Source organism: Trachemys scripta, chromosome 2 (genome assembly GCF_013100865.1).
Source record: "Trachemys scripta elegans isolate TJP31775 chromosome 2, CAS_Tse_1.0, whole genome shotgun sequence".
NCBI classification, from domain to species: domain Eukaryota; kingdom Metazoa; phylum Chordata; order Testudines; family Emydidae; genus Trachemys; species Trachemys scripta.
The window spans coordinates 70,394,895-70,539,073 of record NC_048299.1 but is presented as its reverse complement, the minus strand read 5'-3'; the positions used below and the strand labels follow the sequence as shown (position 1 = coordinate 70,539,073).

The 144,179-nt window shown below is 43.0% G+C and overlaps 1 protein-coding gene across 1 annotated transcript; it reads right to left on the bottom strand.

Moving 5' to 3' along the window:
- Window positions 1–25,840: 25,840 nt before the first annotated feature.
- Window positions 25,841–135,510, bottom strand: ZCWPW2 (zinc finger CW-type and PWWP domain containing 2). The gene is made up of 8 exons (XM_034759384.1): window positions 135,169–135,510; window positions 117,823–117,982; window positions 85,109–85,223; window positions 65,039–65,100; window positions 54,955–55,016; window positions 53,935–54,002; window positions 45,017–45,138; window positions 25,841–26,014 (listed from the first exon to the last, which is right to left on the bottom strand). The coding sequence occupies exons 1-8, from the start codon at window positions 135,453–135,455 to the stop codon at window positions 25,841–25,843; spliced, it is 1,050 nt and encodes a 349-aa protein (XP_034615275.1). The 5' UTR covers window positions 135,456–135,510.
- Window positions 135,511–144,179: the final 8,669 nt, after the last annotated feature.

Sequence of the window (144,179 nt, the reverse complement as noted above, 5' to 3'; positions counted from 1 at the left end):
AAACTTGGAACTTCCTTAGATTTTGAAATAGGTTTTCAAGAATGTCTGGTGAGGCTTTGATATATATTTAAAGTTCAGAATTTTGCCCTAGATAAATTTGAGTCAATGGACAGCATATTAGTGAGGGATTAAAATGAACTGTAACAGGAGTCTCCCCAATCTTGGTATCAGTTCCTCCAGTCATGTAAACTGGTCAGACAACTCATTGGCCAGCTGCGTCAATGAAGCTTCCACCAGTGTCAGTATTTCCTTTCCTTTTCCCAGGGTTACATTTACTGTTCAAACTCAAACACAATTCAGCATGAAAACAGGTAATCCAGGTCCTGCAGAGTGGTCCTTCCTGCTGCCACCTATGCAGCAGGTATCCCAGCCAGGACTTTCACCTAGCTAGGCTGGTAAGCCCCTTCAAATCAATTCCTCGACCCTAGGCTCTAATATAGAAACCTGCCTACAACCTACAGCTCTCCCTCTGAATTCAGGCTGTCCTTTATATCTCAGCTGGCCCTGCTCTGAGTCTCATTTTTCTACAATGTGACCCTGGGAGGTAGGCTGAGTCTGGCACAAAGTGCAGCTGAATCCCTACTCCCTTGAAGTGCAGTTCACCCTGCAGCACTGAGAAATGAAGATTTTGTTCTAATTTTGTAAAATTACTTTCTGTAATACAGACCACAAGTCTGGAATGTATGCTACGCTCCCCATTACATTATGGAAGGTAGCACCACCGACCAGATGGTTGTGAGGCTTTTGTTTCCAGGGGAACACCTCTTGACAGCAACCCTTTCTCAGCAACTCAAATTTGTTTTGCTGAACTGGCCTCCCTAAGGAATGACATTTCCTGTCATTTGAGGTGGATGTAATTTGGTTTAAGAGCAATGTACCTAATTCTTTAAAAAATGGTAGTCAGGCCTGGACTAGGGTATAAACACCATAGGCCCATGACTAGAGTCCCAGCTCCTGGGGTCATGTCATTAGATCAGACTCTCAGCTTTCATTTTAAAAAAGTGACCCTCATTGGTTTTTTATCCCTCATGGTTGCAAAGAAAAACTTGAAAACATGAATTAAGCACAATTTAGATAGTGACATAAGTCACTGCCTGAGTCTGCAGAGAGCCAGAAATGACAGTTCTGAGAGATGTGTATCGTATTATCTCCAAGATTCACTGCTTTGGGGAATCCCATCACCACAACACAGGATTCTGCATGTGGCAGGAGGATCAGGATGTAGTCGGCCTGGTCCAATCTCCTACGTAGATACTCCTGGCAACTACACTAAATACAGGTGGACCTCTGTTGCTCCTAAAGGGAGGAGGCCTTGCTGCCACTCCTGTGGTATTAAAGCTGTCCCAGGTCACTTCACCTTCCTTTATGAGAGAGGAGCCCCCCTTCTAGGTGAAAGGTGGAGCCATGATTCAGGAGTGGTCTATACTAGAAGATGAGTATGGGATTATGCATGCATTCTACTGAAAAAGTAGGGCATCATGTACATTCTAAAATATATATTATGCTTATTGGATAACTATAAAATTACTCTTCAAAAGCACGGAATGGAAGTTCTCTTCAATGATACTAGCCATCTAGCACATGTCAGTTTGTTACAAATAATACATTAATAAAAGCAATAATACAGAGGTGTTCACCCTACCAGAAAAAAGAAGTAGCTGGCTAAATACCTGACCTACCTACTGCCCCTTCTCTTTCAGTTTACTCAGTTTCATCTTTGCTATATTATGATTTAATACGAATGTTTGGCCCATGAGGTTTTTCCCATAAGGAAATTAGGTGCTCAACTCATACTGAGCTCCCATAGGATTCAGCACTTAATTCTTTTAGGCTTCTCTGAAAATATTAGTCTACACTTCTGCTGGAGTAAATACATATTACTTACAAAACTGTAAATTAAAAGAACATTAATGTTGCAAAGTCAATCACTCAAAAATTAGGAAATGTCCAAATTAAGCTCACCCACTTAACCTTAATTCACCCCCTTCTGTGCATCAGTGTGATAGTCTTTAATTACATGATCACATATATTTTTTTCCACAATCACTCAGTACACAGTGTGGATGCTGCAAGCTGAATGGTTAGCTAGTCAATTTTTTTATCCTCATCACTCAATGTGTGTTCCCATGCATTATTTACTATACACCATCCAAACCCTGTACCAAATACTGCAGTATTGCCAACCTCAAAATCCAAAATCATGGGTCAGACCCCCAAAAATCATGAGATATTTTTAAAGAGTAAAATAAAATCATGAATTTTAGTTTGGTTTTTGACTTTTTAACTTCCCTCTATTCCTCTGCCAATATGTGTATGATACTTTCATGTTGCAAAGTCAAGCTTTAATCCATACAAAAAAGCATACTTCTCCCTAGTTGCTCAGAGGAGGGGAGGGATCGCTCAGTGGTTTAAGCATTGGCCTGCTAAACCCAGGGTTATGAGTTCAATTCTTAAAGGGGACACTTAGGGATCTGGAGCAAAAATTAGTATTTGGTCCTGCTAGTGAAAGCAGGGGGCTGGACTCAATAACCTTTCAGGGTCCCTTCCAGTTTTATGAGATAGGTATATCTCCATATATTTATTTAGATGAAGGCTCCACTTACCCTCTCTTCACCCCTAAGGTAAGGGAACTGCCATGACTGGGGCATGGGCAGTCAGGTTAGTGGTTGGAGCCAACAGTCAACACCAAAGACAGCATCAGCTACCAAGCCAAAGCTCAGAGCCAGATACAATGTCATGTGCCAAAGCCAGAGACAGCATCAGAGGTAAGGCAGAGGAGCAGGCACCGGGAGTAGGGCAGGGCTGCAGGAACTGGGAGTAGATGGAAGCCTGGGATAGGAGGACAGGAACCACGAGCAGGTTGCAATGGAGGGCTCAGGAGTCTGGTAATCAGGAGGGTCCAAAGTAGTCACCGGCCAGGGATTACTTTAGTTGCTCAGACAACTTCCTGTTACTTCTTAGATTATATACAGTCCCTCAGCCAATCAGGCACTTGGATGTTTCCCCAGTTTGGAGCTTTGGGGGTGTGGTCCTCTGAGAGCTAACCCTTCCCCGGTTACTCAGGTGAGCTGCAGGGTGGTGGTTGTGGCCTGGGCACTGCCTGGGCCCAGGTTTGAGGCCTGTGATCCCTCAAATCACCCTATACCCTAGTGTGCCTTCTGGATGGTTGTGTGACAGGTTTTTCAGGATGGGTTTTGGTGAAAGGCACTTACAAGGTCAGGAGTGTGGACATTCTCTGACACTTCCTGGGAACACTCTTCAGGTCTGTAGCCTTCCCAATCTACAAGATACCAGAGTTTACCTCATCTAATTTTGGCATGAAGGCTCTCGTGGATGATGTACTCATCATGATCTTGAACACATACCAGTAGAAGGGGGTGATTGCGAGCGGCAAGGAAATGGGTCCAGAAGGTGAGGCTTCAGGAGTGATATGTGAAAAACTGGGTGCATTCAGAGAGAATGGAGCAAGTAGAGTTCAAAGGCAATGGGATTAATTTACCAGTGAATTTGGTAGGGTCCAAGGAACTTCTTTATGAGATGGCCTATTCCTGTGTAGGTTTTTTATGGTCAGCCATATCCTCTACCCTACTGACAGGGTGGGCCCCTCCTGACATTGGTTGGCCGTATATTGTTTATAGCTCTTCTTGGAACCCTCCAGATGAACTTCTAAGTCATCTTGGGTTTGGCATAGCTGTTGTATCCAGCCCAGGGCTGGTGGGATGTGGGAAGTTGCAGGTAGCTCTGGGTAGAACCTGGGGTGGAACCCATAATTGAAAAGAAAAAAAAAAACAAGAAGGGCTTTGCCCCATAGACACGTGTTCTGAATTATTCCATGCAAATTCTGCCTCGAGAAGCAGCAAGGACCAGTGTTCTGATGGAAACTGATGTAACACACTGAAGATATTGGTCCAGGATCTGTTTGGCTCTCTCCTCTTGATGATTAGTCTGAGGGTGATAGGCTGAGGAGAGGCAGGAGCGGATGCCTAAAATCCAGAGAGCTTCTTGCCAGAAATGGGAGACAAACTGTGTGCTGCAGTCAGAGAAATGTGCTCTGGGAGGCCATTGAAGCAGAAAACTTGGCCCCCGCAGAGCCAGTGCAGGAGATGAAGTGTGTCATCATCATGAGGTGGTCCATAACTGTCATGATGATTGTGAACCCATTGGCCTGGGTTAGTTCTACAACAAAAGTTTAAGGCAATAGCTATCTAATGGCCAGGTGGAATCTCAAGCACTTCCAGGAGTTCCAGGGGTGTATTGTGTGGTGCCTTGAAGTGGGCACAACATTGCAAAAGGCCACGTAGGCCTGCACAGCAGCCTGTATGTGAGGCCACTAGAAGACATGAGAGATGAGTTGCTGAGTTTTAAAGCAGCTAAAATGTCCTGCCAGAGGGGAATCATGATGTATTTGTAGGGTAGTAGTCCTTGGAGGCCTGAAGGGAATATATATACATCCTTTTATGAAGGTTAACCCATATTGGACCTCGTGAAGTTCCTTACATGTTGCTTTCTGCTCAACTGGGAGGATCCCATGGGTTGAGGCTGATCTTATGAAGTTGAGCAGATCTTGGCAGGGAGCTGTGCCCAGAAAGTTCTCAGGCTTGAGGATGCAGGGGGTTTTCAGGTTTGGGTCCTTCAGGTTAGTGTAATACTCATTTTCTGTGACAAAGCATCAGTGATGCTGTGTTTGGTTCCTGAAAAAAGGAGATTATGAAATTAAAGCAGGAAAGGAATAAGGCCCACTGAAGTTGCCCTTGGTTGAGGGCCTTGGAACTATACAGATTTTCAAGGTTCTTGTGGTCAGTGTACACCTGGATTATAAACCTGGCCCCTTCTAGATAGTGGCACCACTCTTCAGAAGCGGTCTTAATTGCCAGGAGTTCATTGTCTAAAATGTCAGAGTTCTGCTTTGCAGTAGAGAGTGTTTGGAATAGAAGGTGCACAGATGTAGCAGTTGTTGAGGAGCATTCCTTTGAGATAGCACCACCCCGATTGCTAAGTTGGAGGCAACTGCCTTGATGATGAAGGCTTGCATGGTGTTGGGGTGGACCAATATGGGAGTGATGGTGAAGGCAAGTTTCAATTGTTCAAAGACTTATTGGGCCCCAGGAGACAAGAAGAACCTGGTGTTTTTGCAGAGCAGGGCAGTGAGAGGGGCAATCCACTCCAAGAATTTTAGGATGAACCACTGATAGATGTTGTGAACCCCAAGAAGCATTGTAGTTCATGAATATTCCATGGCACTGGACACTCAAGTACTGCCTTTACCTTGCATAGGTCTATTTTGATTCCAGCAGAAGATAGGATGAACCCTAGGAATTCTATTGAGAACTTATGGAAAGCACATTATTCTAGTTTGATATTGAGACCGTGTCGGTGAAGCCTCTCCCAGATGTAACTGATATGCATGGTGTGCTGCTTGGCATCGCCTGAGAAAATAAGTAGGTCTTCTAGGTATGCTCCCACATACTGGTTAAGAATGTCCCAGAGAACATCATTAATAAAATAATGGAACATTACATGTGCGTTTGTCAACCCAAAGGGCATCACAAGATACTCAAAGTGGCCATAATGCATTCCAGAGGTGGTCTTCCATTTATCCGCAGATCTAACACATACTAGGTTGTAGGCCCCTGGAGATCCAACTTTGTGTACACCCAGATGGTACTCACGCAGTCCATTAGCTTAGGGATTAGTGGCAGCAGGTACTGGTTTCTAATGGTGATTAGATTTAGGGCCCACAAGTCAACACATAGTTGGAGGCTCCTGTCTTTTTTAACAAAGAGGACTGGTGCCCGGGCAGGCAATGTAGATTTATGCATAAAGCCCTTGTCTAGGTTTTCTTGAAAGTAGGTGCACAGCATGGCTAGTTCAGACTTTGCCATGGTGTATATATGCCCAGATGGATTGTTTGTCCCTTGGTATACCTTGAGTGGGCAGCCATAGTCCCTGTGCAGGGGCAGGGTGTCAGTGTTATTTTTTCAAATACATCTTTGCAGTCACTGTACTTGGATGGAAGTTAAGGACCAGAGTCGGTGTGCAGCTTTGCTGGGCCTGCTACCCTGGCATGCAACTGTTGGGGACCTACTGCACACTGCCCAATTCCCAGGGTCAAGCAGTGCAAACGTTTAGTTCATGTCAGCAGTTAAGGAGGTTGTGGAGGGCCAGCTATGAGATACCCAGGATCAGAGGGAAGTACAAGGAATGGATGACACTGAACTGTAGAGTCTCTCAATGCCCCTGTAACTTTGAGTGGAACAGTATCTGTAGCCACTGGCCTGGATGTTCAGAGGGAACTGTCAATCATCTCTACCAGATCTGGAACAGGCTTGGGTCACAGGGGAATCTGTATTGCCTAGGCCATCTCTTCATCAATGAAACTGTCTGCTGCACCCAAGTCAATGAGTGCCTGCTATGGAGGAAGTTGTTCGGAATGCCCCGGAATTTGTAGGTGCAGTGTTCATTAATGGAAGTCAGCACACCTCCCTGTAAGGACCTCTGTTGGTGTTTCAGAGGGATACTCTGTCAGGACACCCAAGCTAGCCCCCTTTACTGAGCCTAAGATGGCTCATTTCTTGGATTCCTTCTGGACTGGTTTCCTCATGAGGCAATTGGAGATAGCATGGCCCAGCTCACCACAGTAGTAGCACAAGTTAAGGCATTGCTGGCACTCTCTTTCTTGAGAGTTGAGTTGCCGGCAGGTTGGGTCTACCTGCTTCAGATCAACTGGTTGGGTGGAATCCAATAGCATGGGGCACAGTCGTAGTGCCCCTCTCCTTTCTACCCTTTGCTTACAGTGGTCCCCAACATTTTTCATCTGGCGGGCGCCAGACGGCAAGCCACGGAGGACCGTGGCAGCGGTCGAGCATCCCCCAAAATGCTGCCGCCAAGTGGCAACGTCAATAGGCATCGCCGCCGAAATGCCGCCAAGAAGCAGGGTCATCCAGAGGTGTCACTGCCAAAAATCGGCAGCATTTTGGCGGCGACGCCTCTGGATGACGCTGCTTCTCGGCAGCATTTTGGCAGATGCTCATCCGCCAGCCAGTAGGCGGGCGCACTTAGATGCCCCGGCGGGTGCCATGGTGCCTGCGGGCACCACGTTGGGGACCCCTGGCTTACATAGATGATTCTTGATATGGACAACGAGCTCTATGGAGGCATCCAGACCCACTGGGGTCTCTCTCAACTCAGGCCAATTTGTCCTTAATCTCATCCCGCAGGCCCCATTGAAACTGTTATAATTGGGCCATCTCATTCTATTCTGTGTCTGATAGGAGACGGCAGAAGTGAACTACATACGGAGTGGCTTGACCTGACCCCTTTTGGAGTTTCTGCAGTGGGGTTCAGTGGAGTGAGTATGGTTAGGGTCATTTAAGATGGTCAATATTGCCCACTGGAAGGCATCCCACTTAGACAGAACCAGCCTGTTGGCTTCCAACAGGGGAGAGACTCAGTCCAATGCCTCCCCTGTCAGCGGGCTGACTACCAGGCCTACCTTGGTATGGTCAAAAGCATACATCTGCAATCAAAGTAAGAATAAGAAGCAGCACAGATTCATGAACAATGTAATTTGGACCAGCTGGAGAAGTTAACAGTGGTCTGAACAAGCTGCAATGACCAGAGTGTGGGCGGTCAGGCCTACTGGTCAGAGCTGGAGTCAGGCCTAGTGGTTGGAGCCAAGGGTCCACAACAAAGACAGTGTCCGGTAACAAGCCAAAGGTCAGAGCTGGAAACAGAGTCAGGTGCCAAGCCAGGGGTTAGCTGCTCAAATCTAGCTACTGAGAATGCATGAACTGAGATTTTCATAGGCTCAGAACTTGACCAAATTTTGGCAATTTTTCACAGGAATGGCAAAAGACACAAACACAACATCAAGGAGATTCCCAGCCAAATTTCAAGTCTCTGCTCCAAAACATGGATGATCTATAGCTTCTGAATTAAACAGATGTAAGAATTTTTAACATGGGCAAAACAATACTTTCTCCCCTAACTCATTCTGAGAAATGTCTGAATTGCTTTGGCTGAAATTTTCCAAAATAAAAATGCAGCACGAGGCAGACCCCTGGCATAGAAAATTTCTGCTTGAATGGTTAACATATGGCAAAGCTATAGGCAACTGAAAACAGATTATAATGAAAAATGACGGGCAATACTATCTGTATTTTGAGTCTTGGTAGTACTACTGTTTCCTGTGAAACTCTGGGTTGTGATAATCAAGTTAATTCCTTTCCAGGGGATGAGACTTGGTCTATGAACCATTTTAAAATTAGCATTTAACTAGAGTGGATTCTTTTTCTTATAATGGGCATGGGAAATACTTGAATAGGGCTAAACAGTGAACTGAACAAAGCTTCTATTAATATTTTTTTCTGTATGTATGTAGCATCTGAGATATACCCAGATGGTTTCTCAAATTCCAATCACATTGACTTTTTCCACAGAGTGAGATTAGGCACATTGGTTTGGGCTTGCTCCCTAGGGGACAGTTCAAGTGCCTTCCCTGGTTGCCAATCAGCACTGTGCCACTGAGGCATTTCTATAAGATTAAATACTTCTCAGGATTAAGAAGCCTAGTTAAAATGAAAAGATTTCCTGGTTTTCTTGCATTTAATACCTATTAGAGGGCTAGCAGAGGGATTATGGAATCTTAGATCCTCAACAGTATCATCAGTTGAGGTCTTTTTTCTTTGTTGTCTGTCATTTTGTTTGTTTTTGTTTTACTTTGGCTTTTTTTTTATACAGTGTAATGTACAATATCATGCTTATCCCTTCCTGCTAAATGATGAATTTCTCAAGTCATTGGATCTGTAGGGCTTTGTTGTTGTGTAATTGTTAAAGAACCTACTCTGAAGAGAAGATTGTTTCTAAAGCTCAAAGGATTGTTTATCATTAAGCATATTATGCGACTACATAATATTTCTCAGTTCTTTAATGAATGAGGTTGCTTAAAAATTCCTTTAAAATCAATAAAGAAAAATTAAACAAAACAATATCCATGTTAATAACCATAAATCCAATATTCTGTTAATTTATACGCAGTCTTACATAGTCATTCATTCAATGTATGTCACTTAGTTGAATAATAAGATTCACTGTAGCTTACCCCCATTTGATTGTGTGTTACTGTATTACATCGTACTGCATATCAATAACTGAATAATTATTCTAGCTGCATATTAAACTGAAGTCTAAGTGATACTCCCATGATGTTTAGAATACTGTAATTTACTTTTGGTGGAAACAATAACCCACTCCAGGCCTTTCAACATATACATGAAAGCTTGTACAAAGTGCATTATATGGCAGTGCTATGGAGCCAGGCTGAGAGTTGGGAGAAATGTGGAGGCACGGTTTTACAAAGGTTCTGTGGTGTTCTCTGTGTCACCCTCTAACTCCTGGATCCATTCTGCCACTGACTCCAAGAAGGGATGATGCAGCGGAGCATCAGTTGTTGAAAGGCCAGAGGTCTGTCCTCTTTTTTGGAAACTTTTTGTCCCCACGTCTGCTCCACTTTGGATCCTAAGTATGGAAATAACTATTACAGTCCTAAGGAAGGGATGAGGCCTAGGGGTGCAATAATACAGAACCTCTCCAAGGCAGCCTCTGCCAGAAAGGATGCAATGAAATCCTGATGCAATGTAAAGCTGCCCTCCCCTAGCAGAATCCCTGTAGTACAGTAGCTGTGCAAAAACCACCACTTTCTCTTTGTTGCACTTTTATCATCTACGGTGTTTACACCCTTGAGATATTAGAATACGGTTATCAGGTTCCTCTCAGTTGTCACTTAGTCAGGTCATACATATAACTCTTACTCTTTCTTCATAAACAAATCTGTCCAGTACTTCAATTATTTTTGTTGTTCTTCTCTGAACTCTGTCCATATTTTCACTTTCTCCAATAGAGATGCTTATGATAGAACTCAACTTAAACTGTATTATTTTAAGTGCTAACAGTGTTCTTTTTACAACATTCCATGTGTGGTGTCATTAAAGAGAAGGGTTTATCATTTCTGTTTATTATCCAGACAGTGAGTGACTCTTGTGCAGTGTGGTGGAGACATACATCTCTACCTGCCAATGTCCAAACGTGTGACATAATGTATGCCAACAATTCAAAATGAGCCCCCAAAATTATTCACGTATGCAACTTAAAATGCTGTAGTATTCATTCCTGTAGTGGCAATGACTCTTGTATAGCCTCAGGTTATATGATTCTTGATTTCTGATGTCAATCATTTTCAACAATAAAAGCAAAGGGATTATACATATGCATGGAACATGGTTAAATTTGGGACTAAAATTAATAACATCTCTTAAAATGAGGTACAGGTGAGAAGTAGGGGCAGAGTATGTAAGAAGCCTATAATAATCATAATTGCGATCCCTACACTCAAAGCACAGGGACTGCTGCCTCCATTTGTCCACTGGAGACATACATAGCCTGAAAGGGGCAGAAGGGGACCAGCAGGGCTGGCGCAACCCATTAGGCGACCTTATTATTTCCCCCCCAGATATAGTATATTAGTTTTGAATTTTCCAAGCAAAATCTAATTTCCTTTTGTTATTTCCTTCCTGTATGTCTAAAGTTGCTTGGTCCTTCTGTATTATTTTTATGTCTTCATTTAGTATCATCTGTAAATTTTGCTAGCATGCTCATTAGCCTCCCCTCCTGCATTTCCAGATTATTAATACAGACGTTAAATACGAAATGTTTATGGGACTGAGCAGTTACTTTGCTCTCCCAATGTCTGGCTCAGATATGGAAATGGAAGAAAGCAGGCTGGCTAAAGATCCATCTGGACAACAGTGATGCTGTTTGGAGGGGGAAAGTAGTAGGTTTTGAGGAATTGGCAATGTCTATAACCACTCCCTCAACTAAGGGCTGCCCGATGTCCAAATGGATCACAATCTAAGGTTTTGCTAAATTTATGTAATAGACTGTAAAAACATGTAAAATGCCGTTTTTTACATTTGACTGGCCCTTTCCACTCAGTCATCTGTTCCTTTGTTAGCTCTACACTAGACTACGGCAATGCACACTACCCGGCTCCAGCAGTAAAAGGCACCTAGAAGCTTCAGCTACTGCAGAATGTGACTGCCCACCTTCTGAGCAAGATGGCCAGAGCAAATTGCACCCATACTGGGTACTCTGCACTGGCTGCCAGTTACTGATTGGGTGAAATTTAAGGTGCTTATCTTCTACTAACCCAGGTGTAGGCAACCTATGGCACATGTGCCAAAGGCGGCACGTGTGCTGATTTTCACTCACACTGCCTGGGTCCTGACCATTAGTCCGGGGGGCTCTGCATTTTAATTTAATTTTAAATGAAGCTTCTTAAACATTTTTAAAACCTTATTTACTTTACATACAACAATAGTTTAGTTATATATTATAGATTTATAGAAAGAGACCTTCTAAAAACATTAAAATGTATGACTGGCACGCGAAACCTTAAATTAGAGTGAATAAATGAAGACTCAACACACCACTTCTGAAAGGTTGCCGACCCCTGTACTATTACAAACAGTTGTTCTTCAAGATGTCAGTATAGACACTTATTCCACTCAGGTGTGTGCATGCCCAAACCACCAAAGTTGGGGAATTTTGCCTAGCAATAGCAGTAGTGGTGGCACTCGTACTCTTTCCCTCATAGCCCCTCCCATGGCTATATAGCGGCAGTGCTGCCCCAATCCCTATCAGTTTCTTTGCACAAAACCCCAAGGCTGGAGACTCCAGTGCATATGGGATGGAAGGTGGGTTGTGGAATACACATCTGCACCACATCTCAAAGAACAACACTTACAATTCAGGTAAGTATCTGTATTTTCTTCAAATGCATGCATGCATGTATTCCACTCAGACAACTCACAAGCAGTTGCCGCAGGAGGTGAGGCGTGGAGTCTATTTAAATAGTGACTGCAGAACTGCCTTCCCAAAGTTTGCATCAGATCTCAATGCCATGGTGATATTGTAATGTCTAGCAAAAGTATGCACTGAAAACCAAGTTGCAGCCCTGCACATATCCACTGTTGAGACACTGCTAAGAAACACAACTAATGTCACATGAACTCTCATCGAATGAACCCATATTAACTATGGGGGCATCATCTGAGCAACTCCACAAGCTGAGGCAATATAGGTAGTTATCTGCTTGGAAATAGTCTGAGTGGAGACTGGTTGTCCTGTCATCTTCTCAGTGTAGGACTCTAAGAGTCACGGTGATGAACAAAACAGTTTAGTCCTTTTTAAATAGAATACTAAGCACTGCCTGACATTTTAGGTATGTAGATGCTGCTCCTCCACATTTGGTTGTTTGGAAAAAGATATAGGAAAGTAAATACCCTTAAAGTGAAACTGAGATACCACTTTAAACAAAAAAACCTGCCACCTGGTCCTTGAAAAATTGAGGGCATGGAGGATCTGCCATTAAGGCTTGGAACTTGCTAACTCTTCTTGTAGATGTAATAGCCACAAGGAAGGCTGTCTTCTGGTAGTGGATGACCAACAAGCATGTTACTATTGGTTCAACTGGCAAACCCATCAGCATCACCAGAACCGAATTAAGGTCCCACAACAGCACCATTTCCTTCACTTATGGAAAAAGGCAGATAATACTCTTAAAAAAACTCCCAGACTTAGGGTCTGAGAATACCAACTTTCTGTGAATGGGAAAAAGGAAAGCTGAGATTGCAGTCAAGAGAAACTTCAGAGACCTCAAAGATAGGCCTAATAGGGGCTGAATTTGTTTCGACAGTCCCCAAATCGAGAACCATGTCCATTTAGACAAATAGGTAGACTTTGTAACTAGTTTTCTTCTACTAAGCAGAATATCTCTAACCACTCCCGTGCATTGCCCCTCCTCTTCATCTAGCCACACAGCAAGGTGTAGACTGCTCAATGCCGTATGGACACCCTGGCTGTGATGTTGAATGAGCAGGTTGGGAAGAAGAGGGAGAGGCTTGGATGGTCAAGCCAAAAGAGTGAAGAGGTTGGAAAACCAATATTGCCTCATGCTGGTGCAATCAGAAACAGTTTGACATGATCCAATTTGAGCTTGAGGATAATCTGAGGGATCAGAGACATGGGAGGAAAGCATACATCAGGTCCCTTCCCAATTCAGATTTGGACATAGCATCCCAGTTCACAAAATCATACTTCAATAACAGGGCTTGCTGGTTGGCAATACGTATCTTCAAGGTGAAAGTCAAATAGATCTTTCTTCCCATCAAATCTAGCCTTTTAAAATCTTTTTCTTTAGGCATAGATTTATATCTTCCCTGTCTTGCTTGCTCGTTTTCTGCTGTCACAACCAGGGAATTTGGAGCTGGATAAGAGAAAAGCATTCAAAATCTTGCATGGGCACTGTAGGAGTGTGTGGCCCTCCCTCATAGTCAGCTGTCCCAGAGCCACTTCCTCCCCTTCCCTCCCCTCGGAGTACATCTGGATCTTGAGGATATCCTCCTTCTTCCCTGGGTACACTGCTAGCGGTAATCCCAGCCACTTTTCAGCATCTGGTAACTCAGGAAGTTCGGACAAGTCCTCAGGACAGCAGAAGTCCTCAGCAGGTCTAGCTCCAGCACCAGGATGGAAGTGTCTGCCTCCCTCAGTGGCTTTCCCCCAACTGAGCTACAGGGCCCGCCTTTTATACTTCCTGTTCCTGTCCCACCCCTCTGCTTCCGGCATGGCGGGCATGGTTTTCCAGGTTCAGCCCACCAGGGGGCATCTGGCCCTCCCTCACTGTCAATCTCCAAGAGATGCCACACCTCTTTGCTACAGGCACATAGCATCTTTTGACAATATGCTTTGCTGTGGGTATTAACAAAGTCACGGTATTACATAGGGACTTAGCAGGCTTTAATACTGATTCATTTATAGAGATGACAACTCTCCTAGGAGCCAAGGGCTGGAGGATATCCACCAATTTATGGGTGTTTTCTTGAACAAACTTGGCCTGAATACCTAATGCCGATACGCAGATCCTGATATAATCGGAAATCCTCCAATACCAAAGATGAGGACTTATCACTGCTGCATCATCTGGTGATGAGGAAGCAGATGTAGATGGGCTCCACGTGGGACCAACAGAATTCCTTGAAGAATAACACCTGACAGTCTCAAAGATTCAGGATGTTCCAACACAGAGGAAGCCCCCTCTGCCAGTGGCCACAGGACCAGTGGTTCTGGCAGGAAGATTACCAAAGATCCAGGTGATCTTATTCTAGAGTGAGCAAACAACCAAGATTTAGCTGAACGTAGGACTTCCCAGGGATTCCCCAGAGGCCACGGCAGATAAGGATACGGCATCAGTGACCAGGAGCCCTCGTCTCTACTGTGGGAACAGTATTGATGCCAGTATCTACTATGATTCCCATTGTGTCTCAACAACTCTAGAGATGGATAGCAAGAGGGGCAAAGGGAGGGAGATGCCTCTGAGCTTGACTGTGAAGACCCCTCTAAGCAGTCTGATGGTAGCAGGGGAGTTGCTCCTGATGCCAAGTACACTGTGTCAACCAACAGTCAATGGCTCCTTGAATACTGGTACCAGCCTTGCACTCATATTCGGACCTGAAACAGGCATCAGTACTGAAAACAAAGCTGGTCCCAGGCTCACAGATGCAGACTGTGTCGTAATCAGAGTGAGTACCGAAGATTCTATTCACATTAGTGAAACCCTCAGTGCTAAGCAGGAAGCTGACAGCACCCCTGCACTATGGGTAAACTGGGGTGCTGACAACAGATCTGGCAATGACAATAATTCTGCCACTAGTTCGGGGGAGCCAAGGACACCAAGGATGACACCACTGCAGTCAAATGTCCCTGAATAAGAGATGAGTCTCTCTCAAATCTGCTGCTGCCTGGTACAGAGTGAAAACTGATAGTGCTGCCATCTCTGTTGTCTTTACCCGACTCAGATACCCTTAGGCAGTACCAGAGTTGATGGAACAGTGTCCCCCTTTTCCCACATGGGTACTGTAGGGCTGGTTGAGGGCCCAACTCTAACCCATGTACTTGAAGACTCATGGTTCTAGTTGTTACTTGCCCTAGAAGGTGAAGACAAATCTCCCTGAGCTCTGGAATGGCCCTGGTCCATTTTGTAGATTCTTTTTCTCAGGGAACCCAGTGAAGGAGAGCAATCCCTCTTCCTTCTCGGTGGAGAAGTACCAGTCCATATTAGCTCAGGTGCTCTTTGAGGTGCCTGATATTCCACAGTGATCTCCTGTGCTGAGGCATAACTCATTGCCTATTCAAGAAAGTGCTGCCTTTAATCTTAAGTCTCTTTATACTCTTTTTAAAGGAGTTATAGGTGAAGATCTTTCCTTAATGAGCCCCTCCCCAAGGCACAACAGACATTTAATGTGGGGGCTGCTATTGGGGATAGCTATCCCACACCAAGGACAATGTTTAAACCCTGGTGAGGACATCCCACCAGGAAAAGTTACCCAACTAACTATTACTACTACTAACTAACAAAGGGCATTATGAATAACTATAACTACATAGAAAGGAATTCACAGAAAGCTGTGAAGGCAATTGTGAGACAAGATCACACTAATCGCTCCAAATGTAGTCATAAGCAGTGAGAAGGAACTGAGGGGAGTCAGGGTGGCACCACCCTTATATAGCCATGGTAGAGGCTATGAGGGAAAGGGCATGAGCACAGATGCTAGGAATACTGTGAGGCAAAATTCTTCAGCTTTGATATGCTGGGCTCACACACACCTGAGCAGAATACATACCTGCAACCACTCAAAGGAGAACAAGACCCCCCCACATTATGTGACTAGCCAGCTCTACGTAGACCACCAGCAATGACTGTATAGACCACAAGTAATCTGTGATCCACAGTTTGAGAACTGTTGCTTTAGTACACTGCTGTTTATGTTGCTTAATGTGCAATTATAAAATATCCAGGGAGTTCAATATAATTTTGCTATGTAAACCTTAACCAGACTTTTCTGTGCTTGGTTTCTCTTTTATTGTTGCATCAATATTAGTTTTTGCTTTTGATTAACCTCTAAACTTAGTATTTTTAAAATTTCTGACAGGTAATAAATCAACCAAGTCCAATTGTAATTAATTTCTGTACCTGGTTTTTAATATATTTATTTTTTAACTTTGACTTGTGAGCATATCTTGTTTACTCGGAGAACTTTCAAATTACCATATGTTGGAGTGGGAGAATAAGACAGCTCAACCTGGCCCTGTCTATCTTATAAAAAGACGGTGATAGAAAATCATTTCTAAAAATGATTTTAAAAAATGGTTTCAGCTCTGACAGATTTGTTCCATTTTGGACAGATCATAGTGTAGTTAAATGGTTTTTGAAAACCATTACCAAGAGCAGATTACTGCCTTTATTTGCAGTGTTAAAATCTGTTAACCTCACTATGACCTATCTATACTGGAGGCAAAACTATGCTAGTTCAAATTATTTTAAATTATTTTTAACATAGGGTTTCCTAGTTGGACTTTTTGGTAGAATAGACAGGTCTTGTGTGTCTTAAGGTTATGTAAAGACTAATGACTCATAGCAAGACTAACTGAGCAGATGTTGATTTTCCTCAGGGACAGATAATGGTAGTAATAGACCTTGTCTGCACTGGCATTTTTCAGGAAATCTCTGATCATTGCATTTTCACCTGTACTAGCAATAACTAGAATGTGACTGTAGACTGAGCACAATCATTTTTATCACCTCCTCTGAGCAGCGTTAGAAAACATGGTGGTTAAAAACACTTGTGCCAAAAATACATCAGAGCTCCAACTATTGTTAGTGCTGGTGGAAATGCAATGGTGAGAGATTTCCTGAAAATTGCCAGCACAGATACAGTCATAATGACTCAGGCTGAAACATTACCTGCTGGGTGAAACCACTGAAACCCACTGTTCTTAAGTGCCTCACATGCATAGCTAATAATTCCTCTATATTGCTAGAATCCTGTATTTTATTGCTAGTTCATTTTTAATCCTTGACAAGGCTTTAGCCATTACCTCGTGGTTACTTGTTTTCTTTACTAGTTTCTTGTGAAAGATTTTATTGAAAACCTTTTGAAATCCAAATAAATTACTTCCACCAGATGCCCTTTAACCATTACGTTACAGAATGAAAGAATTTGACAGGTCAGAGAGGAAAAATTTACCCTTCTTGCAACTAAGCTGGTTTGACCTTATCAGCATATATATATTCAAGCATTTCATTACTCTGTCTTTAATTACTTTCTGTCAGTTTTCCTAATGCTGAGGTGAGTCTGTGGTCATCCCTGATTCCTTTTAAAAGATGAGCATCAGGTTGGCTACCTTCCAATCTTAAGCAACAATTTTTATTTTAAGGAATGTACAATATTTACAGTCCCAGTTTTAGTTTAGATTTCTGTTTGCATTCTTGAATTTAAGTCCTTTTACATTTTAATTATAAGCACACAATAGTGAGTTAGCAATATTTTCACTTTTTTACCATGAACATGACACAAACATGAGTTATATTAGCAGAGGCTTAAATGAGACAGTTAAAAATGTATGTTAAAATTAGAGAAAACTTCTATTTTAGATGTATTCATTTTCATAACAAGTAATTCAGGATGAAATTCACTCCTCTTTAAGTTCAGTGCTGAGTTCAGAGAAATGAAATACTGAAAGAATGGGCCAGTGAAGTCAAGCCCCTCTGTTGCAGGGCAGGTAAACCCCATCACCCCTTGGAACCGGGGGAGAACAGGGACGTTATATTCCCAGGGCCAAATCCAAATAACTGCCCTTTTCCTCAGGGTGGTATGACCTAATGGTCAGAGTCAATCAGACTGCCTTTCAGTGCGGGCGTGGTTGCCCTTATATGCGGGGCAAAGTGGCCTATTAGCCCAAGGGCCTTCCCTACTCCACCAGGTCCCATCCAGGGCCCTGTTAGCAGCTAGTGTATCTACCATTGGATCAGTAGGGATCTGTCCGGAACACAGTGACTCAGTTCCTGGTTCCACAACTGGATCAATATCTGATTCCCCTGGGCTACTTCCTAGCCTGTCTTCCTGCTCTGTAGTCTGCAGGTCCTCTGGGTCTCTGAGGTAGTTGGCAGGCAAAGCTCCTGACAACTCCTTCTTCTCACAGGCTTCCATGGCCAACCGTGTTTCGGTGTGTCTATCCTCCATTGTCTGGGGCTCCGGCAGCTCCTGACCATGAGCCTGCAACACACATCCTCTCTCCTCTGCACTCTGAGAAGACTGAGCTGGGCTGCTCCCTTTTATACTGAGGTTCCAGTTGGAGTATGCCCAGCAGGGGTGAGGGGGCATGGCTTCTTCAGCCCACAGGATGAGGTTAACCCCTTCCTGTCCAGTGCGGGACAGGTATACCCCATCACACCTCCAAATCAGGAGTAGGAAGTGGGACAACTGAGAATTGTCCTTTTGCTTATCTCTTGCAGCTGTTCCGGTATATAGGCTGGAACAGTGGTTGTAGCCTCTGCACACTATTTGCATGGGTTACTAGAACAGGAATCCACGTAATTAGGACCTGCAGTCTCTTTGCTTATCAGATATGTCCTTTGACACTGTCTTATGTGACACGGAAACCATTTCTGCAGCACACAGGGTGTGTACAGGCACCCCTCTCTTGCTGCTCAACCAGTAGACCTATGCAACCCTTATATAGGCCTTAAGTCACATGGAAAGACTTGCAGCAGCCCTCCACATGCAGATGAATTTCATCTTTCGTGAACTTGAAGGGAGTACTTGGGTTCTCTTTCCTTCCTGAAAATGTTTTTTCTCTCAGAAAAGAACTCTTTATTATCATTTACATATTGCTAGAAATGTGCTAGGTGTATTATCGACATGCAATAAGTATTTCCCTGCCTGAAGATTTTACAATCTGAAGACTCAATCCTGAAGACACTTGCATTTGTGTTTCATTTTAGGCACTGTGAGTAGTCCCACTGAAGTCAATGAGACTACTTGCAATGTGAAATCTTGGACCATTGAAGTCAATGGCAAAACTCCCATTTATCAGGCTATTAGAAAATGAAAAATTTTGATAATCATTTCAATAACCTTTTAATTAAATTTTGGGGGGAAATGTTTTAAAGGCATGACATTTTTTTTCAAAAATTGACTTTTTACAATGATGATACACACTTTTTGAAAAAAAAGGCCAAAATTGAAAAAACTTCAACCATCTTTTACATTAAAATATAATCTGCCTCTTCCTGCTCTTACGTTGTTATTTTAGTTTTTTATTTGCTTTAAGTCTTGTCTTTTTTGTTTGTTTGCATGTACTGGCTATATTTTGACCTTTTCCTATTATGCTAATAGTTTGTGTGCATTTGTTTTTTGTTTTTTTGTGTTTTTAAACTTCTATTTTAGTTTGGAGATTGGGATTTGGGCATCTAACTCTTTTAAACTCCTCTGAAAGCCACATCCATGCACTTTGAACCCCCTTAAAAAAATCTTCCATATCTTGTCAGTAAGAGAAAGCCTCACTCTCCAGCAAGAGGTCAGGGAAAGCACTGCAGTAGGTGTCCTCTGCATGTCTCCTGACATCATTCCTTCAAGTCTTATAGCAACCATCTAATGTCAAAATGCATAACATGGCCACTTATGAGAAATGAAGGCTACTTATCCGTAACCAGAGCTCTTAGGGATGAGCCTCTACATAGCCACATTTATAGGATCCAGGTGCCTGGGCCATGAGCTTCCAGAACATTCTGGAAAACAGTATACATTGGGAGCCAAGCCCCCCATTCTGGAAAGTTTTGAGGGTATAAAAATAAGGAGTGGCCCCAACCACCCCTCATTTCCTTCCTCTAATTCAGCAAAAACAATGAAGAGTGCTTGTGGCAGGCAGGGAGGAGGGATAGCTCAGTGGTTTGAGCATTGGCCTGCTAAACCCAGCGTTGTGAGTTCAATCCTTCAGAAGGCCATTTAGGGATTTGGGGCAAAAATCGGTCTGGGGATTGGTCCTGCTTTGAGCAGGGGGTTGGACTAGATCACCTCCTGAGGTCCCTTCCAACCCTGATATTCTATGATTCTTAGAGACTAACACATTTATTTGGGCATAAAGCTTTCATGGGCTAAAACCCACTTCATCAGATGCATGGAGTGGAAAATACAGTAGAGAGGTATAAATACACAGCATATGAAAAGATGGGAGTTGCCTTACCAAGTGTGGGGGTCAGTGCTAACAAGCCAATTCAATTAAGGTGGAAGTGGGCTATTCTCAACAGTTGACAAGAAGGGAGGAAAAATCACTTTTGTAGTGCTAATGAGTTCAATGTAATCAAGGTGACTTATTTCAAACAGTTGACAAAAAGGTGTGAGTATCAGCAGGGGGAAAATTAGTTTTTGTAGTGACTCATCCACTACCAGTATTTATTATTGAATTGTCTCGTTAGACTGACCCCGCACTTGGTAAGGCAACTCCCATCTTTTCATATGCAGTGTATTTATACCTCTCTACTGTATTTTCCACTACATGCTTCGGATGAAGTGGATTTTAGCCCATGAAAGCTGATGCCCAAATACATTTTTTAGTCTCTAAGGTGCCACAAGGACTCCTCGTTGTTTTTGCTGATGCAGACTAACATGGCTACCACTCTGAAACCTGTTCTCTAATTCAATAATTCCTAATTTGAGAATCTGAAGAAGTAGGGAAGGTGGGCAGGGAGTATCAATATGCAGCAGCTCATCCCAAAGAATTCTGGTTACAGGTAAGTAACCTTCATTTCTTCTTTAGATGGCTTCTGCATATTCCCACTTGTGGGAGTTTAGGGAGCAGTACAACAGACAGGAAATTCTGGGCAAAGAAAGACAGCAGAACTGCCAAAATAGGAATCAGGTCTGGATGCCATGTCAAGAGTGGATAGACATGACTGATCTTCTCACTTCCTAAAACAAGTCTTAATGAGGGGGGAAATTTGCTAAAACACAGATACATATCTGCAGTATCGGTCATGCAACATGGTGTGGTGAACACAGCATGAGGGCATGCCACAGACGCTGTCTGTGTTCTGGATGAGGATTGACAGTTCCAGGAGGCTGAAGCCCTGTCAGATCATGCTAACTGTCAAACATCGTGTGTTACATGGACAAACATGGACCATGGTGGAATGATTCCTCTTGTGTCAGCTCCATCTCTCCAAGAGTTTGGCAAACTTGTAGATAAGTTTTGGTCCCAAATAAACAATGACAACATTCTCTAAATGTGCAAAGTATGATATCTACCTACTTGAATATAAATGAGACTCAGACATATAAACATTCTAGTATTCTGAAAGAGATTGAAAGCCCAGGCATCTTAGACAGTTAGGATAGGGATGGTCATCCCTTGTCCTGTAATAATGCAATTTAAAGGAGATAGTTACTAAGATACAAACCTAGTGGCTATCTAAGCTATCAAGAATAGCATCTTCATTTAGTTTATTTTTCTGCAGCTCTCACAGCAAAGTAACTACCCCCAAGCAGTACTAGAGATACACATAGCAGCCCTGTTGTAAGTAACATTATTTCCAAGTGAAGAAAAGCTGTTGATCCGTGTATCAGAGATTAGAACACAGATGACAACCAACTGTCTGTCTCTCAGCAGAAGTCAGAGTTGTGCATGGAAGAGAAAGGATGGGGGGGTTGACTTTGTTTTTTAACTATACCGCGTATAATAAATAGTCTAAAATAACAGTTAAGGAAGAACTTACCAGGTCTACCCACTTACTAGCTGCCCAGGTGGGAAAATCTCTTGCAATTCATAGAGTATGTTTGACTGATCAAAAACTCCTGCTTTTCATTAGAGTCTTTTAGACTCCAGCATAAATACTCACAATCAAGAGACCCAGCAATCTGGAATCAAGTTTTCAATCAGGAAAACTTTGAACATGAGTGGAGACTCCTGCCTCGTCTCAGAGGCAGGAGATGCAGTGATTTGGAAAACAGGACCTTATGGATATTAATATCATACTGACACAGAGCGGGCCCTTTAAGGGAGTCACATGCCCAACCTACCTGCAACAGGCTCCACTGAAGGCAATGAGCTAACCCAGATCCACCTGGGGATAGTTAGCTGCCTAAGTAGCTGGAAGGTAGTTAATTAAGTAAGGAACACCTGAGCCTAATAAAAACCTTTGTAGAGCTCAAGCTCTTGAGGAGAAAAGAAGCTCACATGCCGGGATAGCTAGCAATGAAATGGCAGATAAGAAAGTGAAAAATGTTTTTAAAAAATTGAGAGATTGATATAAACGTTCCTTTGAATAATCAGGAATTTAAAAGTTTAGTTTAAAAAAAGAATTAAAAAAGGAATGGTGTGAATTATGGACCAAGGAGAAAAGAGGAATACGTTCTATAAAGTATGCCCCAAAATAAACAACACTGCACTACTCCAAAGTAACTAAAGGATCAGACAAGTACTCATATTTAAACCTTTAACTGGTCACTGAATAATAATTTATATTTACTGAACACAAAGATAGGTTATATAGCACATGTAAGGTTAAACAAACAGTTGATCATCTGGTATGGGAATGCAGGGAGTTTTCCCAGGAAAGAAAGGCTTTTTATGAAGAATTTAGATGCTTTACGGTGACAGAATATACTATAGGGGATTTAGGAAGAGTATTGGGAAAGTGGGGTAACAGCCAAAAAGCTCTCATATGTTTTAAGGATATAGCACAGGGTAAAGAGAGTATATTGGCATGACTGTACAAGGAATATAGTAGGTGGCAGTTATCAGTGGGTGAGTCTCCTTCACCACAAAGCATAAGAAGAAGAAAGGAAGCTCCAAAAGAGGGAAGCTCCCAGCAAGCCTGAAATAGGCAAAAACTTTCCAGGTAAGGTGGCCTGGGAGAGACTCTGAACAAGCAGGGAAAAGACTACAAATCTACTGCTGGAATTTAGAGTCTATTGTTTTGGAACTTTTAAGTTTTATCTGGGCTCAGAGGTAAGAGCCTTTAAACCCTTGTCCAAATGCTATTTTCAGTAGGCTTTATTAAAGGGAGAGATACTGCTATAGAGTGTTTGGCTTCTCCTTGACCAGGCTGTTTAAGTCATTTCATTTGTACCTCATTAAGGAGGGGAAGTTGAGGCAGGCCACAGGAGAGCCACACTCACCCTCAAGAGAGTGCTTGGGAGGTGATGGCTCCGCTTTTATACAAACCCATGATACTGAATGAAAGTGTGATGGGGTGTTCACCCCACACCCAAGTGGAATGGGTTAATGGAGGCCTTGGGGACCTGCCACATCTCGTCCCAGAAAAGATCAGGGGAGGCGAGTCCTCGTAGCAGTGTAGGGAAGCTGAGCAGGAAGCAGCCAATTGGAGGGAGGCTGAATGGAGCAACCAATCAGGCCCAGCAGGTTAGTACAAAAGGAGCTGTGGGGCAGAACAGGATCAGTTGCTGTAGGGTGCTCAATGAGTGAGGAATGTGTTCCTAGCAGCAAGGGAAGCACCTTGGACAGAGCAGTTGATGGCAGGGACCAGGGGAGCAATAGGGAGCTCCTAGCTGGCTGCTGGGACTTGCTGACTGAATGCCCTCAGAATAGTGCAAAGAAGGTGCTGGGGCCACAGGGAAGTGGCCCAGGGAATTGAAGCAGCATTGAAGGAAGATGAGGAGACACAGCAGAAGGCTTCTATCTACAGGGTCTCTGGGTCAGGACCTGAAGCAGTGGGCTGGCCCAGGTCACCCCTATTCACCATTGGGGAAGTGCCTTGACTATTGAACAGTGGTACCCACTCCCAGAAGGGGGAAATACAGATGGCGACCCAGCCGGAGGGCTGAGTCATGAAGAGGATGCTGCGGTCCTTGGACTGAGATGGGTACACAGCCAGAGAAAATGACAGAAAAGGCACCATCTAGAGAGGGCGCACCAGCTGGAAGAGCTAATCTCTGTGATGGCCTACAGGAGGCACCACTGTGGTGAGCGGACCCCATCCCAGAAAGACTTGCCAATCTCTAACCAGGGCTACTGACTGTAACTTAGTATCAACTGAACCATCATTTGAAACCTGTAATTTAATAGAATCAAGGGCAACAGAGAAGCTCCTGCTCTTAGTGCAGAAAATGAGTACAATATTGAGGCTAGGACTTGCCTGTCTTTGGTTCAGATCCACAGACAAGCACATTCTCCCTAAGGGAAAGGATATAACTGGTATTTACTCCATTTATACAAACAAGACAATACATGATAGAGCCCTTGATACAGCATTTGTACTGTTGAGTGAAAATTCTTCTCAAAGAATCTATCAATACATCATCTTTCCCTAGATCCATACAATGAGGATACTTAACTTTATGAACAGGTAATTTCCCTGACACAACTGGCTAAAGCAAATCCCTCTTTGGTGGTGTGTGCAATATATTCCCATAATGTCATCCATCAGAATTTAGACAGATTTTAATTTCACAAAGTGTAGAAAACCTTTGCAAGCCAGAGAAACGACTCTCAGTTCCAGCCTTACAAGGAGCCACATCTCACACTGAATTCACAAAACTGGGAGTGGATGTTGGGAACAGCATCAGTAAGTCAAATAACTCTGAAAAGATCAAGGTGTTGGAAATCTAGTAACATACTCCACTGACCCGGGGCCGGATCCAAGAGAGGTACAGAACTATTAGACAAGAGGCTCTCAAAAGTCAGAGATATCTGATCTTCATGATGGCTGGATCCCAGATAACCAGATCCCATGCTTGGCAGTCCTTCATGTTTAGCTGTCAAATCTGGATCCAGGTTCTGATCCCATATCCATCTGGATCCAAATCCATACTTGTCAGCCATGGATCTGTACACAGCTTTGTTTTTGTTTTTTTGTTTTGGTTTTGGGGGGAGGGGAATTGGTACCTCCAGATCTTGGCTGCCAGATCTAGATTCACGTTTTTCAGCCCCCAATCCATGCTTGGCTGCCAGATCCGGATCTGGTCTATGGATACAGATCCTCTGGAAACTAGCTCCAATGGCCAGAAGGCCACTTTAAGCACATAGCATCTCCTCTTTTCTTTAAAAGAAAAACTCGACTAACTGACAAACTAACTATAAACAAATTTTACTTCAAAAGGATAGAAAAAGAGAGAGAAACAAAATGCAGATGAGGGAAGTATTGAGGACACTTTGTGCGATCTGAGTTTCCTGTACCTACAGTGGTTAGAAAGGAACTGAGGAACAGTAGCGGCCATTTCCCCTTTTATGTCCTCAGAACTCTCCAGGATGAGAGATGCAACTGGCCCCAATGAACACTGCTTTCAAGAAGGTTGTGGAAGCTCATGGTGCAGGCTCCTTGATTCACAAGTGTGAATATCCAGATGCCACTCAAAGAAGAAGGAAGTATTCTTAGGAACGGTATGCAGCCTCCACTGGTGAGTTACCCAGAGGTGAATTTGAGCTGAATAGAACCCAATGGGAATTGCACAGGTGGATCAAAGGACTAACAAACTCCATCAATGTTTCATATTAGAGAAAGGTATGTAGTTAAGTTTATATGGTTGAAATGCAATTTATGACTACTAGAGAATTTACTTTAATCAATTCTTTCTGAACATATGAAGATCCACCATCTTGCCAGAATCCCTCCAGAATTCAAGATGTGTTCAGAATCACTACATCAAGCTTATTTGCTTTTATTTTTAAATCTAGTTTTCAGTTATTTACAATTTGTTTCAAGCCTTAATAAAATATTCCATGTAAATAACAATAAAATTATAAATGGGTATTTACTTTTAAATCTCTCCTATCAACTTGAAAATATATTTTACTTTTGTTAGCAATGTTATCAGGTAACATTTAACATTAAATTAAAATAACTGCCTTTGTAACTATGCAAATTATTCACTTAAGAATCTATGACTAAATGGAAAAGTGGATAGAGAGGTTCCTTTTTTTTTTTTAAGTGCTACAAGCTATCTTGGAATTCAGCCATTAAAGAATCTATTTCTTTAAACGTGTTGCTTATGTTCTCAATACATTCCCCAGCCCTGAAAGCTAACCCATCAATAATAATACAATCCTCTTGGGTGTAGTTTTCCATTGGACTTCCTTCAGTACTCTCTGTGCTGCATTTCGTTACCTGAAAAGCAAATATACATTCTCTAGATGCATTACATTAAATTTAAAAACAACAACATTAAGCAGTATGCTTTGTTATCAAGTTCAGTCAACATGTCAACAATCTATAGTCCAAATATATGTAAAACTCTCATCACAAGCAGTCAAAGGGTGAATTTGCCTGGACATACTTTTCGGTAAATGTAAAGCATCTGGAGGAATATAGTGGTATGTCTATATGAGCAATACGCGGTAAGCTGAGGTATTAATCTACATCACTTCCAGTAGGCCATGCACTAACTGTCCGTGTGGACCCTACTGATGCACAGTAAAAAAATCCCTAGTGCACTTTGATGTACTGCTGTTTCAAACCACAACACGCCAATGCACTTGAAACTTTTAGTGCCCATGGACACTTAGTGCATGACATGCTGGAGCACTGTAGATTTACACCACCGCTTACTGCACAGTAAGTCCTCCTGTAGACGTGCCCTTAATAAACCAAAATCTCTTCTATTATATTGTCATTTTACTGAGATCTTAATATGTGAAGCTTAAATGTAAGAACCACTTTCTACCAAAAATACTGTAAAATGTATCTCAAACCAAAGGGAAGCAATGCTACTCTTCACTATGCAACCTGTAGATTATCAAACTATGGACAAAGACCCCCAAATGAATGTATGTGTCAAGGCACTGCCTCTGCAGTATTCTCCTCAACTTCAGATACAGAAGCTTCTCTAAGTCTTAGGCACTATGGTTCTTAAGAGGGAACTAAAGAGGTAGACTAGTTAAGTGAGAAAATTTGTCTGTCTTACCCAGAAAATTTCATTCTGGGTAGAGATATGAGTCCATAAATTCAATAGTGAGGGTTCTACAGTCTCCCTGCTATAGGAGGTGGAGTCAGGTGTTCTGATTGGCTGAGCTGACTCTCCAGGTAACTCCTCCCACTGAATAGCTTCTCCAGAGAGTTGCTTCCAAAGCTGCTATCGAATTTGAATAAAACACTTTCGCATATTAACAGTAGCAAAAAAATCTGCCCAGCATCTAAGGATTAGAACAGTCTAACCTGACAAAAACACATTAACTGGGGTAACCCCAAGGGTCATTGATTTAACATAAGAATACTGTTATCCTTCAGCTCTCCCTAAAAAGGAAAGAAAACAATGCAACATTACTGAACAATAACCTCCCGAAAGAAGGAGATGAAAAAATACAGGGTGGGATGAATTCATGGACCTATCCCCCTATCCAGAACAATAATTTCCAGGTGAGACAATTTTTTTCATTTTCACTTCGAGAAAATGTTCATAAATTCAGTAGTCATCCGATTTTTTAGCAGTACTACCAACCCACCTCCATCACTACCAATTGTTGGGTTGGCTAAGAGTGAGCTATGGCTTAGAAAATCCTCCTACAAAAGTCTGCTTCACCCAACTGAAGTCTATTAATCTTACAGAAATTAGCCAACATATGCAGGGATACCCAAGATTGTTGCCCTGCAAAACTGTCCATATGGTGCACTGGACTGAATGGCCCGTGAAGCTGCCATTGCCTTCTTGGAATGGGCTTTAAACTTGAATGAGAGAGATTACCCTTAGCTTTACATTTCTTGGAAAATCTCCCCCCTTCCAATATACCTTGCTATGGAGGACCTGGAATTTTTCCGTCCCTTAGCTATGTGGTATTTTACAATGAACAAAGTGGAAGCTTTACTAAAGGATTTTGTACTGTAAACATAAATCTTAATTTGCTTTCTAGACATCTAAGATGTGCAAAACCCTTTCTTTTGGGTGGTCTGGATTTGGGAAAAAGAGGAGAGTGAATCTCCTGGGATTAGGGGAAGAAGGAAATGATCTCAGGAATGGATGATGGGTCTGTCTGTCCAACCACCCTTTCATTATAGAAAAAACATAATTTTAAGGGAGAACAGAGAAGGTTCTCAACTCTGATACCCTTCACGTGGGTGTTATGGCCACCAGAAAGGTGATTTTAATTGTCAGGAAATATAGTGACCCTTCGGAGAGTGGATCAAAAATTGACACCCGATCCCCTCAAAAGCATTTAATATTAGAAAAGATCCCATGGAGCTACCCTTGAATAGAAGGAGGTATGATAAGAGCAGGAGCATTGATGATTTATTTGTTTGTGTGTTTTATGTGTTGGTGATGGGGTCAGATAGGTTGAGCTTGGGCTGCCAGAACTAAGCCTATAACCAATGCTTGAGGTGTAAGTGAGTTGTACGGTTGCCCCTGAGACCGGCCTTCCTGTAAGAAATTCTAGGAGCAATTTAACCAGTCTTGATCCTGCTATGTATCCTTTTGATGACCACCAAAAATCAAATCTTCTCCATATTATTGCATACCAAGAGCTGGTGGAAAACTTTCTGGATTTCAGTATGACTGAAACGCTGTCACTGGGTTATTTTAGTTTGAGGATTTGTTGGATTTTGTTTGTTTTGTTCTGTTTTAAGGTGACCTCTCAATAACCAGGCAGTCAAGTTGAGATGCCAGGTTGTGATGGAACAGATGGTCCTGGGACAGTGGATCCGGCATGGATTGTAATGTTAGTGGAGGGTCACTGACCTCTCCACTGTTGTCTGCATACCTGTTAGATGGTGCATATTATCATAGAAAAAAGAGGTAATGCATATAGCAGAGCCCTTTGCCATACCTAGGAGAAAGCATCAACTTCCCTGGGCCGACAATCTCCCCTCCTGGCATAGAAGTTGTTCGTCTTGGAATTGAGCTGGATGGAAAGGGATCCCATGTTGGTTTCCTAAAGGTCTGGGATATGCGATCAAACTCTCTCTGGTGGAGACACCATTCCCCGTTTTGTGGCTGAGCAATCCACTGTGGAATTGTTTCCCTTTGATATGAATGGCTAGAACTGACATATTTCTCTCAGCCCACCCAAAGAAAGTTGTGGCTTACACCTGTAATGAGCTCAATCTTGTGCCCTCCACCCATTTATATATGCTATGGCATTTGTGCTGACTGTGAATACAAGTATGTGTCTGGAATTTAAATGGGGTAGGAGTGCCTGAAGGACTAGGTGAATCACCTGCACTTTGAAGCAGTTTATGATGTACTGAGATTCTATCTGTGACCACTGTCCTTGTATCATGTTGAGATGTGCAAGCTCCCCATCCTTCCAAGCTGGCATCCATTATTATGGTGTCTCTCAGTGGTTCTGCCAAGTGGAGACTGTCTGTGAATCTTGCCAGATGTAACCACCATCTGAGGGACCTTTTACTGTGGAGGGAAATCTTACAGTGTGTGAGCTGGAATTGTGAATGTGAGTAGGGAAATAGGTAGTACTGCAGGCACCTGAAATGAAATTTTGCCCATGACAGTAGGCATATGCATGAAATTAAGATGACTAGAAGTCATAGTAAGACTTTCATGAGGGAACATAGACTAGGAAGAATGTTTTATATTTGCTCCACGATCCATGCTTGTCTTTTACTGGAGAGAAAGGCTCTGCAGAGTGTGGTGTCCAGCCAAACCCCCAGTTGTTCTGTCTAGGGATGAGCTGGCTTTTCTCCAAATTGATTATAAATGCATGTTGTTGAAGGATGTGTACTGTCAGTTGAGTGTCTCTGATTTCTATATGAAGGGAGCTCTTATCAGAATGTTAATGAGAAAAAGGGTACAGATGTACCCCTTGCTGACATAGAGATGCCCCTATTACCTTCAGCACCCATGACTACCCTGAGGGCAGTGGCAATGCCAAAAAGAAGGGCTTTTGTACTCCGTGTACAGAGTACCACAAGGAAATTTAAAATACTGTCTGTGGCCACAAGAAAAGGAATGTGGAGATACACCTCCTTCAGATCCACAGAGGTTAGAATATCACTCTAGATGATAGTTGACCTGGTGGACATGAATGGGGTCCATTTTGAACTTGTGGAAGTGAATCTACTTTTTGAGAGTCACCTCTGGGTTTAATGGGCCTGCTTTTCCCCCACCTATTCTTAGAGAATATCTCTTCTCTCCCACCACCTATATGAAGCATTGTAACCCTGAAAAGGCTGCCGAGGTTAGAAAAACAGCTTAACATTTCTCTTGTGAGCGTTAACAGAGAAGAGAGATTTTGCTTTTGTCCTGTGCTTTGGATGTGGCTTTTTCTATTGGTTCCTCCCCTCCCTCCCCCCCGCCAAATTTCTCTCCAGAGTATGGGTTTGCTACCAAAAACCTGACTTTCAGAAATATCTGCCTTTCATGTCCATAGCCATAGATGCCTTCTTGCAACCACCTTGGATATCCTTGATCAGGTGGAGGACCTGAAAGCATCAAGTGAGGCATCTGAAACTAGAGCAGATTTAGGGAAATATTTTTTAAGGAGGATCCCAACCCCTTGTCCCTTTTCAGGAATGTCAGAGAGTAGAGACACAGTATAAGCAAGTATGGGTTTGCTGAAAAAAGTGGCCTCCACTGAGGCTTTCAGGGCTGCTGAGACTGCTGCATAGTCTCTGCAGAGAGCTGATTCTATTAATGCAAGTTTTGAACAGGACTTTTTTTCTAAATCAGATGCTTTATCTTCGCTGAGTTTACAATTCCATTCTTTGAGCCTTAATGGATGGGCTTGTAAGGGTCAGTTTTGAGCCCACTAGAAAATATTTTCAGGTATTTTCTGTCTTTTTAGCCTTAGCCTCATCCTCATCCCCTTTTTAATCTCTTATGGCTGAGTGCTCATGGGAGATATCCCAACAAGAATAACAGTCTTACACAGAATAGACTTGAAAAAATGTGCAGGAAAGAACAGTTCTGGGGATCTTCTAGGATTTCTTTGCTTTATATCTGCATGTGTGACCCTAACTCCAGAGGGAGGAATAGCAAGAGAGAGGGCTGAGGATTTGGAGTCATAAGAGTCTGTATGGACAGCCAAAGCCTACACTTTTCCACTGAAGAGACTCTAAGATGGCTACCAAGAAGACAGGCCCAGAGCCTATTCTAAAATGGCAGCCTGTGGCCACTGCAACCCCTCTACAAAGGAAGAGGAGACAGAAGTGGGAATACTAATTTTTCAGTGCTGCCAGTGGTTCTTGAGACCCCTAAGGAACAGAGGGGATGTCCTGACCACAGCACACCCACTGGCAGGGACAAAGGGAGGTCCTTGCAACTCTCACAGCCCCCTGCCATGATCCTTTGATGAGGGGTGGGGAGGGATGGAGTGAAGGTGACTGGGGTCCTGCACTTGTACCATGCACCAGTTCTGTTGACTGGCACTCCTAGGGCCTCCATAGTTCACCCAGCGATGGGGCCTAGTTTGCATCAGTGGCTGCAGATTGAGCGCCGGTGTCCTTGGCTGTTTTTCAGCTCCTGGTGGCTTCCGCAGTGCACACTCCTGCAGTGGGATACCTGGCAATGTGGCCTGGTCCATGTCAGTAGCAAGACATTGGGTTCTGGTGTTCTGTGGCACTTTCTTCAGCGCCTTGTCTTACTGGGGCCCTCATTTGCCTGTGGCACTATCCTATGAGGCAGCCCAACAGCCTGCTTTTCAATCCGGGTAGCACCAAGTTTGGAAGAACAAAAGAAACTTTTTGCCTTCAATACACTCAGCCCTTATCCTAACCCTTCTTTCAAGCTTTTTCAGCCAATATCAGGGATAATCTGTGGGGAGAGATTGGAGCTCTGTGAGGTGAATTTGAATTGCCCTTAAAAAGACAGTAACCCTGTACAAAGAAAAAAAATGCAGAGAGCTGAGGGAAAAATAACCTAGAAAAACAGGAAAAAGAAGAAAAAAATAATCAGGCTATGGCCAAATTACAGATGTCCTAACTCTTCACCTGCTTCACTTGTGGGGGCAGAGAAAATTCTGGAGGGGTTCTTAAGTGGAAGAAGTTATCTGGAGAGTCAGCCTGACCATCAAACCATCTGACTCTGCTACTGATAAAATGGAGACTGAAGAACCTATCACTATTGAATTTATGGACCCAACCCCCAAAGTGAGAACAACTGTTTGTGTACGACATAGTCCTTGGGAATCAGATGCATTTGTAATAAGACAGGAGCTCCTTCCTCATACTCCTAAATTGGGTGACAGTCCACTGCAAATGAGTGGAGCTGCCATTGGGAACGGGGCACCAAAGGAACAGCAGACAAGTTCAGATGTTCCTGTCCCCTGAGGGTGTCCTGAGATTTATATGGATTTCAAGGCATTTGTAGTGTCCAGGGGTTGGACACTTTGTCCACAGGTAGAAGCTATCCGCCCTCACCTTCTCCCATTTCTAACTGAACGATTTGGAAAGCACTCATGTCATTTCCAAAATTATAATGGGCATATCTGAGTCCACTCTCAGTGACATTCATCTAGCTACAAAGTGACAATTTTGTAGTACAGACAGTATAACATTTCAATAAAATCAAGTTTTCACTTTGCTTTAATATTAAACAATCCTACAACTAATTTTAATATTTAATATATAATTTCAAGCCATTGCTTTTTAAGATTTTTCAACTAGTGTTAAAGCAGAATGGACATTTGTTTTGTTTATAGCCCCAACTCAGGGCTTCCAGACTTCCAGTAAGATTTAAGCATGATATGCACCACTACTACTATTAGGCTCATAAATGCTGATTGTCATAAAATGTTTAAATGCTTTGAAACTCTTTATTCATGGTAATTGTTTCTTATCTTTTAAATTTGTAGACTGGGAGGCTAAACAAAATGTAAAATTTTCTTGTATGCTACACAAACTGATGTTAGAAAACTATAGCAGGAACAGAATGATATAAAACAGTATTGGATGAGAGATTCTGGAATGGGCAAGAACAAGAGAGGCCACTGATTTGTGGAATGTAGCACATTTATAATGCTGGACAGCATTCTGTGGGATGCTGAAGGTCAATAAACAAAATGGTAATTCTACAGCCCATTTTTCATTTTAAGAGAATATTAAAACATTGGATAAATGAGTGTAGGACATGAGAGGAAGGTAGGAGAGCCTTCAACTAATGCTGACCTATTCCAGTTTCATCAGAGAGGCATTTAAGGAGTGGCCAACTTTCTAAACAAATTTTAGGTGACCTTTCCTCATACTGTTGCATTCGCATACTCTTTCTCAGGAAGCATGAACATAGCCTGAGGAATGTAGCTTAATTTTTTTATAATAAAATTTTAAGTAATTTGAATAAGATGTTCTTATGCTACTCTTGAAGACTTATGCCAAAAGCTCAGATATACATTATTATCTACTGGAGAATATAGCTTCAATACTTTTATCAGATACTCATTTGACAGGCTCATCATATACCCAATCCTCTTTTTCCTTTTGGGTACAAATTTTGTATTCAGTAAAAGGCTATTCAGGGAAAACTGGAAAGAAAAGAACATTTATAGAGGAAGCAATGTATTTAGTTAATATTTTTCTCTTCTTTTTGTTATTAAAATTTTGATGGAGATTTCCATGTTGAAAAATGAGGGGTGGAGGTTAAATGAAAATTTTCTCCTTCCCAACTTAGTTTACCTTGTTCTAGATCTTACAGTGAAATCTATTTTGTTTGTCATAACACAATCTGCTGCCACAGAAATGATTGTGATTTCAAATTCAGCATTTTAGATCTAACCCTTTCACCTGTATTCTTTATGTGAGTGAGTACAGTATAAAAGACTCCCTTTTGCTGTGCTTTTTTCCCCCTGAGTTTTGGCCCCATATGCTGGACAATATTTTAGGTCAAAATGCCTTTAGAACCACTGGTTCCATATCTATGGAAGGTGTTGTATTCAGAAAAATGATGTTTAGTACCCCACACCATGACTGTCATTTTGTCCATATTTTGGAGGAGGAAATTTGCCTGTTGAGGCAATGCTTTAGGTCAAACTGCTTTTCATCAACACATGTTGGCACAAATAGACAATTCACTGTATCTTGTAAAAGGCAGAAAAGAAGATGTCCCAGAGGCTTCAAAAAGTGCATAGACTAATCTATGATATCTTTTGTGAACATGCACATACAATTACTGTGTTGTCCGTTTGGGTAAGGACCAAGCACGGCTAGTACGTGAGATCTGTTCAGAGATTCCCTAAATGCTACCAGGTCCTGCAGCATCCTTAAAAGCCCCCTTGTCTTTTCTAGCCCATGAAAGCTTATGCCCAAATAAATGTGTTAGTCTCTAAGGTGCCACAAGGACTCCTCATTTTTTTTTTTTTTTTTTTTGGTCTTTTTCAGTAATTCAGCTGAGCAGATGGCCCAAGAATCTTCACAAACTGAATGGAAAAATAAAGCTTGCCCAAGAAAGTAACCATACTCCCATAAAAGAAAGCAGGCAATGAAGAGTCTATCCATTGGGATGGAAAGGAAAGGCATATTCTCTGCATCCAAGTTGTAAACAATATAGGAAAGACAGACTAGAGCAAAGAGGTGTGGGAATAGCACTGCATATAAAGATTTCCATAGAATCCAGTGAGATAACAGTTCTGAGTGGAGAAGACTCCTTCTGTTTCATTAGTATCTATCTAAAGCCTATCTAAAGTCAGACATTTTAAAATCAGAAGATCCAGATAACTTGTGTCCGAGAGTTTAAAAGAGCTGTCAGAGGAGCTTTAATTTAAGACCATTAATGATGATTTTCAATAAATCCTGGAATACAGGGGAAGTTCCAGAAGACTGGAAGAAATCTAATGTTGTGCCAATATTTAAAAAGGGTAAATGGAATGGCCCGGGTAATAAACATGGGTTTATGGAAAATAGATCCTGTCTAACTTAATATCTTTTTTTGATTAAATTACATTTTGGTTGATAAAGGTAATCGTGTTGATGTAACAGACTTCTGTACTGCATTGGACTTGGTACCATACAGCATTTTCAGTAAAAAAAAAAAAAAAAAAAAAGATAAAAAATTAACATGGCACTTGTTAAATGGATCAAAAGATGGCTAACTGATAGCTCTCAAAATAATTCTAAATGGGGAATCATCATTGAGCGGGTGTGGTCTAGTGGAGTCCCACAGGGATCTATTCTTGGTCCTATACTATTTAACATTTTTATAAATTACCTGGAAGAAAACATAAAATCATCACTGATAAAGTTTAAAGGTGACACACAAATTGGGGGAGTGGTAAATAATGAAGAGGACAGGTCACTGAAACAGAGGAATCTGGTTCTCTTGGTAAATGAGGCACAAGCAAACAATATGTATTTTAATGTGGCTAAATGTATACATCTATGAACAAAGAATGTAGGCCATATTTCCAGGATGGGTGACTCTATCCTGTGATGCAGTGACTCTGAAAAAGATTTGAGGGTCATGGTGGAAAATCGACTGAACATGACCTCCCAGTGCGATGCTATGGCTAAAAGGGTCAATGCAGTCCTTGGGTACATAAAGAGGGGGATCTTGAATAGGAATAGAGAAGTTATTTTACCTCTGTAATTTGCACTGGTGTGATTGCTACTGGAATACTCTGTCCAGTTCTGGTGTCCACAATTCAAGAAGGATATTGAAAAATTGGAGATGGTTCAGAAAGCCACAAGAATGATTAAGGGATTAGAAAACTAGAGTCAAGGAGCTAAATCTATTTATCATAACAAAGAGAAGATTAAGTGATGACTTGATTATAGTCAATAAGTACCTACATGGGGAACAATATTAAACAATAGGCTCGTCAATCTAGCAGAGAAAGGTATAACATGATCAAGTGGCTGGAAGTCAAAGCTAGACAAATTCAGACTGGAAATAAGGCATACATTTTAACAGTGACAGTAATTAATCAGTGGAACAAGTTATTAAGTGTTGTGGTAGATTCCCCACCACTGATAATTTTAAAATCAAGATTGGATGTTTTTCTAAAAGATCTGCTCTATGAATTATTTTGGGGAACTTCTATAGCTGTATTATACAGGAGGTCATATTAGATTATAACAATGGTCCCTTCTCATCTTTGCATCAGTGAATCTAAGAATACAAATACAAAACTGTAAGAACATAAATATAGTAGGAAAACAAGAAGTCAATCAATGTGGCTATATAGCAAGGTTCAAGAGGCTTTTTGATCCAAACAGAAATCCTTCAAACTTTGGAAATCTGATCCTAGTGAAGCCAATAAACAGAAGCATAAACTACAGTAGGCAACAAGTGTAAGGGAAATTAGAAGGGCCAAACTGGATTTTGAAGAGCAAATAGCTAAAGGCATAAAACAAAAATAACGAGAGACTCTTTAATTATAAGAGAAGCAGGAAGCTGATGAAAGAACTGGTAGGTATGCAATTAAGAGAGCAATTCAGGAAGATACAGGCATTGCTGAGAAGCTCACTGCACTCTTCATTGCAGTCTTCACGGCTGAGAATTCTGGGAAGATATCTACCCCTCACCTGCTCTTTTCTGTTACTAAAGATGAGGCAGTCTCAGAGACTGAGTTATCAGAAGAGGAAATGGAGCAAACCGATCATTTAAAATGTGTTAAGTCACCAGGCCCAATGGAGTACATCCAAGAATTCTGAAGAAGTTTAAGTGTGAAGTAGATGAGCTGTTAAAAAATATGCAAGCTCTCATTAAAAACAGCCACTGTTCCAAAGGATTGGAGGGTAGCAAATGATTTACCTATATTTTAAAAGGGTTCTATGGGTTTCTTTAAAGGAAAACAGTGTGTTTCACTAAACTCTTAGAATGAAGAGGTTAGTGAATAAAAGAGTCAATAAAATAGTGGAAAAAGGAGAACCACTTGACATAGTTTATTTAAACTTCCAAAAAGCCTTTGACAAGGTCCCTCAAAAGAAGCTACTAAAGAAGCTAAGTAGTTTTGGAGTGAAAAACAAAGTATTGTCATGGATCAAAACTTGGCTAGGAGACAGAAAGCAAAATGCAGGATTACATGATCAATTTTCATCATGGCAAAAAGTTAACAATGGTGTGCCTCAAGGTTCTATACTTGGTCCTCTATCAATATATTTATTAATTATCTGGAAAGTTGGGGTGGGCAGTGAGGTAGCAAAATTTCCAGATGATGCAAAGTTTAATCAGGATCAGAAGGGACTGTGGGGAACTTCAGACAAGCCAGGTGAATGAGCAACACAATGGTAAATGAAATTCAATGTTGATAAATGCAAAATAATGCATATTAGAGTGGAAACTTTAAAGAATTGATACACCTTTCAGGGTTCTAAGTTGTTGGAGAAAAACTGAGTTCGCACTCTCTACTTCCACAAAGTTAACTGTATCAAGTCAAGAAAGTACCATTATAGACAGCTCAATGAATACCTCTGCTCCTGTGGTCAATAAATCTAAAAAGATGTTAGGATAAGGACCAGAATGGTGAATAACACAAAGAATATTATAATGCCTTTATATAAATATATGGTGCAGCCTTATCCATTTCAAAAAGGATATTGCAGAATTAGAGGGAATTCAGAGAAGAGTGACAAAAATGCTACAGGTCTGTCAAGAACAGAGATTGAAAAGACTGAGACTGTTTACCTTAGAAAGGAGAAAAATGATCAGATACACAATAAAAGTATGTAGAACAATGAATGGTATAGAGAACGCAGATCAGAAATTTCTGTTCTCCTTGTCTCATAATAATAATAAAGAACAATGGAGATAATCAATTAAATTAAAAGGTGAAAATTCAAAATCAAGAAAAGGAAGTACTTTATAAAACTAACCTCTGGAACTTATTGCCACAGGAATAAACTGAGGTCAAGAACATGAGATTGAAAAAGACTGGATATTTATATGGATATCAAGGATATCCAGAGTTTTCATAATTAATTATAAAAAGTTTGGAAAGGATATTAAACTTTGTGCTTCAGGGATTAGGATGAAAGCTGGTGCCTGATTCACAAAGGTATTTAGGTACCTAAAGATTAATATAGGTACCTAGAGGAATTTACAAAAGCACCTAAGCAGATAAGGTGGGAGTTAGCTCACCTACTTATGTGCTTTTATAAACACCACTAAGAGGTATCTGTATCTTTAGGCACCTAAATACCTTTTTAATCTATCCCTAATGCAGAGGGCAGATTATCCCACATTGGACCACTACAGGGTTCTTAACCTTCCTCTGAAGCATCTGGTCTAGGCCACTATCAACAGTCAGAATACTGGACTAGATAGACCTCTGATCAACTCCTATGTTCCTAAGAAATAGTTCTCTGGTGGGGGGAGATTGGGGGACTCCGTCTTTCATCTTCAGTAGTATGGAGTGATTATCTTGGTGGAGGGTTGGGGAGGGAAGAGATGCATGGATATGGCCAGAGAATTTAAAGCTATATATAGCCAACCAGTCAAATCCCTCCCTACCCATGTCATGCAGCAGTTCTACTGAGTCTCTATAAACAGGAAAGAGGAAGTTGAAGGAGGGAGACAACTCCATCCTTCCAGATTCCATTTGCAAAGCTTATTTATATTTATCTCATAGAGGGGAGAGCCTTTGGCCCTGCACTATGACTTTATTGCAAGAGTGAATAGGAGAATTGCTAAAATGGAAAAAGCCCTTGTCTGCAAACAATTGATTTTGTAATTAGCAAGAACAATTAAGACAGACAATTTAGAGGGACATTCAGTTTATGTCAAAACTGAATAGATCTGAAAGTTTTCATATTATAGCCGTTCTTCTTTGAAGCTTTTATTAAATACACATTGCAAAATTCTCATGACAAAGTCCCACAAGGATAAACAAATAATTGTATACCATATCCCCATGAAGTACAACGTTTCTAAAGAAAAAAAAGGATGTAGTGAAGATAAACTAAGAATTTTTGCCTCAGTGCAACCCTATCCCAATTCCTTGCTTCCAAAATTTGGCTAAAATAAAAGGCTATGTGAGGCACTAGGCATATCCAATCATTTTAAGTACAAACAGGTACAAAACACTTTTCCCAGAGGAGGAGCCAATAAATATGGCCTCACCAGTTCTGAAACCATTTTGACCTAAAGAATCATCTTATCTTGCACATGGAATCAAAAACTTATAGAAAACAAAGCCAAGCAAAGGGGAGCTAAGATGCCCATAGCCCAAGAGAATCAAAGGAAGTGTTTTTTGAGAAACAACCTGAGAATTAAAAAAAGAGGCCTCTAAAGAAGACTTAATTAAGCCCTGTGTTCACTGGAGTACCAGGATACTGTTGCAAGGAGAGGGTGGAAGGGCTGTAACCTTAAATGCAGTGGCAATGCATGGAACTAATGTTCCAAAGGCTATGAAGGGAATGGAGTATCAGGGATAAAGCTTCAACGGGCTGCAGGCACTATCCCACTGAAGAAGAGCCCCATGAGAATAAAATATCCTGTGAAACTATTTCCTTTTCAAATAAAAAAGACTAACACTAGGCATAACTTATAGTATGGATGAAGGAGTATGATGCTGTGATTTAAGGGTATGTTGCTATAAATGGAGACAATGTTCTTGTAGGCAGGTGGCACTTTTCCAAAAAGGGCCATATTTTTGGCATTTAATGTACCACACTACACACATCTACATCGTGTATCAGTTGAAAGCTTGTTTTATATATGTTTATATGAGGTAGGATGTGGAACTTCCAAGTGGTACTATAAGCCTGTAAGCACAGTGAAACAATGGTACCCAAAATCAGAGTGTCATATTTTTTGCATATTTCCAGAAACATTGCAACATGACTCTGACTACAATTTTTGCTATTTTAAGTAAATTTCAACCCCTTAATGTGGTGTTTATTGGTCAAAGCTACCAAACGACGATGTATTAAAAGATTTGTGTTGGTTTTCAATGGACAAGTATTTTTTTTCATAAATGATTACACTGTTTAACAGGGCAAAAATGGCAAATATCAACATTTTGCAATATACTAACATTAAATATTTTCACATTGCATACCTTAATTGTCAAAGTATCTCACAAGTGATTATAATAATTTTCTATATTTTCAATTGAAATTTTCTGGCCATATCGGTCTCACACTTAAGTTTGTGCACCAGTAACAGTAGATGGTGTGCCCATAGTTTGTACTGCATAGAGGGTAGTTATAAATGTACATGAATTCCTAATGTAATGATTCTCCATTTATAAGCTTTTGTACATACAGTGTAGTATCTGCTTGGTAGAAGGTTTTAACTTGTAATTGCCTATGCATGCAGTACTAGCCTTTGAAATATTCTAGAAACTAACTTTTTAATTCAGTGACACTTATGCATAGGTCAGAATTAGTGTCAGATATGACAATGCACAGTTTCATATTATGAACATGCAAAAGCTAAGAGAAAAAGAAATGGCCTAACAAGAAGTAGTGAAGACAAAGTCTACAAACGAGTCCTTGCCCCTGCACTGAAGAGGTATGAAGAGCATATTACTGCCTTACAAACAATGTCATCAACAATATGACAAATTTATTTAATCCTGAATCACATCCAGAGGTGCTTATCAACATATCTACTGAACTGCATGTAATATCAGATGTAAAGAGAATCTACTGAAAATAGCAGATATTAGTGAAGAACAAATGAAGAGATTTTTGAGAGGCGTACTCGATTCTGATGGGACACAGTGTCTTCAGCCCAGTCAAGAAATCTGGCATAAAAACTTTTGATCACATGTCCAAGACGACCAAATTTAAGGTCCCTTGCAAGGGAGGGACAATCGCAGCAGCTTTCAGTCCATAAATTGTTTTCCGCGGAGCCCTACCCTTAGCAAGACAGAGATATATTTCAATGGTAACTGTTCTCTCCCAATGTGTCTAGGTCTGTGTCTATGTCCCTCTTGCATGCTGATGGAACAATGAGAAGACTAGAAAAAGCTGAATTAGGACATCTGGAAGCTCAAGCTGAAAGAATCCATAAGCTAAGAGCATGCAACAAAGAAACCACAGTGTACATCAGAGATTCCACGGTTGTCATACAAATGATGGCTGGAGACAAATTCCACAGATTTGATGAACTGGCAGCTGAGTACTTGAGGCAGGTCCTAAAAGAATTCGACAAAGCTAATACTGTAACCGAAGTCTTTGACAGATATGACAACAATAACTGAAAACTGCAGAAAGCCAGCACTGGACAGGATCTAAAGGTTGGATGCAATAGGTTGAAATAATACAGAGTCATTAACAGAAACAAATGCAAATATTTCAAAGAGGTCATTTTTACGTGTTGATGATGTCATTGTTTACCCCATTTCTATGGTAATGGCACCACTTGACAGCTCCACATCATACCTCATCTTAAAACATAACAAGCTTTCAAATGTATGTAGAGAGGGTACATTAAGATGACTAAATTGGTGGTGTCTTCTGCTTGCCTACTGAAGTGCAAGAAGTTCTGTCTCCAAGAACAATCAGAAATGAGCTGTGTTATGACAGTAAGACACTTCAAAAGACATTAAGACTCATTATGAATTCTTAGTATCTCAAAATATTTGAAAACTTCCTTCCTGGTTGTAGGTTGGAAGCACAGGCATAAGAGTGGCAATCCAATAGGGTAGATACCATTGGAAAACACCACTTTTCTATGTCAGATGTTACATTTGCCTTTCAACTCTGGTCCGTGTTGCTAACAGGTAAGCCCGTAACTGCCAGTGAAACTATAAGAAGATATAAGTGATTCTATCAATTTGCCATCAGATCACCATTCCTTGTTATCTCTTATGGTTCTGTACTTTATCAGCCCAGTGAATGTGGAGCCTATGTAGTTTATCATTACTCTTTATTTACAATCCCTGAGACAGTTTTCAATTCATGTGAGAAAACACATGTTCAATCCAATTTGGATTAATTTTCCAAGTAAGATTTTATAAGGAACAATGTATAATGTTTTAACTAATGTTCAGATATCTTATATGTAATCAATTCTCTTTTACAACTGATTTTGTAATTTGATAAAAAAGTTATCAAATTTGTTTGTTTTTTCTTTATAAATCTATGCCGTTCATTGCACATGTTTCTATTATCCTCTAGTTGCATGCAGATTTTTCTGTTAGACATCTCTTCCATTATTTAAGTAGGAAATTACATTAGATTTACTGGACAGTAGATAGAATTACATGTTAATAAGGTATTCAGCATATGCTTCCTTAGAAATAGTACCATGGTATGATCAGCCAATTTTCCCATTGGTGTATATTATTTTGGATTACCCACATAAAGAGGTTACTTACCCTACTGTAACTGTGGTTCTTTGAGATCTGTTGTCCACATGTATTCCACTTCTGGTGTGCATGCACCTATGTGGATGAGATCAGAATCTTTTTGAATAGTGCTCTACATGCCCTTTAGGACTTCATAGCTGAGGACATAAAGGGTGAGATGGATGCAACCACTCCATTTCCTTTGCCAAAACAGAATCCATATTGACAAGGACTCCGCAGTAGAAGAGAAAGTGCATTGTGGAATACATGTGGACAACACATCTTAAAGAACTACAGTTACTGTATGGTAAGTAACTGCTCTTTCTTCTTTGAGTGATTATCCACATGTATTCCACTTCTGGTGATTCACATGCAGTAATTCACATCCCATAGATGTAGTCGATTGAAACAATGATTGTAATACAGTTCTGCTAAAGCAAACATCAGATCTGAAGCCCTCTATCAAAAAGTAGTGATGAATGAAGGTGTGGACTGAACTCCAAGTAGCTGCTTTACATATCTCTGAAATTGGAACACCAAAAGAAAAACTGCAGAGGCTGCCAAGAGATCTGACAACAGCTAAGTATTTGGATTCCCTACAAGACCTCTTTCCACTCAGCTTCCCAAGAACTCAGTTCGTCTCCAGACTTCATCTCTCGGGTATCTTTATTTGGCATACAGCAATGCTACATGGAATTGATCAGTCTCAAATGCAGGGGGAGTGGATGTAGGGTACATCACAACTCCAAAGTTACTCCTTACTTCATCTCTACATTCCTAATTTATCTTGTCCATTGTTATCTTGTTCATAGTAAATGGTTCCCTGGGTGTTCTCCCTCTTATCTTAGCTGGCTCAGACATTGTCTTTTTAGCCTACTGATCTATTTACTCATCTTATTTAGCTCAAATGTCCTGTTTTCAGCCTGATGATTCATTTATCTCCCTAATACTATCTTCCAAAGAAGGACGCCTCCCCATGTGTTTAAAACAGTCCCAGCAGTGAATTGCTTCATGACAATGGGGCAATTAGCATGCTCTGCCTCACTTGCCCTACTGAAGTGGAGAAGGGATATAAATCTTTCATTGGCAGAGATTATCTTTCAAGAGTTCATGAGGGTCCCAGAAATTTTTGTATCAGTATCAGGGCTGGGGTCAATGAGTAGTTTCTTCCAGGAGGCCAGAAATGGTGACTCTGATTAGTCCGATACCATTAGGTATTCTAGTACTACAAATGTTATGGGTACCACAAAAAAGAGAAGGTAGTGTTCCCTCCACCTTGAGAAGCGAGGTTGGTACCATAAAGTGAAGTGCTAGGTGCTCCATCGCAGGTGTCAGAGGCGTGGTACCAGGACTGACAGCTTAGGTTACACTGGATTCTTTAGTGCAAAGAGCTTTAGTGCTAGCATGGGAAGCTCTGCCATTTAAAATTTCAGTTCCAGTTGCTTTAGTGTCAGATGCTTCGATTCTTGTTTGTCAGTACCAGGCACACAAGTAGTTTCTCCAAGCTGCACTAAAATAATCTGGTGACCCTTCAGTGTCGAAGCATCAGCAGTATCCAATCTGGGCCTTGAACTGCCTCCTAAGGTAAATCTGCTTGGCGCCAGAGAGGGAGATCTGTGTCTGTGGTCCCCAGTAAGCACTCTCTCTCTCTTCAGTGTTGAGTGAAGGAGGGCAGGGAAGCTCTGGTTGACTCCACAGTAGAGGAGTGGGACTTCCTCAGTGCCAAATGACCTCTAGTGCCTGGGGTAGACACTTGACTTATTGGAGAACTCACCGAGCTGGTGTGATCCAGTAAGATGGTCTCTCCTTCAGGAGACAACAAGGCTATCATGTACTTCTCTAAGAGGAAAAGCTTCAGGTGGGATTCCCTTGCTTTTGGATTCTTTTGGGAAAGAAGCAGCATATAGAAACTTGTATGATATAGGTACTTCCCCAAGGCAGAAGAGGCAGTTAGGGTGTCTATAATAGGAACAGCTGCCTCCCAAGAGAGACAGGTCTTGAATCTAGGGGACTTTGACTTCACTATGTCTGGGGCAAAGTCTGGTTCCAAAGCATATCCTTAACTTGAAAAGGGGTTTTTTTTTCCCCCTTTCTTTTTTTTCCCCTTTTCTTTTTTGCCAATGGGCTTAAACTACACCAACTATACTAGAGCATTAATTAAGAACTAACTATAGAAAATCAGTTGCACATTGCACATAGACATTGAAGGTGTTCCATCTTGTAGCCCGAGGCAGTAAGAAGGAACTGAAGGTCGCTTGCTGTCACCTCATCTTTATGACCTCAGATATGGAGCACCAGAGGGTGCAGATATGGCCCTGAAAGACAATGCTATTTAAAAAGATTGCACTCTCGCTCACATGGTGTGTATGTGCACTAATAATGGAATAGATGTGGACAATCACTCAAAGACGATCTGATTAGGTGCTTTTTTTTTTTTACACTTAAATAGAGGCGAAATAAAGTAAACATTAGCTAAATAGGCCCTTCAATAAAGAAGGTAACTTATTAAGTGTGTTGCAGATACAAGATTAGCTGTTTGATGATCCTGGACCATGTGCAGGGAGAGTGTGGATCTCTAGAGGCCATCTCCTAGCTAGATATACTACACCCAAATTTGAAATATAGGTATACAAGTATTTCAAGTGAGATCTACTTGTCTGCCCACATGCAGACATCTGCAGCATAATTAATAATGGGAATATTAGTGGATGCATCTCCCTGAGACTGGGATTTCAGCCATGAATATTAAGTTCAAATGTAGGATACAGTGAAACTGGTTTGTATTAAATATGATCTTTAAACAATTTTATTTTAGATGATTATTATAATTAAATATATAGCATTCAAAAAGTGGACAGTATACATTGTTTTCAGAAGTACATTATATAGTCATTAAAACATATTTAAAAGTGTCTTTCTTAAGCACTAGCATAAATTCCACTAAAATTAAAAATGTTTCCAGTAACTAGTTAGCAATACCATGTATAATTCATACCTTTTCTCCTGTATCTTTTCCCTCTCCATTTCCATACAACCCACAAGCTGTTTTTAAAGGGTCTGCAACACGCCTGAGAATTTGTTCTAGATCTTTTAATATAACTTCTGTCTCAGAGACAACTAATAAACCAACAAAATCAATAATTTAGCTAAAATACATATGTATATTTATGCAACATTATTATGAAATATTATTTATTACTCAGTCAATTAAAACAGTGGGGAACAGATACAGAAAATCTACAGGGAAAATCATTACTCCAAACATGGAAAAGAAAATGGGTTTCCTGTGGTCAGGGCCGGCTCCAGGGTTTTGGCCGCCCCAAGCAGCCAAAACCAAAAAAAAAAAAAAAAAAAAAAAGCCGCGATAGCGATCTGCGGCGGCAATTCGGCGGGAGGTCCTTCACTCCCAGGCGGAGAGACGGACCCTCCGCCAAATTGCCGCCGAATACCTGGAACTGCCGCCCCTGTACGGAACGGCTGCCCCAAGCACCTGCTTGAGAAGCTGGTGCCTGGATCCGGCCCTGCCTGTGGTAAAACCATATGGGGCTAAATTCCGCTATCATTGACACTGGTGAAAATCCAGAGTAACTTTACTGGCTTCAGATGTGAGAACAATTCATCCTTTGGTCTTTAATGATTTGAAATCAACACAATTGTCAAGATTAAGTGAAGAATAATAAAAGAGTTATCTTGTTAGGTAAAATTCTTGCCAACTGTTATACCGGATATGAGTAGAAACTTGCCTGAAAATTTTTTAAACAAAAATAAAAAGTAACTTCTTACATTACTTTACAAAATATACCTCTTGAACTTTCTGAAAAGAAAATCTCTGAAAGGAGATACAAAATGCAACAAAACTCACAAAGCCAAGCAGAAGCAGAGCTCTTTGGAGACAGGTCACTGGTAATCTTTCTTCTCCTTCCTACAGAAATAGGATGGGGGCAGCTGCAAGCAGCCTTTTCCAAAGGCAGCAGGAATATGGGGGCAGGAGGCCACATGAGGTCATCTCCCACCTTTCCGTAAATGGACATGACACAACGCTACCATGAGATAGCTCAATCAGTCCCTTCTGACCAGCCTTGTTTCTTTCCAATGTGTAACACAAATGTTTTTCACTGTGAGCGTTGATTTGAAATTAGGTAAATTCATACTAACAGTATTTGATGCAAAACTTTTCTTTTTTTTCAACATTGTAGGTTTTAGGGGAAAATGTTAGAACACATTTTTATTTAATGTAATTATTTTTAAAGAGAAGCTGGAAGAAAAAAATGCAGGAAGTTGTTCAAAAGGCAAGACATTCTGTAAACAGCTTTGATAAGATTATAAAGAGATTCTGTTGTGCTAATAAAGTATTAAATGCAACCTTCAAGTTGAAGGTTAGTTGAACTAATTTAATTTCTAGGTGGGACCATTTCATCTCACCTTACTGAGGCTTTAGAGGCTGCAAGGAGAAGGCCTTCTCAAATAAAGTTATTACATACTATCTTCAGAAATGATTAGATCAATAATTGTACCAACTTATCTGGTCAAAATGTGCAGTAAAGCCTGCATGGATGTTTGCACAACAGTACCAGCTTCATAAACCCTACAAATGTCTTTTCATGGAAAGTCTGCCATTACTGATATACTGCAGTGTTGTAGCCATGTTAGTTCCAGGATAAGGTGGTGAGGTAATATCTTTTATTGGACCAGTTTTTGTTGATGAAAGAGACAAGCTTTCAAGCTTCACAAAGCTCTTCTTCAGCGCTTCTCATGTAATGAATATCATCAATATTACCACAGTGTTTTTGGCTGGTAGCTAAATCATCATTTTCATTAGGTGTAGTTTATATGGTATGCAATACATTTGGTATAACATTTTTAATGTGTTTCCAAATCATTAATATGTGTTTTCCTTGGACCAATCATGTAAGTCGTACCAGGATAAGGGTAACATACTTTACAATTACATAGATACATACGTACATTTTTATATAATCTTTCATATGAACTGTATCCCAACTTGTTTTACAAAACTGAAAAATACAAGATGTATACAGTGCATCGTTTGCTAGTATTCTGCCAAAAAACTTATACTATATCCAGTCACATAAATGAAGATTTTTGTTCCATAGAGACCTTAGTAGGATTGAGCAAAGAGAAGATGAAAGGCCTTTCCTTTTCTACTTTGTATGAGGAGTTGTTCTTGGCTGAGAAAGGCCCAAACAGAGTACCTGTGTTAACTATAATGCCATGGAGCCTATTGTAGAAAAGGAGTTTTGTGGATCCAAAATGTTTCCTATCTAAACATTTTTTTTCCTTTTAAATCAAAGAAATGTATGATTCCTGGAATTTCCCAATAACTGAAAGCTTAATTCTGATAAGCTATGGGGAATTCTGAATTTAGTGTGCTCAATTGAAGGAAGTATAGAATTGTCAGCAGTTTTATTTTTTGCATTTTAGACCATATATCTGGACAATAGCTGAGGATGGGAGAATTCTTCTGGTAGATGTGCTTATGAAAATGACATTTCCAGCCAATATTCTGGAGCATTTTTCATATTAGACTGTACCTAGCCTAACCTGGGATACTAGACAAGTAAATCTGAGCAAATAACAGATTAATCACAATTCAGTCTATTTTATAGCTGTAACAATGCAATGCAGAGTTTCTTCCATAGCCAGACATATTTTCTTATATGTTTATGTGCTGTAATTCTAGGTGCAGCACTAGTGAGAACACAAACTATATAACTGAGTCAATCCAAGATATTAAGTTTTAGCTCTATAATATACCATACAGAAGTAGCTGTGAAGTGTTTCCAGTGGTCCAAGCAATCTTTAATGTATTTCATTAGGTCAAGCAGCTATTTTGATATCCTAGTTCCGTCTATTAACTGTTTCACTGGCAAGCACATGAATATTTAGTCTAATCAGAATAGGGTATAGAACTGATACAAAAGATTTAAATTGTTGACAAACTACTGGGACACCACCTACAGTGATTCCACTATAAACATGGGGCTGTTGTAATTATTCTTTCTTTGTAGTGCTTTTCATGTCATATTGAAAAACACTCTTTGTAATTCTGAGGTTACTTTGCCTACTGTTTGTTTATTCAGAAGACACTTTCATAATAGGTGGAGCAATCGGAACCGGCACAGGGTGAATAACCTATTTTTTTTTTTTTTTGGTTTACTGGCAATCAAAAAAAATCAGTCCTAAATTAACTGAATCCAAAAATTGCAAAATGTTATGGCAAAATTGAAAAAAAAACCTGCTTTGGGGGAATGTTCTATTTCAGGCATTTTTAAAGGGCTAGATTCACAAAGCAGCAGGAGGAGGAAGAGGAAGAGGTAGTGGTGATATCAGTCTATGGTATAGCAGTCAATGTCACTCATAATGTCAGTTCATAGTCATTCATAATGGCAATGAATAGTCATTGGATCAGAAAGACAGGGCAAATGGATGACTCTGTAGTCCGGTGGCTAGGGCACTCACCTAGGATGTGGGAGACTCAAATTCACGTCTGTGCTCCAATAAAAAGTGGAACTTCCACAAGAAAGACTAAGAGAGACCACTGCAAAATATTCCATAATGCTATGATAAGGGTACTCTCCTGAGAGGTAGGAGAGTATTTTCAAATTTCTTCTCCACATCAGGCAGAGTGGGGAATTGAACCTGAGTCTCTCACATCCCCGATGAATGCCCTAACCACTGGGCTAAATATTATAAGGAATTAGCCACAGTTACCACCACCAAAATATTTTTGGTTGGAATTATTTAGCAAATTCACATAAAATTTGTGAAAAGTTTTGAGTCAACGAAACTGGGGGGGGTTTTTTGTTTTGTTTTTTTGGGTTTTTTTTTTGTCAAATAAACTATTAGTCTGAAAAAATTAACCCAGCACAACTAACAACACATATAGTTCAGGTACCCTAACACTTTCTAATATAACCCTTTGTTTTTGGTTTCTTCATTCTTTGTTCTCCTACATATGAAATGCACAAAGCCAGAGCTCAAGACAAGACACAGACAAAATACTTCTTGGCTTAGATGAAGTACTTGTCTGAGAACCCAGGACATGATGATTTTGAGTCTCCCCTCTTCCACTGATCATTGTTAACAATTGTGTCCTTCACAGCCCATATTCACTTAGGCCATTACCGTAAGAGGTTAGATGAGTTAACTGATGATCTGAGAGGTTGCTCATGATCATTTCAGAGAGATCATTTCTGACAGAGCTGGGAATAGGACCCAGATCTCTGCTATGGCATATCCAAATCTCACTAATTTAACCACATTGTCTCTCAATTAGATTAAGCCAAATTTATGTGTTTGGTTATTCTCTCTGTAAAACGGAGCAATTCTTGTACAGCCACCTCAACAAAGCATTGTGAGAAATACAGATGAACGCTACAGTCTTTAATTACATGATCAGATGCTATGAGACATTGACTGGGACCGAGAATGGATTCTGTCTCCTGTTCTGCCACAAGTTTTCTATATCATGCTGAATATGTCCTTGACTCCAAAGCATTGAGATGTGGATGCTAACTATTAAGATCTTTACTTGGTTTTGTAATTCATATTGTGTTAACTATTAAAATAATAATTTAAAAAATATTTACCTGTACAATAACTATTGTTCTTTGAGATGTGTGGAGAACATATACATATTCCACTGTAGGTGTATGTGTGCCTTATGCATTTAAGTTGGAGACTTTTGCCAACCATACTGGTGGGTGGCACATGTGCCCCTTCCCACATTTGTGAATAGAGCTGAGGGCATAAAATGGCTGTGGCTCTGCCTCCCTCTCCATTCCTTCACATGACCCTCCAACAAAGACTCAAAGTAACAGGAAAGCAGAAGGGACATTGAGATATGTTTTGCACATATACATTCCAAGAATAATAGTTAACTGTACAGGTATGTAGCCATTTTTTCTCCTCTGAATAGTTGTGCACATACACATTCCATTGTAAGTGACTCAGCAAAAGTTACTTTGAGGATGGTGGGACTTTAATTATTTGAAGAGAGCCTGCTGCATCATCTTGCCAAAGTTCACATCAGCTCAGGAAGCTTAAGTAAAAGTGTAGTGTCTGGAGAAGGTAGGCGCAGATGACCAGGGCCGGCTCCAGGGTTTTGGCCACCCCAAGCAGCCAAAAAAAAAAAAAAAAAAACAACCCCGCGATCGTGATCTGCGGCGGCAATTAGGTGGGAGGTCCTTTTCTCCCAGTGGGAGTGAGGGACCGTCTGCCGAATTGCCACCGAATACCTGGACGTGCCACCCCTCACCGGAGCGGCCGCCCCAAGCACCTGCTTGTCAGGCTGGTGCCTGGAGCCGGCCCTGCAGATGACCATGTTGCTGCTTTGCAAATGTCCACTATAGGTATGTTGTTCAAAAAGGCTGATCAAGTGGAATGAACCCTAGTGGAAAGGACTGTTATCCTTATAGGACAAGAGATCTTAGCTAGATATAGTCAGAAATCCAGTGGGATATATACTGAACTGTAAGAGGTTGCCTTTAATCCTTTCAGCACAGGATACAAAAAATCTAGGAGATTACCTGAAAGACTTTGTATGTGTAGGTAAAAGAATAAAGCTCTCTAGACATCCAATGTATGAAGCCTCTCCTCAGTTTTATTAGAGTGAGGCTTCAAAAACAAAAAACAGAAGTTTGGTTGGTTTGATTGAGGTGGAATGTTAAACAACCTTTGGTATAAACTTAGGGTGCAGCCTGAGAGAGACTTTGCCCTGGTGGAATATTGTGAAAGGAGGGTCTGCTAGTAATGCTTGAAGCTCTGACGCCATCCTCACAAAAGTAACTGCTACCAAACACACTATTTTCATTGGTAGCAAGAAGAATTTACTCACCTTGTGCAGTAATGATGGTTCTTCAAGATGTGTGTCCCTATGGGTACTCCACTGTAGGTGTGCTTGTGTCCCTGCACTGCTGATCTGAGAACTTCGGTAGCAGTTTCCGTTAGGTCCACACATGCTCTCTCTCCTTGTGCTGCGCCAGGAGGTTGGCAGTGCGCCCCTACCCTCAGTTCCTTCTCTACCGCAGTCACTGACAAGAACTCCAAAGTAGAAGGGAGGAGGATAGGTGGTGGAGCACCCATAGCGGGACACATCTTAAAGAAGCATCATTACTGCACAAGATGAGTAACAACTTCTTCTTCGAGTAGTGTCCCTGGGGGTGCTCCACTGTAGGTGACTCCCAAGAAATACCCCTTCTGGAGGGCTGGGACTTCGGAGTTGGGTCTGTTACAAATGGCAGTACTATGGAGCCAAAGATGGCTTCAGCAGCAGAGTCCCCAATCATCGCATAGTGTTCTGTGAAAATATGGGCCATGTCACCGCGCTACAAATCTCCAAGATAGGGACATTCTTGAAGAAGGCAACAGTGAAGAAATTGACCTTGTGTAGTGTATCCGAACAGAGTCTGGAGGGATCATATTGTGAACTTGGAACAGTGTCTGATGCAAGTCAAGACCCACTTTGAAAGCCTTTGGGCTGATATTGCTGAATCCATGGCTCTTTTTGCAATGGAGAGGAAAAGCTTATGGGACTTCCTGAAGGCCTTAGTACTGTCCAGGTAGAAGGACAGGGCTCTCCTGACATTCAAGGTATGCAATATTAAGGTAAAAGATTGAAAGGCGAATTTGATTCATGAAACAGGGAGGTCACCTTAGAGATGAATTTTGGATGAGGCTTAAGCGTAACCTTCTCTGGGAAGAATACCATGTAGGGTGGGGGATGTGCCCTCAGAACAGCTCTCTCTCCTATTCTCGTGGTCGAGGTAATTGCTATCAGGAAGGCCGTTTTCATGGAACGGTACAACAACGAACAGGTGGCCATAGGTTTGAAAGGCCTAATCAATGCTTTCAGTACCAGGTTTAAGTCCCACATGGGAATCGGACGACAAGGATGTGGGAAGAGGTTTACTTTTAGTGGTTGGATGTGACAGCACTGAATATCCTTAACAGGCTGGTGGAAAGCTGTTATAGCTGCTAAGTGGACCCTGAGAGAGCTTTAGGGTCAATGCTTAGTCTAGGATATGTGGAAAGAGTTGCGGATGTTGGGGAAATTTGTTGAAAAGAGCACCAAATTTGAAATCTGGACCATTTTTGCAGGTAAGTACGTCAAGTCAGGCCTTTCTGCTGTGCACAGAACTTCTTGTACCTCCGTTGAACAGGAGCTTTCTAGGTGTTGGAACCGACTGGGAGCCATGCCTTGAGGCAGAGAATCCCCAAACTGGGATGCAGGGTACATCCTCTGTTCTGTGAGAAGAGGTGCAGAATGGCTCAGAGAGGGATATTGTGACAGGTAAGGGTACCAGGTCTGTCTCAGCCAAGTAGGAGCAATTAGAATGACATGGGCTCTATTTCTTTTTATTTTCAGCAGGACTGTTGACAGTAGAGGAAATGGAGGAAAGGCAAATCTGAGGAGAAGATGATGTAGCTCCCTTCAAGAAATGGAGAAGCTGCTCCAGTGGGTGTCAGCAGATGCTTCAGCCCTGGTGAGGCATGCTGCTGCACAGGCAGTACTACCAGTGTTAAAGCTGATTCTATTTGTCCAGGTGGGATATGTAGCAAAGGACAAAATGCTGACTGGTATATGGATTGCACCGACGGGGCCAGCATTACAGATGGTGCCAACAGTGCTGACTGAGCAGACAAGGTAGACAGTGCGGACAGTGCTTATGTGGATGAAACTGCTGCCATTGATACCAGAGAGTGAATTAGGCACAAAAAGGCACAATAAGCTTTTTGTCACAAAGAATGCTTGTGACATCAACATTACTGTAATTGGAGGTAAGTGCTCCACAGACAGCACCTGATAGTGCTCGAGTAGAAGATGATGATGGTACCTGTCTTGATGGCCCCACCAGAGTTGACAGTGCTACATCGAACAGTACCAGTGAACACTGGTGTTTATGACTAGACTTCAGTTCAATAACGATGGACTTTTAGATGATCTGTCCCATTTGTGGGACAACATATAAGACCAGGATGGTCTATTAGCCTCAGATGGTGAAGGAAACTTCCTCTGTTTTGAGGAAGCTGCAAGAGAAGAAGGAGATGATCTCTTTTATCCAGATTTTGTTTTTGGGGCCTGAGCAACCAGAGGTGCACTCCACATAGAAGAAATCTCCCTTCCTTTGTAGTGAGGGTCAGGCTCTGAAGTGGGGTGCATCGACTTCTCAAGCAAATTAATACTGATATGGAATTCCCTCAAATTCTTTATCCTTGCTGGGAAAGAGGTATGTATGAACATTTGTCCCCAACATGTCCCTCTTCCAAGACAGCTTGAGTACCTATCACTCACAGATGTTACTGTCCTGCAAGTGGCACACTGTTTAAATCCTGGGGATCTCTGCATGATAAGAGACACCCAGAACACAAAGTGTGAACTATCTAACTAACCTACAACACTAAAACTATGAACAAAATATGTACAATATATTTTTAAAATCTGGCAAGAAAAGAAAATCCAAGCTTAACAGGCAGCCCCATCTCTTGACATGGATGATAAGAAGGAACTGAGAGGGAGGCAGCAGCCACACCCCTTTCATATTCTCAGTTTGGAGCACAAAGATGGCAGTCGCATGTGCCACCCACTACTCCTGCTGGCAAAAAGTCTCTGACTAGAGTGCACTGGGCACACATACACCTACAGTGGAATGTATATGTGCACAATGACTCTAAGGAGAATTTAACATTGCAGCAACAGGTGTCTTGGAATTTGTTTTTTGTTCTGTATGTATACATGTGACATGTATGCTAAAATATTATTGTTCATCAAAGACAATCTTTTCAACACAAAAGGGACACAAAAGCTTAAATATATTAAGATGCTAAATGTATGTAAATATTATTCAAAGTAACTGGATACTTGTAATTAAACAACAGATAGTTTATACATACCCAGATTTTCTTTTGACAGGAAGTCATCTGAAACCATTGTTTCAAGAGAGCATCTTAACATACTTTTCCTAGAAAAAGATTTTCACACATTTAATACAAGTCACTAATGATGCATAGTTAAAGGACATTTTAAAATATAATATTTATTCATACAACATTTTTCTAGGTTCTTTCTTACAATAGTTGCTACATATTGATTTGTGAAAAAACACCTGTCTCTCTCATTCATTTCCTGGTAGTAATACTTATTATAGGTACAATCCTCTGTTTATACCATATTATTAACAGAGTTTTGGTCCCAGGGTTTGGATAAGTAGTAAGAAGAAATGTATTATGAGAAGCAATTTCTATTTATACACAGAAAAACTCAAATATAGACATAAAATGAGCCAAATTTCCAAACTCTAATCCACAAAAATTGTCCAGGCTAAATTTAGCTAATATAGATATCCAAGTACCTTATTGTACCCACAAATCAGGTACTTCAACATCTAAGTGACCTAATCATTCCTCCACACAAATAAACTGCTTTTATTATTTGTATCTGCATAATTGCAGGAACAAAAATGAAAGCCTGCTGAAAATCTAGCCAATTATCACTAACAGTAAATTATTTAGCAAGGTAAGTAGCAGTGAATTTGTGAAAGACTATTGAAATCATGCTTAACAATGTTTCTAAGTTCTGAAAAAATAGTGTTTATATTTCTTTCTTGATGGTCCTCCTGAATTCTTCACTAACGCATCACCCTTGATTTACACATCTCCTCTTCAAGATTCGCTGTTGCAACCCTTCTGGCCACAGAGGGCCAAATGTCTTCCCTTCAGCAGTGCTCTTGCATTGACTTGGATATTGTTAGTGAGGGCAAGTAGGTGCTCTTTCTACTCCAGCACCCACATTCTCAGAAACGACAGAAGCAATCTCACATAATAGCATGATATACTAATCACAGTGCTACCAAGTCATTGGAAGTTATTTAATTACACAGTAAAAATGTTAAAAAAGAACTACCCAAATCTTACTTTCTTTTTTGTCCAATGCCACTTCTATTTTTCTTGACAACTTGCTTTTTCTGAGCTTTTATCTGAGACACAAAAATAATAAAACTTGGTTTGTGAGTGGTAATATGCTGTAACATTTTAAAGTAATTTTCTGCTATATATTAGTACATTCTGTAACTACATGAACTTTTACAGGAGAATAATTTAAACTTGTAATTACAAATATGAAAAATTATTTACCAAAACATTTTTAAAAAATCCAATAAAACAATTACACCAACTCAAGTAATGTTTTTGTAGATCCCTTAAGTGGATTCAGGCTTTCATTATGATACTAAATATTAGTAGGCTTCTTCTCTGACTTTTGTAGTTTGATTTATAAGACAGGTATGTCACATGTGCTAAGCATGTATATACACAATTTATATTAAAAATACCTTGTACTGTGTAGAGTGTATATTTTGTGTGTATGAATACAAAAAAAAGAAATGATAGCTTAATCCATGCTACAGTACTCTTGAAGGATGATTAGACTGTCAGCTCAAAAAGATAATATATGTTCTTCATCAAGACTCTGGGGTTTTTTTAAACTACAGGTTAATGATGATAAAAGGAAAGCAAACACTGTGCTCTTTTGGACAGGGCACTGGAGTGCAAGTTGGCAAATATGGGTTCTATTGCTGGCTCTGCTACTGACCTGCTGTGTTACACTGGGCAAGTAATTTCATTCTCTGTGCCTCTGTTTCCCTTCTGACTTTTCAAATGCTTCGTCTATTTACAAGATAACTAGGAACTGCCTCTCACTATGGGTCTGTACAGTGGCTAGCCCAATGGGTCCTCAGAGATTAGTTGGGGCTTTTGGGCCCTATTGTAATACAAATAATAACATATTTTTAATTATTAGGATTTTCTAAATGAATATATATATTAAGATAATGATACAAACTTTCTTTTACACTTTCCATAACTGGTAGATAATAGAATATTCCAAAACATCAGTACTTCTTAGGAATAATCAGTTTAGGATCACATATTAAGTAACACAAATCAAAAGATAACTTTTCATGTAAGTGCTGCGCTACTACACTAAATCTAAATACCTTTGGCTTTAATCTATATTTGTATAAATATTATATATATATATTCATTCTAACTCTGAAATTATCTCAAATATATTGGTGGTTTGCTCAAATTTGTTAGCTGGATTCACTTTGACCCTTGAATTTTGCCTTCATATAAGAAATGATTTATTAATCTTTTTTCCCCAAGGAATTTCAGACCTTTATCACTATTGAAATGGGAAATTTGACAAGATTGCCAAAAATGAAAATTTCATCCTTTGTATATTTGTCAGAAGTGATCAAAGAGGAAACTTAATACTCCATCAGACTTTCCTCCTATTGGGAAGTCTGAAGGAGAATTAAGTGAAATGCTGAAAGTACAGTTACTCTGAAAGCTGACTGTGTAAAAATACTTTCTTACTCAACAGATCTGCTTATTGTGAGTTGTCAGTCATATCTGCTTATTTTAGTGGCTAATAAAGATTTATTGCTTTTCACTCCTGTGACAATTTGAAGAATCTGTCTACATACAGCTTATGAATTCTGGATGATTTTATGAAATTCCTGTATTACTAAATGCCTCAGTGTATGGGCTATCTGCTACCAAGGGTTTGTGCCACATTTCTCTGAGACTAGGGACAATGGAGAATCAGTAACCTGAATGGATCCCATTCCAATAGGAGCATTATAGAACAATGGGATGGCTGAAGCCTTGGAGATCCAGTTTGACCTAGCTTGTCTGCAAGGAAGAAGGGGTCAAGCAGTGGAACTTCCCCAAAAGGGGAATAAAGAGGCTTATATGAGGTTATAGCCCTTTTAAAATACAGAGGGATTCAGAGACAGAGAGGAACAAAAGGGACAGCTTTATAAGGGAGACAGGTTCTGTTGACTGTTGGACAGAAAGTTGAAGGCAGGGACTCCAGATAGACTCCCTGATTCGGAGGAGAAGCCATGAGCTTGCGAAAGGTGGCCTAGCAGATGGGACCTGGAACACTGGAAAAACGCTAACCCAATTCCCAAAGAATGCTCAAGAGTGGTAAGGTAACTGAGACAGGGAATGGCACATAGGCATTTATTGCTTTACCTAGATCTGTTTTTCTCCTGTGCTGTCTAAAGTAAAGAATGATTGTTTTCAGAAATCCTTTGCAAAGCCTATGCCTGCTTGTTTCAACTATCACATGTCCCTAAAGAGGTAAAATATAAACAATATCACATGCGTCTGATGAAGTGGGTATTCACTCACAAAAACTTAAGCTCCAATACGTATATTAGACTATAAGGTGCCACAGGACTCTGTCGCTTTTTACAAATCCAGACTAACATGGCTACCCCTCTGATACTAAGCCCATGTTGAATTTGAAGGACTGGCTGTTAGAAAAGTGTTTTTGTAAACTTGTGAATTGACTACATTTGTTATAGAAAACGTTTAGATACAAACAAGGAATCTCTCAATGTTAATTTACTGAATCATTTTTCAGAGAAGAACTGACCTTTAAACTGAGTTCTTGGTAAGTACAAATGGTAAGGCTTTGCTGCCCAAACAACAGAATTTTTAAACTTTATTTTTTTCAAAGCAGGTTTGCTAAAATGATAGCATGCCAAGAACTTGCTCATTTTTTAATTATAGAGTAGAAGCAGCTACAGTAAATTAAGGTATTTTTTAGTTTTAATTAAATTTTATATTATTAATAAGGAACAGAAATAGAACAGAATGCATCTATAGTTACATGCAGCACATTGCAGGAGACTAAATAAAAAAATCTCTTGATCATATATTTTAGATACAATTAATATGAAAAATACTACTTTTGCATAAGTATAATGGATTTCTCTTAAGAGGTTCCTTCCTAGTTGCTGCAGTGAGCTATTGCTGTAGCCTTATGTCTCTACTATATAAGGGTTCAACTTTTAAAATGAGTTTGATAGTAGCATTCTAGTCCCTACTGGATAGTTGTCAAAAACACCAATGTAGCACGATTCAGCACGATAGAAAAATTCTGTTGTGACTGAAACAGCAACAGTGTTGCAGGTTGGGAGTAAAGGACAGATAATGTACAGGATGTAATGTATCCTGCACAGTGCCTACTTGCACTATTACTTTAACGAGCATCAAATTCACATACAATTTAAGCAAACTTTAAAGAAAAAACTACTTTCATTGCATCACAGATCACTGAGCTTCCCAAAACCCTGTGCATAAGGCCTAATATTAATCTGTATTCACACTTGGTCATCAGCTCTAACTCCTCTTGATTTTGTGTCTGTTGCTGTAAATTCTGCTCTTACAGAATGATATTACCTGATATATTAAGATGTTTGGTCATAGCTGATTTCTAAAATCAATTTACACTAATAAACCTTTATGGCCAAAGAGCCAGTCATGAAGATCTGGCCTCTGATTCTCTCCCATCAACAATACAAACTTGCTTTAATCTCTCCCATCTTAAAAAAAAATCTGCCTTTGACCCCACTTGTCTTTCCAGCAACCACCCCAACTCCCTTTCATCTATAAACTCATTGAACATGCTATTAATAATTGCTGTTTAGAGTTCTTCTCCAATTCCATCTTAGATCTTCAATCTGATTTCAACTCCTTGCATTCCATTTAAACTGCCCTAAAAGTCTACAATGACTTCTTCCTCACCAAAACTCAGAACCGGGCTCTATCTCATCCTCAATGACCTGTGAGCTGCCTTCAACACCATTAATCATGCTTTTCTTGAAATCTTGTCCTCCCTTAGCTTCCATAACAATGTTCTCTCCTGGTTCTCCTCCTACCACTCTAATTCCTCCTTCAGCTTACCCTTCATTTCCCCCCCACCCCGTCCAACTCTGGGAGTTCCACAGGGGACCATCCTTGGTAACCTTTTCTTCTCTCTTTATACCTTATCTCTGGAGTAATTTCAACAACAAATTGAGCTACCATCTCTATGTGAACAATTCACAAATGTACTTCTTTACTTCAAACTTGTCTTCTTCTGTCCAAATTAAAATCTTGGCCTGTCTCTCTGCCATTTCCATAGCCGTCAGCTCAAACCCAAATGGCTAAAACAGAGCGCTTAATCTCTCCTCTTCCCCAAGCCATCTCTATTACCTCCTTTCTCAATGACTGTAGACAACACCACTATAGCTCAAGCCCATAACTTGGATATCATCTTCAACTTTGAACTCTCTGTAGGACCTCACATCCAGACTATGTCTAAGTCTTGCTGATTCTATCTGCACAGTACCTCTGAGATACAGCCTTTCCATCCACACAACCAAAATTCTCATCTAAATTTTCATCTCACATCTTGATTACTGCATCATTCTTTTCTCTGGCCTTGACAAATGCCCTGCTCATATCCATTAAGAATGCAGCTGCAAAGACAATTTTCTTAGTCTGTTGCTTTGACCATGTCCCCCCTCTATTTGCATCCCTCCACTGGCTCCCTCTTCACTATTGTATCAAACATAAACTACTTCACTTCACTTTCAAGGTCCTTCACAACCTATCTATTGTCTCTCATTCTGCACTAAGAGGTCAACTCCCACCTCCAATTGACCCATGATGCTACCCTGTACCACCCACTTGTTAAATACACAAATAGCCACCTTCATGCTTTCTCCCATGCTGCTCGTCACACTTTGGAGGAACTCCCCATAAACATCCACAAAACAAACTTATTATTTTTCTTCAAAATTCTCCATAGCCAAGATGCTTACAAAAAAATGATAATGGTAAGGGTGCTGGTATGCTGAGATACCTACCTATCGTACCGACCAATACTGTCTCATTGTTTCCTTTTACTCCCTCATCTGTCTATATTGTCATAGGGTCTGTCTTTTTGTTGGGTTTGTATAACACCTAGCACAACAGAGTCCTGGTCCATGATTAGAACTCCTAGACTATGATAATGCAAATAAAATAATAATAATATTTCTAGCATAAGTAAACTAATGAATAGCATACATAAGGATAACTCCACTGATGCCCTATTATGGGCCTCCATTTCCTTCTGAACTCATGATTGGCTTCTGCAATGGAATTCTACAACATTACAATACATTAAAAATAAACATTTCCTGTATTATATAATTCAGAAACTTCATTGAACTCTTAAGTTTCTTCTTCTTATCTAGTTCTGAAAATCACTTCCATCAGAATTGCATTAAATGGTGGGGAGGTTTGTTTTGGTTTTTTTCAATCTTTATTCAGGGTGTTTTGTCCTATATTAATGGACTCCACTTGATAATCTAAACTATCCACCTCTTATGTTAAAATTTCTATTTCCATTTCTATCAATGAAATAGAAACTTTTAATTAATCCATCTTGTGTTAAAAGTCTCCAAAGAGGCAATTTATTGATCCATCTGACAAAAATTTGTCAGGAACACAAATACCATAGTAGCAATTGTGGTATAAATACAGACAAAATTATTTCAGTGTTTCTAGCAATAGTGGTAGTGATGAGAATGTTGATGGAGCTTGAAATGCAGACCCTGAGTTGCCAGCTTTAACAAACTTTCATTTTTAGTCCTACATTTATTCAAGGTATATCACCTTATGAAATCCAATATCTCCCTGTACTGTCTAGTGACTGCGTTCCCACATGCAGTAGAAATGCAGCATTTTGGCTCTTATGTTTCAACATACAGGAAATCAAAAGGTTGACTCTAGTGTTATTAGGAATATCACACTACTTTTATTATCTTCAAGAAAGGTATCCTAATGCAGAAAAAATGAAGTGACTTATTTGACGATGGAATGAATGAGGGATTGACTCAAGCTCTAGTTATGTTGTCTAAAAGAAAAGAGACTTAACTGTTTCCATATTCTTGATATTATAAAACATTTTAGCAAAATAAATTATTTTTTTCTAGCATGTCTACATCCAGCAGTCCACAACTATAAGTTGTCTTCTACATTCTGTCAAAATGGAAGAGAGAGAGATCAGATCTGTTACTCTGCAAGGCCTGTCTCTCTTGAAGAGGAAAGGGTGAGCTGAGGACCAAAATGTATGGATTGAAAATGACTATCTGATGATGGAGTGGAATTTTTTTTCTGGTTTTTGGGGAGGCTAGTGTTTTTATTTCTGTATTTTTAATATATGCTAAATTCATAGATTTTAAGCCCAGATCATTTAGTCTGACCTCCTGCGTAATACAGGCCAAAGAATCTAACCCAATGGTTTCTGCATCAAGCCCATAACTTCTGTTTGAGTTATAGCATATCTTTTAGAAAGATACCAACTCTTGATTTAAAGACAAAGTAATAGAAAATATATCATATCTCTCAATAAGTTCCAATGGTTAATTATCCTCCTGGTTAAAAATGTGCATTTTACCTCTAATCTGAATTTGTTTAGCTTCACCTTCTAACCACTGGATTGTGTTATGCCTTTTTCTGCTAAAATACAGAGCCATCTCTTCCCCCTGTACATACTTACCAATCTCCTTTTAACTTTCTCTTGGATATACTAAATAAATTGAGCTTTTGAAGTCTCTCATTATAAGGCATGTTTTCCAGACTGCAAATCATTCTTGAAGATTTTTTTTGAGCCCTTTACAATTTTTCAAGATCTTTTCTGAGGATGGAAACCAGAACTGGAGACTGTATGCTGCTAATGCCATCTATAGAGGTAGTATCACCTCCCTATTATAAGGTCCCCACAGATCTAGAACCCAGACCTGCAGAGATACCAGGCAGCTGACCTCTCCTGCCTGCCACCCAGCAGCAGCTGTAACCCATTTGTTCACCACTGTGACCCACTGTGGACACAGACCATGGGTAGGTCCACCTCAAGGGTTTGACAGACAGCAGCCTCATGGCTCCTGATTGGCTTCCTGCCCTATATAAACTCAAGGGGCATTCCAGGAAGTGTCCAGGAAACAGTGTGAATTTCCTGTAGCTGCCATGACTGTTCTTGAATGCCTGGCTTTGACCTTGACTTGACTTGAACTTTGCCTCTTGACTTGGATCCTGCAACCTGGCTTGGAATCTGACCCTGGCCTGGAACCTATGAACTCCTCTGCTCCCAGCCTCAGGTGTGTCCCTGCTCTGATTCTTGGCCCTGACTACCTTTGTTTGGATCCTGACACTGCCTCCTACTTGGTATTTTCCTGCTTACACGAACAAAGATGACCTTCACTCTCTTAGCTACTGCATCACACTGGGATCTCATGTTCAGGTGGTTATCTGTTACTCCTAAGTGCTTTTCAATGTCACTGTATTCCAGGATTCTGTCTTCCATCTTTAAGCCTGATCTATATTATCTCCTCATAAATGTATGACCTTGCATTTTGCTGCATTAAAACACAAATTGTTCAAAAAAGCCCACCTTTCCAAGCGATCGAGATAGATCTGTATAACTGAGCTGTGCCCATCATTATTTACCACTCCACCAATGTCTGTGTCATCTGGAAACTTTACTAGCAATGATTTTATATGATAAGGCACTTTGGGTGGGTGCACTTTTAATTAGTTTATATAATTGAAATAATAAATAAATATAATTTAATTAAATATGGCAACACGACTTGTACACAATGAAAACTAAAGGACACATTTTCCAAAGAATTCACCACTTGGATTTACAGCCATAATTTCAAGAGAGCTCAGCTCTCAACCTTCTGGTCTTTTGGAAATCTGGCCACTTATTTTGGTGCCTGTCAGTGTGTCTACCCTGCAGTTGGAGTGTGTGATTGCAGCACAGATAGGCATACCCTAGCTATCTGAGGTACCGATAGAAGTGAAACCACAGGAGCAGGTGCTTCAGTGTAATCTATACAAGCCTGCCCAGGGCCCTGAATACTTACTTGGGTAGCTTGCCCATGCTGCTACCACTTCACTATTAGTGGTACCTGTGGTAGCTAGATTAAAGCTAGCTCAAGTATGACTACACACATGGCAATCACACCTCCAACTGCAGGTTAGACATACCCACAGACACCAAAATAAGTGACCAGATTTCCAAAAGACTGGAATGTTGGGCACTAAGTTCTTTTGAAAATGTTAATAGCTCACAGCTTCAAGCCATAGCTAGATTAAGAAAATAGTTAAAACATGTTAGGTAACATATTTTTAAACACAATTTATTTTCCTAGTCTAGCCATAACCTAAACGGGAGTTCAACTCTCACAAAAATCTAGCCTTTAAACATCTGATTGTCTGTCTGAGAATTATCAGGGCTCACGGATAGGCACAGGAGAGTTCCTGTGCATTCTAGTGTCTCTAAAACCTACTCTAGATCTTTTTAAAAAAATGAACTCCATCTATATTTGACTGTACCTAGTGGGTTTTCCACAATTATTAGCCTCAAATCTGAGGCTTTGGAGGCCTACATTATGGGGCTTGTAGCAAGAAGGCAGGGCATATACATAGAGCATTGTTTAATTTTTTTTCAGTGTTTTGCTTTGAACTGTTAGGGATTTATTTGTCTAGCATTTGGTAAAGACTTATCAAATGCTAGAAAGGCAACCTGTAACACATAGTATAACCAATTTTAACATCCATATATATACATAAATAAGGAACTTTACATCCCAGTTGTTAGAACACATTCATATGTAACTCAAACGGGTGAAAGTAACTCCAAATAATAAATATACAAGGGAGTACATATGTGGTCTAGATGAAATTATTGTAATGTGGGTGCACAATTGGTTGAAACTCTGTACTCAGAGTAGTTATCAATAGTTTGCTGTCAAACTGAGAGGTTTTATCTAGTGGAGTCCCGCAGGGGTTAGTACTAGTCAATATTTTCATTAATGACATGGACAACAGAATAGAGAGTATTCTTATAAATATGCAAATGACACCATGGTGGGAATGGTTGGAAGACAGGATTAGAATTCCAAAGGACCTTGAAAAATTAGAGAATTGGTCTGAAATCAATAAGATTGTCAATAAGACAAGTGCAAAGTTGGGAAGGAGAATCAAATGCACAACTACAAAATGGGGAATAAATGGCTATGATGTAATACTGCTGAAAAGGATCTGAGGGTTATAGTGGATCACAAACTGAATGAGTCAACAATGTGATGCAGTTGTGGAACAGGCTATCATTCTGGGGTGTATGAACATGCATGTTGTACCTAATACACAGGAGGCAACTGTCCTGCTCTACTTGGCACTAGTGAGTCTCAGCTGGAGTACTGTGTCCAATTCTGGGCACTACACTTTAGGAAAGATGTAGACAAATTGGAGAGTCTAGAGAAGAGCAACAAAAATTATAAGACTTAGAAAACCTAACCTAGAGGAAAGGTTAAAAACATTGGGCATGTTTCTTCTTGAGAAAAGAAGACTGAGGGGGGGGGGGCGCTGATAAAGCTTTCAAATACATTACGGGCTGTTATAAAGAGGAGGATGATCCATTGTTCTCCATGTCCACTGAAGGTAGTAAAAGAAGTAACGGACTTAATCTGCACCAAGGAAAATCTCTCTAGGTAGATATTTGAAAGATTTTCCTAACTATAAGGGTCGTTAAGTTCTGTAATAGGCTTCCAAGTGAGGTTGTGTAATCTCCATAATTGGAGGTTTTTAAGAACAGGTTGTATGAACACCTGTCAGGGATGGTCTAAGTTTATTTGGTCCTGCCTCAGCACAGAGGTCTGGAATGGATGACCTCTCAAGCTCCCCTCTAGTCCAACATTTCTATGATACGATGAAACCTATAAAACAGACATAAAAGTACCAGCCAGAAGCTTTAATTTCACCTTATTGGCTCTAAAACACATGACTGAAATCATATTACAATTGTTTTTAATATTCACTTGTAGATTACTTGAGAATAAAACACCTGAATCATTGCAGTAGTGTATCAGTTGCAAATAATATTTTTACTACTCCTACCAAAAAAAGTAAAGGCATGATTGAACTTTGGCAAGAAGAATCATTTTTTCAAGTACATGAAAATTTGAGGGCCTAAAAATAGTTGACAGTGGCTAAACTGACATAATATTTCAAAAATGAGTTTGAAAAAATGTCTTGCATGTGGCTTTTTAATCAAAAAGGAAATGGGAATTGATCATTTAAGCTTGTATTTTAAAAGATAAGGTCTTACTCTTCTCTTGGATACCACTGTGTCATTACTGGCTTCTGTTTTATCCTCTAACACTCCTGCCCCTGAAAAACATTGTGAAAACAATACAAATAAATATTGAATATCATTCTTGGCAAACAGAATATAAATTATTGTAATTGTTTATAAACATATTTACACCATTGAAATATAGAACTGTACAGTCATAATTGATTTTAGTAGGTCATTAACATTACAATAATCAAAGGGTTTGTATGAAATCATTTTGACTCTGATTTTCAAAAAAGAGTCTTTCTTGTGGAAACAATTTGTATCCACAATATATTACCCAAATAAAAGTTGGGCTCTTTACACTGTTTCTACGTATTTACTACCACAAAATAGATAATACATATCAGTGTAGAAACAAAGATGGATTCTTCTTGAATAAAAGTATGAACCAAGATGTGAAACTGTTCTCAAACATACCATACATTATGAAACTGCCATATAGAAACTTTCTTCTTAACAAGGAATGGATTATCTCTAACTATAATTTCTATATTTTCTTAATGGATTGTTCAAATATCCATCCTTTTAGGATATCTGTATGCAATCTGACATAGATATTAAGATTTCATTATGAGCACTGTCTCTCTTTCCTAAAGCAAGCATTCATTATATGAACATTCCATCTCAGATGTGGTCACTACTGTCAAACCTCTAAGTAATTTAAAAGGTGGGCCAGTAAGTGTGTGTTACATAGTACGATGTTTCATCAATAGGTATGTTACTTAAATATCTATAGTTTAGTCACTTGAGTTGTTGCCTATAGAAACACTCAATTTTGAGACTGAGGAACAGTAACTAGGGTAGAGTAACTGAATATTTAAAAAAAAACAAGGAGTCCTTGTGGCACCTTAGAGACTAACAAATTTATTTGGGCATAAGCTTTCGTGAGCTTCATCAGATGTATGAAGTAAAAAATACAGGAGCAGGTATAAATACATAAAAGGATGGGGGTGCTTTACCAAGTGTTAGGTCAGTCAAACCAGATAAATCAATTAACAGCAGGATACCAAAGGAGGAAAAATAACTTTTGAAATGGTAGGAGAGTGGCCTATTACAGACAGTTGACAAGAAGGTGTGAGTAACAGTGGAGATGAATTAGTATTGGGGAAATTAAGTTTAGGTTTTGTAATGACCCAACCACTCCCAGTCTTTATTCAGGCCTAATCTGATGGTATCTAATTTTCAAATTAATTCCAGTTCTGCAGTTTCACGTTGGAGTCTGTTTTTGAAGTTTTTTTGTTGAAGAATTGCCACTTTGAGGTCTGTTACTGAGTGACCAGAGAGACTGAAGTGTTCTCCTACTGGTTTTTGAATGTTATGATTCCTGATGTCAGATTTGACATGAAGTTGCAGAACTGGAATTAATTTGCAAACTAGATATCATCAGACTAGGCCTGAATAAAGACTGGGAGTGGTTGGGTCATTACAAACCCTACTGTATATACTCGTTCATAAGCAGAATATTTTTGGTAAAAAAGTGACGCATCAAAGCGTGGGAGTCAGCTTATAAATGGGTCTACACCAAAATTTGATGATTTTAAACTTTAGGGAATCATTGAATTGAATATCTAATACATTGTCATTTTGTTTACCTGGAGCGTCTGCAGGCATGGAGCCCCTCGGCTCCCTGTGGCTGTGGTTTGCCATTCCCAGCCCATTGGCTGGAAAAGGCAAACCGCAGACACTGGGAGCCGAGGGGCTCTGTGCCTGTGAATGCTCCAGGTAAATAAAACGTCCAGGCTCGCTAGTGGCTTACCCTAACGGGCCAGGAGCCAAAGTTTGCCAACCCCTGAAATATAGGGTCGACTTATTAAAGGGTCATACAGTTTTTGCTATTTTTACCTAGCCATCTTGGGGGGGTCGATGTATAAACGAATGGGCTAATGAACGAGTATATATGGTAAACGTAATTTCCCCAATACTAATTTCTCCCTACTGTTACTCACGCCTTCTCTGGGTATCAGCAGAACACAGGTAATTCATTGTTCAGACAAGTAACAAAAAGGTTTACCACTGATTTCCTCTACCACAGGGATAACTGAACAATTCTCCCTGATCCAGAGACCCTGCAGAAGATTTTGTTCTGCCTGGGATCATGTTTTTCTTCTATTTTGCAACAAGCGAGGAGGGATGCCTAGAGGCAGATTGCTTGATGGTCCATTGGAATCTAGACATGTTTTCAAATACAAAGACTAAGAGGGACATCAGTATATTCGGGACTGCCCTTGTCTCTAGTAGACACAAGGTGGGTGCGGTAATATCTTTTATTGGACCAACTTCTGTGCGTGAAAGAGATAAAGTTTGTGTCTCTTATCCACAGAAATTGATCCAATAAAAGATATTACCTCACCCATGTTGTCTCTTGAATAACCTGGGACCTACACTGCTATAACTATGTTGCATACAACTTACCTCTAGTACACAGATGTGTAGGACCTATACCTGGAGAAATCAAGTAATGTTGGTGTGAAGCTCTAATGCATGAACTTCTCATATAGGTATGGACCCTCAAAGGTGCAACACTTTGGATGGGCAGTGTAAACTGATAGAATTTCCACCTTGCTCTAAAAAGAATCTACTCTTGTTGGGTCAGATCTGACACTGGTGTAAATCAATATAGTTATATTGAAGTCATCTTCCTAGAGTAACTTTTGTAACCTTCCTGGAGTAGATTTATCATTAACTCAGATGCCAACAAATACGTAAACCTCAGCCTAAGCATTATACCTAAGATTGGCTATTTCTAAGGTCTCTAAACTGATCTCAGTATACTAAACTCCAGTTGCTTCTGTCCAGAGAGCAACTCTCCAGAGTGGACTCAATGAGCTACACTTGCCCCAGTGAATCAGCAGAACTCAAATAGCATCTCACAGCAGAGTTCCTAAACAGGGTGAGAGTCAGTGTTGGGAATTCCTTATCAGAGAGAGATTACTAACAGGTAACTGTGCTTCAAGAGTCACCTCTGCCCATGTGCAAGTGTGGACTTGGCAGCCCCGGTACCAAGCTACCAGAATCTTTACCAAAGCTGTGGGCCTGCATGAATGCCCCTTGGTGACATAAGTGTTTGACATCCGAGAGTATATAAGAGAGAGCAGCCCCCACCAACTGCTTCAGTGCCTTCTCCTGAACTGCAGCGTTATACTCTAAGAAGAGAGCTCTGTGTGAATGCACAGGAGTAACTCTCAAAGAACAGTTACTAGCAAGTAAATTTACTTTCTTCTTTGAGTGCATTCCCACCTACGAGAGTGTAGTGAGCAATACTTCTCAAAATGGAGGGTGGGCTGAGTTCTTTAGTTAAACCAGGACCGATGCACTGCTTGCGTGCACCTGGCATCTAAGTAGGAGATGAGGTATTAGTGCTTATTGAAGCTGCAAAATGTGGCTATCCTACATATTTCTCCTATCGATATTTATCTGGGGCTCAGCAGGGGAGCTGTCTGGGTTGGGGGGGTATAGAGCTCAGTGGGGGGGTCTGGGAGTGGAGGGCTCAGTGGTGGGTCAAGATGTTGTGGGAGTGGGGCTCAGTGGAGTGGGGATCCAGGTGCAGTTGGTTGAGGCTTGGTACGATGGGGATCCATGTGAGGGTAGCTCATAGAGGTGGTGCAGGTGCAGTGAGGCTTGTCAGGGGGATTCTGGGTGCAGGGGGAGTGAGGCTCGGTGGGGGGGTCTGGGTATGAGGGGGTCTGGATGCACAGGGGTTGGGTGTATGGTGGAGCAGCTCCCTGTACAGTGATCCCTCCCCCTGCAGCTGAGGAGCGATGGGTGCAGGAAGCATGGAGGATGTGTGTGTGTGTGTGTATGTGTCTGAGAGAGAGAGAGAGTGTGAGAGAGAGAGAGTTTGCAGAGCTTCCTACAGCTCGGGGAGAAATCTGGGGATGGGTTTGACACAGCCCCGGATGCCGTGCAGGGGAAGAGGAAGTCCCGTCCTCCCCAGCCCAGCCAGGACTAGCAGCTGAGCCCAGCGCAGGGTACGAGCCACCAGCCAGGTCTTCCCCAGTCCCGCCTCCTGCCCCACAGTGATTTACCTTTCTGCTGGCTGCCCTGGGCACCTGAAACATACTGCTGAGGAGGGTCACATGACCGCTCTTGAGGCTTCCTCTTTGCTTCTCCATCAGAAAGTCATTTTTCTGTGGGGAAGCAAAGAAATCTACAGGGGACATAAATTCTGTGCATGCGCAGAGGCACAGAATTCCCCCAGGTGTATCAATTTAGACAAACTGAGTATAAATAGTCCATGTCCCTTGCATCACTCTCTTCCTGTATACCACAAACAAACAATCTGTTAGAAATATGCTAGGGTTTAGTCCTAAGTATAACAAAGTTCTGCTCGTATCCAGTGTGTGAAAGTGGGGATCCCCAAGATGAGAGTGAAGTTTGGGGAACAATGAGAAAGAAACTGATCGACTGATGTGGAAGTCCATTACCACCTTGTGCATTACCATGTAAGGTGGTGTGACTAAATGTATAGGCCTCACACGGAAAAGGCCCTGGTGCCAGGGATAGCCCTCGCTCTTCTGGCCCTGTCAAGCATGCATGATAAGGAGAAGGCCTTTAAAAAGGAGGAAACTGCAGTTAGCAGAGGGGGAAGGAGCACGATTGCCCTAAGCAGCATACAGCAGGAGTGACTCCTGAAGCCAGGGAGAGAACTCCTAGGCAGGAACCTCTCCTAAAGAGAGTACAGCAGACTCAGAGGGTAAGACAGACAGGCTGAGCCTGTCTCAGAGACCCAGCCAGAGTGAGGTCTCCAAGCCCATCGGGCTGAGTTGGCAGCACCACAGTCTTGCCACCCCTCACTTTTGATGGGACTACAGAGTATCCCTGTGTAACCCTTCTGCCCATCTAATTTGGCAGCAACAAGTGCCGGGTTCTGTATCTAACGGTTCCGTTTCAATAACGCGATGCAAAACCGGCTCCAGCCCCCACCCAGTGACCTGGGACAATTACATACCACCCCCTGGGTGCCTCTAAGAGGCAATACTTCCCCTCACGCAAGCACGGAGTCTGAGTGTAGCAGAAAATGTTTAATAACATGAGGTAAACAACATCAGCATTAAATTGGAAAAAACACCACAAACAGGATTCCTAACACAAATTATGAGCAAAAGACCCACCCCAGCAAATTGGGCCATGTCCTTTCCCTTTGGTTCTTGAATCCAGCAACCCAAAGATCACCCAGAGTCCCCAAAGTCCAACACCCCCAAAGTCTCTTGGGTCCAGCAACCACCCAAAGTCCCAAAAGTCCAACAACCCCCAAAGTCTCTGTCCCTGGTCAGAGCAGCACCAGAGTAAAAGGGGGTACGCAGGGTGTTAAGGGGCACCTTACGTGATCCGAGGCCAACCGGCCATCTCTCTGTGGGGTTCCGCTGCAGCCTTCACCACGGGCCAGTCCACTTCCTGCCGTCCCACAAACTGCTCTGCTCTAGGAGCTGCTCCGCTCCGCTCACTGACCTGTGAGCCACTCCAACCATCCCCACAAGGCTCCGCGCCACTTGCTGCTCCTCCTCCAGCCGTCTCCGCAAACTGCTCCACCAGCCGCTTAGCAATATAGCTTCAGGCTCCCCCACTAGTTAACACAGCACTCAGTGATCTCAGCTCTTAGTAACTTTAGCTCTTTTGTGATTTCAGCTCTTAGTGATTTCAGCTCATAGTAGGGGAACCCCAGTGCTGATGCACATTCAGGTCAGCAGCTTGTAACTAGACTCCTAATAGAATCAAAGTTAGCTCTGACATTCAACAGAGGAGAGAGGAGGTGGTGCAATTGGTGCTTCAGGCCCTCAAAAGGGGTCCGTACCATCAGGTACAAATACCTGTCCCCATCCTCTCCCAAAACCCATGTCCCTTGTCTAGCGAGTGCTACTTAGGTGATGGTGAGATCCTCTGTCATAAAACAGTTTCATTGTCCTTGATTCACATAATCAGGGTAACAACACTTTATTCCTCATGCCCCAATAACAGAGAAACTGGGGATCCCACCCCATCCAAAGTAACCACTATCAGTTGCTGTTGTCTCATGCCAGGCGGGTGGGTGTGCCTGTGCAAACAAGATCAGCCCCTGGAGTTCTTTTCCACACTCGCCATAATTCACCACCAGATGTCAGGGTAGAGCTCAACTTGCCCTTGGATGTTGGGGTCTTAGCTGAGTCCGAGCCCTGGTGCAGCATCTGCGGTGCCAGCTGGCCTACTTGCTCTTTAGCCGCCATGGCCACTTCTGGCAACAAAAGCCCTAGGAGAAGCTGGAGTCCGTTGCCACGCCCAGGAGTTAGAGTCGGATCTCTGGCTGGGCTAGGGGGTCCGACTGCAGTGGTACCTCCATGAAGCTCTGGTATGGTCACATAGTCTGACATAGGTCCTTTGCCTGAAGCCCCCTTCCCCTCTGGTACCGGGGAGCCATTCTTCTTTTGCCACTTCTTAGGCACCGGCAAGGTGAAACGGTGCTGGGCAGAGCCAGATGCTGGTAGTGCATTCTGCACCTTTGCTAAGGTGCTAGGAGCGGAGGCCAAGCAGGATGGCTCCGACACAGGACAAAGCGCAGCCTCCATGAGGAGGACCCTCAAGCAAATATCCCGCTCCTTCTGGGTTCTAGGGCAAAAATTCTTACAAATCTTGCACTTGTCCTTTATATGGGACTCCCCCAAGCACTTCAAGCAGCTGTTGTGGGGGTCACTAATATGCATCAGCCTAGTGCATGACAAGCATGGTTTAAAGCTGGGGGAATGGGGCATACCCCGCTCCAGTGCAAAGTCCAAGCTGGGACTCTAACTACCAAACTAACCTAACACTTAACTTAATGGCTAACTAAGTACCTTCGAACCATATACAAAGAAGATAGACAATGGGTTGTAAAGAACCACTAACGCTCTTGCAATGCAAGACGAGGTACTCCAACCAACCATCACAGGCAGTAAGAAGGAACTGAGAGGGCGTAGGGCTGGCAGCGCCTAATATACCAGTACATGAGCACAGCACTCCAGGATGCACCACAGCCAACCCTACGGATACCGCTAAGGCAAGCACTCTAAGAAGAAACCAGAGTTTGGGGTAGTAAACAGAGGCAGGCAATAAGACTTGGGTCTACACGCATGAGGTGCTTGGTCTTTAAGTTAAGAGGATGTATACCATAGAAAGACAGTCAATATAGAACCAGATATGCAAGTATTAATAGCATCATACTAAGATATATTCACAGGAAATGGATGCTTCCAACTAACATACAAGATACAGTTTATAGAAGATGTAAAACATATGGTACATGCTATATGAAAAGTTCAACAAAGCTTAAGAAAGAGGCTAGAAGAAGGACTGCAAAACATCACAACAAATGATATCATCTGGATAATAGAAGAACCAACAGTTGGGTTCACTTAGTAACTGTAGAGAAAAAAGGAGTGGGACTATAGTTGTGTATAGACAGTAAGAAACTGAACAAAAACATAAAAAGAGAAAACACTTTCACTTGACCCCAAGAAGTGAACTGTTGTCTGAGACAACAGAAGACAAATTCTTCAGCAAACTAGATGCATCAGCTGAATTTTGACAGATGTCCTTGGACACTGAGAACACCAAAATCTACACTATCAACACACCACTTGGCAGACACTGCTTCCTAAGACTGCTTTTGGAATATGTTAAGTTCCAGAACTATTTTACCATACAATAAACCAGATGCAAGAGGGTCAAACAGGTGTTAAAGTGTACACTGATGACAAAGAACGAGGAGTACTTGTGGCACCTTAGAGACTAACAAATTTATTTGGGCATAAGCTTTCGTGGGCTAAAACCTACTTCATCGGATGCATGACATAATAATGATGACATAATAATTTGGGGCAGCACGGCCATTGAACATAGAGAAGAGTACTGGAAATTGTGAACACTAATAACCTTAAACTGAGTAAGTCCAAATGTCAATTTCAAACAAAGGAAATAACATACTCGGGAGAGAGACTGACCTCCAAGGGAATCTTGCCTGATGAATTAAAGAGTCAAGCAAGACTGATCATGCAGATACCTGAAAATGAAAAGGGAATTCAAAAGCTGCTAGGCATGTTAAACTATGTCAGCAAGTTCAGACTTAAATAGTGAGCTTGCACAACTCACCTAAGACACCTCTTCCACAAGGTCACCGAATGGGCATGGATGCCAGATCATGGAAGAAAATTCAATGATTTAAAGCACCTTCTAATTGCACACTGGAGCTAATTTTTGAACCATTGAAAGACATCACTCTCTCCACAAACGCTTTGAAAGGAGGGCTGGGAGCAGTACTATTACAGTGTCATGGAATGGATTGGTTGCCAGTCTCAAATGCATCTAGGGCTTTGACAGCCACAGAGAAGATTTACGCACAATTTGAAAAAGATACACTAGATCTGGTGCATGGATGTACAAGATCCCATGACTTTTTCTCTGGTGGTAGCTTTAAAGAAGAAGCTGATCACAACCACTGATTGCAATACACAAAAAAGGACTTGGAGAAGCACCATCAAGGATACAATGATTACTTCTGAAAATATAGAAATATTATATGATTCTGGAGTTTCAACATGGATACCACTTAGTAATGGCAGGCATACTGTCAAGAGCACATGCTCTACCTGAAAATACACAGCCTGATGATCTGGAATAAGCAGGAAACATACATGTGAACATGATAAAACATGCCATGTGCTGTATCTCCAGGCATGTGGGATGAACTGGAGACAGAAACAGCTAAAGATGAAATGCTGAATGTAGTGATAACAGTGATAAGGAGGGATAAAATCCCACTTGCATGTTTGTTATAAAAATGAGCTTTTAGCTATTTCTGGCGTGTTCTTGAAAGGAACACAGATTGTGGTTCCCACAGTGATGAGAAGGAAAATATTGGAATGAATACATGAAGGACACCTGGGAATGACTAAATCAAAAAGAAGAGCTAGAGAAGTTGTATTCTGGCCACAGATGAATAATGACATTGAAAAAATAGTGAGCACATGTGGATCATGTCAGAAGTTCAGCAATTCCCAGCAGAAAGAACCAATGATATTACACAAACAATTCACAATTCCTTGGGACAAAGTTGGAACTGACATGTTCAGGTTGGGAAGGACACACTCACCTGGCTGTAATGGACTATTATACCAGTTTCCAAATAGTCATCACACTTGAAGATACCACCGCATCAACAGTTGTCAGGCACATTAAATCTGAATTTGTATATCATGGAATTCAAAAACTAGTAATAACTGACAATGGACCACAGTTCAAGAATAGGGAATTCTTGAACTTTGCTAAAATGTATGACATCTAGAGCCCATCCCCAAGCCAATGGATTAGCTGAAAGTGAAGTATGTATAGTAAAGAACATGCTCAAAAAGGCAATGGATGGAAGAGAAGATCCATATTTAGCACTATTCAAGTATAGGGCAACACCGCTGCAATGTGGGAAGTCGCCTTCTGAACTCCTCTACAGACATATAAATACTCAATGACTAGACATGGGACAAAAACAATGGATGAATAAGGAGTCTCTGATAGTAAAGAAAAGATTGGGAAAGTACAATCAGACAAAATATTACAATAAAAGGAGCAAGACCTCTTCCACAATTTAAATTTAAAGACTCATTGAGAACTTAACATGGGCACTGACCAGTCAGTGCTGCACTGATCATCATAATCAGTGATTACAGATGAAAACAAAAAACCTTACAAAAGATCATAAACATCTGCTCAAGACGCTCGACAACTTGACCAAGACAAATGAAGTGAGAGCAGATATACAAGTTGAAAACATACAACTGATCCTGTTATTGACCATAAACCTTAACAGTCTGTTACAGACAAGGATTTGCCTAAAGGTTTGCAATACAGATCAGGGAGATTGCTGAAATGCCCTAAGAGACTGATCGAGACATATTAGTGCTATATTTAAGCAACCAGAAGAGTTGTCACTTCTTGTATTTGTACTAGTTTGATAGTTTAATTTAATGTTTTAGTTCTGTTGGGAAATTTTTTTTAAAAGGGAAGACGTGCTATGGAGTAAGTGCTCCAGGAACTGCAGAGATGCCCCACTTCCTGTACACTCTAGATGCAGTCTTTGGTTTCCTAGAACACACCTTCTGCTGGGGCAGAAACAAAGGAGCCCAGGATAGGGCAGATGCAGTCTGCAGCTACACAGAACAGTAGAGTTTTGTTACCTCATTTCTGTACATAATTCCTGTTTCTTCATAAAGAGTTTATCTTGAAACCAGTCTGCTCATCAGTAAGATACAACAGCATCCAGGCCATGAGTCTCAGCATCCACGTCTGGTCTGGATGCAGGACTAGTCCCTTCGACTGAGTGATCACATCTGTGTGTATTGGACGTGTGATTGAGGGCTCTGTTGACAGGTTCATGAGGTCGGAATACCAGAATTGTCTGGGCCATGCTATGGCTGTCATTATTAGGGCTGTGTCCTGCATAATCTTCTTGAGGATTCTCTTTATCAAGGAAATTGGAGGGTAGGCATACATAAGCCCTCCTAGCAGGAACTCAGCTGATTCTGGTCACAGTTGCCTGGCAACCCAGTGAGACCAGCTGGACCCCATAAATCTTCACTAAGTGACTGTGCTCCCTGATTGGCAGAACAGCCAGCAGATCATCATTTAAGCCTTGTAGCAACAACAACACAGCATCTGCTCAATGAGTTCTACACCTGCGGCTGTGCCAGATCTGCTTCCTGTACTGGTCCTTGCTTCAAGACTATGCCTGTTCCCACTCCAGCCCTAGCCTTTACCTTCTTCTGAACCCACTGGCTCCAATCTCTGGCTTGTCTCCTGACCACAACTTCAGTTCTGTTCTGTCTCCTGTTCCGCCCACTAGCTTGCACTGCCTATACCCCATATGTGACACCAAGTGATCTTGAGATCAGAAAAGCATTGAACCGAGAGCTGGGATTTGCTCTCCTTCGTGGTGGTGAAGTGGGACTTCCTCAATGACAAATAGGCTCTGGAACTCAGCGTGGACCATCAGCTTTCTAGAGCACTCAGAAATGGTAGGGTCTGTTCAAGCAGTCTTCTCACCTTTGGGACTTAAGAAGTCTTTATGGATCTCTCAAGGAGTAAGAACTTTAGGTAAAACTCTCTGGACATTTGGGTCCTTTTTTAAAAGGAGCAGCATGCACAGCTCTTGCATAGTAGATGTGCAAGGGGTCCATTATTGATGGACGTGTGGACCCTGCTGCTGCACACTAAAAATTCCCTAGTGCTTTAATCTAATCCTGCTTAATCTAGTCTAGGTTAGGACTCGATTATAGAGCACAGCAGCAGGGTCCACATGGACACCTACATGTGCAGCAGGTTAGTGTATGGTAGATTTACATCCCCACTTGCTGTGAACTAAATGTCTGTGTAGACAAGCCCACAGAGATAGGAGGCTGAAAATGGAATGAGAATTTTAAGACTTCTCCAACAAAAACTGTGTATTCCTTCTTCAGGGACAGTCAAAATCTACTGAGTAACTATCTAGAGAAAACCAGTTGCAGGACTCTCTCACAGGAGAGGACTGTCAGTTTGTCTTGTAAAGTCCCTGATAGTCCTTGCCAAGTCAACAGCATGTAGTTGCAAAATGTTCATAAGGAAAAATCTGAAAGATTGGAAAATCCTGCTTCAGAGCTTTCTTCATTCTGCCATCCTTAAAAGGGGCATTGACAGTCTCTATTAGAAGTCTTTGTCCCACTGGGCCAGGAAAGATATGGGTCTAAAACACAAATTATGGCAGGCCTAATGCTTGTTATGTCAAAACTTATTCTCAATGGGGCAACGTTATTATGGCACCGAGCCTCCAATCTCGTTCCACTAGAGTTTTACAAAGCACCAATAGTTCTTCTTAGGTGATTGTTCACGTCAATTCCAATTAGGTGTGCACACGCCGCATGCCCGGTTGTCAAACTTTTTCCCTTAGCAGCTCCCGTCGGGTCGGCCAGGGAGCCCCGTGGAGTGGTTCCCTCAAGGTGCTCAATATATGACCCTGCTGACCTGACCCCCGTTCAGTTCCTTCTTACCATCTGTGGTGGCATTGGAACTGCATTAGCTTGCTCACCTGCAAGTCTTCCCTTAGCCATTCTTAGTTTTCTTTTTTGAAATATTTCTTTATTTTCTTGTGATAGTTATTGTTACTAGTATAGTCGGTGAGTGGATCGTTCCCCTCACCCCGCCTTGCGCTCCGGGGCATGCCTCAAGCCCAAGGATTTAAATCTTGCGTTCTATTCAAGAAGACTATGCCAAACAGTGACCCTCACGACTCGTGCTTGAGGTGTCTTGGGGAGGCGCACCAGTCCGCGCATTGCAAGATCTGCAAGGCTTTGAAGCCTAGGACTAGGAAGGAACGCGACTTCCGTTTGAAACAACTACTGATGGAAGCCACACTCCGTCCTGCGGCACCCGACCGCCAAGTCCCAGGCTCGAGCTCAGTGCGCAGCACCCCAGTGTCGGTTCATGAACCAGTACCGAGGAAGGACTCTGGTGCTAGAGATCCTTGGTACTGAAGATTCCCTGAACCGCAGCACAGTGTGGCACCCCGGCACCGGTCAACGTCTCCGGTGTCCCTTAACCGCCACAAGAAAGCCGACAGAAGGAGCTCTCCTCAGAGAGCAAGACCATCAGGGGAGACCTTGCTGCCCCAGAGGAAGAACTTAACTTCCAAACAGCAAGACCCCGTGCGGTTGACTCCGGCAACCCAGTCGACACCATTGAATCCAGCACCCAGTTACTCTCAGGCAGGGCTTGAATTGGTGGAGGAGTTGGAAGCTCCCTCCATCCCAGATATTTTCGAGGTGGCAAGGGACCGCGTAGAAAGTACTCTATCTCAGCCCCCTGCTGTTAGAGACAAGCCCCTGGCACCATCTACACGGATGCTATCTAGGGGCTAACCAGCCCTGATGAGGCCAACTTCCTCTCCACACCGGCACCATTCATGGCACAGTTCCTGGTCTTCTTCACCCCTGGCACCGGCCCCAGTACATGACAGCAAGACCCAGGGAACGTGTCGCTCGGAATCTCCAGCACCGGGGAATTGGCACCAGTCACAATCACCCTCTATCATGATACGGCCCCGGAACATAGGAGCCGCTCCCCAGCACCAGACTTGCAGCACTGGTTTTAGTCGCAGGAAAGCCAACACCGTTCATCTACACAGTCGTTGCAGCACCGATCTCCGACTTCCTCCTCTCGGCACCGAACACTGGTGCAGGGATCCTTGGCACTGCTGTGCTCATTGCCCTCAGGATCCTTGGACTCTGAGGACAGCATCTGCTACTTACAGCATAGCAGGCACAGGTCGGACAAGCGTGGGAGACACGCTCCTTCGTCCTGGCAACCTCAATGGCCACCCGCTGCACAATGGCCCTTCTGGACCCCCCGGGCTTACCATCAGGCCCAGGGTACCCCTTCCAGGGTTTCTAGGTCCATTATATTGGGGCATCACCAGGCACGGTCACTGGTAGACAGAACTGCTCCTCATACCATAGAGGCGGCTTTCCAGACCGCCCCTGCATACTACAGAGGGCACATCGGAACCGGCCCCAGATCCACCCTCATCCAAGGTCCCGTCGGTCCATGCTGAGCCACTTGGCACCAACGCAGCCCAGGACCAACCTGAGCACATGGTGGGCCATGATGACCCTGTGTCTCCACTGGCCTCTTCTTCGTCTTTGCCTAATGAGGAAGTGGCAGGGGCCTCAACTTCAGGTCCTCCGCCCATCGACCACAGGGCCCACCAGGACCTATTCTGCCACATCGCCCGTAATATGCGCCTACAGATGGAGGAATCATTGAGCCAGAGGACCTGGTGGTGGACATTCTTATGCCGGAGGGCCCTTCCAGAGTGGCGTTGCCAGTAATTAAGACTATTGGCAACAATTATAGTGCTTTGTGGCAGACTCCAGCCTCCATTCCACCGACTGCCAGGGGTGTGGAAAGAAAATACTTTGTTCCCTCTAAGGGCTATGAATTTTTGTTCTCTCACCCACACCCTTGCTCCCCGGTGGTCTCTGCAGTGAATGAGAAGGAGTGTCAGGGTCAACAAATACCAGCTCCTAAGGCCAAAGAGGCCAAACAGATGGACCTCTTTGGCAGGAAAATTTATGCCGCATAGGGTCTACAGCTGAGGATAGCTAACCAGCAAGCTATCCTCAGCAGGTATAATTTTAACTCATGGGACTCCATGTCAAAATATAAGGAGTTATTTCCCACTGACTCAAAGGCTGAGTTCTCAGCTCTGGTCGAGGAGGGGAAGGCAGTTGCCAGGACATCCCTGCAGGCCCCACTTGACTCGGTTGACTCCGCGACACATACCATCACCTCAGGGATGGTCATGAGGAGAACACCTTGGCTCCAAGCATCTGGGCTTCCCCCGGATGTTCAGCAGACCCTGCAGGACCTTCCCTTTGAGGGTGCAGGGCTGTTTTCTGACCAGACTGATTCAAGGCTTCACAGCCGTAAGGACTCCAGGGCAACCATGAAATCTCTGGGGATGAACACACCTGCCCCACCCTGAGAAAGCCCTTTAAGCCTCAGCCGGTGCAACAGCAGAGGCAATACCAACACAGCCCTTGGCAGGATACTTACCTGGAGACAGGAATTCATGGTGTAGGCCTTCCAACTCTCCCTCAGGCCAAGGGCAGAGCCCAACCAAGCCATCATCGGGACCCAAGCAAGGGGTTTGAAGGGACGCCCGAGGATGGCGTACCAGACACCACTACAGATCCTTCCCCATGTTTTTTGAACCGTCTATCCCACTTCTACCATGCATGGTCCCATATAACATCGGACCACTGGGTTCTTCGCACAGTAGAAGTGGGATATTATCTCCAATTCTGCTCCTCCCTTCCCTCCCACCCCTCTTCACGGACCCCCTCATGATCAACTCCTTATCCAGGAGGTGCAGGCGCTCCTCGCCATGGGAATGGTGGAGGAGGTTCTAAGGAGCTAAGGGGCAAGTGATTCTACTCCCATTATTTCCTAATACCCAAGGCAAAGGGGGTGTCTCAGACCCATCTTAGACCTGCGAGGACTCAATCAGTTCATGGTAAAGTTAAAGTTCCGCATGGTCTCCCTGAGCACAATTATCCCTTCTCTGGATCCAGGGAACTGGTACGCTACCCTTGACATGAAAGACACATACTTGCACATAGCCATCTGGCCATCCCACAGACACTTTCTGAGGTTCGTTGTCAACCACATACATTATCAGTTCACGGTGCTCCCATTCGGGTTATCAACAGCCCCCTGCCCTTGGCCTGAGGGAGGGTTGAAAGGCCTACGCCATGAATTCCTGCCCCTCTGGCGGTAAGTATCCTGCCTAGGGCTGGGTTGGTATTGCCTCTGCTGTTGCACTGGCTGAGGCTTAAAGGGTGTTCACCAAATATATGTCAGTTGTCTCAGCCTTTCTCCAAAAGAGACAGGTGCAGGTGTACCTCTACTTAGATGATTGGCTCCTGCGAGGGCGCTCCAGGGAACAGGTGGAGTCCCCTGTCCGGTTAGTCAGAGAGACCTTCCAGAGGCTGGGTCTCCTCCTCAATGTAGACAAATCAACTTTGTCACCCACCCAATGAATAGAATTCATTGGGGTGGCGCTGGACTCGGTTCAGGCAAAAGCCATCCTGCCACAACCCAGATTCCAAACAAACACTGTCACATGTCATTCAGATGCTCAGACAATACCCCACCACCACCGCGAGGACATGCCGGTATGCACCTATGTGGTGCGGCACACCAGGATGAGACTCAGACCATTCCAGGCATGGCTCGCTACGGCTTATCACATGGGTCGGGACAGTCTACATCCCCAGAGATTCGGTAGTAACAGTACCGCCACGAGTCCTAGGCAGCCTAGGATGGTGTTGGACACTCGCATGATCTGCGAAGGAGTCTCATTCACCACCCCTCAACCATCCATGACCTTCATAACGGATGAGTCAGACCTCGGTTGGGGGGCACACCTAGGACACTTACAGACTCAAGGCATGTGGTCGCAGTCCGAGATCCTGCTCCACATTAACATAAAGGAACTCAGAGTGGTAAGAGTAGCCTGCCAAATCTTCCATACAGTATTGCAAGGTCACTGCGTGGCGGTGCTGACCAACAACACCACCGCCATGTTCTACATAAACAAGCAGGGCGGAGCCTGCTCCTCCCCTCTCTGTCAGGAGGCTCTCCACCTGTGGGAATTTTGTGTAGCCAACTCCATTCACCTGGAGGCATCCTATCTTCCAGGAGCACGCAACGAGCTTGTAGACCACCTCAGCAAGTCATTTTGCAATCACGAGTGGTCTATCCGGACGGACATCACCCACTCCATCTTCCAGATGTGGGGATTTCCCCAGGTGGACCTATTCGCCACAAGGAGCAACAGGAAGTGTCCAACATTTTGCTCCTTCCAAGCACACAGCCCAGGATCAATCTTGGATGCGTTCATGATATAATGGAGGAACCACCTACTGTATGCCTTCCCTCTGATACCACTTGTCCACAAAGTTCTCCTCAAGATCTGCAGGGACAAATCAGAGATAATTCTGCTCGCTCCAACATGGCCACGTCAACATTGGTAACCACACTTCTGGAGCTGTCAGTCAGCATCCCCATTGCGCTGCAGCTCCTTCCCGATCTAATTACATAGGACCACGGCCGCCTGCTTCACCCAGACCTCCAGTCCCTGCACCTCACGGCCTGGAAGCTTCATGGTTAAACGCAAGGGAGCTCCAGTGCATGGAATTGGTGAGGGAGGTGCTCCTTGGTAGCAGGAAACCTTCCACCAGAGCCACCTACATGGCCAAATGGAAACGTTTTTTTGTGCTGGTAATCTCAGTCGAGTATCTCCACTCCAGGCATCTATACCATTCATCCTAGACTACTTCCTACACCTGAAGCTGCAAAGCCTGTCTAGATTATCTATCAAGGTGCACCTCGCAGCCATCTCAGCTTTCCAACCCAGAGAGTTGGGGCATTCAGTCTTCACCAATCCTATGGTGGGCCGTTTCCTTAAGGGCCTGGAACGCTTACCCCCTCAGTCTCGCCCACCGATACTGACTTGAGACCTCAATCTGGTCCTAGCTAGGCTTATGGGAGCCCCATTCAAACCACTTGCTACATGTTCCCTTCTGTATCTCTCGTGGAAGGTAGCCTTTCTGGTTGCAATCAGATTGGCCAGGAGGGTATCGGAGCTAAAAGCATTAACCTCTGACCCCCCCTCCACACACACACACACACTCTTCCACAAGGACAAGGTACAACTCAGGTCGCACCCAGCTTCTCTCTCCAAGGTGGTATCCCAATTCCACCTCAGCCAGGACATTTTTCTACCCGTTTTCTATCCCAAGCCACATGCCAATGCACAGGAGTTGAAGTTCTACTCATTAGATATGTAGAGGCCGTTAGAGTTCTACACGGAACGCACAAAGCCTTTCAGGAAGTCAAACCAGCTGTTTGTAGCAATGGCAGACCAGAGAAGGGACTTCCGGTCTCCTCACAGCACATCTCTTCCTGGATTACGGACTGTATCTGTGCCTGCTATGACCTCGCCAAGGTCCCAGCCCCAGCTATAATGGCTCACTCGACAAGGGCTCAGGCCTCTTCCACCACTTTCCTGGCCCAGGTGCCCATCCAAGAGATCTGCAGAGCGGCTACCTGGTCCTCGGTGCATACCTTTGCCACCCACTATGCCATCACACATCTGGCTAGAGATGATGCAGCTCTCGGTAAAGCAGTGCTCCAGTCAATGATTCCTTAACTCCAACCCCACCCCCGTGGGAGAGCTTGGGAGTCACCTAATTGGAATTGACGTGAACTCGAAGAAAAAAAAAGACAGTTACTCACCTTCTTGTAACTGTTGTTATTCGAGAGGTGTTGTTCACGTCCATTCCAATACCCACCCTCCTTCGCCTTTGTCGGAGTAGCCGGCAAGAAGGAACCAAAGGGGGGTTGGGTTGGCAGGGTCATATATTGAGAGCCATGAGGGAGCCACTCCAGCGGGCTTCCAGGCCGACCTGATGGGAGCTGCTAAGGGAAAAAGTTTCTGATGACCATGCACTCAGTGCACGCACACCTAATTGGAATGGATGTGAACAATACCTCTCAAAGAACAACAGTTACAAGAAGGTGAGTAACCGTCTTTTATCTTCATATACTTACTAAGCATTATTGCTTAGATTTGGCTTAGATTTGGCTTTTAAACAGGAGCAGATTTAATTTACTAGTATTACAGAACCTTTTCCTGGTCTAGAGGGTACACAAGCTCTCCCTTCCCATAAAGTGACTTAATTTGGCTAAGTTGAGTCCCAAAGGAGAAGATATACTCAGGGAGTGTTTGTGCAAAACCCAGCTAAAGTGTTACCTGTGAGGTTCTGAGATGTTAACATTTTAGTAATGGAAGAAAAGTTCCCATGGCAAAATAAATGGCACTACGGCTAACTTTGGGGTAAATGAATTAGTGCCAGACTGGAGAGATGCTGTGGCATTTACTATTACACAAACTGAAATTCTGCATTTTGAGTAAAATACTTAGGGACCAAATACATATATAGAATGTTTAGAACAGTGCTTGACTGTTCCCAGCTTTGTGCAGGTATACAGGTGGGTGGAGATAGAATACAAGGATCCTTCATTTACTAGTGTCCCTGGTCTGAGGATGAATACAAGGACTGTTCTAAGATAATTCTTAATAGTTAATAGTGCTAGCTTCCCAGAGTGGATAGGAAGAATCCAGGTCCTCCAATGTTTTATACACTCTGCTAGCCCAGTTCAGGCAGAGTGAGCATCTTGTCAAACAGTACTGCAGTAATTGCACTCTAGGAGGCACTGTATACGCCTGAAAAACAATATTACCTGAGGTTCCCACTGGGGTGGTAAATCTCCTCATAGCTGTCTAGCATGGGTTGGGGCTTAGAACTACATTTGGATAACCTCAAAGTATGCTGTCAATTTGTAAAAGCAACACGTGTTTACATCATAATTTTGAGTCTGATGAGCTCCTAGAGGATTAAATAATGCAGGATGCACAATATGGAAATGCAGCTACAATGCACAAGACTCCTATTTTTGATGAACATGCCTCACTACTCTTAGCTATCAGCTACATGTATCCTTAGCACGTTATCTTTTAGTAATAATATTGTACTAAATGGTTTAATTGTGATGGTTAATGTTATTTCTCTGGATTTATAGAAAAATAAAAAGTAGCACTCATCCAGAGTACTAGGCACGCTGACCCACATTACAAGAACAAAAAACACTAAATAGCTGACTCCCCCAGCTCTGAAAGTCAACAGAACTTTACTGCTTACAGAACAATAAAAAATTAAAGCTAACTTAAAGGTTAACTGTGAAGATGTTTGTCTGCAATATTCCAAAAGAAGAAAAGAGCATATGGTCGTTTTCATGTAATTTAACACTATACTTTAAAAAAAAAGTTTAGATCAATTATCTAAGACAAAAGCAAGCTAAAAAGATAATTTTTAAATATTGTTTTTCTCAGAACGGTGCTAAAATGATTTCCACAGTTTCCCTAGCCAGATTAGCACTAACTGTGCTATCAATCTCTTCACAAACTATAGACTATAGTGCTATAGACTACAGACTGGTCCTGGAAAAAAATATCAACTGTATTGTGCTTTTTTTGCCTTTTATGGTGTATGCTTAGATAAAACAGGTTAGTTTTTAAACTTAAGGCTTGTCATAAACTTAGCCTTATGAATGCAAGGTCCTTTTAAACCAACCAATTTAAAAAAAAAATCTTAGACAAGAGTAATTGCACATCACTTTCTCACTAGCCATGCAAAAGTAATTTATTTTAATAATACTCAATTATAAATTACTTGTGAACCAACATCTCCTTTCAATACAAGGGCATCTGTAAAGGAAATCCATTGCGAGTGAGACATATTATACAACACACTTACACACACACTACATTTTTCCTATTATAATATTAGCATGTTCTTAAAATCTTCCAACATTATGACTGGGAAAAAAACCCTCTGCATATGACTAACTTTATTTACAAACAGTGCTGAAAAATATGGATTATACCATTTTCTGATAGCTGGCACATTTCAAGTCTTTGCGGAGCAGAAAACATAAGTAATTTGTTTGCTTCTTCCAATGCACTTGTATACCATTTCTTTTTTCTCTTGCATTGTTCTGGCTATGGAAATAAAAAGAAACTTTTACTAAATATCTTACCGTTACTCCATTTTTCTACACTTTTCATGAGTCAAAAAAACAAACAAAAATATAGTACTTCAAAAATATTAAATGACTAAAAAAGAATTCTAGACAGCAAAGCATTTAGATTAACTCAGAGAGGTTCAATTCAAGATAAATGCTCCTGTATCTATTTCTTGTAAATTACTCTAGGTGCAAAAGGATAGAAATTTTCTAGTATTTTTTTTTTTTTTGTAATTGGGCCCCTTTCAACATAGAATGTGCATTCCAAAGTGCTGCAGGGAGCCCAGTTCTGTAGCTCTTTATAGTGTTTAACTTCCTACTTAATGAAATCAACATTTCGAGTCTATGCGGACTGCAGATTGAAACCCAAAAATGATCTTCATTCACCAGAATACTTACAATATCATTCATAAACCCTTTATGAAGCACTCCTATAGAAAGTTTATCCTGATCTATAACAAGATGTGACTACATAATATTTAATTTTTATCTGAAAGAATTACCTGACTACAGTATTAATGCAGTCTTGTAAAAATGTACTAAGCCAGGAAATACCTACTATTGCAGTCTGTGTTTGTAAGATTTGTGTAAACTTTGCAAATGTAGCCTACTTGTATTGGGAGACAGGAAGTGCTCTCTGGGCTAGTTATTTGGAGAGGAGAAAGTGAGATGATGTGGTGATTGTGTGGGTAAGCAGAAGGAAGGAAGAAGAGAGAACATGTGTTTGTGGAAGGAGGATGTGGTGATGCTGGAAGGAGTGCTGCCACTGGGGGAAGGTGAAATGGTAGAGGCACCAAAAGGATGCCACACAGCATGATTAAGGTAGGTCTGTTGAAGACTCTCTTGAGGGTTCTTGGATATCCTCCTCCAGCTCTTTGTAGCCTTGATCTATCCTCACCTATATTTAGGGTGACCAGACGTCCCGATGAAATCGAGACTGTACTGATATTTCGTTGTTTGTCCTGCATCCCGACCGATGTATGGTCAGGACACTATTTGTCCCGATATTTTGCACTCCAGCTTTTTTTGTTGTTGTTGTTGCTTTGGCCCGCCCCCCTATGTGTCCCAATATTATGTTCTTTTCATCTGGTCACCCTACCTATATTCTGGATGCAGAGCTCTAGGAAGAGAATGAAACACTAAGAAGAGTACAGATGACTGCATTTTTGAGAGGGCTACTAAAGGCAGCTCCTAGAGCAGCTGGCAGCACAGTCTACAGATTAAGCACCAGATTCCAGCCAACTGCTCAAGTAATTTACTTGCTGTGGATGAGTAGAAGCGGCAATACTGCATATATGGAAACACTGAACATTTTAAATGCAGAAGTGATTGAAAAGAGAGGTCTGAGAAAAAATGGTTACTAACCTTTCTGTAACTGTTGTATTTGAGATACATTACTTATGCCCATTCCAATGTAGGTGTGTGCTCGCCCCGAGCACAGCCGCCAAAATTTTTTCCCTCAGTAGTATTCATTGGGTCAGCTCTGGTGCCCCTTGGAGTTGCGCAGTCATAGTGCCAGTATAAAGGGTCCTGCCAAACCACAGCTCCCTCATCTCCTTCTTGCCAGCCAACTCCAATAGAGGGATAGGAGGGAAGGTCTTGGAATGGACAAGAGCAACGCATCTTGAAGAACAAGTTACGGAAAGGTTAGTAACCATTTTTTCTTTCTTGCATGCTTGCTCATGTGCATTCCAATATAGGGGACTCCCAAGCAGGTGCAGGTGAAGGGTTCAGAGTTTATTGACATGCTGATTGCAACACGACTCGGCCAATTACATCATTGTCTCTAGCCTGTTGAGTGATGGCGTAGTGAGAAGCAAAAGTGTGAACTGATGACCACATTGCTGCTCTATAAATGTCCTGCATAAGAACTTGTGCTATGGATGCTGCCAAAGATGCTTGGGCCCTTGTGGAATGTACTATCAGGGCAGGAGGGGCAGGGACCTTTGCCAGGTCATAGCATGTGCAGATGCAGGGTATGATCCATGATGAATTTCTCTGGGCTGAGACGGAAAGACCTTCCATTCTGTCTGCAATGGCCATGAATAGCTGAGTAGTTTTCCGAAATGCAGGGCCGGCCCACGACATTTTGGCACCTGAGGCAGGGGGCTCAAATAACACCCCCCATGCCACATCCCTTGGGCCAAAACTTTGAAAGGTCTCAATTCTGCCTTCTTCCTATTCTATTCATCTCATGGAACTGCTCTGCTACCTACCCCAATAAAGGAGAACTAACAACTTAAAATGCCTTGTTCAAAATTTTTAAGTAACATGTAACTTTCAAACGCCTGAACAGCAAATGTAACTTTTCTTGTCTGCAAAGTAAACACTGGCATTTTTATCTGTTTGATATTCAAAATGGTGCTTTCTGTGCCTTCTTCGTTGCAAAGATTTGAACTGCTTCCTGAAGGTCCACAGTCTGGGCCAGCTCATGCTCTACTGAGATGGTTGCAAGGCCAACCAACCTCTCATGTGTCATTGTGGAGCATAGATGTGTTTTTATTAACTTCAGCTTGGAGAAGCTACGTTCTCCAATGGCAACTGTTAGAGGAAGTATTAGAAGTATGCGCAGAACTACAAAAGCATTTGGAAAGAGGGTGGTCATCTTATTTGTGCACATATATTCCAGAACAGCCTTTGGAGTTGATCCTGCTGAAATGTATCTTGAAAGGGCTTTCAGTTCATCACCTAAATCACTCGCATCAATATCGCACATGTCATCATGTGTCAACGCTGTCTCTAGTGCCCTGCATTGCTGGTATAGGTCTTCTTCAGGTATAGTGAGGAGTTTGGGAATATCATACAACATCCCAAATATACTGCTGTGTTCCTTGAACTGCATGAAACGTTCAACTGACTGTACTGCACGATCTAGCACCTGGTTAAAGAATTCAACTTTGAATTGTTGTTTGGGGTCTCTTATGGGATTATCCCGTGCCTCGTAATCAAAATGTCATCTTCTTCCGTGATGCTTGTATTCTTGAATGGGTGGGAAAATAGCTTTAGTGTGAAGTTCCTCTGCCAACTTTTGTGCACTCTTCAGAACGTTTTGAAATCCCTCATCTGACTGGAAAGGCTGTAGGTATGACTTTGCTTTGTCCAGTTGTTCCATTGCTCCAGATATATCCAGGTCAACACCTTGGAGTCTCCTGCTTACAACATTTATTTCAAACAGTATGTCATGCCACAACACTAAGCCCCACCGAAATTTGAAGTGATTTATGTTTCTGGTGATTCCATTTGCCTCTGCCACTGTTCTCCCACGAACAGTTCCTGTCATAGCATTATCCTCCATAATGGCAATATGGCATCATCTATCTTCCCAATTTGGTGTTTAATAGGCTTTATCGCCTCCACTCGACTTTCCCATCATGTGGCACTCAGTGGTTTCAGTGTCAGAGAGGATATTCCCAGATGTTGCTTCAAAATTTGCCATCGATGAGTTGATGCAGAGAAAAATACATAAATGCTTTGAATTACATTAAAAAAATTCAGCATGGGACACAAAAAGCACGAGGGTTTAACTGTTGGATCCATGTCTGCACTTCTCTGTTCTTTCCTCTCATGTTGGCACCATTATCGTAGCCCTGACCTCTCATGTCAGCTATCACAATTCCCATATCGTCCAGCTTTTTAAGAAGCACATTTGTTATACCAGCTCCTGTAGTATTATCAATGTCAATAAATTCTAGAAAATGCTCTCTGACAGTCACCATTGCAGGGACATTTTCACTAGATTCGGTTGTCGTTACAAAACGCACCATTAAATTCATTTGTTCCGTATGGCTGATGTCAGGTGTGCAGTCCAGAATAACAGAGTAATATCTTGCGGACTTCAGATCTGCCACAATCTTCTGTTTGACTTTTGTTGCCAGTAACTGTATGATCTCATTTTGAATGTTTTTTCCAAGGTAATGGTGTGTGTACATTTCTTGGGTGGTGACTCTTCTTAGATGCTGTATTCGAGGAGCATCTAACTCAGCCATCAGCTCCACAATTTTAAGGAAGTTTCCATTGTTTGGCACATACCGCTGATCTGAAGTGCCACGCAGTACTAGGTTTTGGGTAGCAAGCATACTCACAACGGCAATGAGCCTTTTCAGAACATTTTGCCAGTAAAGAGACTCTGATGCAATCTTCTCTTGATGATGATCATCTATGGTGGCCTTTAACCTTAGTCTCATCTCAAGCTCTTTCCACCTATGGAATGCTCTCTGATGATTTGCTGCCTACTCATGGCATGCCAGATTTCTAGCCAGATTTTTCCAGTCCTTTGTTCCTGTAGAACCCAATGTGACTGGAACATTAGACTGGAAGAGTTTGCAACAAGAACAGTATGCAGCATTCTGGGTTTTTGAGTACATAAGCCATGACCTCTCCACTTTGTCACCATTGGGGATTTCACGCCAGTAATGTGTTAGATGGAAACTGCTATTTTCATTGTCTTTGGGGAACATTAAGTTTTTCACTTGCTGTGGCCCATGCAGTACAAGGAAGTCCCTCAGGCTACTGCTCAAGTGTGTCCACAGTCCTGGATCATCTAGACTTAAGGAACTAAACTCAGCAGCAGCTGTTTCTTGCGCCTCATAGACCCATAGACTTTAAGGTCAGAAGGGACCATTATGATCATCTGGTCTGACCCCCTGCATGCTGCAGGCCATAAAACCGTCCCTACCCCTTCCCTGGACTCTGCTGTTGAAGTCCCCAATCCTGTTTTAGGTTACTTCAATCGGCAGAGACCCTCCTGCTAGAGATCCCTGCCCCATGCTGCGGAGGAAGGCGAAAAACCTCCAGAGGCTCAGCCAATCTGCCCTGGAGGAAAATTCCTTCCCGACCCCAAATATGGCGATCAGTAAGACCCCGAGCATATAGGCAAGAGTCTCCAGCCTGACCCCTGTCAGCCATTATACAATTTACCTACCATTTCTTGGTTTTCCTTGACTACTATGTTTTACCATTAAACCATTCCCTCCATAAATTTATCTAACTTAATCTTAAAACCAGACAGGTCCGTCGCCCCCACCGTTTCCCTCGGAAGGCCGTTCCAATATTTCACCCCTCTGACGGTCAGAAACCTGCGTCTAATTTCAAGCCTGAACCTCCCCACGGCCAGTTTATATCCATTCGTTCTCGTATCCACATTAGTACTAAGCTGGAATAATTCTTCTCCCTCCCTCGTATTAATCCCTCTAATATAGTTAAAGATAGCAATCATATCCCCCCTCAGCCTTCGCTTTGTCAGACTAAACAACCCAAGCTCCTCTAGTCTCTTTTCATACGACAGGTTTTCCATTCCTCTGATCATCCTAGTGGCCCTTCTCTGCACCCGTTCCAGTTTGAGTTCATCTTTTTTAAACATGGGAGACCAGAACTGCACACAGTACTCCAAATGAGGTCTCACCAGTGCCTTGTACAACGGAAGCAGGACCTCCTTATCCCTACTAGATATACCTCGCCTAATGCATCCCAAGACAGCATTGGCTTTTTTCACCGCCACGTCGCATTGTCGACTCATAGTCATCCTGCGGTCTACGAGGACCCCTAGGTCCTTCTCCTCTTCCGTTACTTCTAACCAATGCGTCCCCATCTTGTAACTAAAATTGTTATTAGTCATCCCCAAATGCATCACCTTACACTTTTTACTATTAAATTTCATCCTATTTCTGATACTCCAATTCACAAGCTCATTCAAGTCTCCCTGCAGGATATCCCTATCCTCCTCCGAATTTACAACGCCTCCCACCTTCGTATCATCCGCAAACTTTATCAGCCCACTCCTGCAATCGGTTCCGAGGTCAGTTATAAACAGATTAAATAAAATGGGTCCCAAAACCGAACCTTGAGGCACTCCACTAGTAACCTCCCTCCAACCCGACAGTTCACCCTTTAATACGACCCGCTGCATTCTCCCCATTAACCAATTCCTTATCCACCTCTGGATTTTCATATCGATCCCCATGTTTTTCAGTTTAACCAATAATTCCTCATGGGGTACAGTATCAAACGCTTTACTGAAATCCAGGTATATTAGGTCCACCGCATTTCCCTTATCTAATAAATCCGTTACTTTCTCAAAGAAGGAGATCAGATTCGTTTGGCACGATCTGCCCTTCGTAAAACCATGTTGTAATTTATCGCAATTGCCACTAACCTCCAGGTCCTCAACTAGTTTCTCTTTCAGAATTTTCTCTAACACCTTGCACACTACAGATGTTAAACTAACAGGCCTGTAGTTACCCGGATCACTTTTTTTCCCTTTCTTGAAAATAGGAACCACATTAGCTATTCTCCAGTCTAACGGGACCACCCCCGAGTTTACAGATTCATTAAATATTATCGCTAATAGGCCTGCTATTTCCCGCGCCAATTCCTTCAATATTCTCGGATGAAGATCGTCCGGTCCTCCCGACTTAGCCCCATTAAGGCATTCAAGTTTTGTTTCTACCTCGGATACGGTAATCCCCCATCCTGAATGCCCCTCTGTAGTGGTGCTAGTATCCCTAATACCTTCATTGGCCTCATTAAACACCGATGCAAAATATTCATTGAGATATTGCGCCATGCCTAGATTGTCTTTAATCTCCTCTCCGGCAATAGTCTTCAGCGGTCCCACTTCTTCTTTCTTTGCTTTCTTCCTATTTATGTGGCTGTAAAACCTCTTACTATTGCTTTTAATTCCCCTCGCTAGGTCCAACTCTACACGGCCTTTGGCCTTTCTCACTCTATCTCTACATTCTCTGACTTCACTAAGGTAAGTTTCTTTACTAATCCCTCCCCTCCTCCACTCTTTGTACGCTTTCTGTTTTTTCCTAATCGCCCCTTTGAGTCGGTTGCTCATCCAGCTTGGTCTAAATCTCCTGCTTTGTAATCTTTTTCCCTTTTTTGGAATGCATCACACTCTTCTCTGATCTACACTTTTCTTCAGGAATGTGCATGGTTACATCCATTTGAGATGGAGATATGGATGCAGCAGTAGCTGCCAGGTCACCTGCACTCTGACTAACTGGAAGATCAGGCATCTCCTCACCACTCACATCCTCACTGGGGCTGGAAGGCTCACCATGAACATTTCTCTGTATGTTCTCAGGAGAGCTCCTTCCTGCTTAGAGGAAAAGCTTCCTTTGCTTTCTTTCTTTCTTTCTTTTTTTTTTTTTTCCTGAATGCTGCCCCAGAGGGGCATTTTCTTCTTTCACTGATGACTGCTGTTCTGTGCCAGCTATAGTGGCTCTCAACACTCAATTGAAGGGGACAAATAAGCAGGCTGGTAGCAGGGCCTGAGTGAGGGAAGATATCAACGTCTTAAGGGCCTAGCTGGCTCCTACTACTTCAGTTGACTGCCTGTTCTCCTGAAGTGGGTTCAGGGAAGCAGCAGGAAACAGGAAGTTCCTTGAAAAGCTGGTGTTAAATCAGTCCAAGCTCCTGGGGGTGCTAGAGAGGTACGTAAGAGGCTCCTCCTCTCTCTCCCTGCAGCTCCTGCTGCTTTCTGTTATTCCCTCTCACCTTTTCTCCTGCCTGCTGGTTATGTCTCTTGTGCTCTCCTTCCTCCGGCACAGCACTCCACCATCTCTGTGCATCTAGAGCAGAGAGAATACATATGCACCAGCAGCAGACACAATTTTCTACACTCTGGGTCCTAGTGGCACCCCCCGCCCCCCAGTCTGGCACCTGAGGCGGCCGCCTCAGTTTGCCTCATGGTGAGGCCAGCCCTGCCGAAATGGCTTAGTACTTTCTATGTAGAAAGCCAGTGACATCTGATGTCTAGCGAGTGGAGCCTTTGTTCTTCTCTGTTGACGTGGTTTTGGATAGAAGACCAGTAGGAAGATATTCTGGCTTATATGGAACTGTGAAACCACCTTTAGAAGGAAAGCTGGATGAGGATGCAATTGGACCTTGTCCTTGAAGGATACCATGGTTCTGGAGAATATGGTGGTTCTGAAGTCTTGGGAGATCTTACAACGCTCCTGCACGTGAGCTTCTCCCAGGCACTTAAGGCAGCTGGAATGGGGGGGTCACTCACAGGCATAGGCTTATGGCATGAGGCACAAGGCTTAAAAGCTAGAGACCAATGCATGGTCCAGTACTGGGCAGAGAATAACCCTGCTTACCAGGGTTTCGCTAAGCTAACTAACTACTAAGATCAAGAAAAAGACGGTTACTCACCGTTGTAACTGTTGTTCTTCGAGATGTGTTGCTCATATCCATTCCATTAGGTGTGCGCGCGCCGCGTGCACGATCGTCGGAAGATTTTCTACCCTAGCAACACCGGCGGGTCGGCTGTGGAGCCCCCTAGAGTGGCGCCTTCATGGCGCTGAATATATACCCCAGCCGACCCGGCGCCCCCTCAGTTCCTTCTTGCCGGCTACTCCGACAGTGGGGAAGGGGGGCAGGTTTGGAATGGATATGAGCAACACATCTCGAAGAACAACAGTTATAACGGTGAGTAACCGTCTTTTCTTCTTCGAGTGCTTGCTCATATCCATTCCATTAGGTGACTCCCAAGCCCAACTTAGGTGGTGGGGTCGGAGTGAGACATTGCTGTGTGCAAAACCGCTGACCCGAATGCAGCATCGTCCCTGGACTGCTGCACTAGTGCATAGTGAGCTGTAAACGTGTGGACTGATGACCAAACCGCCGCTCTACAAATGTCCTGTATCGGAACATGTGCTAGGAAAGCAGTCGAGGAAGCTTGGGCCCTCGTGGAGTGAGCGGTGAGGTGCGGTGCTGAGACACCTGCCAGGTCATAGCAAGTCCGGATGCAAGACGTAATCCAGGAGGATAGGCGTTGTGATGAGACCGGTGAGCCTTTCATTCGGTCGGCCACTGCAACGAAGAGTTGCCTCGTCTTTCTAAAGTGCTTTGTGCGGTCAATATAGAAGGCCAGGGCCCTTCGTACGTCCAGGGAATGCAAACGTTGATCCTGGCGAGTGGCATGTGGTTTAGGATGAAAGACCGGGAGAAATATATCCTGGTTGATATGAAAAGGAGAAACCACCTTAGGGAGAAAGGCAGGATGTGGACGAAGCTGCACTTTATCCTTATGAAAAACTGTATAAGGGGGCTCAGAGGTAAGCGCCCTGAGTTCAGAAACGCGCCTTGCTGAGGTGATGGCTACGAGGAAGGCTGTCTTCCAGGATAGGTACAGAAGTGAACAGGTGGCCAGTGGCTCGAATGGAGGACCTGTGAGCTTGGAGAGAACCAGGTTGAGGTCCCACATCGGGACGGGCTGACGTTGTTGAGGGTACGTCCTGTCTAAGCCCTTGAGGAATCTAACGACCATCGGGTTAGAGAATACCGAGGACGCGAGTTCCCCTGGGTGAAAGGCCGATATAGCGGCCAGGTGAACTCTAATTGAAGATATCGCCAACCCTTGTTGTTTTAGGGAGAGGAGATATTCCAAAATGAGAGGAATGGGTGCCTGCAACGGGGATGTGGCTCGTTGTTCGCACCAACAGGAGAACCGCTTCCACTTGGCCAGGTACGTGGTCCGTGTTGAGGACTTCCTACTGCTCAGCAGAATCTGTTGTACAGAGTGCGAGCATTGCTGCTCTGCCTGGGTGAACCATGGAGCAGCCACGCCGTGAGGTGGAGTGATTGCAGGTCGGGGTGACGCAACCGGCCGTGGTCCTGAGAGATGAGATCCGGACATAATGGAAGCGGGATCGGTGTCTGAACCGAGAGTTCCAACAGTGTGGTGTACCAATGTTGTCTCGGCCACGCTGGAGCGATCAGAATTACCTGTGCCTGGTCTCTGCGCAATTTGAGCAGTACCTTGTGGACCAGAGGAAACGGAGGGAAGGCATAAAACAGGTGGCCTTTCCAGGGGAGGAGAAACGCATCCGAGAGGGAGCCCGGAGCTCGACCTTGTAGGGAGCAGAACACGTGGCACTTCCTGTTGTCTCGAGATGCAAACAGGTCTATCTGGGGAAACCCCCACCTCCGGAAGATGGAATGTATGATGTCCGGACGGATAGACCACTCGTGCGTCTGGAAGGACCTGCTGAGTCGGTCCGCTAGAGTGTTCTGGACTCCAGGGAGGAACGATGCCGTGAGGTGGATTGAGTGGGCGATGCAGAAGTCCCACAGGCGAATGGCCTCTTGGCATAGAATTGACGAACGTGCTCCTCCTTGCTTGTTGATGTAAAACATGGCCGTGGTGTTGTTGATGAGAACTAACACACAGCGGCCACGTAGGAGATTGAGGAATGCCTGGCACGCCAGGCGCACCGCCATCAGTTCCCGAACATTGATGTGCAGGGCTAACTGGGGTGCAGTCCACAGGCCCTGGGTATGATGTTCGTTGAGATGGGCACCCCAACCCAGAGATGACGCGTCTGTGACCAGGTGCAGAGAGGGTTGTGGGGCGTGAAATGGCATCCCCTCGCAGACTACATTGTGATCTAGCCACCAGGTGAGGGAGGCCAGGACCGAGTTCGGGACCGTGACCACCATGTTCAGGCTGTCCCGATGTGGGCGGTATATTGATGACACCCAGGTTTGAAGCGGGCGAAGCCAAAGTCTGGCATGCCTGGTTACGTACGTGCAGGAAGCCATGTGACCCAGCAGGGTAAGGCACGACCTCACCGTGGTAGTTGGGAAGGCCTTGAGCCCTTGAATGAGGTTCGTGATGGTGCCAAAGCGGTTGTCTGGCAGGATGGCTTGTGCACGTCTGGAGTCTAGAACTGCGCCGATGAATTCTATTCTCTGGGTAGGTTCTAGAGTGGATTTGTCCTTGTTGAGTAGGATGCCCAACTCGTTGAATGTGTGCACTATTCTGTGGACGTGAGCTTGAACTTGCTCCTTGGTGCGACCGCGCACCAGCCAGTCGTCTAGGTACGGGAACACCTGTATCCCTTGCCGACGAAGGTACGCTGCCACGACAGCCATACATTTCGTGAACACTCTTGGGGCCGAGGATAGGCCGAAGGGAAGGACTGCAAATTGGTAGTGCACCGTGTTTATCACGAATCGCAGGAAGCGTCTGTGAGGCGGGTAAATTGCGATATGAAAGTAAGCGTCTTTCATGTCGAGGGCGGCGAACCAGTCTCCAGGATCGAGGGAAGGGATAATGGCCCCCAAAGAGACCATGCGGAACTTCAACTTTACTACGAATTTGTTGAGTCCGCGCAAGTCCAAGATGGGCCGCAGACCTCCTTTGGACTTGGGGATCAGGAAGTAACGGGAATAAAATCCCCTGCCCCTTAACTCTATCGGAACCTCCTCTATGGCCCCCATGGCAAGGAGCGTGGAAACCTCCTGTATAAGAAGTTGCTCGTGAGAAGGGTCCCTGAAGAGGGACGGGGAAGGGGGGTGGGAGGGGGGGATAGAAGAAAACTGGATAGCGTATCCCCTCTCCACCGTGCGGAGGACCCAACGGTCCGAAGTTATAAGGGACCAAGCACGGTGGAAGTGGGAGAGGCGATCCCGAAAGGAGGGAGCTGGATCCTGGGGGATGACTGGGGCGCCGTCCTCGACCGCACCTTCAAAAGTTCTGTCTAGGACCTGAAGGTGGTCTTGGTGGCCCTTGGTTCTGACCGGGTTGAGGACCAGCCCATCTTCTCCTACCACCTCGCCCTCGCCTTCTGGCAGAGTCCTGTCTCTGACGAGGTGGAGGGGGGTAAAAACGTTGAGGCTGGGGCCTAAATGGTCTGCGCTGGGGACCCGCAACATGCATCCCCAAGGAGCGCATGATTGTCCTGGAGTCTTTGAGGCTCTGCAATCGAGAGTCCGTCTTCTCCGAGAACAACCCCTGTCCTTCAAAGGGCAAATCCTGTAGGGTCTGCTGTAATTCAGGGGGCAAACCCGAAACTTGGAGCCAGGAGGTCCTGCGCATAGCGATACCTGCGGCCAGAGTTCTTGCGGCCGAGTCCGCTATGTCCAGGGAGGCCTGTAAGGAGGTCCGAGCCACCTTCTTACCCTCCTCAACCAAGGCCCCAAACTCTTCCCTGGACTCTTGGGGAACCAATTCCTTGAACTTCCCCATAGAGTTCCAGGAATTAAAGTTGTAGCGGCTCAGGAGCGCCTGCTGGTTAGCCGCTCTAAGTTGCAGCCCTCCCACTGAATAAACTTTACGGCCAAACAAATCGAGCCGCTTAGCCTCCTTTGATTTGGGCGCTGCAGCTTGTTGACCGTGGCGCTCCCTTGCATTCACTGATGACACCACCAGTGAACACGGTTGGGGATGAGTATACAAGTACTCGTAGTCTTTGGAAGGGACAAAGTACTTTCTTTCCACCCCTCTCGCTGTAGGTGGGATAGAGGCCGGGGTTTGCCATATCGTAGTTGCGTTCGCCTGGATCGTGCGGATCAGGGGCAACGCCACTCTTGATGGGACATCCGCCGCGAGGATATTTACAATGGGGTCCTGCACCTCCACTATCTCCTCCGTCTGTAGGTCCATGTTACGGGCCATCCTACGTAACAGGTCCTGATGAGCCCGAAGATCTATCGGGGGTGGACCTGTGCATGACGTGCCCGCCACTGCCTCATCCGGAGAGGAAGAGGAAGATGCCTCTGGTGGTAAGGGATCCAGGGGAGGATCCTGCTCTCCCTGTTCCTGGGTCGGAGCATCACCTGCCCTTGGGTCCGGAACGTCAGGTGGTGTGGATACAGAGGCCTCCATGCCCCCTGGAGGAGGGCGAGAGATGGTGGACTCTGGGGCCCTTGTATCAGAGTGACCCGAGCGAGAGGTTGTTGGAGCCCCTTGCGCCTGGTGGTATGCCCACGGGGTCCAGAATGACCAGTGAGATGGGCCCTGGTCAGGGTCCTCTGCTCCCTCTTGCCAATGGCCTAAATCTCGGTCCCCGGCTTGTCCCTGAGGGGGGTATGCCGATCTTGGCAGGTCCTCAGAGGAGCGAGACACCGATCTCGATGGCCATGGCGGTGCCGATTGTGTCGAGACGAATCCCGTATGATACGGTGCCGTCCGGTGCCGATCTAGAGATGTTCTGTCTCTACGCGGTGCCGGTGATCGGTGCCGAGATCGCGATCGGTGCCGATGGCCTCGCCGGTGCCGGGAGTCGGACCTGGATCGAGACGATGACCTAGAGTAGGCCCGGTGCCGGGAGCGGCCTCTCGAAGTCGAGCGTCGATCGTACCGGTGCCGAGAGCTACGTCTCGACGTTGATCGGTGCCGACGATCATAACGGTGTCGAGATATAGAGCGGTGCCGCGATGATCTTGGCCGCGAGTACGACCGGTGCCGAGGTGATATCCGGCGCCGGGACTGCGAGCGGCGAGGGGACCTGCTTCGGGACCTAGAGCGGTGCCGCGGTTCCAGCCCTTGCGATGGAGGGCGCATCAAGGCAGGTTTTCCCCTAGATTGGACCGGGCGAGTCAACGGTGCCGACGGTGCCGGTGGTTGTGGCGGTGCCGGCTCCGTGAGGGCGATCAGGTCTCTCGCCGTCGCGAAAGTCTCCAGTGTCGACGGGAGGCACTGTGTCACCGCCGGTCTCGATGGTGACTCTGTCTGCACCGGACTCAACGGCCTTGGAGCCGGAGTCGACGGTGCTGGAGGCACCTGTTTTCGGTGCTCTACAGGTGGACGCGGCTCTACCCCCGGCACCGGGGGAGCCGGCGTCTTCGGCACTGAGGTCCCCGCCTTATGGGATTTTTTATGTCCCGGGGATGATGAACGGCGCCGAGGCACTTGTTGTGAGTGCGGTGCCGATGAGGTCCGGTGCCGTGGAGGCTTGTCTGCCGTGGTCGGCATGGTCGGTGCCGCTGGGGCACTACGCACCGAGGTGCTAGGTGCCGGGGCCTGGCGCACCGATGGAGCGTCCGGGCTAAGTGCTGCCTCCATAAGGAGTTGCCGGAGTCGAAAGTCCCGCTCCTTCTTGGTCCTCGGTTTGAAGGCCTTACAGATCTTGCACTTATCTGTTTGATGGGACTCTCCCAGGCACTTCAGACACGAGTCGTGTGAGTCGCTCGTTGGCATAGGCTTAGCGCAGGAGGCGCACTGTTTGAAGCCGGGAGCCTTGGGCATGAGCCCGACCACGCGGCCGGGGAAAAAGGGGGGAGATAACCCCCTTAATCCCCCTTTTTTAACTATATAACAACTATAAACAAGTGAATAACCAACTATATAACTATAAACAACTATAACTACAACTATAACTGTGAATAACTGGATAAGCTAGGGAGAGTGGAGAACAGCTACGCCGCGCTCCACAGTTCCAACGACCGTCAGGGGCGGTAAGAAGGAACTGAGGGGGCGCCGGGTCGGCTGGGGTATATATTCAGCGCCATGAAGGCGCCACTCTAGGGGGCTCCACAGCCGACCCGCCGGTGTTGCTAGGGTAGAAAATCTTCCGACGATCGTGCACGCAGCGCGCGCACACCTAATGGAATGGATATGAGCAAGCACTCGAAGAAGAATAATTATATACAATGAAGGCTGGAAAACTCCACTGAGAGGGTAATCGTAGAACACAAGGATGAAATAGTTCCAGTGACCATAATGGGTGGTAAGAAGGAACTGAGAGGGGCTGCACATTGGCATGACCCTTATACCAGTGCAACTCCAGTGGGCAACAGAGCCAACCCGACAAATACCACTGAGGGAAAACCTTCTGGCAGCGGTGCTTGGGGCAAGCACATACCTCCTTTGGAATGACCATAAGCAAGCACTTGAAGAGCCAAAGCTTTCAAGTATAGCAAAGAGCCACTAATGAAAAGGACCTTCTCCTGGCTGATGTTTCTTCTTACTGTTTTGGGCAGCAAAGGAAATGGAGGGAAGGCATAAAGTAGCTCTGCTACCTATCAATGGGAGAATGCTCCCTCATTCTTGTGTACGCAGAAAACACCTCTGGACTTCAGTATTTTTCTAGTATTTACACGTCCACAGAACACCAAGCAAATATGGCACGAACGCAAGCCTTTTTGTGGCTAAGCGCAACTGAAGAATCCAAGACATTGCAATGTTTTGTTGAAGTAGGTTCCATGGACTTTGATGTCACATCTAACTGTCAACTGAACATTAGATGTGCTTTGACAAATCAGGATATGGTTAGTGCTGCAGTTTTCAGATTTCTCAGAAACAGTCACTATTCTTGGCTCTGGGGAAGTTTCCCAGTTAGCAAGAAATTTCTGAATGTAGGGTTAACATTTTCCATCATAAGGAAAGTGCACTGATGTTCTAAAGAGCTCTCCAGTGCTCCCCTTTCAACTGCAATGTTTGGATCTCCTTGAATTCAGAACTGGCTTGTAGGACCAGTCCAGCCCCGCCTCTTAAGGTTAAGGCTTTAAAAACAAAATCTTGCCTCCTGGGAAGAAAATAACTCTGTCCTAAAGTCTTGTTCAAGGCTTTCTGCATAGACTGTACCTTATTGGCTAGTAGTTTTGGGAAAGATCTGAAAAATGACATCTTGAGCAGCTCTACCATTAATATACTCCCCTTTGCCCCAAAAGAAGAAATTGCCTATACTCAAGAAGAGAGAAAAACTACCCAAAAGAAAAAAAATAGTAATATACCCTTGGAGACTGCTCAAATTAAGCTCTTTCACAGAATAAAGTATTTTTTTAATTAACTATATAGTTTACACACAAGGAAATAATGATAAAAGGACTGTAAAATCTGGAAAAATATTTAGAAGTTGAGAAAAACATTTTCTTAAAGGCAATACTGGAATTCCAAAATGGAATTCTTCACAAGTTGGTTAGAAAGAAAACTGATGTTAACCAGCGTATCTCGCCAATGAATAAATGTGTGTCCTCAAGTGGTGAGACAGCTTACCATTTTTAAAACTTTATGCAATGGAGCAATTAGATCTGTCATATATACTATGTGCAGAGAACCTAAATTGGGGATCAATGACAAACTATTTGTAATCTAGGAATGAAAGATGCCTGATTTAAATCATGAGTATGTGTTACATTAGTGTATTTATGAATACCAGTGGTACTTTATGTATGTTTAATTTTCTGCTTCAAAAATTGCTAATGAAGTGCTTTAGTACAAGCATCTGTTAGCTCACACTAGTTAAACTGCCAATTTTCATTCAATATCAAATTCTGGAGAGCAATCTAACAGCAGCAAAGGCATGGCGTGTTCAAGATATTATATTAAGATCTGAAGAGACATATTTGCAGCAATATCAAAAAATCCACTATGGATTCCAAATACTGATGAGAATAGAGATTCACTAACTGTGGGCCTAAACTTGGCTCAGGAGTCTACAAGGAGCCCACAGGCTATCTGCAAACTGTCTGGTTTTGGAGCCATGAAGGATAATACAGACTACATCTCCTCAACAATTTAGTGCCATTTAACTCCACACTCTGCCCAAGGATTAAGTCCATGATTACACATCCAAGCTGCCATAAATAGCAGTTAAGAAGCTGGTGAATGATTTTAGGCATCCTGACGCTACACAGGCATCTTGATATTATGGCATGGATACAGTATAAAGATCTATGTAGTGATAGATTGGGGTAATCAGTGGCTCCGCAACAGTCCAGTAGGGGAGAAATGGAGTGAGTGATAGCTGAGGAGAATCTGAATGATCAGCGTAGGTATTCTGGTGGGCTGTGCCTGAAACAGCTATCAGTGAGGGAGAGGGCAGAACCACAGAGCAAAAGATTCTCCCTTTCCCATTGTGATTTGTGGGAGTAAGAAGAAACCTCATGACAGTGCTCCAACATCCTCTGCAAAGAGACTCATTGGATCCCATTTCCGTTTTTTCTCTTTCCCTCCACTGAAATCACAATCCCTGGGAGATAAGGACAGGATACAAAAAGAGGGACACTCAAGCTTTCTGCCCCCTCCCCAACACTCTACGATTGCACTATCCCATCATGTACAGAGCCACAGCATCCTCAGGATTGGTCAGCCAAGAGCAGAACAAAGGTCTTCTCGGTCTTAGGATCTCACAGTAAAGTAGGTAAGTGATAAACTGAAGACTGTGCTTGATGAGATGATTAACATGATAAAGGGGAATAAGCAGCATGATCATTAAATTTTCAAGAAATCAACCATTTTTAATAAGACCAGTGTTCAATCTGAAAACTTTCCCATGCCAAGGATTAGTGACTCTCAGGCTGAAAAGCGCTTGGGAGGATCTTTGAACTGAGAGTGTTTTTTTTCTCACTCACAATTTTTCTTTGGGAAAAATTTTAATCAGATAATTGTTTTATTACCAATAGTCAAATTATCAGTCACATCAAAAAAGATGGAAAATGTATTGCAAGAAATTTTAAGACAATTTCCCCTACAATGAACACTTTGGATTGCAGCCTGAATTTTCTCAAGGTTTTTTAAAAGTGGCTGAAAATCATCTGACAAGCTTTATAATTAAACTGCGGAAAAAAAAAATTTCAAACATAGTATATAACACTGCCTTGCAAAATTTGTCATGGTTCACAGATCCATATACATTTTAAAATCTTGGGGACATATTTTTTCTTACAATTTCCCAGCTGGGATACAGTTTCCAGGAATAATTTCCCAGTTCTAGGAACTAAAATATGACATACAGTATAAAGATTAAATTAAAGACCATGAGAATGTCAGAGTTGTGAACTGGAAAGAGCTCTGAATCTTGTGGTAAAACACTTCAAGTAACCTTACTTATTTGCATGATATATTTGTGAGAAAGACACAGCAAAGCTCAATTCTTATGATTTAAATGTGTCTTCAGAGCTTGTTCAAAATTAATCCAATTTTTGAGTACCTTTGCTAAAGGATCTGCTAGTAAGTAGCAAGCTCTAAATTTCTAACATAATTTTGAGCAGGACAAAATTAAGCAATAGTAATAATAATAAAACCTTACACTTACAGCATCTTCCCTTTCAGGATTTCAAACTACTTCAAACATTTTGATTAAGCTTCACAATGCCCTTGCATGAGAAGTATAGTAATAATTATCATCCCATTTTACAGATGAGGAAAACAGACACAAAGAAGCTAATGGCTTGCCAAAAACCCAAACCAAACCAAACTAAACATCCTGACAAAAATACCTTTGCACATGTACTGGTGCAAGAAGAAAAAATGATTCAGTTTTTGTATTTTTATTAAACTATTTAACAGAACATTTTCAAGAGTTTATGAACTTTATAGAAAGTTTTTTAAATGTCAGGAATATAATTCAAAACTTCTAAGTGAATGCTAACAGACCTTTATTTACCAATAGTTAGGTTTCTGAGTTGATTTGGCTATTCTGTTTTATAATAAATACTTTTAAATATTAGATAGACAATGCCAAAGTTAATATTATGAACATAAATAAGATGAAATTGACAGTGTTCTATCTTACATTTGAAACATCTCTTATATCAAGTTAATTTTTTCAAATGAATATTTTAAAACAATCAAAATTAATAGGAATATTACTTTATAACAACATTTCTGGGAACAATCATATGGATCAAAATGTCAAGAGTTCTTTACTTTTTTACACCCCCAATAACTTCAGATTAATATTTTCAGATGGAAACTCACTTAAATTATAAGTTTACTCAATATTTAGTTTTTGTTAATGCATCTTTTGTGGTAGCAATAGTAGAACAATATCACTTTGAGGTAAAATGAGTAAGCTGTTTCTACTGATACTACTTGCATTTCTAAATATCATTGATAATTAGAAATTAATAAAACTGGCATTTGTTTACTTTTCTTTATATACCTCTTGAATTTATTTAATCAAGCTGGTAAATCCATGCATGTAAATTCATGTGACCTTAATGTCATTAGACTGACTAAAAAGCTCATGAAAAAGTTAAGAATTTGCACTTATTTCAGTCATTATGACATCTTGATTTTTCCTATCTCCAGTCATATCTGTGGACCACAGAAGATTCCTTAAGAAAACAAAGTATTAAGAAGAGTCTCAATTTTAAATTCAACATGGAAGTGTGTGTTCCTGGTGTATTTAAAGATAAAGTCTCTCCAGATGAGATGAGCGATGGCTTCTTCCATGAATCTCTGGGGATTTTTTGGAATGAAGGATTAGATAAATCAAGTATTTATGATGTTTTAGGTTTGTAGAGCAAACCTCTTCTCAATATTTCCATGACCCACTTATTTGAGGTAGTGGATGTTCCTCTGAGAAGAGTAGACATCTGCCTCCTAGGAACTGATGGTGTCAGATTAAAGGCCAGAGTCATATGGTCTTTTGCTTGTTACAGGCAGCCATGGAGGTGCAGTTTCTTCTGGAGATGCTACACTAGTTGGCTTTCTTCCATCTTCCGCAAGTCCAGTTGCCTTTTCTGTTATAACTACCAAAAGGTTGTTGAAATCTTTAACAGATCATACAAATTTTTCTCTGCTACTTGGGCAAGGGGGGGGGGGGTCTTTTCCCCCCCACTATTACTTTAACACAGTTGTAAAAGTGTTAAACTGTGTCAACACTAGGTGTTAAATGTTTCAAATCATGTTAGCCAACTCAATTTAGGTAACAACTTTAGATTAGGAAAAATGGTTTTTTTTAAACAAAGCTGTAGTCCTATCCAAATAAAAATTGAATATCCTCTTACATCTAGTTTTACCCAGATAAGATTTTTTTTTAAAAAAGAACACAGATTAGATGAAATCAAGATCAGCCATTAAAGCATGCAACTCACTCACTCATTGCAGATGTACTTGTGATTAAAAATTAGGTCTTTAATAACATGTGAAACAAAGAGCACATTCCCAAGATTTGAGAAGGAGAGTCTATCAACTTTACAGTACCAAAGTAAAGTCCTATGATTGAACGGGTTCTATGACTAGGAGGGAGATATTAGAACATACGAATGGCCATAGTGGGTCAAACCAATGGTCGATCTAGCCCAGTATCCTGTCTTCCAACAGTGGCCAATGCCAGATGCATCAAAGGAAATAAGCAGGGTGATTATCAAGTGATCCATCCCCTATCGTCCAGTCCCAGCATCTGGCAGTCAGAGGCTTATTAATATTATTAATTCCTTTCAGAAATCTTGTGATGGGGAAATAACCGACATGAGAAACCCTTCACTGGCAGAGGATATGTTGAGATGTCACCAAGAGATGTCAGCAAGGAAAAGCTGAGATATTTTAAAATGCAATAAATACTCAAAATAAGTTATATGGATGCTGCAAGAGGAGATGGACTGTTTTCTTCTACCCACAGAGGAAAATCCTTTTCTACTTCCAAATGTAACATTTCAGAGTAAATAGATTTCTACATAGTAGCTGAATCTCCTACACTTCCACAGCACGAGGGCAGATGTACTCATTGTCCTGTGAACCAAAGCATAAGGTGAAGCAACTCTGGATTAGGATGCAAGATGAGTCTTCTTGAAAGAGAAAATCAGTTAATGCCATTTAAAGAAATGGAGATTCCTCTGAGAGATCTTCATCTCTGCACGAATATTGTTTGGCCCCTGCTGCAGCAGCCAGTACGACTTGGACTATGTTTTGTTACATTCTTCTGATTACTCATTGGATCAATGAAATCAGTGAGAAGATGTATAGAATTCCTTTGTTCCAATCCAACAGAAATGCATCTGTGATCAAATCTCCATCCACCCCTGCTCTGAAGCAAAACGAAGGATATGTCTCTTCCCATTGAGCAGCAGTACAGTCTATGGACAAATGACCCTGTAGCGGGGTGATTACCCCGCTCCTGCCTGGAAGGGTTTAAAACAGCCCTGGCAGATGGCTGGGGCAAAGGGAAAAGCTACTGGGCTGATTGGGAAAGTAGCCACAGCTTGGCCACGCCCCAATCAGGCCCCAGCTGGCCTGTATAAGAGAGGCTCGGAGCCAGGAGCTCAGCAGTCTCTCTCTGCACTCAGAGAGAGAAGGGCCTGGCTGCAGGGAAGCAGAGACAGAGTACCTGAGTGGAGCAGGGCTGGGGAAAGGCTGAGGAGCTGGGAAGCTCCAGCCTGGATAGCCCCAGGCTGCGGCCTAGTAGGAGGCCAAGGGGTACTGGGGGTTACAGAGGGCAGCCCAGAGCTAGGCCAAGGCAGCAGGTCCAAATCCAACCTCGCCGATGATGAGTGGCCTATACTGCAGTCTGCCCCAGGGAGTGGGGGCTAGTTGGTGACTGGCAGTGGCCTTATTCTGAGGCAAGGTAGGGATAGTGGGTGGGGGTTCCCCAGGGAGGGGAGACCCTAGTTCTGAGGGGTGTACTGCCAGGGGGCAGCACCCCAGATACAAGGGCACCAGGGTCCGGGAGGGACACGGGGGCCAGAGGACAGGCGGATCACCGGCCTGCAGGGGGTGCTCCAGGACGCTGGAAGAGCTAACTCCCGAGACGACCAGTAGGAGGCGCCGCAGGGGTGAGTCCGCTCCTCTACAGACCCCAATTTTTGAACCGCAGCTCCACCATGGTCTTTCCAGTGACAACTTTTGTTGTCTCTGAATCCTGAACCTGCTAGCAAATGTTGTGTGTGTCAGATGTAGAGGTATCAGGTGTACTTCAGGAGCCAGGCACCAGTCTCACAGGGCCACTGGCTGCTGACAGTTGAGTAAGAACGTCCTTTTTTGTTGATATAACACATAGCTACCATATTGCTCTTAGCACTTGAATAATATAGCTTTTGCCAACTGCAGGAAATATATATATGTTAGAGCCCATGTATAACTGAGTTCCAGAACACTTATATTGAGCTTCATAGTCCACAAAGGGGTAGAATATGTGATATATCAACCTCCTGAAGGTGAGCTCTCCAGTCTGTGATGATCACAACAGCTGAGAATGAAAATTGAAATGAACTCCTGCAAAACAGTGTCTGGGAATTCTCACTAGCAGAGAATCCTGAAGACTTTTGGAAACATGCTCCGGAAACCTCCCATGTAGTTCATGTTTGGAGTTAATTTTGCTGCCAATCAGTGCTGTACCCGCTTCATTCACAGATAAGCATAAAGTGACAAATGGAAGAGCCCAGGAGACCTAACGCCTCAGGTGAATTATCACTGCTTTTGTAGGGTTGCTTAATAAATTTCTCTGAAAAAGACGGTTACTCACCTTTGTAACTGTTCTTCAAGATGTGTTGCTCATATCCATTCCAATTAGGTGTGCGTGCACAATCGTTGGAAGATTTTTACCCTAGCAACATTCGGCGGGTCAGCTGAGGCGCCCCCTGGAGTGGCGCCCTTATGACGCCGGATATATGGCTCTTCCGACACAGCACCCCCTCAGTTCCTTCTTGCCGGCTACTCAGAGAGGAGAAGGAGGGCGGGTTTGGAATGGATATAAGCAACACATCTCAAAGAACAACAGTTACAAAGGTGAGTAACCATCTTTTCTTCTTCAAGTGCTTGCTCATATGGATTCCAATTAGGTGACTCCCAAGCCTTACCTAGGCAGTGGGGTCGGAGTGAGATGTCGTGGAGTGAAGGACCGCTGAACCAAATGCAGCATCAGCTCTGGACTGCTGCACTATTACATTCGTTTACCACTATGCATGTACTGATGACCAAGTTGCTGCCCTATAGATCTCCTGTATGGGCACATGAGCCAGGAAGGCGGAGGACAAAGCTTGAGCCCGAATAGAGTGTGCAGTAGATGCGTAGTCGGGACATCAGCCAAGTCTTAGCACACATGAATGCATGATGTAATCCAGGACAAGATGTGCTGTGTGGAGACCGGGAGGCCCTTCATCCGGTCTGCCACAGCTACGAACTGGGTCGTCCTCCTAAAAGGTTTCGTTCGATGTAAAAGGCGAGGGCCCTGCGAACGTCTAGGGAATGCAGCTGTTCTTGTCAAGAAGCGTGCAGCTTCGGGTAGAAGACCGGAAGGAAGATGCCTTCCATGTCAACCAAGACAGACACCACCTTAGGAAGGAAGGCGGGTTGTGGCCGCAGCTGTACCTTGTCCTTATGAACATATGTCCTTATGAATGTATACGGTGTATCCAACATGAGGGCTCAAAGTTCCGACACGCGTCTCGCTGAAGTGATAGCGACGAGGAAAGCTGTTTTCCAGGAAAGGTACAGGAGCGAGCAAGTGGCCATCGGTTCGAACGGGGCACCCATGAGTCTGGATAGGGCCAGGTTGAGGTCCCACGTAGGGGCCGGATGCCGAATTTGCGGGTACAGACGTTCCAATCCCTTGAGGATCCTGCTGACCATGGGATTGGAGAAAACCGAGCGCCCGTTTTTGCCCGGGTGGAAGGCCGAAATCGCTGCTAGGTGTACTCTGATGGATAAAACTGCTAGGCCTTGCTGTTTCAAGGACAAGAGATAATCTAGGATGGTAGGTACTGACAACTCCAGAGGGGCAGTATTGCTCAGGGCACACCAGCAGGAGAGACACTTCCACTTGGCCGGATATGTGGACCTGATAGAGGGCTTTCTGCTACCCAAGAGAACGTGCTGCACCGAGTTAGCCATGAGTTAGCCATGCAGCATCCATTCTGTGAGATGGAGGGATTGCAGGTCCGGATGACACAGTCGGCCATGCTCCTGAGTGATCAGGTCTGGCCACAACGGGAGTGGAATTGGTGTGGTCACTGACAGATCGAGGAGAGTGGTGTACCAATGTTGCCTGGGCCACGCCGGGGCGATCAAGATTAAGCGGGCCTTGTCTCTTCCCAATTTGAGAAGGACCTTGTGGACTAATGGGAATGGAAGGAAGGCGTAGAACAGATGGTCTTTCCATAGCATCAGGAAGGCATCTGATAGGGAGCCCGGGGAGCGCCCCTAGAGAAAACAGAACACCTGGCACTTCCGATTCTTGTGAGAGGTGAAAAGGTCTACGTGGGGAAACCCCCACTTCTGGAAAACAGAATGGATAACGTCTGGGTGAAGCGACCACTCGTGAGCCAGGAAGGACCTGCTGAGGCGATCTGCCAAGGTGTTTTGGACTCCCGGGAGAAACAACACCACCAGGTCGATCGAGTGGGTTATGCAGAGTTCCCACAGGCAAATGGCTTCCTGAAAGAGGGGGGATGATCGCGCTCCTCCTTGCTTGTTGATGTAAAACATGGCCGTTGTGTTGTCTGTGAAGACTGTGACACAACGGCCCTGAAGGTGTTCATGGAATACCTGACATGCCAGACGTACTGCTCTCAGTTCCCGTAAGTTGATGTGCAGGGTTCTCTCTTGTGCGGACCAAAGGCCCTGTGTGCAAAGGTCCGCAAGGTGAGCGCCCCAGCCCAGAGATGATGTGTCCGAGGTTAGGACTAGGGAGGGCTGTGGGGCATGGAATGGCATCCCCCCGCATACGAAGTTGGGGTTCAGCCACCAAGCCAGGGAGGTTAAGACTTCCGTCGGTACCGTGAGCACTGTGTCTAAAAGGTCTTGGCCTGGATGGTACACTGATGAGAGCCAGGCCTGACGTCGACGGAGGCATAGTCTGGCATGTCTGGTCACGAAGGTGCAAGACGCCATGTGTCCCAGTAGACCGAGGCATGTGCGTGCTGTCAAGATCGGGAAGCTTCAGAGGCCATGGATAATGCTCGCCTTGGACTGGAAGCGGGCATGCGGTAGGCACGCCCGGGCAAGATTTGAATCCAGGACTGCTCCGATGAATTCTATTCTTTGGGTCGGCTGCAAAGTGGACTTTTCGACATTGAGCAGCAGGCCCAGCTATCTGAACAAGCTCATGGTGAACCGAACATGAGATTGCACCTGGAGCTCGGTGTGACCCCGAATGAGCCAGTCATCGAGGTACGGAAACAGTTGGATCCGATGTTGACGGAGCGAGGCAGCTACAAGAGCCATACACTTTGTAAATACCCTTGGTGCCGTGGATAGGCCGAAGGGAAGGACAGTAAACTGGAAGTGTCGTTGATTGACCACAAAGTGAAGGAAGCACCTGTGCGGCAGGTAAATCGCTATGTGGAAGTATTCGTCCTTCATGTTGAGGGCAGCGTACCAGTCTCCAGGATCCAGGAAAGGGATAATGGTCCCCAAGGAAACCATGCGGAACTTCAACTTTACCATGAATTTGTTGAGTCTGCACAAGTCCAGAATGGGCCGTAGCCCCCACTTTGCCTTGGGGATTAGGAAGTAGTGGGAGTAAACCTCCCTGCTCCTCAGTTCCCTTGGAACCTCCTCTATAGCTCTGATAACCAGGAACATCTGCACCTCCTGTGGAAGGAGTTGCTCGTGAAAGGGGGTCCCTGAATAGGGATGGGGAGGGAGGATGGGAAGGGGGGGACAAAACAAATTGAAGTCGGTATCCACTTTCCACCGCGTGTAGGATCCAGTGGTCTGACATTACGCGGGACCACGTATGGAAGAAATAGGAGAGGCGGTTGGTGAAAGGTGGGAAAGGATTCTGAAAGGAGACTGGTGCTCCACCCATGGGCGCACCTTCATAAGTTTTGCTTGGGCCCCGCCGATGATTTGGGGGGCCCTGGTTCTGGCCCGTCTGAGGACCAGATTGCCTCCTCCTACCACTGCGGATGCGTCTTCTAGAGAAATCCTGTCTCGGCTGGGGCTTAGGGTAGGTGCGCTGCAGTTGGGGTCGGAAGGGCCTACGTTGGGTCACCGGGGTATGCATGCCCAATGAGCACATGATGGCCCGGTTATCCTTCAGACTCTGGAGTCAGTTTTGTCTGAGAATAGCCCCTGGCCATCAAAGGGCAGGTCCTGAAATTGTTTGCTGCAGCTCCGGTGGAAGACCGGACACCTGTAGGCACGAGATGCGGCGCATAGCTACGCCCGAGGTTAGAGTCCTAGCTGCCGAGTCTGCCGCATCTATCGAAGCCTGCAAGGATGTCCTGGCTACTTTCTTGCCCTCTTCTAGCAAGGCCCCGAACTCCTCCCTGGACTCCTGAGGAACCAGCTCTTTGAACTTCCCCATCGAGTTCCAGGTATCATAAACTATAACGGCTCAAGAGGGCCTGCTGGTTAGCCACCCTAAGTTGTAGACCGCCAGTCGAATAGATCTTGCACACAAATAAATCCAGGCATCTAACATCCTTGGATTTAGGAGCGGGAGCTTGTAGACCGTGTCTTTCCCTCTCATTAACAGACTGTACAACGAGGGAGCACGGTTGGGGGTGAATGTACAAGTACTCGTAGTCTTTGGAGGGGACCAAGTACTTCCCCTCCCCTCATTGGCAGCGGGAGGAATAGACGCCGGAGACCACCAGATTGTATTGGCATTAGCCTGGATGGTCCGAATAAACAGCAAGGCTATACGCGTGGGGGTATCAGCAGATAAAATGTCCACCACCGGATCCTTGACCTCCACCACCTCCTCCACCTGGAGGTTCATGTTTTGTGCCACCCTATGAAGCAAGTCTTGGTGCACACTGAGGTCTATAGGTGGTGGGCCAGAGGAGGACGTGCCTGCCACCGCCTCGTCAGGCGAGGACGAGGAGGATACGCCCGGGATGTGTCAGCAGATCGAGGAACGTGATCGTTCCCCTTTATTCAACATTGGTGAGGCCTCATCTGGAATACTGTGTCCAGTTTTGGTCCCCACACTACAAGAAGGATGTGGAAAAATTGGAAAGAGTCCAGCGGAGGGCAACAAAAATGATTAGGGGTCTGGAGCACATGACTTATGAGGAGAGGCTGAGGGAACTGGGATTGTTTAGTCTCCAGAAGAGAAGAATTAGGGGGGATTTCATAGCAGCCTTCAACTACCTGAAGGGGGGTTCCAAAGAGGATGGAGCTCGGCTGTTCTCAGTGGTGGCAGATGACAGAACAAGGAGCAATGGTCTCAAGTTGCAGTGGGGGAGGTCCAGGTTGGATATCAGGAAAAACTATTTCACTAGGAGGGTGGTGAAACACTGGAATGCGTTACCTAGGGAGGTGGTGGAGTCTCCTTCCTTGGAGGTTTTTAAGGCCCGGCTTGACAAAGCCCTGGCTGGGATGATTTAGCTGGGAATTGGTCCTGCTTTGAGCAGGGGGTTGGACTAGATGACCTCTTGAGGTCCCTTCCAACTCTGATATTCTATGATTCTATGACTAATGGGTCCTGGGCAAGTCTTGCTGGGGGGAAGGGTCCGGCTGCCCTAGGTCCTCCATGCTAGGGGCATAGACTCATAGACTCATAGACTCATAGACTTTAAGGTCAGAAGGGACCATTATGATCATCTGGTCTGACCCCCTGCATGCTGCAGGCCATAAAACCGTCCCTACCCCTTCCCTGGACTCTGCTGTTGAAGTCCCCAATCCTGTTTTAGGTGACTTCAATTGGCAGAAACCCTCCTGCTAGAGATCCCTGCCCCATGCTGCGGAGGAAGGCGAAAAACCTCCAGAGGCTCAGCCAATCTGCCCTGGAGGAAAATTCCTTCCCGACCCCAAATATGGCGATCAGTAAGACCCCGAGCATATAGGCAAGAGTCTCCAGCCTGACCCCTGTCAGCCATTATACAATTTACCTACCATTTCTTGGTTTTCCTTGACTACTATGTTTTACCATTAAACCATTCCCTCCATAAATTTATCTAACTTAATCTTAAAACCAGACAGGTCCGTCGCCCCCACCGTTTCCCTCGGAAGGCCGTTCCAATATTTCACCCCTCTGACGGTCAGAAACCTGCGTCTAATTTCAAGCCTGAACCTCCCCACGGCCAGTTTATATCCATTCGTTCTCGTATCCACATTAGTACTAAGCTGGAATAATTCTTCTCCCTCCCTCGTATTAATCCCTCTAATATAGTTAAAGATAGCAATCATATCCCCCCTCAGCCTTCGCTTTGTCAGACTAAACAACCCAAGCTCCTCTAGTCTCTTTTCATACGACAGGTTTTCCATTCCTCTGATCATCCTAGTGGCCCTTCTCTGCACCCGTTCCAGTTTAAGTTCATCTTTTTTAAACATGGGAGACCAGAACTGCACACAGTACTCCAAATGAGGTCTCACCAGCGCCTTGTACAACGGAAGCAGGACCTCCTTATCCCTACTAGATATGCCTCGCCTAATGCATCCCAAGACAGCATTGGCTTTTTTCACCGCCACGTCGCATTGTCGACTCATAGTCATCCTGCGGTCTACCAGGACCCCTAGGTCCTTCTCCTCTTCCGTTACTTCTAACCAATGCGTCCCCATCTTGTAACTAAAATTTTTATTAGTCATCCCCAAATGCATCACCTTACACTTTTTACTATTAAATTTCATCCTATTCCTGATACTCCAATTCACAAGCTCATTCAAGTCTCCCTGCAGGATATCCCTATCCTCCTCCGAATTTACAATGCCTCCCACCTTCGTATCATCCGCAAACTTTATCAGCCCACTCCTGCAATCGGTCCCGAGGTCAGTTATAAATAAATTAAATAAAATGGGTCCCAAAACCGAACCTTGAGGCACTCCACTAGTAACCTCCCTCCAACCCGACAGTTCACCCTTTAATACGACCCGCTGCATTCTCCCCATTAACCAATTCCTTATCCACCTCTGGATTTTCATATCGATCCCCATGTTTTTCAGTTTAACCAATAATTCCTCATGGGGTACAGTATCAAACGCTTTACTGAAATCCAGGTATATTAGGTCCACCGCATTTCCCTTATCTAATAAATCCGTTACTTTCTCAAAGAAGGAGATCAGATTCGTTTGGCACGATCTGCCCTTCGTAAAACCATGTTGTAATTTATCGCAATTGCCACTAACCTCCAGGTCCTCAACTAGTTTCTCTTTCAGAATTTTCTCTAACACCTTGCACACTACAGATGTTAAACTAAACATGGGCCTGAGGTGCGGGTAAGGCTGTTGCCTCTGAGCCCCCTGGGGGGCGGGGCGACTGACAGTGGCCTCTGGGACCTGGGGTTCCAAGTGGGCAGAACGAGAAGCTCCCAATGGGACACCTTGGGCTTGACGGTATGCCCAAGGAGTCCAAAAGGACCATTGTGGGGGTCCCTGAACAGGATCCTGCCCCTCGTCGTGCCATTGGCTAGCTCTGTCCGCGTCTTGGTCATGGACGTGGCAGCCACTCTCCGCTTGGGATGACCTCGAGTTGGGGCGGGAAGGCCAAGGTGGAGCCGATCGGTCATGCTGGGTTGCACTGTCATGCGTTGTTGGCCCGCGCCGCAGAGATGGAAATCGGCACCGTGGTCTCGAGCGGTACTGCAACCTGGACTGGGACCAACGGTCGTATCGGTGCCAGGAGGCAGATCTGGACCTTGATAAAGATCTACGGGCGGAACGGCGCCAGGAACAACTCTGAGGAGACCTGCACCGGGATCGGTGCCAGGAGCTGGACTGGTACCAACCATACCGGGAAGGAGATCTTCTCAAGGCGGAGCGGCGCCGCGAGTACGACCGGCGCCGAGATGGTGATCAGTGCCGGGACTGCGAGTGGTGCCGTGGAGACCAGCGCCTGGATCAGGAACGTGACCTGGACTGGGACCAAGATCGGTGTCGACCCTTCTCGCTCTGTGATGGAGGGCGCATCATGGAGAGCTTCCCTATTGATGGGACAGCCCGCACCAGCGGTAGCAAAGGTTGTGATGGTCCCAACTCGGTGAGCACAATCAGGTCGCGAGCAGTGGAGAAAGTCTCCGGGGTGGAAGACAGGCCCAGCTCAACCACTGTGCGCACCGGGGGGCTTATGTGCACTGGACTCAATGTCGCTTGTGGCGCCGGAATCAACTGTGCTGGAGTTGGAGCCTTTGCTGGGCAGTCCGGCACGGGACGCTGCTCCAAGGGGGGCACAGGCGGTGCCGGCAACTGTACAGGAGCAGCAGGTTGCTTGTGCTGCTTCTTGGCTCCCGGAGACAGCGAGCGGTGCTGCACTGATAGTGGTGACGGAGATGTCCGGTGCTGGGAGTCTTTGCCGGTGCTGGGTCAATCCAGTGCCGGAGGCGCGCTTCGGACCGATGGCAACGGGTCTCGGCACGGGGCTGAGGACATCGGGCTAAGTGCCACTTCCTTGAGGAGCTGCTTCAAACGAAAGTCCCACTCCTTTTTTGTCCGAGGCTTGAATGCCTTACAAATGCAGCACTTATCTGATTGATGGGATTCCCCCAGGCACTTCAGACATGAGTCGTGGGAGTCTCCCGTAGGCATTGGCTTGAGGCAGGCCGAGCAGGGTTTGAAACCCGGAGACCTAGGCATGAGCCCGGGTACTGGGAAGGAGGGAAGGGGAGAAGCCCCTTATCTCCAATTACTATATACACTAACTACAAAAACTACTATTAACTTCAACTAGCTAACAACTACACTATAATAACTGTCTACAGGTATAAACGAGCAAAGAGCTTGGGAAGTGGAGATCAGCTATGACGCGCTCCACAGTTCCAACGACTGTCACGGGCGGTAAGAAGGAACTGAGGGGGCGCTGGGTCGGCAAGGGCATATATCCGGCACCATAAGGGCGCCACTCCAGGGGGCGCCTCAGCCAACCCACCGAGTGTTGCTAGGGTAAAAATCTTCCAACAATCGTGCACGCGGCACGCGCACACCTAATTAGAATCGATATGAGCAAGCACTCGAAGAACTCTCTGCTACAAGATGTGCCTTGGCCTAACGAGTTCAGGATAGCCACTATGAAGGAGATTTGTTGGTCTTGTACAAGTGTGGACATATCCCAATTTATCAGGAGGGATAGCTCAGTGGTTTGAGCATTGGTCTGCTAAACCCAGGGTTGTGAGTTCAATCCTTGAGGGGAGCCATTTGGGGATTTAGTTGGTCCTGCTTTGAGCAGGGGGTTGGACTAGATGACCTCCTGAGGTCCCTTCCAACCTTGATATTCTATGATCAAGAGACTTAAAAATTGAAACTGTATGTCCTTTATGTTGGACTTCTACATACAGGAATATCTTGATGCTTGAGATGGGTTGTGACCATTGTTAGGCCCTTGGTAAATACTGCTGATGTGGTAGAAAGGACAAAGGACAGCATCTTGATAATGGCTGTCCACACACACAAAAACAGAAGTATTTTCTGAAAGCCATTCTGATAACTATGTTAAAGTAGAAATCCTTTAAAATTGAGAGTCCTGCTCCAGTCTGGAGAGCATTGCATGGGAAGGGACTAAAGCCTTGCTGCCGGTGTCAATATGCTAGAGTTTAATTTTCTGAGTAAGCTGTTCAGTTTCCAGGGGACAAATGCAGTCTCTTTGTCTAGAGAAGTCTGAAAATAGAGAAGGTACACTCTGTGGTGCAAGGACACCACATGGCAAATGAGCTATTTGACAGTTTACTTAAGAGGAATATCTAATTTACAAAGTGGATAATCAAGATTCATTCTTAAATTACATACATGCAGAAGTGAGGCCTTTTTTTCCAGAGACGTGTAAAAAAAGAGGAGTTTTACAGTAAGCTTATGAAATGTTTAAAAGACAAGTCTAGATTTACTGACTCATCAAAAACTTACCTTTCTAAAGGCTAATTCCAGTTTGTTTTAAGGTCATTTCTTAATTTCTTTCAAAGTTTGAACTGATAAGTATGTATGTGTATTATATTAATTATTGACTATTTTAGTTCCAGCTAATTAAACATGACTTCTCACAAAGATTTGGAGAAAATGAGCCAAAACCAGTTAGAAGATATGACTAATTAGTTAAACAAAAGTAGGATGGTAGTTCTGAACCCATCATGTGTTATCCAATTCTGTAAAGGAGATAGATGTAATTTTATTATATGTCTTCCAGAAGAAAACATGTATCAATGAGGGTTGAAGAGACAGTGAACAATGGAAAAATGTTTCAAACCTACGGATAGTAAATAAAATACACTTCCTCTTCTTTAATTCAGATCAAGATATAGCCATTGTACATTCAGAACACCAAATTAAGGCAGTGGGCCAAATTCACTTCTGATTTACCCAGGTTTATGCTAGCATAAACAAGTCTGCAGGGCCACCACATATGAAGTACCAAGAGGAAGTTGCAGCTGCAATCTCATCTCTGCCAGGTGACCACAGACAATCAATACAACCTCCAAAATGGCATCTTTGCTTAAAGGGAAGCATGGCCAGGACAGATACGAAACATGTTGACAAGGCTATTATGATGACTTCTCTTGGCAACAGCAAGAGTATATTATTCCACTGGGCATTTTACATGTGGAAAAGCTGCAGGTTTGGAATAGCCTTGAGTGAGACAGTTTTATGGCAAATATTTGTGACTACATTTTTTTCTAGTTTACATTGACAGTAAATGCACATTGAGGTTTTTGTTTTCTAGGCTCGTTTTTAAAAATACAGCAAAACCAGAATAATTGGAAATAACTTAGAAACAGGTGGTTTTAAGTTTGTTAAATCAGTAATTACTATTGTGCTTTTGAGGTTGCCTGCAACTAAGTGTATAGTGCCAAAAAAAAAAAAAAATTGTAAGAAAAAAGTGGAATACTTTGTATGAAAGTTGTAAAACTGGTTACACTCCTTAATGTCTTTCTGCATGAGGCTATTACTATAAGTTTACATTCTCTGAAATATAAATTGCTATAGGGAACAGAAATGTGTTTTTAAATGCAACTGCATAGTCTTATCTTATCTGAATTTTACATCCATCAGAATCAAAAATAATTTTATTAGCTGACTTTCAAATTTCACATCCTTAATTTCTTAAAAGTGAACCCAAGATTCCAAACAGTTAACACAATGTTATTTGTAGCTATTATACCTAAACAAATATTCTATTATTGATTCAGATCATATAGCAATTTTCATTCACTTTAATAGTAAATATATGACGTAAATTATTTTAGAATATTTAACATGCATACACATAAAATGTCAGCATTATAAAATGTAAATATATTATTCTACCTACCTTAATTGAGCTAGGGTAACGGCTAATATATTTCACAGCAACCCAACCTCTGGAATGGGGATCACCTAAGAATTCTACATGATTGCTTTTAACATATCCATCCAAGTCATATGTCACATATTGTCCATTAAGAGGATCAGGACAAAGTATGCCAGGCCATCTTCAAAAAATAATTTGAGACACTTAGAAATGTATATTTTAAAACAACAAGCAATATCAATACCTCAGTTACCACCAAATATTTAAGTTTCTTCCTATCTGCAATACCTAAAGTGTCTAGCATATTTTAGTGCTCTATAAATAATAAATATAATAGTAACAATAGTTTTGTCACAAAGGTCAGAAAAACCCATACATGCCAATATCTGGTGATTCTAAAGACGGTTAATCAGGAAAACAGCAACAGAGAGTCCTGTGGCACCTTTAAGGCTAACAGATGTATTGGAGCATAAGCTTTCATGGGTGAATGCCCACTTTGTCAGATGCATGTAATGGAAATTTCCAGGGGCAGGTATAAACATGCAGGCAAGAATCAGTCTGGAGATAACGAGGTTAGTTCCATCAGGGAGGGTGAGGTCCTCTGCTAGCAGTTGAAGTGTGAACACCAAGGGAGGAGAAACTGCTTCTGTAGTTGGCTAGCCATTCACAGTCTTTGTTTAATCCTGATCTGATGGTGTCAAATTTGCAAATGAACTGAAGCTCAGCAGTTTCTCTTTGGAGTCTGGTCCTGAAGTTTTTTTGCTGTAAGATGGCTACCTTTACATCTGCTATTGTGTGGCCAGGGAGGTTGAAGTGTTCTCCTACAGGTTTTTGTATATTGCCATTCCTGATATCGGACTTGTGTCCATTTATCCTTTTACGTAGTGACCGTCCAGTTTGGCCAATGTACATAGCAGAGGGGCATTGCTGGCACATGCTGGCATATATAACATTGGTGGACGTGCAGGTGAATGAACCGGTGATGTTGTAGCTGATCTGGTTAGGTCCTGTGATGGTGTTGCTGGTGTAGATATGTGGGCAGAGTTGGCATCGAGGTTTGTTGCATGGATTGGTTCCTGAGTTAGAGTTGTTATGGTGCGGTGTGTGGTTGCTGGTGAGAATATGCTTAAGGTTGGCAGGTTGTCTGTGGGCAAGGACTGGCCTGCCTCCCAAGGCCTGTGAAAGAGAGGGATCATTGTCCAGGATGGGTTGTAGATCACTGATGATGCGTTGGAGAGGTTTAAGCTGAGGACTGTAGGTATACCAACACAACTCCACTGGCCATCACCTACAGTCCTCAGCTTAAACCTCTCCAATAGTAAATCTCCCTTCTTATCTGCCTGCAGTATCAGATTTCAAACTACAATTGTCCTGATGAATATTTGAATTTATTAGGTTCTTTCCCCATGCTATGGTTTTGAAAAAGCTTCTCATTAGCACTGAAAATCTACAGGCCATGTTACATTGATTCATTACACATGCGGAAGTCTCACTTTCTTTCATTCAGGTAGAGATGACCTGATATTTGTTCAGTGTGACCAAAAAAAAAAAAAAAAAAGTGGTACGGTACTTGTATTAAGAGACTGAGAAACACCCATCATAATAAGCACAGGAAACATGGCTCTGAACGAATTATTTTTTATTCATCCCATTATAACCTCTTTATGTATATACAATTAAAGAAAAAAAATGTTAAAAAGCAAAAAAAAAACAACAAAACTAAGAAATGGAAAGAACTCTTTCCTTTATCCACATTATGATGGACTACGAAGACCCCACCACAGAGTTGGCAGGAAGAGTGTTACTTCTACTTCAGGAAGGACAACCCGGAACCCAATATGTACTTCAGGAAGGACAACAGCTTCTTGCAACAGTGCAATCAGATCAAGAGAAAGGATTTTGACTTAGAGGCATGTGACTGGCTGTCAGGACTATATAAAGCAGTGCACTAGGCTCAGACTGGGGGAGGCCAGGGAAATAAGAAATGTATTGTGGGGCTCTCCAGAGAGACAGCTGAAGGACAGCTGCTGGCTGTATAGCATCAGCCAAGGGTCTGGAATAGTCTTAGAAGAAATACCTGCGAACAAGAGGAATATAGTGTGAGACATGGGAAACCCGGATGCTGACCCTAGTATTACTGTAACAAAAACAACAAGGAGTCTGGTGGCACCTTAAAGACTAACAGATTTATTTGGGCATACGCTTTCGTGAGTAAAAACCTCACTTACTGTGAAGCCCTGGGGGAAGAGCCAATTAAACTTGGGAAGCCCAATACAAGGGTGAACAGTTGAACAGATTTTGACAACTCATAATCAGACCCCAGAAGTATACATTTTTATTTAGAACTATCATTTTGTGATATATAGTTAACCCAGAGGCGGAAGGGTAAACTGAGGCACAGATACACTGTGCCAAGGAAGGGTATAATGACCCTCTTACAACACACAAACACTCATCCCACCCAAGTACTATCCCTCAAGCAAAAGCACAATGGCCAGAATCTGCCACTTTTACTCCTAATGAGTAATACACTGCAAAGTTTTACTGAAATCAACCAGACCACTTTCAGAGTGAGGTACTACTTCATATGGGTGAAGGTAACTGACTCAAGCCTTAAGTAAAGAGATACCCTTTACATTATGCACTGAATGTCAATGGACTTGGACTTCACTAGATCAACAGAGCAAGGAAATTCCAAAGCAAAAGACCCCTCCTGTGCAAACTGTGGTCACATTTAGGGGTTGTTAGTTAACAAACCTAAATGGATCTCAACTGTTGTGATAGTGCATAGATAAGTAGTCTCTGGGGTAGCCAGGACCCAAACAATATAAATATTTATAGATTTAAAAAAAATCAACTCAAGCACATCAATAACTTAAGTACAAAATGTTGCATATCAGAATCATTTAAAAATTAACTACAAAGGATTTTTGAAAAACTGAACTTTTGCTCTTTTTTGCTTCATGATGCATAAAAGTCTAAAAAGATTTTCCTATTTTTTTTAAACCTTAGAAATATCAGAAATGTCAATACTGGTCTTCTATGGCTTAGTGTAAAGAGTTGTTGGGGAAGGAGAGAGTCTCCAAAAAGTATATATGGTTGACATTCAATCTTTAAAAAAGGGTTCTATTCTCCAAAATATAAGTAATTGAAATGTTAAATGAGTAGTTAAAATGTTACATAGTCTAGGAACTTAAACTGCTCAGCTTTTTCTCTCTTGGCTTTTATGATGCTCGCACTTTACTATTTCTCCAAGATCCAAGTCTTCCAGGTCAGACAATACCTGAATTTCTAATAAAAAACCAAGCCAAATTTTAAAAAATTAAACAAATCAAAACTATACCTCACACCTTTTAAGCCTTTTTACACATCAAAAAAGCAATACAGCAAGATCCACATCACAAATGAAATATTTCAATCTCCTCACCAAAGAAAGAAAGACAGATACGCATACTTCTAGCTTCAGTGGCCACTTGGGAATCCAGCAATGCCAAGCATCAACAACAGCTTGACATTGTGAATCTCACTAATAAAAGGCACACACTCCACTCCAGAGAGGCAGCTGCTATCATCTTCCCCACTTTCTCTGGGTAGTTCCATCTATACAGCAGCATGTCATCTTATCCGGATTGATCTTTACTAAGACTATCAAGTGATTTAAGAAATTGCGATTAATCGCACAATTAAAGAAATTGCGATTAATCGCACAATTAATCACACTGCTAAATAATAGAATACCATTTATTTAAAGATTTTGGATATTTTCTACATTTTCAAATATATTGATTTCTGTGACAACACAGAAGAGTACGGTACTCACTTTATATTTATTTTTTATTACAAATATTTGTGCTGTAAAAAAAGTATTTTTAGATTCACCTTATACAAGTACTGTAATGCAATCTCTTTATCATGAAAGTTGAACTTACACATTTAGAATTATGTACAAAAAATAACTCAAAAACAAAACAATGTAAAACTTAGAGCCTGCAAGTTCACTCAGACCTACTTCTTGTTCAGCCAGTCACTCAGACAAATACGTTGTTTTTTTTGTTTTGTTTTGTTTTACATTTGGAGGGATAATGCTGCCCGCTTCTAGTTTACAATGTTACGTGAAAGTTAGAACAGGCATTCGCATGGCACTGTTGTAGCCGGCATCGCAAGATATTTACATGCCAGATGCGCTAAAGATTCATATGTTCCTTCATGCTTCAACTATCATTCCAGAGGATGTGTCTATGCTGATGATGGGTTCTGCTCAATAATGATCCAAGGCAGTATAGACCGACGCATGTTAACTTTCATCATCTGAGTCAGATGCCACCAGCAGAAGAATGATTTTCTTTTTTGATGGTTCAGGTTCTGTAGTTTCCGCATTGGAGAGTTGCTCTTTTAAAGAGTTCTGAAAGCATGCTCCACACCTCGTCCCTCTCAGATTTTGGAAGGCACTTCAGATTCTTAAACTTTGGGGTGAGTGCTATAGCTAGCTTTAGAAAGCTCATGTTGGTATCTTCTTTGCGTTTTGTTAAATCTGCAGTGAAAGTGTTTTTAAACTGAACAACATGTGCTGAGTCATCATCAGAGACTGCTATAACATGAAACATATGGCAGAATGGGGATAAAACAGAGGAGGTGACATACTAGTCTCCCCCCAAAGGGCTCAGTCAGAATTTAATTAACGCATTTTTTTTAAACGCGTGTCATCCGCATAGAAGCATGTCCTCTGGAATGGTGGCCGAAGCATGAAGGGACATATTTAGCATATCTGGCATGTAAATACCTTGCAATGCCAGCTACAAAAGTGCCATGCAAACGTCTGTTGTCATTTTCAGGTGACATTGTAAATAAGAAGCAGTCAGCATTATCTCCCGTAAATGTAAACAATCTTGTTTGTCTTAGCGATTGGCTGAACAAGAAGTAGGACTGAGCGGACTTGTAGGCTCTAAGTTTTACATTGTTTTGTTTTTGAGTGCAGTTATGTAACAAACAAAAAAATCTACATTTGTTAGTTGCACTTTCATGGTGAAGATTCCATTACGGTACTCATATGAGGTGAATTGAAAAATACTATTTATTTTTTTATCATTTTTACAGTGCAAATATTTATAATAAAAATAATATAAAATGAGCACTGTACACTTTGTATTCTGTGTTGTAATTGAAATAAATATATTTGAAAATGTAGAAAAACATCCAAAAATATTTAATCAATCTCAACTGGTATTCTATTATTTAACAGTGCAATTAAAACTGTGATTAATCACTATTAATTTTTTTGAGCTAACTGTGATTAATCGACAGCTCGAATCTCTACTTAACTCATTCTTGTGCAGGACTCTACCTGGCCAGACATCAAGAATATAAAGACAGAGCATTATACAGTTCCAATGAAAAGGAGACATAGTGCAGAGTCATCTACATAGAGATGGCACTGAAGTCCATATTGCTTCTCTCTCTGTATCCTTATATACACATTCAACAGGATGGACAGTAGAGCCCTAAGATTCCCTACACGAGAAAGCTTCTGGAGCAGATAAGCAACTGTTCAGCAGGCACTTCTGTTACATCTTCAAAAGGCAGGAATGGAGCCACTGAAGTGCAACTCCATCCACTCTCTTCCAGATCCACAGATGAGTCAGCTTTATCTCCTGATCAATGACCTGAAAGGCTGATCATGTCTAAAATACTCAAGGGGAACAACAAGCCTTTTACACTACTAGACTATCAGCCAATGAAAGCACCACAGTCTCCACACAATTCCTAGAACTAAAGACAAGTATTAAGGATCAACAGTCTTTTCAAATGGTATCTGAGTGGCTTTGCCACAACTTTTAAAAAGGAAGGTAGGAAACTGCCCACATCAAGAAATGGTTTCTTGAAAAGGGATGAATAAGCATTTCTTCAAGGAAATCCCAACCCTGACCCTCTCATAGGGAAGCATTATCAATCTTTGCCAGCAAAAGTTCCCAATGTCCCCACTTGCCTTTACCATGAGTTGCCTGAGGTTGCAGATTACAACTGTCCACATGCTTCCAAAACCACAGTGAGCAAAACATGTTGAAATTCAAATCAGATGTGACACTCCATTTGCTTCCATCTGGCAGGACTCTGATACTATGGAACAGAAAACTCCAATCCACACACACTGATTTTAACCAAAATCTATGTGAAAAGTCCTCAGAGCAAGATGTCAACTTTTTTTTTTCCAATTGTAGGAGCCCAGATTCACTACACAGAACAGTTTCATTGACTGGTGCAGCCTTGTTTATCTTAACTAAAAATGTAATAGAAATGTATGGAAATGTAAATAGAGAATAGATTATGGAGCCTACATTTAGGTTTGTCAATAGTGAGGCCTGCTAAACTGTGGGTGAAATAAAGTGAGATTTCAGAGGCAAGTTAGAGATGAATTGGTACATAATCCCAGGTCAGATAACATGTTTGGGCCTAACTGGTTTTAACAAGTTTTAGACAAAATGTGAATATTTTGGAAGAATGCTGTCTATATTGACAGATATTGGAATAGCATTTACACAGATGTTAATTATATTTAGTATTAAATAGCCAGTGAGGGAGAAGAAGGCATTTTAATTACGGTAGCAGAAATACAGATATGGTAAAAGGCAAGCTTAATGCTAATTAATTAAAGGGTGTTGTTATAACTGATTATAAAAAGGCCAGTATGCTAATTTTAGATTAGCGTGCTCATCAACCATCAAAATACCATTAGAGAAAGAGATTATACACCATTCTTCTCATCCAAGAACTGATCACCCTTGGATGCACCATTTAATCTTAGAATGTAAGTATAAAATGCAATATGTGGTTATACTGCAATGCTTGTTTGCTTTAACTAATTATTTTATTTTAAATAAAGTTTTTAATTTTATCACTTATGTCATTCACAGTCCTCCATTACATTAAATTTATCTGTAACTGTCCCAGAGACTCAAACCTAAGGAATTTAATTTAGTTATTGGTATTATTTATATTTAAAATACTAACTGAAAATGTTTAAATCAAAGATTACACTGGAAACATTTGGTAGAGAAGAAGAGAGTTTGGCCTTCATAGAGAAAGCTGTCAAGCTTTTCCCTTGCAGTAATCTTGTAGTAAGACTTCAACTTTTTAGAACAGGAACCTTTCAGCTCTTCCCCTCTATCTATTGCACAGTAACTTACACCAAAGTGACATACGAGAGGCATTTGGAAGCCCTAACAGTCAAAGGAAGTAGTATGATGTTTGGCTAGACTATCAACATGTTGGCCTACTACTGTGCCTAGGGTTGCCAAGTGTCTGATTTTCAATCAGAACGTCCAGTCAAAAAGGGAAACTGGCAGCTTCCAGCAGTCTCCGCCACTGGGGGGGGGGGAAGAGCAGCAGCTGCTGCTGGAGCGGGGAGGAACAGCTCTGCTTAGCAGCTGCTGCTCTTCTTGCCCCCCCAGCATGATGGAGAGAACTGAATGACTCCGGGACCAGGCTCCAAAGTAGGTACTGATTTTGTGTGTATGTGTGTGTGTGAACTTGTCTGCCCCTCTCCTGCCTTGCTGTGCCCCAATTTCCCCACCCCTGCACCTCGCTCCAGGGACCAACCCCACTCTGCTGTGCCCCGATTTCTCTACCCTGGCCCCTCACTCCAGGGATGGCCTCCCCACCCTAGGCCCTCGCTCCCAGGATGGGCCCTCCTACCCCACTGTGCTTCTGATTTCCCCAGCCCCTTGCTCCAGGGATGGCCCCCCCCCACGCCACTGTGCCCTGATTTCCCCACCCAGCTGTGCCCCGATTTCCCCACCCCATTCCCTCGCTCCAGTGACTGACCGCTGCCATGCCCCTATTGGAAAGTGGGCAGGCTCGGCATCAGCTCCTCCCAGCCCAGCTCTGCAGGCGGCAGGTGAGTCTTGGGGGATGGGGGAGCGGGGACATGGCTTCGGGAAAGGGGCAGGGCAAGGGTGTTCAGTTTTCAGGGATTAGAAAGTTGGCAACCCTATGTGCCTTAGAAATCTGACACCCAACCAAAAGTGAAAAAGGAAATGTGAAAGGAGAGCAAAAAATGCTAGCACAATACAGTAGCACTTCTTTTTCAAGAAATGGATTCTACAATGATTTGTATCCCAAAGAAGTCCCAGTAAGTTTTATATTTCCTGTCTTTCCTCCTTATATAGCTTCACCTCTCTTTCTTCTTTCCCTCTTACACTCTTTCCCCCTTTTGCTCTTCCTTTTCTAGTATCTGGCAGCAATTAACATGCTGTGTGCTTATATACACAAACACATATATTATACACACATAAAACTAAGCTGAAGTGTCCCCTGTAAATTGAAATAAAATTGAGATGAACATCTGAACACAAGCAAAATGACTGAGCTAGCTACTAGTGCTGTTAACAGTCCTGCCAAAGAACAGCCAAAAAAAGAACAAGATAGACATGCTTTTTAAAAAAAATGAATTCAAGCAGATTCCTGCTATGTGTTAAGGTAAAAACCTGGTGTTTGACATTCTTTATAAAGGGCCAAATTCTGCCCTTTATCTCACCCAAACAATCACATTGGGCAACATATTTGGCCCTTAGTATACAGGGAAGACAATCTCCCAACGCAGATACCTGAGCTGGGCATTATAGAACACTGTGAAGAAAATGAGGAGAAACTCTCCTTTCCTACCTTAATGCCCCCAAAATATATAGCAGGAGCAGAGTTGCTCCACAGATGTTATTTTAAAAGCAGAGTAGAAAAACCCTTTGATGCTGACAGTGCTGGAGACTGCATTAAACTCCAAGAAACTCCTCACTGAGATAGAGTTCAAGGAGGCCTTCCAAATGTATTAATGTTATGGCAGCAAAGTCAAGATAGAGAAAAATCTCTTGACGGTTGCTTTTACTCAACCTATCTCTGGACCCAAGAATCTACCACGGCCCAACTGAACAGCCCAAAGGTACAAGACTCTAGAAGGGGCCCACAACGTCATTGACAACAGGAAAAAAAAAAGCTACTCATCGTATGAGCAACAAGAAATAAAATCCTAATTGGAAAGAAAAGGACAAATAACAAAACTGATAAAGAAAGCTTTCAGGACACTCACTGCTCCTTTGGTGGTCGGAATGAAGCAAGGAGCAGTTCTGACTATGGTCCATTTTATAACTCCATGTCTGAGTGTGTAGAACGCAGAGGTGAAAATAAGCCGGTACGGTGTACCAGTAAGAAAGTGGCCGCCGGTATGGGCAGGTACATGGCCGACTGATGGGGCGAGGGCAAAAGGGGCAACTGCCCTGGGGCCCTTTAAATCGCCGCCGCAGCCCCAGCCCCAGGCCAGGCAGCACTGAAGGTCTGGTTGCAGGAGTCTGGACCCGGACCCACCCCTTCAGGGGGCCCAGAGCCGCCCCCTCCACCTTGCCCAGGACCCCGGCTGCCCTGTGTACCAGTAAGTCCTTTAAATTACTTTCACCCCTGGTAGAACAATAAAGACACACATATAACACCAACAAATAGTAGATGTTTCCAAGTTTTCTAAAGTGGGGATCCATATACACAATCCTCAAAAGACAAACTAACTAATTTTGCCTTATATAAATTTTTACCCCCATCTGTGTTTACTCACTTCTCCAGATCAGTAAGTAAATATATTAAACACTAGGTTTAGTACAGAACCTCACACGCCACTATTAAACTCTCTTCATATTGATAGCTCACTTTTTATTCCTATTGTTTGGTTTTTGTCTCTTAGCCAGTTTCTAATCCATGCTAGAACTTTACCTCTCAACCTGTGACTACTTAGGCCTGGTCTACACTATGACTCTAATTGGGATTTAGCAGCGTTAAATCTAATTGACCCTGCACCCATCCACACAACGAAGCCATTTATTTCGAAATAAAGGGCTCTTAAAAATCGATTTCTGTACTCCACCGCGACGAGCGGAGTAGCGCCAAAATCGATATTGTCATTTCAAATTAGGGTTAGTGTGGCCGCAATTCAATGGTATTGGCCTCCGGGAGCTATCCCACAGTGCACCATTGTGACCGCTCTGGACAGCAATCTGAACTCGGATGCACTGGCCAGGTAGACAGGAAAAGCCCCGCAAACATTTGAATTTTATTTCCTGTTGCCCAGCATGGAGAGCACAGGTGACCACAGATAGCTCATCAGTACAGGTAACCATGCAGGCCGATAATCGAAAAAGAGCACCAGCATGGACCGTACAGGAGGTACTGGATCTGATCGCTATATGGGGAGAGGATTCAGTGCTAGCAGAACTTCGTTCGAAAAGACGAAATGCCAAAACTTTTGAAAAAATTTCCAAAGGCATGATGGAGAGAGACCACAATAGGGACTCAGATCAGTGCCACGTGAAAGTCAAGGAGCTCAGACAAGCCTAACAAAGGAGGCAAACGGTCGCTCCGGGTCAGAGCCGCAGACATGCCGCTTCTATGCCAAGCTGCATGAAGTTCTAGGCGGGGCCGCCACCACTACCCCACCTCTGACCGTGGATTCCGAGGCAGGGGTAATCTCATCAGCTACACCTGAGGATTCTGCGGACGGGGAGGAGGAGGAGCTGGAGCTTGCGGAGAGCACACAGCACTCCGTTCTCCCCAACAGCCAGGATCTTTTCCTCAGCCTGACTGAAGTACCCTCCCAAGCCAGTACCCAAGACCATGACCCCATGGAAGGGACCTCAAGTGAGTTTACCTTTTAAAATATAAGACATGGTTTAAAAGCAAGCGTTTTTTAATGATTACTTTGCCCTGAGGACTTGGGATGCATTCGCGGCCAGTACAGCTACTGGAAAAGTCTGTTAACGTGTCTGGGGATGGAGCGGAAATCCTCCAGGGACATCTCCATGAAGCTCTCCTGGAGGTACTCCAAAAGCCTTGCCAGAAGGTTTCTGGGCAGTGCAGCTTTATTCCGTCCTCCATGGTAGGACACTTGACCACGCCATGCTTGCAGCAAGTAATCTGGTATCATTGCATGACAAAGCCTGGCAGCATATGGTCCCGGTGTTTGCTGGCATTCAAGCAACATCCGTTCTTTATCTTTCTGTGTAATCCTCAGGAGAGTGATATCGCTCATGGTAACCTGGTTGAAATACGGGAATTTAATTAAGGGGACAGAGGTGGCCCTTCCTACTGGGCTGTTTGCCTGTGGCTGAAAAGAAATCCTTCCCTGCAGTTAGCCAAGTGAGGGTGGGGGGAATTGGAGCTGAGCTTTTCACGTGTGGCTAGCAGTGATCTTTCCTGATACCAGCCACGCGGTGGGGGGAGGGATAAAGCGATCATCCCAGAGATTTGGATGGGGGGGTGGTTAGTTTGTTTTCTGCTGCTGAAGGTTAACAGGAAAACCGCAGCACTCAACGAGCATTGCTTTGTATGTGGGAAAGGAGGGCGCAGAAGCCGAAAGACAATGGCTTACCATGGCCGCATGCAAGCCGAATTCTGTTGCCCGGTCCTGCGTCTATGATCTCTAGCAGCAAAGCCACAGGCACTCAATATTAAGAGGCAAAATGCGACCTTGCACAGAAATCACATGTGCTATGTAATGTGAATAGTGTTGGTCACCGTGAAAGAGTATAAGCATTGTTCTGCAAAAAATTCTCTCCTTTTTTCCCTCCCTACAGCAGCTGCAAATTTTTCAAGCCTCCCTCCTCCATCCCGAAGGCTATCTCAGATAAGGCATCGGAAAAGGAAGACGCGAGACGAGATGTTCGTGGAAATCATGGAATCCACCCGCAGTGAAAGAGCTCATCTGAATGAGTGGAAGGACACGGTTTCAAAGTATAGGAAAGAAGCCAGTGAACATGAGGACAGGAGGGACCAACGTGAGGACATGAGGGATACTCGAGATGAGAGATGGCGGCAGGAAGATCAGAGGAGGCAGCTGGGGCTGCTGCGTGAGCAAACAGACATGTTCCGGCGTCTGGTGGAGCTTCAGGAACGGCAGCAGGATAACAGAGTGCCGCTACACCCCTGTATAACCCCCTTCCCCCATTCCATAGCCTCCTCACCCAGACGTGTAAGAATGCAGGGGGGGGGAGGCTCCGTACACCCTCCCATTACACCTCAGTGGACAACCCAAGCAAAAGTCTGTCATTTTTTTAACCTTTTTTTAGTGGCCTTTTCCTTCCCGCCGATCCTCCTCCCAAACCCCACCCGGGTTCTCTCCCTCTTTTTATAATCAATTAATAAAGAATAAATGATTTTTAAATGATAGTGAGTTTATTTCCTTTGAAAGCAAGCTGGGGGAAGAGGGAGGGTGGGTTCCTTACAGAGAATGAGTCAATAAAGGGGGTGGGTTTTCATGAAGGAGAAACAAACAGATATTTCACACTGTAGCCTGGCCAGTCATGAAACTGGTTTTCAAAGCTTCTCTGATGCGCAGCGCTTCCTGGTGTGCTCTTCTAATCGCCCTGGTGTCTGGCTGCACGTAATCAGCAGCCAGGCTATTTGCCCCAGCCTCCCACTCCGCCATAAAGGTCTCCCCCTTACTTTCACAGAGATTGTGGAGCACATAGCAAGCAGCAATAACAATGGGGATATTGGTTTGGCTGAGGTCTGAGCGAGTCAGTAATGATCACCAGCAACCTTTTAAATGGCCAAATGCACATTCTACCACCATTCTGCACTTGCTCAGCCTGTAGTTGAACAGCTCCTGACTCCTATCCAGGCTGCCTGTGTATGGCTTCATGAGCCATGGCATTAAGGGGTAGGCTAGGTCCCCAAGAATAACTATAGGCATTTCAACATCCCCAACGGTCATTTTCTGGTCTGGGAAGTAAGTCCCTTGCTGCAGCCGTTTAAACAGAGTAGTATTCCTGAAGACACGAGCGTCATGAACCCTTCCCGGCCAGCCCACGTTGATGCTGGTGAAACGTCCCTTGTGATCCACAAGTACTTGCAGCACCATTGAAAAGTACCCCTTGCGGTTTATGTACTGGGTACCCTGGTGCTCCGGTGCCAAGATAGGGATATGGGTTCCATCTATCACCCCACCACAGTTAGGGAATCCCATTGCAGCAAAGCCATCCACTATGACCTGCCCATTTCCCAGAGTCACTACCTTTCGTAGCAGCAGCTCAGTGATTGCTTTGGCTGCTTGCATCACAGCAGCCCCCACAGTAGATTTGCCCACTCCAAATTGATTCCCGACTGACCAGTAGCTGTCTGGCGTTGCAAGCTTCCACAGGGCTATCGCCACTCGCTTCTCAACTGTGAGGGCTGCTCTCATCTTGGTATTCTGGCGCTTCAGGGCAGGGAAAAGCAAGTTCCATGAAAGTGCCCTTACACATGCCAAAGTTTCACAGCCACTGGGAATCATCCCACACCTGCAACACTATGCGGTCCCACCAGTCTGTGCTTGTTTCCCAGGCCCAGAATCGGCGTTCCACGGATAGAACCTGCCCCATTAACAACATGATCTCCAAAGCACCGGGGCCCACGGTTTGAGAGAATTCTGTGTCCATGTCCATGTCCTCATCACTCTTGTCGCTGTGCTGCCGTCGCCGCCTTCTCCTCTCCTCGTTTTTCTGGTCCTGGCTCAGCATAAACTGCACGAGAATGTGTGAGGTGTTTACAATGTTCATGACTGCTGTCTTGAGCTGAGCGGGCTCCATGCTTGCCGTGGTATGGAGTCTGCAGTATTCACCCAGGAAAAAAAGGCGTGAAATGGTTGTCTCCCGTTGCTTTCATGGAGGGAGGGTTGAGGCTGTACCCAGAACCATCTGCGACAATGTTTTTTGCCCCATCAGGCACTGGGATCTCAACTCAGAATTCCAATGGGTGGGGGAGACTGCGGGAACTATGGGATAGCTATGGGATAACTACCCACAGTGCAACACTCCGGAAATCGACGCTAGCCCCAGTACATGGATGCACACCGCCAAATTAATGTGCTTAGTGTGGCTGCATACATTCGACTTTATACAATCTGTTTCCAAAATTCGAATTATATAAATTCGGATTAATCCCATAGTGTAGACATACCCTTAGTGTCCTTAGTAACCTATTAAGATAGTTCTTTGCCACTTCTTGCAGTTTTAAATACTCAGAAGAGAAATAGTCATCTAAGTCATCTTCTTTCTCTGAAAGGTCTTACATCTCACAAGGATTCTCCTTGCACACGTAGACCACACCCATCACACATCCTTGGTAAAGTAATAAACACTTCAATTGAAGCAACAGCAGCTTTGACAATCTTGTGTGGGGACAGAAAACCTGGACACTTTTGTTAAAAGTCACTTTTAGAAAGGGTGTTCATTCAGACAGTGGACTGGCAGTCAGAACCACTACCTTGGGGGCCTGAAGGGGCCTTTGTGATTATCACAGTTTATGTAACTCCAATGTCTTATGGTCTAACACCTCATTTTTGTGTGTGGTTTTTTTTTTTTAAAGTCATGGTCATTTTGGGGGTTCTGTTCTTGGACTACAGTAACTTTGATGCACTTTCTATAAACTTGCTGCAAAAGCTAGCTAATGTGGCAATCTACCAGGGTGGATTTGATTTAGATCAAATGTGATTTAAATCACTAGTCAGGAAGACTTGATTTAATCATGGATTTCTACATAAAAGTGCATTCTTGTTGGTTGTTAGAACCTTAATACATATTCTTCACAACTCAGAGACAGATGAGATAGATGAGACCCAAACTGGGTCTCTTTTATGGCCTGCTGCCATTATAGGTTTTCCCTTCTAGTGAGAGAATGGTATGGTAGATCTCAAATCAATGAAGGCTACACTCAGAAAGACCTCAAAACTTCTGCTCAAACAGTTTCACTTTTGTTTCTACTGCCTGTCCCACCCGTCTCACATTTATCTCCAGACTTCTTCTCTTTGTCCAGATCTATTCCGCCCCCAACAATCTTCTATTCATTGAACTTTTTGAAACGTTGCACTTTTAAAGAGAGGTAAGGGACTGATTCTGTGTACACAAATTTGCAGAGGGACAATAGGGTTGAGGTCTGTTATTTCTCACCTCTCTATTTTTTATTTAAAAACATTTTTGCTGTTAAGAAGCATGTTATCACTGGAGCCACAAATCCATATTTGAGAACTGCAAAACTAAGCATCTCTGATGGTGTCTTCTAGACTTAGCACTGAGTCCCATTGGGTAGATAGAAAGATTGACCTAAATAATCTATACAGAAGCCACTGGAACCTCATAAGATTGGGTCCCTTATTCATGAACTATTGGAACTCATTTACAAAAACCTTTCTTAAACATTATATGAATATATTGTCTCATACTATAGAATTAGAATATATAATCATAAGAACATGAGAATGGCCACGCTGGGTCAGACAAAAGGTCCATCCAGCCCAGTATCCTGTCTACCAACAGTGGCCAATACCAGGTGCCCCAGAGGGAGTGAACCTAACAGGTAATGATCAAGTGAGCTCTCTCCTGCCATCCATCTCCACCCTCTGACAAACAGAGGCTAGGGACACCATTCCTTAACCATCCTGGCTAATAGCCATTAATGGAATTAACCTCCATGAATTTATCTAGTTCTCTTTTAAACCCTGTTATAGTCCTAGCCTTCACAACCTCCTCAGGCAGGGAGTTCCACAAGTTGACTGTGGGCTGTGTGAAGAAGAGCTTCCTTTTATTTTTTTAAACCTGCTGCCCATTAATTTGGTGGCCCCTCGTTCTTATATTATGGGAACAAGTAAATAACTTTTCCTTATTCACTTTCTCCACACCACTCATGATTTTATATACCTCTATCATATCCCTCCTTAGTCTCCTTTTTTCCAAGCTGAAAAGTCCTAGCCTCTTTAATCATTCCTCATATGGGACCCGTTCCAAGCCCCTAATCATTTTAGTTGCCCTTTTCTGAACTTTTTCTAATGCCAGTATATTTTTTTTGAGATGAGACCACAGTATTCAAGATGTGGGCGTACCATGGATTTATATAAGGGCAATACGATATTCTCCATCCCTTCTTTAATGATTCCTAATATCCTGTTTGCTTTTTTGACTGCCGCTGCACACTGCGTGGATGTCTTCAGAGAATTATCCATGATGACTCCAAGATCTCTTTCCTGATTAGTTGTAGCTAAATTAGCCCCCATCATATTGTATGTAAATTGGGGTTATTTTTTCCCCATGTGCATTACTTTATATTTATCCACATTAAATTTCATTTCTCATTTTGTTGCCCCATCACTTAGTTTTGTGAGATCTTTCTGAAGTTCACAGTCTGCTTTGGTCTTAACTATCTTGAGCAGTTTAGTATCCTCTGCAAACTTTGCCACCTCACTGTTTACCCCTTTCTCCAGATCATCCCTATTCCATGATGAAATAGTTTTAATTAGGCTACATTATAGCTCAAAGATATCTTTAGACTGGTTTTTTCCTCAAAAAGCATTTTATAAAAAAAATCCGATTTTATTGATTTTTTTTTTAAATCATTGATTTTTATCCACCCTGCAATCTACTCTCCCTACATTATCTACACTTTCTAGGCTTAGCTACTTCTGATTTTTTTTCTTCTCATCAAATACAAAGGCAAGGAGTGGCAACTGCTGCTACTTATTGTGAAAGAGAAAATCTGGATAAAGCAGTAACAAAACAGAACAATATATATTGGAACTGCTGCTTGTTTATTGAGAAAACGGTAGGGGTGAATCATTACTTCCAATCTGTGAGCTGTAATACTGATTCCATTTTTATTGATACTAAAACTGTTAACTGTAATACATTTTTAGCAAAAAAAGTAACTTTAAAAATTGATAACGTCAAAAACTGGCAAATAATAATGATAATGAACAGTGTATTTTTATTCCAAGAACAGACTGTGCAAAAATGGCACATCTGTTTTTTGGGGGAGGGAGGGGGGTATTTTGAGATACTAGTTACTTTAGGTAAAAAGAAAAGGTTTTACTAAATTGTATTCTTACTCCTGTTAGCCATACAAAGCCAACACAGCTAAGAGAGAGAGTAAGCTATAGTCTCCTTGTCCATCATTTACAATATTGTTTACTAAATGCTAATCAGCTACATTTTTGCAAACCTACTGAATGCAATGGGGTTACACAGGTGCCACTGAGTGCATAATTTGAAAACTATAGAACTGAACAGATGTAAATGAGGACCTCTTTTTTCCCCCATAGCTGCTTTGATTATGCATAAAAAAGGAAAGAACCCAGATTGCTTCTCAAAATCCAAGTAGTGTTTGTAGGGCTCACAATTAGGGGGTAAAAAAATCATCTTACCTATAAACTGAGAACATTAGATCCGAAAGTCACTAAAAAAACCATAAATATTACATTTCTATCCCATTTTTACTTTTCAAAGGAGAACTGAACTCAAATTAAGTGCACATTACAAAATGAACAGATGTCTTACTTTTATACAGTTAAGGTTGTAACAATTTTAACCTTACCTTGGCCAGTTGCGCATTTTCACTAAAACTAGACTTCCTATAGGAAGTTCTGAGTAGACATATTTAAATCCATTTTTATTAAACTCAGACTCTTCAGGAAAATATTCTTCAGAAACAGAACAATTATTAAACCATGGGTCAGTATTCATATAACAGTACCACGGCTCACTGTGATCAACTTGTGCAGCATCATCACTTGATAGCAGTCTCCATTTCAAACAACTGCCAATCTCACATTGAACCCACACTTTGTCTAGATAAAAATGGTTTTCATTTATAGTATCCATAGCAAAACCTCCAAGATTTTTCCAGTCTTCGAAGGATCAATTTTTGTAATTTTATTTATTCTGAAATGTAAAAGAAAAAAATTATACAGATGAGTACAAAACAAGCTAAATTAACAATTCATATAAAGAAAAGTAAACTTTTTCCAGAGTTGTCCTTTTCCCATTCAAGGAAAGGAAACATCCTGAACAAACAGCATTCTGTCTCCATCTACCAGTAAACAAAGAGGCCAAAAAGACACAGCTAACCCCACCTGCTTCCTTCTCCATTGATAAACCTCAAAGGCTTAAGATAAGGAAGAAAGGATAAAGACAAGGAAATAATATGGAGAAAAAGAGGATGACCAAACCAAATACATTTCTCTCTTATTGTACATCTCCTCTTCACCATCCTGCAAAGGAAACATTCTGAAGTAAAAACATATATAACAAGAATAATAAAACATGACAGTGGGTTTTCTTAAAAAGACAGGTTGAAATATGCTTTTGCCTCTGAAAGCACATCCAGTCTGTAAGATAACTTAGTAATTATTAAGATACATGAATGAACACCTCATTTACTAACCATATGCAGCATACACTTTTTATGGTTTCTTTTTCATCTTTCATTGAAAGAAAAAGAAAAAACAAAAACTTTTTAGTACAGAATTATTATGATGCCCTGACCTACGGACCAGAGGCCAGTCCAGAAACAGAGTGTAGAACTGGAAATGGTTGGTTCCTAGTGTGAAGCACAAGACCAATCTCAGTCATATTGTGTATTATCAGAAGACCTTTGGAGCACATCAGTGCTCACAAAAAACAAATACTGAAAATCTCAAATCAAAATCAGGTCCTCCAGTTACATTTGTTCAGCACCTGCAGATTGATGATGAGTCTGAAGATCCCATCCTCTTATCAGGAAGTAGTAGGAACAGAAAATTTTTATTCTGCTCTAGTCAGTAGAAAAGAAAGATGATTTTCTTGGCTTGAGATACCCTGCTCCAAAGCTAGGCACTAAACAGGGGGGGGGAGGGATAGCTCAGTGGTTTGAGCATTGGCCTGCTAAACCCAGGGTTGTGAGTTCAATCCTTGAGGGGGCCACTTAGGGAACTGGGGCAAAATCAGTACTTGGTCCTGCTAGCAAAGGCAGGGGGCTGGACATGATGACCTTTCAAGGTCCCTTCCAGTTCTAGGAGATGGGATATCTCCATTTATTTATTTATAAACAGAATCAGAGGAGCCAGTATGTGTCTTCGGAACTGGAATAAGCCTAAAGCCAAAAGCCTCTCAATATCACTTTAATTATCCAGATGTCCAATAAGTAAGGCCCCTTGTTTTCAGTTTTTACTGAAAACCCCTCAGGTTTTACAAAAGGTATTATTCAGTTTTTATTGATTGTCACCTGAATTTTAGACCATTCAAGTTCATGAAAATCCTGATTATGTTAAGAAAATCCAATACATTCATTAGGTGGTTGTGCTTATGTTAATAATAAATTAGTTTAAGTGTAAATTTAAAGGCTGTCAGTCAAAGTAAGGCAACAGAGGAAAAGATATAGACACACGTGTGCACATATGTATAGCTATTGTTAATAAACAGTTCCAGAAATAAACCATAACATTAAACTTTTATTTTCAATATTCTTACTTTTCTCTATTTGTTGCTCTTTTCTGTCCTCTTGTGCCCAAATATTAATCCCAATATTTACCCAAAACACCGTGAAGCTAATTTTTACACTGATTTTCACCTATTTAATTTTTGGAAGAAACACTGACAAATTCCCAGGACACTGTAAACAAAATAGAAACCAAAAACAAGAGGGTCACGTTGATGAGAAATGCATTAATGTTGACTCTATTCCTTGAGCTACAAAGGTAGGAGCCCACAGGCCCAGGCCTGGAATTCTTCAATAAAACTGTTTGACTAGAAGATAGTTGGAAGGTTTTTGACAGAACTTGTCCTACTTTTCAAGTGAAATGAGCCAGAAAAAAAGCAAGTTCCTCACACCTCATTCCATTTCTTCTTTTTCCTTTTGGAGAAGGCAGACAACATCTCTTCTCTTGCTAGCTTGCAAGAGCATCAAAAACTACAGACTGGAGAACAAGGCGGCAACACCATGATGCTGACAGTTTCTTGGTCACCTTTCAAAGATCTCTACAAAGAACTGGAAGCTTTAAAGAGCAAGACTATTAGTTTCAACTTAGCTGTTGTTCAGTAGTCTTACTTAGACTGTATAGTCCTAAACTAGCTCAGAGAAGGCTAAGGTTCATGATTTGACTTTGATACACCCTTATGACTCTGATTAGCATGGGAGACAAGCTTGAATATTATAGCTGTGATTCCCTAGGCATTCCATAATAACACATTTGATCTTCCATCCATTTCACTGGCTAAGGTTGAACACTGAGTAACAAGCCACGATGCAAACCTTCTACTTCATTAATTCAAGTGTGTAGGAAAACTACAAATTTTACAAATGCAACTTTATTTTTTTGAATGATGAAAGAATTAACATGGTTATAACGAAAATGTCCTCAGCTTACAAAGTTTTGATTTTGTTAAACCAAAAAAGAAAACTTAAGTGGAGGAAAAAGCACTGTTACAGCTAGTTATGGATGAACTGTTGTGATATTATTTAAACCTTAAATTACTCTCTTCTCAGATAGGCAAAGATCCTCGTGCACATAATGTCAGGTCAGTGTAGTTGTCAAAGTTTTTGCCTCTTTTCTGATGGCAAGAGGCTGCAGAGACACTATCAAATAACAGGCAAAGACCAAATCCAGGACAATCAGGATATATTGTTAAAACTCAAGAAACACCAACCAGGGTTATTATTTTTTTTGTCTTTATCAATTTCCTTAGGATGAGGGGCCCCTCCTGAGACTAATGTCCTTCCTTTTAACTGGAAGAGGCTTTGGGGCTGACAGGATAGGCCTTCAAAAAGTTAATCTCTAAGAACGTGGAACACTGAGAACATAAAGCCCAGCTACAACACAATACATCTAGCTTCTTTTCTGTGCCCTTCTCTACCTGTCTCAGAAAATGAGGAAAAACAAAGCAAAATCTGGAAGGATGCTGCTCTTACTAGAAGTGCAATGACCTATCTTCAGAGCCCTGACTAAGCCAAGTAAATGGAGAAAAAAAAAAAAAAAAAGAGGAAGGCTGATTTTAACAGCTACCCAGGTCCAGCTAGGGAGATGGTGGCTTCCCTACTTTCCTGTCTATGCTTTCTGGGGTGGTGGGCCTTATCCTCCTTGTGAGATCTAGCACTAGCCATGTGCCTCTCTTGATATTTATTATTGGGGAACCAACGGACTTCTCTGCTCCCTGAAGGGGAAGCTGTTTAAGCTGCAGGAGCAGGCACACATGGCCTGCTAAAGTTCATAACATGCCTACTCCATATAAGGAACATCTTATAAGTCCCCTCTTCTGAGGACCCACCAGTACCTTGAATCAACTGAGAAGCTAACTCAAGAATTTGATCACTGCAAAGTAAACGAGAATGGTTAGTGAGGATTGCTCTCTGAGGAGTCAAAGTCATCAAAAATCTTGTATCACCTAACTGGAGACTGCTGATTAAGAAAGGGAGAAACAGGCCAGTTGGAGCAGCCTGGGCAGAAAAAGGGATGTCATTTGCTGAGTAGCCCCAAGTCGATTAGCTATCATAGAACCAAGAGGAAACTTATGGAAAGAAGCAGAACAGTGCCTCCCAAAAATCTGAAGTTCTCCTTCCACTTAGCCATCCCTAAGACTTCACCTACATTTTGTGACAAAGGAAGAACTCAGTAGGAGATACAAAGTGGGAACAGCCTAAATTTGGGCAAGTACATTTTGAGCCCTGTGGCTGAAAAGTGAGCTAAATTTCAAAGTCTAAGTACTTAGATAAGTGAAAGAAGAGCAGCTTCAGACCTCTTGTTCTACACAGCGGCGGCTCCAGGCACCAGTGCTCCAAGCGGGGCACCCTGCTGGTCCTTGCGAGGGCGGCAGTCAGGTAGTCTTTGGCAGCACGCCTGCGGGAGGTCTGCCGGTCCCACGGATTCAGTGGCAGGTACACCGAATCTGCGGGACCGGCGGACCTCCCGCAGGCATGCCGCCGAAGGCAACCTGCCTGCCATGCTTGGGCCGGCAAAAAAGCTAGAGCCGCCCCTGGTTCTACATTTGGCTTGCTAAATAGGTAGATTTGGACATTAATTGATTTAGAGCATTAGACCTAAGTAAAGACAATGCTGCTGGTTCAGGATTTATCAGATTCTAGGAATTCAATTATCAGGTTAAAGAAGGGCTGTGTATGTGTGTGTGTTATTAGAAAGTAATATGCTGCTGAAAAGAAGCAAGAGCAGCCACAAAAAATGCTAAAAGGTTCAGAGTGCATGACCTAAAAAGACAGATAAAGGGAAAAAAATTATAGAAAAAATGACAACAGTTGATATAATTATCTATAAACACAAGACAGACATCATAAAGGAAAGAAAATAATTACTTAAGTAAATAAGGGTATTGTTATAAAACAAATGTAATTAGACAGCAGAAAAAAATTCTGACAGTGAGGTCAGTCAAACAATAGAATAATTTGCCAAAGGAGGCTGTTAGACTTTTCTGCGTCACCTCTATTTTAAGATTTCCTTAAAGAAATTCTAGTAATTGAAAAGAGATGGCCATATACGTCTTTAACTTAGACGTATTATTTGCCTACAAAATGGAGCCAAAGCTAACTACCATCTTGCGAGGGGTAATGTTAGTTTATCTAATTTGTGATTCATATTACTTACACAGAACACACACCCAAAACTCTGACGGATGTATGACATGTTTCTGCCTGCAACAGCTCGCTTATGATCTAACTGGTTAAAGACAAAGGAATGCAGGAAAATACACACATTCTTTTTAAAAAATTAAATCCTTACAAGTACTAAATTATTGTATTGAACCAAAATTTAAATGCTTATCTCCCTTCTCATCCCACTTTTGCCTTACACAGAAAAAATGATGGACATAAAGAGAAAGAAGGAAAATTGAGGCCAGACAAAGCAGAATGTTAAGTAAGGGAACACACTTGACAACTCACATTGACTTCAATGGTGTAGAATCAGATCTTAATTGCTGCTAAAATCTTTGTAATCCAAAAGCCACTCCCCTAAGTGCAATAATAATAAGCATGAACACTAATTACAGGGTGGAACTACTGTAATGCCTTATGAACCCTGTGTGTTTTGTTGTCTAGGTCTAATTTATTTTTCAGAGTACTATTTCCTCCAAAAAGACTGAACTTTCTTTAGCACAAGGTTTACTGCTGGATTAATTTGGTGGAGAAGCCCACACATTACATGCTTATCTGCTAGTACCATAAAAACTTACGAAAATTTAACTTGCAAGAATCTTTCCAGATCATTGCCTGTAAAAACTGTCACACTTGTAAAATTCCATTAAATCAATTTGGATTTCAATGATATTCTTATTCTGTATCTCTCTAATTAATAAATTAGATATCTCTTTGTGTAAAAGTAGAATTCTTCACTCCTTTGTATTACTGTGGTGTTGCATAAAGACAGAATTGCACAGAATCTCAATGTAAAAAACATTTTTCCAGTCTGCTATAGCATGATATCTAGGTCAAAACTCATGAATTGTAAATGTTTGAGCTGCAAGTAATAAAATTGTTAGTAAAATGTTTTGAGTGTGGATAATTTGTATGCTACAGACAGATGGATAGGTGCTAATTTTTAATGTTTTATATTTCAAAATATAAAGAACAAAGTAAAAGTGCTCTATAATTAACACTTGTGTCATCATAAATCTACCTTCAATTTTAGGAATAAGCAAGTCTGCTTGAAAGGAATAATGACATTTACCAAATATAGACAACAGCCTTGCCCATTAAATCCCATCAGATGGATGAAGTTAAATTCTCCACTGGCAAGACAATGTTAGTGACTACGCTGCCATTCTTTTCTGATTTTGAACCTAATGTGACAAAAGACAAAGCTACAAACAGTCTGATTAATATTCCCAATTAGGAAATACTATAAAGTAAGAGTTTGTAGCAATGTATTTCCTAAGGCTAATGCTTCTAATTATACATCCCTGTTTTCAAGTTTATGAGTTGCCATACTTTAACTGTTTAGACTGAAATTTTCTATGCATGATCTCGTCACTATTTTAAAAGGTCAAGTATTTTAATTCACAACAAAGTTCATTCAATTTTGCTGACACATTCAAAACAGTTAACCTTTTCAAAACCTTTGGATTGTGACTAAATACAAGGAATGAAGTCAGTGGGAGTTTTGCTATTAATTTCAATGGGGCAATGATTTCACCCAAGAAATTAGGGGCAGTCAAGCAGGATGAAGGCCCTGAGCACTACTTTTTTTCTAGGGCAGCACCACACCGTTGTGCTGTTCAGCTTTTGCTGTTGGGCTTTTTGGGGGTTGTTTTGTTTTGCCATTGCCGATTGGCTGGTTGTTTTGCTTTTTCTTTGCTCTACTGCTCCCAGGATGTGGGCCCTCGGGTGGTGCTAAAAATGTTTTCCTCCCTGGCCAGCAAAATAACTAGGGATAGCCCTGTAAGAAATGTAATTGTTTAGTTATGAGGTGGTAAAGAACAGAGTTTTAAAAGTACCATAAAGATGCATTGGAATAGCTGTTCCATTATAATCAATGGAATATTTTCTTCCCTTTATTTTAGATTTAGACATGAAACAACCACTTCCTACAATCTGCTACTTCCAAGGAGCAGCACTATAACTAAACAGACAGTATACGATCCATTTACACCTAAAGAAGTATTCATTGTCAACAACCAGAAGAGTCACTGACAATGCTTTACTAGCCGCTAGGTGAAAAGATCTCAGAGTTCATATAAAAATAAATAAATAAAATTAATTAATGGAGATATCCCATCTCCTACAACTGGAAGAGACCTTGAAAGATCATTGAATCCAGCCCCCTGCCTTCACTAGCAGGACCAAGTACTGATTTTGCCCCAGACCTGTAAGTATCCCCCACAAGGATTGAACTCACAACCCTGGGTTTAGCAGGCCAATGCTCAAACCACTGAGCTATCCCTCCCCAATATATGGAACTATTTCTTCCTTTGACCTGTTCAAAACAAAGTTTGAGAAGGTAGTAGAAAAATATAAGATCAGGTTGTTGGTGGCAAAGCCTACACTGTTTTCAATATTTTTTGTTTTTTAAGATAAAGAAGAAAACACTGTCGAACACCTCACACACTTTAAAAAAGGTTATCCAAATAGGGATCAGTGATAAGCTGGTTCAGAGTTGTGGGCTCAGTAAGTGACAGAGGAGATGGCACGTTGTTCTCCTGAAGATGCAATGGGCAGTTTCCAGATGCAAGCTTCCAATTTTATGCCTGTGCAACTGGGCGGACTCATAACACCTGGATAGAAATCTAGGCTGGATGAAAACGTGTGGGGCAAAGTGCGCTTCGCGGCGTCTTCGTGTGTCACCTCCCGCATGCTGCGCACACATTCTCCTCTTCCCCAGCCGGGCTCCCCCATCACACACCTCTGCCCACCCCGAGCCTCCTCCCCCAAACCAGCCCTCACCCCGCAGCGACTGCCACGGGGACCACCCGCCTCCCACTGCCATATAGACTGCCCGCCTCCATAGCCACCCCCATACCATACGGCCTCTGCTCCACAAGTCACCCCCATGCCGTACGGCCCCCACAGTCCCACCGCTCACCCCCATACTGGACGGACCCTCCCCATATACCCCGCTACAGGGGGATATTGGGTGTGATCGTCGGAGAAGGTGCCGGGGTGGGGGTGGGGAAACGCCGGACTCAGGCCCAAAGGGCAAACCGACCAACGGAATTTCTGGCCAGGGCTTCAGCTAGGCAGCGCGCGCGGGCTGCAGCCCCAGCCGGGCACCTACAGCGCGCGGGAAAATGCAGCTGCAGGCGGCCAGATGGCGCGAGGCTCCGCGTGGGCAGACACGCAACTCGAGCGCGGTGAGCGCGTCGCTCGCTGCTCCCGCTTCTTCAGCCCAGCTGCCTGCCCAGTACAAGCACCCGGGCCGAGCGCCCCCTTCCGCCCTGGCGGGAATCGACGCCTTCTGCCCGTGAGTCACCGCAGGATGAACGCCGCCTGGGGAACCACCCAGCTGCTTCAGGAATTGTTCATCCCGGGAGATAGCAGGAGAAACCCGTCCCCACCGGGTCCCGGCAGCTCCCATACACGCCAGGCTGGAAAAACCTGAAATCTCTAGCGCTGATCCCTGACTGGCCTTCAGCTCAGGCAACACAAGCTTCGGATGGGACCTGCCTTCCCTCCCCAGCCTCGTCCTCTGCTAGATGAAAGAAAACGCGCAGGAGCCCTAAGTCACAAACCAGAACTCTGTTTAAGGACACACAAAACAAGCAGCTTCTTCTTGGGGGCGCTCACGTGCGTAGGGAACCTCCCCTGCCAGGCACCTGTCGTGGTTGTGTTCTAGTAGCCTAGCCAGCCTGCAGCACTATCGTGATTCTGTTTTGACCTAACAGGTGAGCTAATTTTCAGGATCTAGCAGGTTGTTTCCATTAGGAGGAGAAAATCAGCATGGAATCAAGTCAGAGGTCTTCTAGCTACAAGTAGTTGCCTAAGGCAGACGATTTGGCCCAGCTGCCCCTCGGTTGTGACAGAAGGGCAGCCAAATTTGAGTGGCATGGGGAATGGCATACTGAATTGTTGTCTAGGGTAGCAGATTGCCTTGAGCAGCCTCCTAATCAGGTAATTTTTTATGCAAACTT

What these genes read in the sequence shown, in the direction of transcription:
- ZCWPW2 (XM_034759384.1), bottom strand. Translation starts at nt 135,455, where the DNA reads ATGGATACTATAAATGAAAACCATTTTTATCTAGACAAAGTGTGGGTT. An exon ending in CAGTGGTATCCAAGAGAAGA is followed by an intron (nt 55,017 to 65,038) that starts GTAAGACCTTAT and finishes TTTGTGTCTCAG; the next exon opens with ATAAAAGCTCAGAAAAAGCA. An exon ending in GAAAAGATACAGGAGAAAAG is followed by an intron (nt 26,015 to 45,016) that starts GTATGAATTATA and finishes TTTGCTTTTCAG; the next exon opens with GTAACGAAATGCAGCACAGA.